Raw genomic sequence first — 144,179 nt, 5'->3', positions numbered from 1 at the left:
GAAGTGTCCCCTTACGGCTATCTGAGGGCACCAAGCAAACATCAAACATGGTGGGTACGAAGGGAGAGGAGAGAAATCTACTTTAATTGATCTCTTCATACAAAGTTAATGGTAAAAAGGCTCTGAAAACTAATCTGACAAAGATGTAAATAATGAAAACACAGAAAGATGATGAAGAAATCTCGATACCTAATATAGTCCTTTTACCTCGGTAACTGTGTAAGCAAAGGGTTATTTGAACATTCGTTTAAATGCAAATACTTCAAAACTACTTTTGAAATTAAGGAAGAAACACTTTAAACCCAGTAAGTCATCACTCTCATAGATGTTAAACACTTTGTATTTAAGTAGGCGGATAATTTGTGGAAAACATATCTAAAGGAAGCCCTTACTGTCCTATTTTTCATTGTTGTTATTAGGTGAAATAATAAAAATCTTTTTCCTCTTGCCATTGTTGACAATACTATAGTAAAATTTCTTCCAGCCGGTGCTAATGTAAAAGCATCCAACTGCCTTTAGTACTGATGTCAGAGTAGTTCAAGGAACATTGTCTGTGTAATGTAGTTATTAAAGTCAGGCTGTCTTTGTGCAAAGCTATTAAACTCACTGATAAATTCATGGTCAACAATTGATTTGACTTTTTCCCCCTCTAATTTGTCCAGCTCTCTGACAAAAGAGACCTAATGAACTAGCATCTCAGAATCATACACACACAGCAAAGGTGTCATCAGCTCATATTTAATCCTTCCCATTACAAAAAAAAATCAGCAAATATGGCCGAATTAGGAAATGTATTAATAATAATTGGAATATACGTCTATTAAAATGCTGGGGTGGGTGGAAGCAATCTCCAGGAATATGAATGGGAGAAAGTAGCCCTTGGCACAAAAAAAGCAACTGTGAACCCTTGTCTGTGGGTGGAAAAGGTTAAGACGCAGGCTTTCTGCATGGATCCTGATTTCCCAGCTAGCTACCGAGGCCGTTTAATTAATTGCCTGCATCCTTCATTTGCCTGGTGTGGGTGGAATTCTTAAAGACAGAGAGTTTCTTAAAAAGTGGAAAACATATGGAAAAAATAATGAAAAGAGAAAATATTTTACATCTTGTATAACTGGTTAATTGACAGGCGGGGGAAATGAAAGGGAGCTTTGCTGACATTTCCCTTTACTTGTAAAAAGAAGACACAGCATAGTGGTAAAATGGCAGGAATGAGCCCCCAAAACTGTGAAAGCAAAAAACACTTTGTCCCAGTCCTAACAAAATAGATTTACTGATAGATTGCATTTACTGTTAGAATATTCTCATCTGTACTTCAGGTACTTTTAACTTTTCTGTACAATCGAACAAATGAATAAATAAAACTCTGTCACGGATTCACACAGAGGAGAAGATAACCCTCACAAGCAAATGCACAAGAAGAAAATAAATACTCTTTGTTTTATGGCCAGAAATAAAAATTTATATTCTGTACATTCACTGGGGGAAGATGAATGCATGTGGAGTCTAAATAGTACTATCAGCATGAAATTAAATTTAAATCCCTTTCTCAAGACAAATAATCTGTAGAATATTTCCAAGTGTACAGTACATGCCTTTGTCTGTTAGTTTGTGCACAGTTGAGTGCATAAGCACGTGTGAGTGTGAGTGGCTTTATGAATTCCTGGTGGTGGGTTCAGAGTGCCTAAGGCTATGCCTGATTATAGGACCTCATCTATATAGGAAATTAAATATTAAATCAGTACTTTAACATTAAGGATCTGACACAATGCAATAAAAGCCAGTAATCTGACTACTAAAGAAATTCAACAAATCTCTACCACCTCTTCTAATTGAATCATTGCAAATTTAAAATGGGGAACGATTTGCTTTATGCTACTGGCTCAAATTTGTTTCCCTTTGAGGTCTATTTTGTTCCCTTTGTACTATTAAAATAGGTTTCCATATACTTAACTTGCCTCTTTCCTTCCTTTAAAAAATAGAAAACAAGCTTAGAAAGCACATAATATTAGCTCATTACTTAGGCAATCTCTCTGGAAAATGGGAGTTATATAGAAATGTTTGTGCCATTCGTATACATGTAGTTTTGCTTGAAAATGTCTAATCTTCCTCATATCATGAATCAACTCCTAGTAGAAGCTGCAGTCTTTTGATTAAACACACTGAACTGCATTTCAAAGAGGATATTATATAATCATTAGATGCTAATAGCATTCTAGGAACTGCTTCAGTTAATCACTCAAACTATCCAGGCATATGGTAACCCGTTCTGAAATAAATGTCTCATCTAAAATAATAGAAAATATACATATAAGGAAACCACTTTTCAAAAATAAATCTTGACATAGTTTGTTTATGATACATAGGCTTGCCAGCATCCTATTCTGAACATACCTGTCTCAGTCATGAATCTATAAAGCAAAAGTCAAATAACATGAAAAACTGTATTTTTCTACTGGGTTTTTAAAACACGTTCCTCATTTGGGACTCCCCATGTTGTAGAATGGTCGAATCCAAAATTTGTATAACCAAGGTAAAAAACTCTGAAAACCAGGATTGGGGGTGAGAAGCAAATAGTCTCTTACCCAAGACAAGACAGAACCTATTCCTCTGGGACATCAACACAATAGACTGTTTTTTGTTTTTTCCTGCATTGAGAGCCAGAGAACCCATATAAAACAAAAACAGAATTGCTTTAGGCTACAGTACATAAAAGAACAGCAGTGGTTCAGGGACAGTTATCATAACTTGTTATAAAACCAGATTTTAAATTTGAGGTTACTGGCAGATTATAAAATGTTAACAGCTGGATAAACTGTAAAATATGCATTATCTACACATGAAAAGGTTACAGTTTATAAACACTAAAATACTGTGTCTATTGGCATTTTAGTGAAATCTTTCCCTGATCCTCATTTCTTCACCGGGTGGGAAAGAAAAAGAAAAAGAAAAAACTAGCTCTGCTGAGCTTCTTCTTTCTCCCCAAACACATGATCTAAACCAACCAAACCGAAATGCTCCTTTATTGTCCTGGTGGTAGATACTGACCTATAATGCATACCCAGCAACCAAAAGGAGGCAAGTTTTGGGCCAATCAATGATCGCCTCTGCTCATCAGGTAAATACCTGGCTCTTTCAGCTTTGCAGGTGTTTTCCACACAGTGATACAGCAAAGGGTCTTTTTCTTTTCTTTCTCTCTCTCTTTCTCTCTCTCTTTTTTCCCCCTGTAAAGAAAAAGGAAAAGAAGAAAGGAAGGATGGAAAGTGTCATGGAAGAGGAGGGGCTCCTCTGGTGTTGGCAGTGGTTTCTCTAGGCCCTCTCTGGACCCTGGCACAGCCGAGTGTCATGGCAGGATGCTTACTTAGGTTGTTTTCTGCAAAGGCAAGTAAAGGTGACTTCCAAGTGTTCAGCGCATCAAAGGAAAAAAAAAAAAAAACAAAACAACAAACAAGTGATTTTTTTTTAAAGGTAAAAAATTAAAAGTGCTTGAAAATAATTCTCAGGGAACTTATCTGAAGAGGAGAATCCCACGTGTAGCTCCCCCTCTCTGGTGTATCCTGCCCCTGCTAGCGGCCCAGACACCTCCTCGGTCTAGGCTCTGGAGCAGGGATGGTCCTAAAAGCCTTTCTTTAGGAGAAACAAAACTTATTTGAGTGGTTTCCAGGGAAAGTTGTATTCCTTGACATGGGGTCCATCACCTCGGCTTCGGAGACCTCACAACTTTTTGGCACTGTCATGGCACGCCGCTGCCCGGAGGGTGGTCCCGGCCAAACCCCGGTTGCTGACCCTGCGGACCAGCACTTTGGAAACTGGGATTTTTGTTCTGGGCATCTCACTCCTGACTGGTTGCTGGTGCACTACGGGATGGCTGGATGGAAGGTTCGCGAGGTGCTTGATGCTGATAGGGATTTTAGAGTCCTTCAGCAAACTGCCTGGTGTTCGCAGTGGACAGGTGATGGTGACTGGAGACACGGGCTTTAACCGCGACAAGCAGGACGTCTCCTCGTTGGCGGGAACTGCGGCCGGGCTTCCATCCGGATCCGCGTAGAGATCGTAGAGCGCGTCCCCGCTGTAGCTATCCCGGGGGATGCCCGCCTTTTTGCCGCCGCCGGTGCCGTCTTCCTCCGGCCCCGGAGTGGTGGAGTCCCAGTAGCCCTCGTCACTATTGGGGATGCCTTCCTGCTGCTCCTTCTCGGGCGGTTTAGGCTCCTCCTTGGGATGGAGCTCGATGGGAATCCGGTTGAGCCTCCTGTGCTTGCCCAAGGACACGTCCTTGACCCCTTCCGCACACCTGGCGTCTTGGGACGTCTCGGCCACCACCTTGGTTTCCAGGGCTGCTGCCGCCTTGGCCGCTCCCTCTTGGGGCCCTGGTCCTTGGTCCTCAGTCTGGGAGAGCATGTCCCAGAACTCCTGCAGATAGGTGTCGTCCAGCTCCTCCGGGCTCGCCATCTCCTCCCCTCCTCCTTGGTAGGCCACCACGCCGGGGTTCTTTTTAGAGAGAACTGGCTTGCCTGGCCCGGGGGCATGCTTGTCACAGCTGGGACCTGCCTCGTCCTCTTGGTCTGCAATAATATCTCCACAGCCTGTAAGAGAGTCAAAGCTTTTCAGTGAAGTCACGTCAGAAAACATCAAACAAATACGATCAGCCGATGGGTCTGAGGGTGGATCAACAGCGGAAGGGTCAGGGACGGCCGCCGCGCGGCCGCTGCCGCATTCCGAGTCGACAAGGGGGACGGTCTTTACCGGAACGTCACCTGTCCTGGAGGCATCCTCGGCCGTCTGCACCTCCCCAGCGCCCAGCTCGGGGGCTGCCCGGGGCTTCTCGGCGCGCCGATGCCCCGCGGCGTCCTCTCCCCGGGCGCTGTCGGCCTTAGGGACCCCGGGGCTGTGGGCCTCTCGGCGGTCCGGCACGTGGGCGCGATCGGCGGAGGCCGGCTCCGGCTCTCCCCCTCCGAGCTCACCTGCTGGGTCTCGCGGCGCGTCGCTGCTGGGCTTCTCCGGCTCGCCGGCGGGTCCGGGCGTCTCCTCCTTGACGCACTCCAGGCTGGCGGTGAGCGAGCCCGGCAGGATGAGGCCGCCCGGGGCCCCCGCGCGCTCGCCCTTCGCCTCCGCCTTGGCCCGCTTGTCCTTCTTGTGCCAGCGCATGCTGCTGAAGAGCCCCTTCAGCCCTCTCTTTTGTTTGCCGCCAGCCTTGCTCGCGTCCGCCGGCTCGCCCTTGCCGTTCTCCGCTCGCCCGTTCTTCTTCAGCAGGGAGAAGAAGCTGTGCGACTTCGCCACCGAGCTGTTGGCCAGGGAGCCCACGCCCGGCCCGGCCGCCCTGGGGGGACCCGGGTTGGGCCGGCCGCCGCCGCGGCCACCCCCGCCGCCGCCCCCGCTGTCGCCCCCGCCGCGCGGCTCCTCCTTCTTGCTGCTCTCCAGCACCACCACCTCGGCTAAGCCGTCGTGGGTCCGGCTCCTCACCATGCCCGTCGGACCCGAGCCTTTCCCATCCCCTTTGTTTTTGACCCCAAAAATGCTGGGCATGGTGCCACCCGATTTCCTTTTCTTGAATAATTTGAAAGCAGCTTTATTAATCTTCCCCGACGGCTGCTCGGCGGCCGGCGTTTCCGCAGCACAATCACAATGCAAGTCCATGTCTGCCGCGAGGGTCCCGGCCCCGGCCTCCTCCTTCCTCCTGCAGACCCCCGCGGACGCGCGATCGCCGCCGCCGCCGCCGCGCTCGCTGACAGCCTCGCCGCCGCCGCCGCCGCCGCCGCCGCCGCCGCCGCCGCCGCCGCGGCTGCTCCTGCTCGTCTCCATGGAAACCGAGCGGGATAAGCAGCTTTCGTCAGCCGTGGGCTCGCGCCAGGCTACTGTCATCCGTATTCTAAATCAACCTGAGCCACTCTCGCTGCCGCCGCCGCCGCCGCCGCCGCCGCAGCGAAAGAAACAGACATAAAAGACCATCTCCCCTCCCGCCAAGCGCTTATATAATACCCTAACCCACTTCGGATCCGACTTGGCTTTGTGCTGCATAGTTTGTGTGTGTGTGTGTGTGTGTGTGTGGCGAGAGCAGGCAGCAGAGCCTCGAGTCGATTGCAGAAATTAGCGTCGTCTTTATGGAATTCAGATTCCATCCAATCTTCGCCACCTTCTGATTCCTCCTCTAGATAGGCTCTTTCCAGAAGCCCGATCGGGGTTCCCAGGATACCCCCAAAATGGACAAAGAAATTCCACCCAACACAAAATGGTTATTCCTCTGAGCGCCTATCCTGGACTTCATGAGTCTTTATGTCTTTCCCGAGCCTTTCATGTCTGTCCCTATCATTTGGGCACTAAGCCCGCAAGCATGGAGCTCGTCTGTTTACATCTGTGTCTTGTCCACTACTGAGCACAATCTCCAGGTCGACGCTGGATCCTTACTAATGCGGTTCTGATTCTTGCTGCAAAAACCCCAGCCATCAGTCGAATATCAATTAGCAACTCTCTGCAAGGAAAGTGCAGCAGTTCTGTAAGGTGGAAGTTGACGGGACAACCGTGGTTTTTAATCCCAGTCTCCAGCTCCTGGGACTCAGGTCACAGAAGCCACTCCCTAGCCTGCATTTGGTAACAATGGATGAGTGGAGGACCGAGGACACAGTTTGAGAATCTCAGATCCACTCCACAGGTGGTCCTTGGAGTTCAGGGTCTGCCTTCTTTCCCATTAGGCAAAACCCAGGCTTTACTCCTGTACCCATTCTGCCATCCCCTCTCCCCTTCACTATCCCCCAGGACTTCCTACAGCCCCCTTCCCCTAGGGGACTTGGAAAAGCCTGGCAGGGTCGCTGAATGCCCAGCAGTCTCTGCAACTGCTCTGACCTACATAATCTGGGGAAAACAGAAACTTTGTCCCAGGGAACAGCCCAATCTGGGGATCTTTTCTGTAATCTGATTTTGAAGCTGACTGCTAATATTCTTACCTTGACACCTAATTTCCTCATCCATTGTAATTATTCCATAATGGTATATCCATTATTATTATCATTGCTAATAAACCAAAGGCTTATTAGCAATAAAAGAAGAAATTTGGAGAAGCATGTACATATATATGTTATATACGTATATACAATGTATATATGTTTAATATGTAATATGTAATATTTGATAAAGATGTAATATTAATATATCATTTATTTTATTGATCAGTATTATTTAGCAATATGTGATATTTACATATATGTGAATATCTGTCTTTTCCCTAATCATCTCGAGCTTCATTTTTTATGAGCTCCTTGAGTTATACCCAGAAACTCCATTCTCTCTTGGTTGAAGCTAGAGTTTTACTAATAACATATTGGTCATTGCATGACCTATAGCATGGAAAACAGTTGGTTTGAATTTAGGCCTGCAGGTTGCCCTTTTCTGTTGATTTTTATTGAGAACGTTGTTTTATAAAATTTAAAAAATAAGGAGTTTGGATTCAGGAGAGGTTTTCACTCTCAGCATTATTTTTTTAAAGATGTATTTATTTACTTATTTATTTGAGAGAGAGAGAGAGAGCACGAGTGGGGAGAGGGGCAGAAAGAGAGGGAGAGACTCTTGAGTAGACGCCCTACTGAGCTTATTAGAGTCCTACTTGGGGCTCCATCCCACGACCCTGAGACCATGACCCAGAGACCATGACCTGAGCTGAAACCAAGAGTTGGACGCTCAACTGACTGAGCCACCCAGGTGCCCCCATTCTCAGCATTTGAATCTGACCCGGTCTCTGCCACTGTCAGCACAACATGTCTCCAGGACAGAGTGTAAGACTGAGACCAGAGAGGCTTTGGCTAGTTCTAACTGACCACTTGCCATGATGAATTAGGGTCCTCATTGCCACGGAGAAGGAAGATGTATAAAGAACTTCAAAGAGAAATGCATTTGTTATTTCTTTACAAGCTTTTGAAAGCAGTCGAAAATATTTTTCAGTTCTTTTACACACACATACAGTTGCTCTGATTGGTGGGGTACTACTTAACTGTGTCAATCCGAAGGAGTTAATGACTGGGATCAGGAATAAATGAAGTCATCCAAAAAAAAATCTTCTCCATCCCTGAGCCTGAAATTGAGAGGGGGTGGACTGCTTATCCACTGCAGAGCTCTAACCTACCAGGAGAGGCCACTGTGAGTGAGTTTCATTTACAGGAGAATCCTTGCCCTCCACACCCACCCCACTTCCAGGAAACCGGTGGTGAGGACTTTGGGATGAGTATCATTCCTTTGAGACATGACCTCAAACAAAGAGAAAGGGAAAAGCAGTCTTCAGTCTGGGGATGGATGCAGTGTTGGCAAGTCCTTGGCCTTGAGGCAGAAGAAAGCAAGGACACTCAGTATCATCCTCACCTGAAGGCCGAAGCCAAGGAGAGCGTTAGAAGCCGTGGTGTGAAGGGGGACCTTCAAATATTCTCTGAGCCAGGATCCTTGTTTTGTTTTACCGGAAAAAGGAGAGCGTGACCAGCCTTCAGGGATCTTACAGAAAAATCAAGACACGTTGGGTGGGGTGGGGGGTGCGGAGAGCACCTCCTTCTCAGGGCCCAGGAGCCAGCGAGGGATGTGGATGGTTAGAGCTCCAGCCCAGCTGCTAGGTGGCAGGCTGAAGCCAAAGGCCATTGTTAGGAACCATCAAAAGTGTTTACTCAAACCTTAAATCGTTCTTCACAGTCGAGAGTCAGCAAAATCTGTCCTTGCACAAAATGGTGACTTTTGAGACAGATCATGACGGTGAAGATGATTTTACCAGGGAGGATAATTTTATCCTTTTTTGGGGCTATAGTTTCCTCTTCTGTTTTTTCTCCCCTACTCCACCATGGCCGCCATCTGCCCCCCAAACCAGCCATTTGAGAAAGCAAACAGAAAATTAGAGTAGAAAGGAGCTGAAGAGAAGCGTTTCAGAAAGACGCTGTTTCAGAGTGATAGGATGGTTTGCAAATGTGAACAGCAAGCGGATTTTGCTGGAGACATGTGCATGCTTTTCTTTTTTGGCACAAGGGAGTGTTTATTATTCAGTCAGGGCCTTTCTCTCAGGGTAGCGAGCATCTTTGGAGGAGGATAATCAAAACAAGAAAAAAAGAGAAACACAAGAGGAATCATTTGAGAGCTTACCTCCATCATCAGCATCATTGTCATCAATTCCCTTTCCAGGGTGACTTCCGACCAACCTAGCTCCAGTCTGTGCCCTAAGCTTACTGGGTGATGTTTTTTATCTGAGGGGATTCTTCCAGAACATTCTGCAGAAAAGGCTGGGGGAGCAGCTACCCTTGAAGCCAGGTGCAGCTGCTACTGTGGACCCCCACCCCCACCCCTTTGTCACAGCACTCCCATTAAGGAGGCTGCTGGCTTTACCTTACTATGGTCATTAAAGGGATGATGTTTAGTCAATGACATTCGGAAACAGTGTTTGAGCTAGGAGCCACACTGCCCATTTCCAGAGCACTTAGGCTGCTCTGGACCCCAGCCCAACTGGCCATGTTGCCTTCCTGCTCTTGTCCTTCTCTACCCCCACCCCACGCCTCCATGAAGTGAAGACCCTTCACTTGATGGTTATGAGGACCATCAGGAGGAGCTCCAGCTTTGCCAGCCTTGACCCTCATCTTGCAGTTAATTCTGTCCATGTGACCAAGGTCTATCCTTGCCCTCCAAGGGTCTCACACACACTGAGAGCACAAGGTGTGTGCACAGTGGTGAAGTGCACACAAGAATTGTGTGAATGGCCCTGGCCAGGGAGCCCAGGGGTCCATGCTACTGGCATTTTTCTGTACCCTCCTTTCTTCGATGATGGCTCTAGGCGAGAACTTGGCAGACGAGGACTCGAGAGGTCTGAGCACAGTCAGCTGAGGCGAGACTGAAGTTCTTATGTTCTCATTTGCGTATTTGGATTCCTGATCTGTCCTGAACATCGGTTTTCAATGTGGGATAATAGCTGTTCTGGGTATACGCTTATACAGAGGAGAAATTCTTTTCTAATTAGTAACATGTAATGTAAAAAGCACCCCCCATTCGTGATTTTCCACATTAACCTCAGAGCACAGCTGAGGCAGCTGAGGGGAAAGAGCTCCTCTCGAGAGGGGACAGAATTCCACGTGGGCTCTGGATTGGCCAGGAAGCTCAGGGGGGTGACGTGTTCTGGGTTCCACAGGTCACCACTCCTAAGATGTCACCCTGGCCCAGCCCCCGCCAGTTTGTACCCAGACTGTAGAGCAAGAAGGTATGAAGAAAAGACCAAACTAAAGCAAATGAGTCCTTGTCTGTAATGTCGAGGGGTCTCGGGCGGCACAGGTCTTGCAGAAGCGGACAATGCTAACAGTGGGGTAGCTCCGAGGCCTCTCTCCTGGTTTTTGGTTCTTGCTGGCCATCACTGACATCCCCGGGCTTCTAGAAACATCATTCCCAGCTGCCTCCCATCTCCACATGATGTTCTCCTTCAAGGGTCTGTCTGTGTCTCCTCGCCTTTTACGAGAGCACCAAGGGCCCCACCCAACTCCAGCATCACCTCATTTTCATTTATATCTTTGTCACAAAAGCAAAGATCCTATTTCCAAATAAGGTCATGTTTGCAGGTATCAAGGGGTTAGGAGGTCAATGTATCTTTGGGGGCCACAGTTCAACCCACAGCAAGCACCACCACAAGCAGAGGTGACAGCGTCCCCTCACCTTTACCCTTCAGCACAGCCACCAGTGCCCTTGGCACAGACTGTAATATGCTTAGACTCGCTTCCATGGATTCAATCTGGGCGGAGGCTGCTCTAGCAAGTGTGGACCCCCTGCAGACTGCAAGGTCATGGATGGCACTCCTGGGGTTGCCAACAGTAAGGGGCAGCACCATTGGCAGCCAGAGTGCCCAGGAAAGAAAATGACATCAGCCAAGACTAGCTGTTGGCACACACATGTGAAATCCCTGGGGTCTGTTGGGGCTACCTAGGAAGAACCTCGAGGGCTGTCTGGATAGGAAAGAATAAGAGAAACACTGTGGTTAGTACTGCTCTCCAATTTTCTTCATGTAAGCCGGGGGTGGGTGCTGAGAAACAGGTTATACCTCTAACTGTTGGTCTGCGCCTCTCCATAATTCCCTTTTCTCCTGGCCAACTCTTTGGCCAGACCTACTCTTCGAAAATGTTCCATCTCAGATTGCAGAGTGGGGTGGGGTCCCTTCAAGCTGGCAGTGCCAAGGTGGGTGCAAGGAAGCCAAAACCAGGCAGAACAAGGTTGGACAGCAGAGGCCATGTGGACACGATGCCAGGGCTTTGGGCATGGATGAATGAACGTTAGGGAGCGGCCAAACTCAGCGGTGGGAATCATCAGATCCCAGAGAGGGTGCAAACTACAGCCAGAATTCAAGAGGTGGCCCACAGGTGTTAGTGAAGATGCAGGCACAGGAATTCAAGAGGGAGAGCCTAGAGGGGCTGCAAGAAATGAATTAAAGCCCAAGCACCTGCCCCTTGGGTGTCCTTTCTCTCATCTAAAAGAAATTCTGCTGTGTCTCTGCTTCTTGACACAGAGCTGCATCACACACAGGGTTGCTCCCAGCAAGTGTGGACCCCCTGCAGACTGTAAGGTCATGGATGGCAGCAGATAGACAGTAAGCATGAACCAGCCCGTGCAGGTACGGGAGGCCCTTTGCTCAGGTATGTCCTTCCCGCCTGGTTTCCAGCCACACGAGCATCCCGCTCTCTGTCACGGCATCTCCTCATCACCACCATGACATTTTCCCGATCGTCGGCTCCATCTCTCAGCTAATTCAAACTCAGTCTCAGAAACGTGAAGAGTTCCCTTGCTTTCCCATGCCACCCTGTTTTTGCCCCTGCCCCACATCCTAACATCTTCTCCTGTGTCCCTGCCATGATGGCACGGGGGACACACATAAGGGCTCCAAACAGATAGCAGCAAGGTCCAGCCTAGTCAGCTCCTAAACTCATGGCGACAGGGGGAAGCATGTCTCATGCCCTCTCTTCTGGAGATAACCTGGATAGACCCTGCAGGGAGCAGAGCCTCTTCTTATTAAAGACCCTGGCACTCTTTCTTCCTCTTCAACTTCTTTTCTCCCATCCCCAAAGCTTTAGGATCTTAAGTAGTCTAGGCCAGCAAAATATGTATGTGTTCTATTAAATTTATAGCAGAGGCTGCAACCTTGGCTCTTAAAGTTTAAATGGCCCTGCTTCATGAATATAGAAAAACTCTTATACCCAAAGATACTGCCATGGGCTTTAAAAGTTTATTTTGTACTTCAAAAAGAGTTATCATGTTTCTGTTTTCTTTTTTCTGCATCTCTGCCTACGTCTTCTACTCTAACTTACCACCCCCATCCACCCCCAGCCCCCTACACGCAACACATAAACACACTTGCTCTCCTAATCTCTATTCCAACAAGTCCGAGCAAATTCCCTGAATATGTCCCTGTCCACCTGCTTTGTACACACTAGCTATCACTTGGGGAACTATGGCTCCCTCCACGTAGCTCATGTGCTCTGTGCATTTCCCCATGTCACAATGGTGTCGCTATGAGGTGCAGCAGATTCCCGTGACACATCACACACGAGTAGGCATTTTCTACACAGCCTCCAACATCGTGGTGCCCCAAGGCCCACTTCCCATAAACTGACTCTGATTTGGAAGGACTGAGCATTGTGTTGACACGGAAGAGTAGAGTTCTTCCCCCTGCAACCAGCAGAGCCTCAGATGAGTAGCTCAGTCATCTTAGAGGCTGATAATTCACTTTCCGGAGCCATCATCTCCCCTTTTTAAGTTGCATGAGATGGAGGGGGTTACTTATCTTGATATTCTAAATGTTACTTAGGATGGTGTTAGCTTCTGTAACAGGTCCCACCAAATAATGACTCAACCCGACAGAAGTCTATTTCTTGCTCACCTACCAGTTCTAAGTAGGTATCCAAGTCAATAGGGCAAGGGTTTCTTCCATGTGGCCACCCAGGGTCTCAGGCTTCATGTATCGTATCTCCCCTGGGGTCCTGTTACTGTTCTCATCTAGTCGGTTGTTGGGAAAGCAATCCTAGAAGAAGCTTCAACTCAGACATGATGCATATCACTTCCTCTCATATTCCAACAGTGACAACTAGTCATACGGCCACATCTGGCTACAAGAAAGCATGGGAAATACGGTCTAACCATGTATCTGGCCACATCCCTCTTACTATGGAAGGAGAGAACAGATTAGCACAGAGTTAACAGAATTTGCTAACAAATCAGCCCACTCTGCAGCCATTTTTGGGAAAGGACCCCCCCCCCCCCATATCCCCCAGAGGGCTGACTTTCCTCCATGCTTCCTCCTGCTACAAGACAGTGCATTTGGTCTCCAGACCTCCACATTCCAGTCTCTATCACCCACTCCCAGCTCTCTCCATTTCCTTTAGCCTTCTCCTTTGGAGAGAATATTTTTTTGGTTAGAGCAAATATATTTAGCAGGTGTTTGAAATAGACTCAAGTCAACGAACACCTGACCACAGCGGCCACGGCCACCTCTGGACTATTTTAGGAAGGGCCTTCATGTTACCTTAGCTGCGTGCATTAGCTTTTATTGAGTGCCTACTGTGTGCTGGGGGCTGTCATGAATAAGCTGTGACCCAACACTCGATGGCGACTAGGAGACTCCCCAGTGTGAGAAACCTCCAGCCGACCGGACTGACAGCAACTTTGTTTCTTCCCAGGTGCTAGACCAGTGTGATCAGGCCTCAGCAGTTTTTGTTTGTTTGTTTGTTTGTTTGTTTGTTTGTTTTAAAGATTTCATTTATTTATTTGACGGAGAGAGAGATCACAAGTAGGCAGAGAAGCAGGCAGAGAGTGGGTGAAGCAGACTCCCTGCTGAGCAGAGAGCCCGATGAGGGGCTTGATTCCAGGATCCTGAGATCATGACCTGAGCCGAAGGCAGAGGCTTAACCCACTGAGCCACCCAGATGCCCCAGGCCTCAGCAGTTTAAGTGTTTGGTTTTATAAAAAAATATATATATATATCTATGTTTTCCTCCATGATGGGATAATCCCCAAATAGCCAGGCTTACTTCGGTCCCAGTGCCTAACCACCTACTGGGTTTTCTGTGTGTGCTTTAGGTTCGGTCCCTGATCTGACTTCATGCGTTTATGTTTCATTTCCCTCTACCACAACAAGGTTACTTCTTTCAAAAGAGAAATCTCAGCAGATGTATTCATTCCGGGGATGTTTCCTGGACACACACCAGCGAGCTCATTAGCCCAAGCTAACCATGAAGCTTTTGTCCCCCTCTTTTCTTCTCCTTCCTTTTTCTTTTCTTTTCTTTTTTTTTTTTTTTTTCTTTTTTTCAGTTTGCAGCACAGAGCAAGATCATGTGGTCCCCTAGCAGCTCATTCCTGTATGCACAGGGAGCAGGGACTGAAATTACCCCCCAAGAAAGAGGGCTGTGCTTTCTAAACATGCACACTTCTTCAGAGGGTCTGCTTTTGTTTAGCAAAGGCTGAATCTCAAATGGGGAATTTCTAGGTCAGCTACACTTTGCTCTAATAAAGGGAGAGCCTAGCCAAAAAGAACAGCAAAACTATGGCCTGAGCTTTCTGCAGTGTCTTGTCTGATTACCCAATTATTATATTACAGCTCAGATTAGGAAGGGATTAGCCCCCGAGGTTGGACAGATGGAGAGCACTATTAAAATACCCCATGTGGGGTTTCAGAGAGAGTAGCAAAGTGACCACCTGTCCCTGTTTCTTGGGTCAGTCTGTCCTCATTTAGAGCCCCAAGATCGCTGTCTTTGATGCCAGTGTGTGGAGAAACTGAATAGCACAGGAAGCGAGCTGGGGCCCCGCCCCCGGCTTGCCCAGAACTTCAGCCCTCTTGTTTATTTCTCCCAGTCTTGTGCCCTGCCCTAGAATGACCTGGCAAGAAACAGCTGAATTGGAAGTGACTTTGGGGTTGTTATCGCTCAGGGACCTTGGGAGCAGGTCTGGGACATTTTATTAGTTCATAACAGACAGGACAGTTTCCACTGCAGACCTCCTTTTCCTTTCTTGATTTCTGAATGGGCAGCTCCTCCTTTCTTGAACTTCTGTAATTCAGGGGCTACGTGGGGCTTCTTCTTGAGCTCAGAAGCTGGGGAGATGTAAGAGCGGTCCTGTGTCTTTGTGCCTTTTCGCCCCTGTATTGGGGGAGCTCGGGATGGTCTCGGTACCACCTTGCTGGGCAAAGAAACTGAGTGGCTTGGGCCTCATGTTCCAGCCTTGAATTCACAGGCAGAAAGGTGCTCTAAGCAGTTCATTCAATAATTAATAAGCCATTTAGCTTTTCTGCCTCAAGTCCTTCATCTTACAGGAATGGTGATGCTGACCTCAAAAGGATGTGTACAGGAACATTAATGGCTGATGAGAAAACATTATGCCAAGTAAAATATGTTGGTAATCTCAAAATTGTAATGATCTAGCTGAATGAGTATGTCTTTCTTCTATATCTAGCTCAAGTCAATTCAAGAAAAGTGTATTGAACACACTGAGTGCCTCCTCCATCAAAAGCTTGGCCCCAACATGACAGGGCATAGAGTCATGGGTTGACAGAGTCATCAATCCCCAAACTCTACAAACAGCCACCCATTCATGACTGGAAACCCATTCATGACTGGAAACACATTCATGACTGGAAACCCATTCATGACTGGAAATCTCCAGGGAAGGGGGCTTCGCCACATCCAGAAGCAGTTTACTTTATGTTTGGACAATTCTATTAGAGAATTTAAAAAAAAAGGGGGGGGGGCTGAATTATTCTGTATCTTCACAGATTGCCCCCCTTAATTCTATCACTGTGTTAGTACTGACCACTTTTTATGGGCCAGGAATTATTCCAAGGGATCATGCCTTATTTCATCCTCACAAGCATCGTGAGATTGGGCCTCCCTGTTTTATAGAAAAGGAAACTGGGGCCAAAAAAGCTAATTGATTTACTCAAGATGTAATAGCTAGTAAACAGTCTGACTCCACAGTCCACCTTCTTTTTTTTTTTTTCCTTTAAAAAAAAAAATTTATTTATTTACCTATTTATTTGAGAGAGAGAGAGAGAAAAAGAGAAAGAGAGCACGAGCAGGCGAGAGGCGGAGGCAGAGGGAGAAACAGACTCTCCACCCAGCAGGGAATCCTACGTGGGATTGGATCCCAGGATCCTAGGACCATGACCCAAGGCGAAGACAGACTCTCAACGGACTGAGCCACCAAGGTGCACCCATAGTCCACCTTCTTCTTTTTTTTCTTTTAAAGGTTTTATTTATTTATCAGATAGAGATCGCAAGTAGGCATAGAGGCAGTCAGAGAGGGGGGGGGGAGGGGAAGCAGGCTCCCTGCCGAGCAGAGAGCCCGATGGAGCCCGATGCGGGGCTTGATCCCAGAACGCTGGGATCATGACCTGCGCCAAAGGCAGAGGCTTTAACCCACTAAGCCACCCAGGTGCCCCATAGTCCACCTTCTTAATCACTGTTTTGGGGATCGGTTGCTGAATACCACTCTTAAACTTAGTGTTTCAAACAATGACCATCTTATTTGCTCAGAATTTCGTGGATCAGATATGTTGTCAGGGCTCGGTGAGCTGAATCTTCCACTCCACCTGGCATCCACTGGACTGCAGTGTGATGAGGGTGCCTAGAACTGGACCCTGAAAGCGAGCATTTCAATCAGCAAAGGTAAAACCTTCCTACTGGTAAGAGCCATATTCAGAAGTTACGTATCACCATACCCACCACATTCTATTGGTCAAAATATGTCCCAGGGCAGCCTGGATTCAAGGGAAGAATAACTAAACTTTACTGAAGAGCGGCAAAACCATAGGATAAAAGAACATGTGAGATGAGCAAGCTTATTATGACGGTTAGAGAGAATACCATCTGCCAGAATGGCTGCAACTTCTTTTTTATTCCAGAAAATAAGTTCATACATACTTCCAAACGACTCGTCTTCTGGAAACTACTTTTCAAGTATCTCCAAGTCTGATTTTTTAGGGTAGCCTTCTTTGTTCTTGAGCTGTTTCTTATCGTGCTATCATTTTCCTGTGACGGACCTGAGAATTTAGTGTCCTATTCCAGGGTGTGCCCAGGCTGGCACAGAGAAGAATGACCATCACTTTCTGTTTTCTAGATATGGATATTGAGTCAAAGAGGAATTTTTGACTGCCACAGGGCATCGCATAGAAATTCTGTCCCCTGGAACGTGTTGCCCCTCACGCCATCCCTGTGCAATTGTTTTGAGGGACCCAAGTTAAATTCCATTTTATGGAATTTGGTCTGACGCTCTGCTTCATCAGGCCTTTCTAGATCCTGATTTTGTGTTCCACCTTTTTTACGCTCCTCTGCTGCTTTCAGCCTACATTCGACTCCTGACTTACCTCTTTCTTCCTTCCTCATCATCTTCCAAGTCCCTGACAAGACTGTGGGCCCATTTGGAGACCAGAAGAAAGCTCTAAGGAACATCACTTAAAAAACGAAACAGAACAGAAAAAACCTCTCTCCATGTTAACCTCTCTCCATGCAAACTGATAGGGCAGATTTGTTCAGCCAGTTGTGGATTCACCAACTTGTCTTGCTTTGCAACCAACCCCCCTTTTCACACCTCATCTCAGGAGGGTCAGAAGAACAGCTGCTAGCACCAGGTTCCGGAGACTTCCAGCTCTTCACATATCTCTGGTGGGCCATCACCGGAATACTGGCAGTGGGAGAAACTAGGTCAGTCTGAATGTTCTCACTGAGGCCCTGCTGACGCCTGGGGATCCCAGCGCCTCCCCTTCCGGAATCATTCTGCTGCTAGAATCGGCCCCACCTCCCCTATCTTTGGCCGGTTTCTGAACACCACCACACTGTTCACCCATTCTCAGCCTTCTGGCGCTTCTCTGCTCTCCAGACTTCGCAGTGATCACCTCGGCGGTGCAGTCATGGAATTAAATTGCAACACCCCCCTTAGAACCTGATCCGCTTACGAATCTGGGTCAGGAGACACAAAGCAAGAGTGTCAGGTGCTGCCCTCAGTGTTCGGGCAATGTGGGGGACTGCTCCCGGGTAATATTCACGGCACAGTAGGCGTAAGTAAGAACGGCAGAGTTTGCCTTCAAACTGCTTACAGTATAGTTCAAGGGGGACGTGTGTCTGCTAACAACAATAATATAATCCCTGCCTTGAGGGGATGAAAGTGAAGCGTTAGAAGGTTTATAAGACAAACTAATTCCACTTGGGCAGAAAACAAGGGTTCTTGGAGTAGATACTAAACATCAGGTAAGTGGCGAGGACAAAGGCTTTCACACTCCCTGTTTGCAGACATTCTGGAAAACAACCAAGTAAGTGGTGGTGTAACAGGTTCCTTTAAGACGATTATACCTTTCGACCCTAGTGCTTTCAGTGTCCCAGGCATTAACCCAAACACAAAGTTACTCAAAATGTTATTTAAATGATAATGCCAGTTAATGGAACACTAGGCAACCATCAAAAGACTGTGAATGTCAACCTGATATCAGCTCGGAGGACCGGAGGCCCTCCTCTACTGGGAGGCCCTCCCCTAGTCTCACAGATAACTGATTAACAGGGCCTGATTCATGGTTCCACAATTTGTGACAAGGCAATTCTTTCCCACTAATTGTGTAGATTACCAGGAGCTTCCTTCCTTCCAAGTGCTTTTTTCTGCCAATGCTCTGTCAGGGCCGCCTAATTCAGCTTCCACTCTCCCCACAAGCATTTTGGGATTTGGATGATTTACTGTGATAAGGAGCCGTTGGGGGGGGGGGGGGTCTCAGAGTATGCAAGTCGGCTCCCCCTCACGCTCACAGGCTTGCTCCCTCAGCTGCCTGGAGTAACTGACAAAGAATGCCCCCTGCTCCTCCCCAGAGCTTTCTTCTCGATAAAGGCGAATTTCTCCCTAAAAGGAATTCTTGTATCAGTTGCTAATAATACACCCCCCACCACCACATTACTGTAGAAAGAATATTTTATGACATGAGAAAATGCTTATGATAACACCAGCTAAGCAGGAAAAAAAAGCAAGATACCATCTTAAAATTCTACCCAGTATCATATCAACTATGTAAAACAATATGCATCCAAGAGCAAATTTAGTGGGACGAGAGCAGTGGCCCTCTCTGGTAATGGGGGTCTGAGGTTTTGGTTCTTCCTTATGTATATTGCTGTATTTTCCGAGTCTTTAAAGATAACGAAAATATTTGGAGCCCACGTTCTTGGGAGAGTAATATCATTTGGAAAAATTAAGGTCAAGAAATGAAGAAAAGCCAGTGTGGGATGGAAAATGCCAGCAACGCCCTCTGCCTTAGCGCAGCTGCTGGCTTCTAAATGATGCCCGGTGCTCCTTGCCTTGTGCCAATAACCTCCAGCCTCCAAGGGAAAGCTTGACTAGTTATCGACTTCTTCTCATCCTGTTTCAGACAGCCTCTGTGACAGCTGGCGCCCAGGCAGGATTTCTGGGAGGACAGAGCTTCTACCGGTGGACCAAAGGACACTCCGGACAGCAATGTACGGGGTACACCTGCTGGTTTCCTCCTGGGGCTCAGGTGGCAACTTATCTCCCCGTGGGCTTGATGGCCAGGGGTGCTGTAACATGTACCCCGCTTCCCTTCTTTTGTAAGCCTAGCAAAACTAAGGGAGTCACCCAGGAAAACTCCCTCCCTCCCTCCCTCTCTCTCTCTTTTTAACCTCTGCTAAACATTTAGCTTCTGACTAATCCATAGCCATCTCCCCAGATGTAAACAAGGAGCCTGTATGCAGCTCGGGCACCTGTTTCCTGGGGAAGCATGAGGATCTGTGAGCACAAGGAAGGACCACTGGTATTTCTGTCTAAAGCCATTTCTCTGAATTTTCACAGAACTACCTCACAGCCACACACAATCTTACTGTCGTGGATGTGTGGGAAGCACACCAGCTATTCACGGCTCCTCCCAGGATAGACAGAGAGCTCGTAGGTGGGCGGCACTTCAATTCCTTTCTCTCTTCTCTTCCTCCCTCCAACAACATGAAGCACTAGAAGAAAATGTTTTCCCCATTAATAATGTGCATGAAATTGCTTGTAGGTGGTACCAGCAGACACTGTTCTTTCATTCCTTTAAAGCATTACAAGAGGTTGGTTCTCTGCATAAGCTGAGAAGAATCTTTTCTCGCCCCTGTGAGAATGATAGTGCTCCGTCACTCCCACTGAGGGGGATCATCCTCATTCATGTGTGAAACGCTGTGTTTCCAGAGTACGGCTCCTCTCACTTTATACATAGATCTCCTGAGCTCGCTTCTGCTCCCCGCCACTGCCCTCCTTGCGGGCAGGAGCAAGAAGCCCGGCAAGAATTCTCTGTTCTTGGACAGACTGAGGGAGGTACTGGAAAAGAAGTGGATGGCAGCTCTGAGTGCAGCCCCCAGGAAGGAAGAGGGAGGAAGGCCAGGGTAGCTGCGAGTCAGGAAGGAACCATCACAAAAAAGGGAATGCGAACAGAGCAAGAGGGGGAACCCTCCGGTAGATTCCAAACCAAGGTAGATTCTGCCTCCTTTCTGATTCTTCTCACTTGAAATACTCCAGCGGGGAACCAGGTCCCAGCAGCCATGTGATTTGGGAAATATTTTACCTTTCTCCATCAGCCATCTGGAGTAGCCTCTACTCTTTACCCTGATTAAAAAAGCAGTTTTCTTGGGGCACAAATATGAAATCCAGACAATTCTGCTAGCCTTCCTTTCCAACGAGATTTCTGGCCTAAGCGCTTCGTCTATAGAAAGTCTGGAAGGTTCTAAACAAGGAGGTGATGAGAATTGATACTTTCAGAACACCTCCTGGTCAACATATGGAGGTTAGATTTGGAGGACAAGGAGGACATGGGGTGGTCAGTTAGGGGCTATTCAGCAATGCAAGAGGGCTGCTGGTAACCTTAGCAGACTAAGGTGGGGGCAACAGAGACAGGGGGAGGTGGCAACATGTGCTAATGGACTCGGCTCTCAGCCCTCATAGTTAGTGACAATTGCAAAGCTGGATTTGACATCTGTAATGACCACATCTACATTTGGTCACTACTATTAAATCAACAATTTATTGAGCTCGGTAAAGGAAATTAAGACAAAAGGCCTATCCTCAAAGCTACTTATAAAATCTAGAACCGAAGCATCTGCATCTCACCGGATGTGACGAGCTCCTTGAGAAGTACAGCACAGAGGAATTAAAACCTTCCAACGGGGAAAACGATTCCTACCTGGGACAATCTAGGAGTGTTTTCATGGAGCAGGCCCAGATGTGCTGAACTGTGAGGGATGCGGGTCTTGGTGAGCAAAAAAGGGGAGGAAGCCTTTCTTGGCAAAGTGCTGGCAAATGGGATAGGAACACCACGGGGACAGGAAAGTATCAAGTGTATTCAGAAGTCACCAGGGGTGGTTTGGGCTGGAGGGTCAGATCCACACAAAGGAGTCCTTTCTGGAAGAGAAAATCTGAAGGTAGATGAAGATCAGTTTCAGGAAGCTATAAGTAGAAGTGAAAGATTTTACTCTGTGGGCTGAGGGTTTTTGAGCAGGAGAGTGTTGGAGCTGAAGAGAGTTAACTGTTGTAAAACAGTAGGTTTTACAGGTGGCTGAAGGAGGCAAAGCCAGGACTTGGAGGTGGGTCACAGGTCTGGCTCTAGATGGGAAAAGAAACTAGATTCGAGAACTCCTCTGGGTGGGGAGCCATTATTGTCATTATCTGGTTGAAGGTGAAGGAGAGAGGAAACGAGAAAAGGGAATTAAAATGTGCTGAAGTTTCATGACCAGGAGAGTGGGGAGCTGCTCTCAGCTTCTAACTGAATTCCAGGTGCACCCGGCACCCAAAGGAGGAGGTACCTTGCAAGCACATGCAGGTGCACGACTAACACCCAGAGACACCAGGGCTGAGTCTTCTTCTTGGAGTAAGACTCAAAGCACGGGAGTGCATGAAATTGCCAAGAAAGGATAATGTAGAAGCAGAAAGGAGGGACGGGAAAAAGGCTGCCGATAAGGAGCTATAAGGAAACAGGTTATCAAGATAGTTGGTTGATACTTTGCTTAGCTGACTTTTAACTTGCTTGGAACCTGATGCCACCCTGACACATAGCTGGTCTGATAACGTTCCAAATGACCTTCTAGCTCACTTGTCTGGGTATTCTGTCTCTACTTCATTGGATATTATCATGCCTAAGGAATAGAATTTACTGTTGCTGAGAGAGATCTTTGACAAAAAAAATCTGTTGTAGAATTTGGCCCATGAGCTTGCTAAGCCTCACGTGTTTTTGTTGTTGTTGTTTTTGCTTTTGTTTTTTAAATCATACGATAGCTCTGCATTTTTAGGTTTCCGAGACTCTATAAATGGTATTTATGTTTTCCAGGCTATCTCAAAGTCATTCATTGATAATCAAACCCTAGGGTGGCGTACCTTTTGGTATTTTTTGGTTTGTGGTAGTGTTTTTCCTTTTGTGAATACTACTTCTAGGGATTGTATCATTCTGTATTTATGTATATCAAGATTAAAGAAAGCGATGCCCAGCTGGTCAATAATCCAATCGTGTATGCATTATGCACAAAATGCACTTACAGCGGACCTCAGCCATCATTTCCTGAGTTCAGATCTTTATTCACGTACAGTGGGGTTATGTCCCAATAAACCCATCATAAATTAAAAATATCATAAATTGCAAATACATTTAATACACCAAACCCATCAAGCATCATAGCTTTGCCTAGTCTACTGTAGAAGTGCTCAGAACATTTACACGATCCTCCAGCTGGGCAAAGTCATCTAACACAAAGCCCATTTTATAACAAAGTTATTGACTATCTCATGTAATGTATTGAGTTCTGTACTGAAAGTGACAGATAGCGTGTTTGTCTGGGTTCAGAATGGTTGTCAGTGTATTGGTTATTTACTCCAGCGATGGCTTGCCTGGACAAGGGGTTGTGGCAGCTGCCTGGCATCGAGCGAGAGGATCTAACTGCATATCCCTTGCCCAGGAATACTCAAATTCGAAAATCAAAGTCCGGTTTCTACTAAATGCATATTGCTTTCACACCATTGTAAAGTAAAAAATCATTAAGTTGAAGCTTCGTAAGTAGGGACCTATGTAGAGGGAATATGAGAACCAGAGGTCGGGGGGAACCACATCCCAGATGGTAAGTTTGTGAACGGTTCAGAGGGAAAGGCAGGGCCAGCTTCTGGGCGTGTCCCGCTGCACAGGTTCCATACTGGGCTCAGGTCCTCCTGCTGGGTCTTGAAATGGTAAACACTTTTTGAGCAGGGAGCCTTGCATTTTTATTTTGCACAGGGCCTTGCGGATTAAGCAGCCGTCCTGTTGCAGAACTAAACACATGTTTCAGTGATAATGGAAAAGGTCAGTGGGGTCTCTGCTGGAAACAATGCTTGAAGTGGCCCTTTAGGTCAAAGCAATGCAGGACCTCAAAGATGCCGCCCCATGGGCTTCCCGCAGTCCTTCACTGAGGTCAGCCTTGAGAGGGCCAGGGGCTTGCCAGGCCACGCTGGGAGCGCTACCTTTGAGGCTGGCGACTGGCAACAGCTGCTCACCCTGAGTGACTGAAGAATTTAGCTGCAAAAATCTAATTTGGGACTCCCTAATTAAGCTAATGAAGTCAGATCATTTTAATCTGTTCTTGGTCTAGCCCTATGTCTAATCCCCAAATAAATAGATAATTGTGACTTTGTGGCATATGTGCCCTATTTTGTAATAGATGAGCCAGGCAACATCTTTCTATGATTTTTGTCAAAGAAAGGAACTGATTTTCCTTAGCCAAACTGAATGTTTCAGATGAGACAAAACTGCATTGCCTTTAAAATAAATCAGTCGTGTTCCCATTTCAGGACCTTTTGCGGACTACTTGAAATAAGCTGTGTCCAAATTGCCCCTTTGTCCTAAGAGACCCTATATGAGCCTACATTTTTCTTGTTTTATGAATAATAAACGATACCATATACAGATGTCTCTTGAGACAGGAGCAGGTAGATGGACTGGAGACCAGCCCATTTGTCTCCTTTGGTCTCTTGTTCTATAAGCCAGAGAATTCAATACTTCACCTTTAAGCTATATCAGATTATTTCCCAGAGACACATACATCTTCATAACAGTGGGAAAGCTTCTAAAACCCGGAGACAGAAGGGACCGTTCCATTTAATCCGTCCATCTTCTTCTAGTCAAGATTGTTCTTTATGAAGTATTTCCACCACCTTTTCAAAGAACTGAGATAAAGTCATTCTTCCCTTTGGAGTTTTTGGATTCATTTACTGAATCTTTAAAATAGTAAGCCAAATATCAGGCTATTTTCACACATCATCTAGTCCTGTCTTCAGAGGGCTTTGTGTTTCACCCATGTAATTTGATTTCTTTTTCTTTTTTTAAGATTTTATTTATTTAGGGGTGCCTGGGCGACACAGTTAAGTGTCTGCCTTCAGCTCAGGTCATGATCTCAGGGTCCTGGGATTGAGCCCCACATCCGGCACCCTGTTCAGCAGGGAGTCTGCTTCTCCCTCTCCATCTGCCCCTTCCCTTCCCCCTGCTTGTGCCCTCTAAAAGAAGATTATATTTATTTATTTGAGAAAGAGAGAGAGAAAGAGAGCACTCTTTTTTTTGATGCGCAGTAAAGCAAAGTTTATTGAACCATAATAAAAAGCTCCCATAGAGGGAGGGGACTGGAGAGGGTTGCCTTCACGTAATTTGATTCTAAACATATTAGAAAACACAGGCCCCATTTACAAATAGCCTGGTTGGTTACTACTACCACTAATAATGATAAGGGGTAATGTTGAGTGCTTGCCCGGTACATCAGGAGCTATGGTCACACTTTGTTTATATTATCACTTAATTCTTGCAGATGAGAGGCATGGACTCCTGCTGTTGGACATGAGGAAATTGAGGCACAGCCTGTCTCTGCCTTTGCCCAGGTGTCCAGCTGGCCAACAGGGGAGGATCTGAGCCGGGCTGTTCCAGAGTTCCAGGCACCCCTTGAGTCTTTTACATAGGAAAGATCTCTGTCCTATTGGCTCCGATTTACCTCTCGCTCAGTAACATCCTACATGCAAGATTTCCATTTAAGAGTGCTGCTGAGACAGTGCGATGGTCAGTCTGTACTACCAGAGGGGGAAATCCTCCCAAATCATCACTGAGCCCCTATTTGCTGTGTGTGAGGCTGGAGACTCCATTCAGGGGATACAGAGGTCAGGGGAACACAGACCCTCCGAGGAGAACATACAGAAATCTTCCAAATTTCCTTTGCAGAGGTAGCAGCCAACCATCCTGGTTTGCCTGTAACTGAAAGATGTACGACTTTCCATTTTAAAATCAGGAAAATCCTTGCCAGCCTAGAATGAGTGGGTCAGTTACGGCAACGGAAGAGTAAGTAGTGTCATGTGTATTTTGAGACAAAAGTACATGCACTCCTGTTTTGGACCCTATGTGAACAAACTGTGGCTTTGTTCACCTTTCTGTGGTACCCCAGGGTCACAGAGGCTGACTGAGCCACCTTGATAAGCAGTATGCTCAAGACCCCGCATCTTGAACATTGTGAGTCCCTAAGGATTCCAAAGTGAATATGATCAGACTCAGGGAAAGACAAGCTCAGAGGAAGACGCCACAGAAGCCCTGTGGATGGGAGGAAGAAGAAAACATGGAGCAGTGGTGCCTGCATGGACGGGAGTGCTCTGGGAGGAGCGGGATTGCCCCAGGACCACCATTTTCCTCTTCTCTCTCTCTCTGGACTCACCTCTACCAGCCCATAATTCTCCCCAATGACACTTGATTCTTTCAACAGCAGACAGCAGGGAACGGCGCTCTGCTTGGCCACTCCAGTGACTCCTGCCAACCCCCCTTTCTCCCACAGCAGCATTGTTTCTAGTCTTGGCCTATCTCCCCACGCTCTGCTACCTCACATTGAGGCAGCTGGACCAAGTTCAATAGGGCAACATGCTGGAGGGAATACATTTTCTCCCAAGACAGAGGCTACTGTGTCATTTAGGTGGAACATTTAGGTGGAAACCAATATGGTGGAGGGTCTTCATGAAGACCCATGAAGGAATCGTGGGAAACTACAGAGAACAAAGAAAGATAACCAACTTTTTCCCCCTTTCCTTTTGATATCTGTTGCTGAATAGCTCCTTGTTTACAATCGTTTGGGCCTGCATTCAGTTCCTATGACAATGCCTATGGAAGAGCCAAAATGTGAACTCAGACTTATTGTCAACCACAGATGTGCTGCCAGAGTCTGGGTGAGGCCAGGCAACGAAGGAATATGGCATCAGCTGAGCACGCAACCATCACACTAGTCCAGATGGGGAGCTTTTCACTTAAGGTTTGAAAACCCTCAGTGGAGAAAATTCTAGGGAGAAAAGAGGAGAAGGTAGTTGAATTTGGGTCACTGAACTTAGTCCGATTTCAGAGAGAGACAATACTTCACTGCTGTCGAGTCATTTGTTGAGCCAAGGACATGTACTTGTGATCAGGCAGTGGACACATAGCAGGGTCCTCTGGGAGACAACAGATGCCCAAATCATATTAACGTGTAAGCTGATTTAAGATTCATATTAGCTCGGGTTAAGTGTGTCACTAGACTAATGATTTTTTACTTCTATTTTAATTCTGAGGTTGAAATGGGAGCAATTGGAAACAAGCATGAAATTAATTTCCCTATAATCTCTCAGTAGGAATAGACATCAATATCATCCCTTGCACTGAAGGAGTATTTGGTTCAATAAAAATTGAGTGTCAGGTGCTACATTAATCCTGTGGAAGGGCGAATCTCCTAGTAAAATAATCATCCCATGTAATTTTTATACCCTGGTCATCTGTGTTCATGGCTGGGCTGCAAATTTCATGAGAATAAGGGCCACGTCTGTCTGTATCTCTTACGCTTCCCACAGTGCCTAGAGAGCATACAGTAGCCACTCAACATATATTTATCAAATGAATGAACATTGTTCAAGTTAGGCAGGATCTCCATCCTTAAATTGTGGTAAAGGAAACAAATATAATAAAAAAAATTTACACAACCTGACTGAACTAATTGACAAATAGCAGTACCTCACATTTATGCATTTATTTAGCCAATAGATACTTAAGAACAGGGCACCGGGGTAAGTATTGGGAATGGAATAGCAACAAAGAGACAAAAGGCCTATGAAGCTCTGTGGAGCTTCTTTTCTGGTTGGGGAAACTGGCAAAAAGCAAATAAATGAAGAGGGCATAGAGCCTATCAGGATCTGAAATATACCATGTGAAAAAAAAAAAAAAAATCAAGAAACCAAGGAAGAGAAAGAAAGAACTGAGAAATGGGGAGGCAGGAGAGGGTGCCATTTTACAAGAGAGAGCCAAGAAAGGAGCAATTTGACCCTGGGTGGGGGAAGTACCAGGGAAGGTGGGCGCAATGGAGGTGGCCGCGGAGGTTCAGAGGGTTTGGAGTGGGTGGGAGGGAAAGCCCCTTCCAACTGTTGGAGCCTCTCTGCTGTAGAAAGAATGGTTCTGGAGGCAGCTCGAGAAGACAAAGCAGGGCCAGACTGGAGGGGAAAATGAAACTCTTGATGGGTCTTCCCTGTGACTGACAATCTGAATCTGTGTCCTTCCAAGACCTTGGCCCAGTCATGCCCAGCTTGCCCTCCTTCAGGCCCCTGTCATGCTGGTCTGGTATGGTTCCTCCTCAGGGCAGGCAGCTGGGGGAGGGCAGAGGAAGGAGAACAGCCAATCATGATGCTCCCTGGAATGGGTGTGTGTGTGTGTGTGTGTGTGTGTGTGTGTGTGTGTGTGTATCAGAGCACCAGCAGGAAATCCTCCCCTGCTCGGGCTCCAGCAGTGGAAGGCAGCGCCCTCCCACCACCCACGGGTGATTAAATACTTTTTAACCTTGGAACCCAAATCTTTGCGCCACATCCTGCTGCTATGGTAGCCCAGTGAAACACCCACCTGGTGCTCTTTCATTCGTTCCAAACTTCACTTCTGACCAATTGCCATTGTCCTAGATTCACCCTTTGTCTCCAATTAGCTTCCTCTTCTCTTCCCACTCACGGTCCGCCCCTCCCTCCTCTTTGCCTCCTCTTCGGTTTCTTCTCTCTCTTCATAGCACTGAATATTCTTTCAGACTCTAGTTAATAAAAGACTGGGGCACCTGGCTGCTCAGTCAGTGGAATACGTGACTCTTGATCTTGGGGTTGTGAGTTTAAGCCCCCAGTGGGTGTAGAGATTACTTAAAAATAAAATCTTAGAACAAAACCAAACACCATTAAGGCACTGTATACCAAAAGGAAAAAAGCAAACAAGAGAGAAAGAAAGAAGACAAAATTTTTAAGTTAAAACCATAAAAGTGGGGCACATGGCTGACTCAGTCAGTAGAGCATGTGACTCTTGATCTCCGGGTCATGAGTTTGAGCCCCACACTGGGTGCTGAGGTTACATACATACGGAAATAAATAATTTTTAAAATAAAGTTTTAAAAAACCATAAAAGTACCAGAAAAAAATCCCAAGTGATGTTGATTAAAAATGTACCAATACCTTTTCATGGTAAAAACTCTTGGAGAACTAGGAATAAAGGAGAACTTCCTCAATTTGATAAAGAGCGTCACAAAATGCCTATGGCTAACGTCACCCCTAATGGTGAGAAACTAGAAGCTTTCTTGATAAGATTAGGAACAAGGCAAGTATGTCCCTTCTCACTACTTGTTTTCAACATTGTACTAGAAGTCCTACTTAACACAGTAAGATAAGAAGCAGAATAAAAAGTATGCCAACCAGGAAGAAAGAAATAAAACTATCTCATTCACAGATGACATGATCATCTAGGTAAAAAATCTGAAGAAATCAAACAAAACCTCTTAGAACTAATATGCAGATAGAGAAAGGCTGCAGCAAACAAGGTACAATCAACCCTGTTCTATATATCAGCAACAGACAAGTGGGATTTGAAATAAGGGGTGCCTGGCTAGCTCAATCAGTACAGCATTATGACCGTTGATCTTGGGGTCATGAGTTCAAGCTCATATTGGGCCTAGAGCTTACTTAAAAAAATGAAGTGGAAACGCAATACCACCTCCCAAATGAGGTTTAAATCTATACCCCCAAATGAGGTATATATGTAATAAAATATGTCCAAGATCTCTACGAGGAAAAATACAAAACTCTGATGAAAGAATCAAAGATTTAAATTAATGCAGAGATATTCCATGTGCATGGATAGAAGATATAATATTGTCGACGTGTCATCCCCACCAGAATCACAGTAAGTCTTTTTGAGCATATCAGCAAGCTAATTCCAATGTTTATACTGAGAGGCAAAGTGTTTATATTGACAGAAGAGTCAACACAATATGAAAGAGAAGAACAAAGTCAGAGGACAGACAATCTCTGACGTTGGGACTTACTGTAAAGCTACAATGATCAAAACAGTGTGGTATTGGCAGAAAGAAAGAGAAAAGAAAAGAAGGAAGGAGGGAAGGGAGGGAAGAAAGAAGGAAGGAGGGAAGGGAAGAAACGGGGAGAGGGAGATAGGGGAGGGAGGGAGGGAGGGAGGGCAAAGACAAACAGATCAATAGGACGGAAGGAGCGAAGGCAAGGCAAGGAAGCAAAGACAGTCTTTTCAATACGTGTCACTGGAACAACTGGACGTCCACATGCAAATATATGAACCCAGACACAAATCTTGCCGCCTTCACCGCAAGTAACTCAAAATGGACCACAGACCTCAATGTAAAATGCAAAGCTATAAAACTCTTAAGAGACAGCACAGGAGAAAGTTTAACTAATTTTTGGTATGGTAGTGAAACTACTGTGTATGATGGGGGTATTATACCTTACACGTGGGTGTAGTAAATAGATTATACTCTGTATAATGGGGGACACATGTCATTACGCATTTGTCAAAACCATTGGAATGCAACACCAAGAGTGAACCCACCAAGAGTGGCCGCTCCTACTCTGTGTAGGTCCTCATCAGACACCCCACCAGGCTGCCCTAGTGTTCAAGGTAGTGGCAGCTGTGAGGAACCCTGACCGAAATTCATGAAATACTGGCCTTGCCGATCCCGGCACCGCAGATACTAGTGTGCTCCCCACCTTCTCCCTCAGCCCAGAAGGCTGGCAGGTGTGTAAGAGTACACCTGTCATTTCCTCTCCAGCTCAGCGTGTCCTCAGGCTGGAGAGCCACTGACTTGGCATTTGTTAAGGGTCTTCTAGCTGGCAGTCAAGTCAGCCTTTGCTGTGGAGATGATCACCACCTTCCCTCGTTCTAAGTAAGGCTTGGGATGGTTAACTTTATGTGTTAACTTACCTGAACCATGGTACCCAATATATGGCCAAACACCAGTCTGGATGTTTCTGTGAAGATGTATTTTACATGAGGTTAACATTTAAATCAGTAGGCTTTGATTACCTTCTATGACATGGTGCCTCGTCTAATCAGTTGAAGGAGTTTAAGGCCTGATGCTCCCTGAAGAGGGAATTCTGCATCCTGTCTGCCTTCGGATTGAAGCTGCAATTTCCACTCTTTGCTGTGTCTCCAACATGCTGACCTGCCCTACAAAAATCATCTCACCTTTCAGAAGTATCAAAGGCTTTCTGGGACTGGCAGGTATTCAAAGCTGACTTTTTTGGAGTGTGGGGGTGAATTTTATGTTATTATTTAGACACTCTTCTTTGTTGGAGTTCCTTCACCCACAGGTCCTTTAATGTGGACAATGCTCCCATAGGCTGACAATTTGTTATCTCCCCAGCCCCATGGGTTCAGATTTCTAGCAGAGCAACCCCCACGCACACATACATAGACTGTCTGTTACTGCCCCAATGTCATTGCCTTGGCTTTCTCAGGTGAAGTTCTTTTTAAGGTGGCTCCAGACTGGTTCTCTCTTCTGTGTAGACCACCTCTCATTCTAGCCCAATGCCCCAGCAACAAGATATTAGATGTCCCTTAACTTTGGGGCCTCTTCATTTGTTCCCTTTCCAAGTTCTCCCAAGAGAGACAAGTAGGTACATTTGACTGATGTGATAATTTGGAATGGGGTGGGGACAGCAGCAGATGCTGAAATTTCTTGGGGGTGAGGGCTACTGCTATTAGCAAATGTTTATCAAAAGGAATCTGTTCCATCTTTTCCTATCATCCTTCCTCTCTGCCATGTATGCAACAAGGTTCTCCAGACTAAATTCACCACTGTGGGCCTCTCCCAGAAGGTCCAAAGACATGTTGGTACCTAATATACCAGTCAAGGACCTTTTGGCAGTAAGTAACAGAATATCTGACTAAGAGTGGCTTGAAGAGTAACGGTTTAAGACTATATATAATAAGTATAGAAGCAGGCTCTAGGTCAACTTCTCTGCATTCTCTTGATATCTTTTTTGTGATCCTCTTGGTCACAAGATGGCTGCCATAGTTCCAAACATCACATTATCCACCATAACATATGAAGACAGGAAGGAAAGAATAAAATCACTTCATGTACCGTTGTTTTCTTCAGAATGGAAAATATTTCCCAAAATTCTCTAACAGACTTTCCTTTCATCTAACTGGCCAGAGCAGGGTCACATGTCCCCACTCCTCTCCTACCCAGACCCAATCACTAACAAAGGGAATAGGGTTAGTTTTAGACTAGTCATGTTTCATCCTCTGGAGCTGGTTCTATTTTCCTTTAGTCAGCCAATCCCAGAACAAAGTTGAGACTTCATTAACAGGGGAATGAAATGACTGGGTGTTGGTAGACCAGCAGATTGTCACTACAGGCACCAAAGACAAATGCCACCTCCTCCTACTTCCCCGGGGGGGGGGGGGGTGCAAATCAGGAGACAGCATGTATCAGTCCTTCTGAGAAACGGAACATGAATGAGTTCTGCAGTTTAAATAGGCTTGTTCCGACATCGTATTGCCCCTTTGAAGTCCCTGAACAGGCTGCATCCGAGAGCAGGAGCCATCGCAGGGGCGCCACACCAAAACGCACGCCCCCAGGCTGCAGAACCCTCTGCCTCACCTGGGAATCCGTCCGTGGGCTGAGGCCCGGTCCCTGGGCAGTGCGTCAGCCAGACCTCTCTCTCCCTCCGACTTCTCTGGCCGGAGGGGGGCGCTGCTGAGGACTCACAGAGCTGCCCCGCGGTTTAAGAGAATATGCCGGGGAGAGAGCGGGAAGAAGGAGGGCTGGGCCAGACTGCGAAAATCAGCCAGAAGCAACGAGAGGGGTGTCGGAGTTCTGACAGCCCAGGGCACTTGGCTCCGGTGGGAGGATCTGTAGCCGGTAGACAGCTATCTGGATGGAAGCTAAAAGGCGGAAGGAGGTGGAGAGCAGGAGCAGGCCTTTTGCTGGGAGAGCTGTGGACGTGACTTCTAGTTCTGCTTCCTCCTTTCTGGCTTCTGAGGAACACTTGAGTAGGTCAGCCTGTAGCTTGTTTTAATTAGGTTGAATATCCATGCTCTGGGTTTGGGGGTTCATTTAATTCTCACCACTGTCAGAGATTATCCGGGTCTACTCTTGGGGAGTTTGAATGCTAAATACAGGAATGGACTTAACAGAAGATAGAGGAAGCCAAAGCGCAGGAGGGAAGGCAGGCATCAGAGACCACCGCAGGGCAGGAGCCTGTGAAAACAATGCAGTGGCCGAAAGAAGTTGTTCTGTGATCAAGATGAGTGCTAGTATGAGAAACCAAGAACTGATCACCTGGGTACCCAGGCAGGGGAACGAAACTCAGGGCGTTCTTGCTGGGGGCCAGGCTGTCCTGTTCTGAGAGCTGCTTTTCATGCAGAATGAGACAGCCCGCCTCCCACCCTGTCCTCCTGAGTCCCCGTTGAAGGTCCCAGGAAGGACATGTACCTGCTTTCTTTACTTGCTTACATCTACCTTTCATAAGCCCTCCTTACACAAAGTAATCAGGTAGTACTTCTTCTAGCTCATTACGATCGTTGTTCAGTACTTAACTGTTCCTTAACCTTTTTCGATTTATTGTTTCTCAATTTTGACCCCCAAATCAATAAGAACATTTTTCTGATGGTGAGATAAGTTCCAGGTCTCTGTAGATGAATGCTGTCTTCTTGAGGGTTCTGGTAGGAACGGTGTGTGCCTGTGTGGCCAAAATATGGATTCATTTGTTCGTTCATGGCTTCATCCAACACATATTTAATCGGCACTAGGTGCCAGGTTTGAGGTTTTGGGAGGAGCAACATGGCAGGAATATGTCACCGTTCTACCCGGAGTATTTTATACCTTAGAAAATAGCATAGAAAAACTAAAACCAAAAACGAGTGAACTATAGAGGAAGAAAGATTACAAAGATGTTCACTGGCCTTAGGGAAGGAGAAAGGACCCCAAGGCCATGTGCCTCCTCGTGGGGATCGGAGAGAAATGCAAGGATCACCTGGGGCTGCATGTTGGGTCCTCAAGGGGCAGATGACAGCGCCCGTCCTCAGTGCCACTGGTCTTCTCCAGACAGGCAGCCTGGCCTCAGGACACCGCAAAACTCTCCTGCCAGCACCCCCTGGCCCCGGGCCTTCCAACACATGGCGGCCAACCCCAAACCAAGCTCTCTGCTTCTGGCGGGGGTGTCAAAGGCCCAGGCAGCCGAGACAAGGCCTACATTCTGGACACTGGTGGCCATGTGTTTGGCTTTTAAAATTGAAAAATAATGAAGGTATGTGAGGCCAAGTGTGACTATAACACTGTCATAAATGATTTCTCCAAAAGAGCTATGTAGATGTGAGAGCTTTTGTGTGCCAGGGTTTCAGATGCATTCCAAGGAAATGAAATGTGACTTCTACCAAGGTGCCAGGATTTTTTAGAATGAGGGATTGTGCCAAAGCATTTGCTGGTTGTATTTTGAATAATCAAGAAGGGTCGGCTGTTGCTAATTGGCTAGCTGATTCAAGGCCAAAATCAAAGCCTGGATGCTGTGTTCAAGTGCACATCACTGAAATTATTTTTTTAGGTAGTGGCATCATTCAGAGTCCAATGGATTCATGTGTTCTATCAGAATCCTTCACATCTGGGGCGCCTGGGTGGCTCAGTGGGTTAAGCCGCTGCCTTCGGCTCAGGTCATGATCTCAGGGTCCTGGGATCGAGCCCCATATCGGGCTCTCTGCTCAGCAGGGAGCCTGCTTCTCTCTCTCTCTGCCTGCCTCTCTGTCTACTTGTGATCTCTCTGTCAAATAAATAAATAAATCTTTAAAAAAAAAAAAAAAAAAAAAAAAAAGAATCCTTCACATCTGACTTGAGAAACATGTTCTTAGCACACCTTCAAAAGGAGGAATGACTTTTTCTATTTTCTGCCCTACATTTTGAACATTACACTCCAAAAATTATTATGTGCTCATATTTACTATTATTGTATCACCACTGCCCGGGCTGATACACACTGCATGGCAACCACCCAAAGACAGTGGCAACTGTGATCATCCGTGAAACACTTTATTCCACACCTCCCTCAACAGCTCCTTGTTAGTACAAGTGAGAAGAATTTTACCCAGCCTGAACTCACTCATGAAGAAACATGGATCCAGGATGGAAAATTCCTGGCAGGAAACAAAGCCTTGACTTCCGACTCACAAGCCTAAAAAGAAATTATCCTAATAATCTGAATAAAACAAAAGAGAGCACAAAAATAAGGCATTTAGATAAAGAAGTTTAAGAAGACTTTATGAAGTTTTTTTTTTTTTTTAAGATTTTATTTATTTGACAGAGAGAGAGAGAGATCACAAGTAGGCAGAGAGAGAGAGGGGAGGAAGTAGGCTCCCTGCGGAGCAGAGAGCCCAATGCGGGGCTCAATCCCAGGACCCTGGGATCATGACCCGAGCCGAAGGCAGAGGCTTTAACCCACTGAGCCACCCCAGGCGCCCCAACTTTATGAAGTTTTTTGACTCTCCACAAGGATAAAATTCTCCTCACCACTCTGGCTGAGTTAATCTGGCCCCAGCTTTGCTTCATGTCCTTCCAGAATGTATTATGCACGTGGACAGGGATGTTTCAGGAGGGGAAATTGGCCCAGCTCTGTTTTTCCTTATATTTTGTATGTTGACAGCTTGGACACTTCTCTCTGGGAGGCAGAAACGGCCATTGGTTTGCAGGGACAAAAGTCAGCACTGGTCTCGCCCGGAAACTCTCCTTGCCCCCCCACCCCGCCCGCAACACATCCTAAATGAGAGAGGGAGGGTGTCCAATTATCTGAATGAGAAATGGGGGGAAGATACTCACAAAACAATTGTTTTTTCCCCACTCAATCATTATGTCATTATGTCACTACCTGCAGGAGGGACTCAGTAAGTTGTTGAATGAACAACTCACTATTCCTCATAGATGACTGTCCCAGCCCAGTTAGCTGCAGCCAGTTCCTCTAAGTGAGATGACCTGTATAGGGGGCAAAGTGGTCCCATGGAATGGGCTGGGCTTCCAAAGCCAGGAGGGGTCACAGAAGCTCACTAGCAGCTCCTTCTTTTCTAATTGGTCAGCTTCTGAGAATAAAACCCCTCTCCTGCTTACAACCAGCTAGTCATTTCCCAGTTTTCTTAGAACGATCAAGTCTGAAATCCTTAACGTTGTCCATATATCCTGCTGACACGGCCCTTGGCCCTCCTTCCTACCCCACTTTCTGCCACTGTCCCTTTGTCCCCTAGGCTCCAGCCACTTGGCCCAGTGCCCACCCGCTCCCGCCTCAGTCTCCCACACACTAGCTCCTCGCACCCTCTCCCACTTCCTGCTTCAGGTGAGTTTGGGTCTCACCTCACAGCTTGCCAACCCTGAGAACCTCCTCTAAGAAGGTTGCTTGCTAAAATCTCTCATGCACCCCGTACCTTCGTGGCATGTCCCTCCATTGGAAACAGGTACTCAGTGGTAAAACAGTCCTCTCCTTTTAGACTCTAAGCATTGTGAGGCACAACCTCATCTTTCTCGTTCATCTTCACCCCCAGTAATTAGCACATGGGCTGCCCAGTGCAGGCGCACAGTGAGTACCGGGCGGGAGGGAGGAGAGAGGAGGGGGCGAGAAGCTATCTCTCTCCTACCCACTGACTTATGGGCATAATCCAGAGGGGCCAGGAACAAACTGATGGCTTCAGCAGATGACTCATTTCATTATAAGCCCTGCTCTACAAAGAAATAGTCTTTTTAGGAAATTTTTCTCATGAAACTATTGGTGTTAGCATCTTAATTACATTCTAATATTAGCCTGTGTCGTTAAAAATGAATGTGCTCCATCAGAAAAATTCCCTGGTGTGGACAGCAGTGTTAAGCCTCTTAAATAACTCATTTCTATAAAATAAGTAATTTCCACAAACTGAGCATAATGCTGTAGATTCTCTGAAAAGAGAATAAACATGGGTGGGGCACCTGGGTGGCTCAGTCGGTTAAACATCTGCTTTCAGCTCAGATTATGATCCCAGGGTCCTGGGATCCAGCCCCACATTAGGCTCCCTGCTCAGTGGCGAGCCTGCATCTCCCTCTGCCTGCGGCACCCTCTGCTCATGCTCTCTGTCAAATAAACAAATTTTTAAAAGAAAGAGAGAATAAACATGGGTCTGAGGAACCTGTTTTCTCCTAGGTTTATGTTCAGAAGCCACCTGGGCTGGTTCTGTGTAGCAGATGAGGGCTATAAAACCAGGAGCTACTGTCCCTACTGGGCCTCACCATGTGCCTGGCACCCTGAGAAGCCAGACAGACCACTTGTCTACCGCTCCACTGATAGGTGACCTCAGGAAGGGACCTCTCCCCCCTGAGTCCCAGGTTTCTCCTTTATAAAGTGAGGATTATAATACTGCCCCTCTTCGGGGGTTGTAAGGATCAAGTGAGAGAATTCATGTCAAATCTTGAGCCCGTGGGAAAGCTCTCGATGGGAGATAACTGGTATTCTTGTTCAACAAACCACTTTATCACAGCCTCATAGCACACTCAGGATGGATGTGTGTGTGGGCGTGCACAAGTGCATCTATTGATTATACCCCCAGTGTACCAAGGAGGAAAGTGAGGTTTGGGAGTGGGAGGGAAAATGAACTTTCATGAAGTCAATCTGACCCCATCAGATTTTTAGGGTGACTCTGGGATGCTCACACAAACTGATTAGTCCACCACGCTCTGTCCTCCATCACTGCAGGAATCTGGAAAGAGAAGAGAAAACAACCTCACTGACAAAGTAGGACATGAAATGCCAGAAGCAACAGCCCCTCAGTCAACCTTGCTATGCCCAGGTGGCAATTTGCTCTCTCAGGAGACGGGAGACGGGCCCCACGTAGCACAGCTGGGATCCAGGTTCATTACTCGCTTTAAACTGGGAAACTGGTCTTTCTGAGTTTTCCATGCTTTGACTCCAAGGAGAATAACCCTTCCGGCTGTACCTAGTCTATAGGATCATGGTGAAGGGGAGCCCTGGAACACCTGTAGCCACCCCAGAACAGGACCTCCATCCAAATCTCAGGACCTCTCAGGTTTTCCTACCCCACTTGCAACATGGGGGTCAGCGCACCCCCTCCCTGGGGGAACTCTGTAACCCTACTACTCTACCTGGAGTATCTGATGTCGTTACTCCCTACTGGGGGGTGGGGAACCCAGTTCTGTTGTTCTCCCTTCCATGGCACTGTAAATTGCTTTGCTGTGTGCCCCCAGGGCAGGAGGGAGAACTGGACCTACCCCAGTCATTTTTTCCAGTTCCATTTCAGACTTCAACTCTTCTGTGCACAATACTGTTGCTGACGGAGCAGAGTGGAAGCCAGGGAGGGTTTCCTTTCTGGGGACGGCTCTCAATACGACGACTCCTGGGGCCAAGGGAAGGAGTCCATCTCCTCCAGTCTTGCCTGTTTCACATATAGTATGAGGCTCCATGCATAACTCGGATCTCATGAGAGCAATTTCAGAGAGAAAATATACGACTGATAAAATACTTCTGGAATAGTGATTCCTTAAGCTTTGATATAAAATAATATTTATGAAATATTCTAGGCTTTGGGTTGAAAGTGAAACATGAGGGTCATAAATATATCATCTAACTCATTAGGCAAGTCATGGAGCTCATGTCACATAAAGTAGGTCTATAGCTCTGCACTCCATTCATCACATTATTCGGTGATTATCTCGAAAAGAGTGGTGAGTCCCTTTTGTGGGAGTGATGATTAAAGATGAAATTTATAACTCGGAAGCACAGAAGTCCATCTATACTGCCGATACGTAAGGAAGTACTGGGAATGTGAAAGTTAAAAGAACACGGTTTTGTGCCCCCCTCCCATAGTTGTGACAGAGGATGAACACTATACTGGAATGTACCGTCTTTGTAGCAGGGGCCACGTTTGCCCCTCTCCCAAAATGAAACAGAAAAACTGGCCTCTGCCTTTCTCCTTTCTTGAGCTGCTCTTCCTCAGAAACGCCCTGCCCTGCAGGGAGGAAAGATGGGGAGCTACATTTCCCCGGACTCCGTAAATTCAGTCTGTAATTCAGTAATCATTTAAACATTACTTTTGCTATATGCTCAGTCTCTTAAGTAAAATGCTGAGTCTCTCAAATATTTTCCCCTCTTCCTGCACTTCTTCAAGACAGTAAGTGAGAGGTGGGGGTAGCTAATGACAGTGTGTGGTGGTGCTGAGGAATCTGATCTCCCCGGGCACCTTGCAGGGACCCTCTGGTCAGGGCTACAAGAGGGGCTAATGGGACCAGTTTCAGATTTGCGGAGGCTCACAGGACCTGTCTGGATTGGGGGTGGGGCCAGGATGTGCCATCACCCTCCACAGGGGTCTTTGTTACTGCCCCTGGTACTAAGTAGGCTTGCATCTGTCAGTTGACTCTCATCAGCTAGGAGGGCATAGCTGAGTCCCCAGCACACTCTCACAGGGGCCGCTGGGCCATGGCCACATGCCATACCAGAAGGGATCACACTGGGGACCAGTAATAATTAGAAAGATACCTTCACAGAAAACGCACCTGTTTCTCAGCAATGGCAGTGGGAAGACTGACATCATTGTAAGCAGTATATCCTATGGCAGGTGGTGGATCGAGTATAGTGGTGCAAATGAGGACAAGCAAAGGGTGTTGGGGTTGCTGTCCTGGGTCACTGTTTGGGCCCCTTTCACTCAGAGAGGCAGGTTGAAAAGAGAAGATAAAGGGAAGATCCCAGATACGAGCTCTCCCCTGAAGTCTGCCTCCGTCCCCGGCTCAGAGGGAGCACGAGAGCGTGTTCACCTTGCCTGGCCCTCAGCACAGGGCTCTTTCTCCCCACACCATCACCTAAACATCCACAAACAGTGCAACCTTGGCCACAACACTGGCTTTCCTGGTGATCACCCCAGGTTTCCTCTCCCTGGTCCTTCTTCAAAAGGTGGAAATGTACTGAAGTTATGACTGTCTTTTGAGCCAAGTGTCCACCTGGGCCCAAAGGGGAGTCCAGCTCCTCCACTCACTCCTAAGCCTGGAGCCAGGTGGGTTTGGGAGAAGACCACCCCCTGCCATGCTTTCTAGCCATCCTCTCTCCAGCCCTCTGGTCTCCACTGCTGCACAAGACAAAAATGCCCTCCTTGACAAACTCTCAATCAGTCTTCACGGCTCTCTTTTCAACTGGGCTTCATCCCTGGCCCCTGTCCTTGGTCTCTTAGTTTTGGTCCCTTAGTTTTACTGATGACTCTAGTAATTTTCCATCCGCTGTCTCATCCTGCCAGTTGTTCATAAATCCCCACTTGTTCCTATTGTATTCCGAGTTGCATTCAATCTTTCTTCCCCACTGCAATAGTCCATTCCATTTGCAATTGTTTGAATAAATGCTTTATGCCATTTTCACATGTCAGAATAATTTCTCTTTGACAGTTCCTAGACTACCCCCAAACTTACTCTCTGGAAATAATCATTTGATTTTGCTCATAGCACAGGAACGACACAGCTGAGCAAATCTGTCTCTGATCCGTGGAGAGTCCGTTGGGGAGATAGAGCTGGAGGAGCCTCTTCCAAGACAACTTCTTCACACCCACGTCTGGTACCCAGGCTTCCGGGCCTCTCCTTCACTACTTGGCATCTCATCTCAAGGGCCCTTCGTTGTGCTTGAGGTAGTTTCATGGTTATCAGATTTCGTACTTCCCAACAGAGGGACATTCTACAAAATACCTGACCAATACTCTTCAAAACCATCAAGGTCATGGAAAGCAAGGAAAGAATAAGAAATTGTCACAGACCAAAGGAGGTTATGAAGACATGACACCGAAATGGAACATAGTCACCTAGATAAGGCTCCTGGAACAGAAAAGGAACATTAGGAAAAAACTAGTGAAATCAGAGTAAAGTATACAGTTAAATAGTGACACCCAATGTGACTCCCTCGGTTGCAACAGATGCGCCATAGTAATGTAAGAAGTTAATAGGTGATGCTGGATACAGGGATGGAAGTCTCTGGGCCATTTCTGCACTTCTTCCATCAACCCAAGACTACTCTGAAATCAAATGTTTTCTAAACAATTAGATGAACTTAAGCTCTAGCAATATTAAGTCATTTATAGAAGACTAAGGAATGGAAAATTGACAAAGTCTAAGCCTCACAACACCTGGATCCTGTACCTTCAAAAGTAGTGAAGATGACACAAATGGAATCAAAAGAGGATAATGACATCACCGGATGCTAATTACCTCAGATTTGGAACTTAGGATTTTGAAATGATCAGTGACAGTACACGGAGTAATTAATTATAAAAGATTAACTAGACTACGATTCAATTTAAATTTGGAGATGCAGACTTTGCTTCTTTCGCTCCTGGGTAACCCCAATGGAATACATCTCTGAACTGTGAATTGCATGGGCGATGACACCAAAGGAATGTGAGTCAGGATGTTCTCCTCCAGGAAGATGACTGCATTCAGGAGAGGAGGGCCAATCAATCCCTTCTCCACTCTCCTGCCTTCAGGCTACTGGATGAAACTCACCGTAGGCAGCAACTCATCCTAGGTTATGAGGGCGGAAGAGGGGATTTAGTCTTAGAGCTTTAACTCCAAAAGTGCTGGTGGAGATGGTATTGGGGATGCTGGTTAGAGCAGCGACATTTTCCCACAACAGTTTCCCAGTGGAGATGGTACCGGGAGGCCCATCTGGCCATGGCAACGGGGTTGCTGACTTCTAGTCACGCCGCCATTTGAGTGGCAGCTCAGTGGGGAACCCAGCTCAGCACAATGACGGCCCTGCTCTTCAGCGCCAGCTCAGTCTTAAACATAGTTCTTTTCCCAGGCCTTCTGAGGAGAGGAGAGGCCAGGCCAAGGGCTCTGTGAAAGTGCCCCTTCTTTCCGCCATCCCACTGTTTCATTTCCCATCGCTGCTTTTTTTCAATGAGCAAGCATTCATACACCAACAGTGGTAATATCATGGTTTTGACAGTGTATTTGGTTTTACGTTCCTAAGAAAGGATTCATGGTGAGGACAAAGGTTCTTTTTATCACATTCTAGCACAGCACGCAAGGAGACAGGCAGGGAAAAGGCTGCATATGCAGTGAGGGGGTCAGATTTTATTCCAAGTGCACTGGGGAGTCATTGGAAGGTAGAGCCATTCAAAGACAGCGTGTGCGGGCGAACTCAAGAGAACTGCCTGGAATTTGGGGAAAGAGTATTGGCTCTGTCTTCTCCCTCATAAATTTTAATGACATATTAGAAAATTGGGGTAAAAAAAAAAAACAATTCCCCAAAGTCTTGGTTTCCTGAAAGGTTTACCCTACAAGCAGCTATTTCTCATAGGATCCCACCATAACACAGAATCAAGGCTTAATTCAAGAATAGGATCTTGGCACTCTGAGTCATCATGCAGCACTTTTTCATTTCATCAGTTAGTACTGATTCAGTACTAGCAGTGTGCTAAGCACTGTGTTAAACACCAGGAATAATGATCAAGACTCAACCTCTGTCTTTGAGACACTTAGTGTTGGAGAAAGGCAGGAATGGGTACTTGTTGGGATTGACTCATTCCAATTTCATCTGGCTTCTATACATTTTACAAACTCACCCCAAGTTAGGCATCCAAAGAATGATACCCAGATTTTCCCTGGTGTTGAGATCCAGCAGCTTTTTATGTGTCAAATCTTCCTTCAATCATGTTTAAAGTCTGTGTGATTTAAGAACAATGTCTTTGGTTGATGCTAGGAATTTATCAAAATAAACAGCCCTCCACTCAGATGCCTAGAAGGTTGGGACACTGATGAAGTTTCACATGGTGACTTCCTGTGCATGTTTGTATATGCTTTCCATTCTCTTTAGGGTTCCAAACTCTCTCATTGTCCGTATCTCCACTCCAGCCTCTCAGGTGAGAATCTAAAACTTACCCACATTGGAGTTTAAGGAAATGATAAAGCTCAAAGTGTGTTTCAATAGGGGCAAAGTTGTGGTTTTTGTTTTTGTTTTTTTAGTTTTGGCCAAAGATCCACTAAATTCCATGGTCAGTAAATATATGTTGAATAAAGGAAAAAATGAATACACAAGCAAACAAAATAAAATAAAATGAGATGAGTTGAGATGTATCGAAAAGAGCAAAGGGAAGAGAAGAGTTAGGCAGACAGAACAGTAGCATTCCATGACCCCAAGTAAGGTCATTAAACAATTAGCAAACAAAAACAAAGTAAAGAGATTGTAACAGCTACAAATGTAGAAATGACATGTTCTCAGAAACAAAGATCATTCATCCCAGGAAAGAGTTCGCAACCTGATGCAGACACATATGTACATACCACGCTGTCCTTCGATCATCTTGTCAAAGACTGAGAAAAACTTATGATGGCCTGAAGCGAGCAGCGGCCCACAGGCTAGCTGGTCTTTGGGGCCACCAGGCCAGATGATGACCCTCCTAACACAAACTATCTTTTTAACTAGGAGGAACAAGAAAGTGTGATGTGGAGACAACAGAGTTTTTCACCCAATGTGTGTGCTGCTCTTTTCTTGGAAGCTGAAGCCTCTGATTTGCAATGCCTGCTACAGCACAAAGTAGGGACTGCTAAACTCATAGTCTTCTGATGCCTTTGCTTGGGAAGAGGGTGCCACCCTTTTTCTTTGCCTCATAGGGTTAATCATTTCCAGAGATCAATTAACTTGATTTCTTTTTCCAAAAAGGAACACTTAAAGGTCTTAAATTATTCAACTTGTACCAATTGAAATGGACTCCTTTGGTAATTCTTTTTGCAAGCCACCCTTTCCACAGCATAAGAACACTGTGTTGTATGTTCATCCCCCCTGTGCCTCCCCCTTCTTCCCCCGCCAAATACACACACCTCTACTTTATCTAAGTGGCTCTTACCTTTAAGACTTGGAACTGCTTCCTTGGCCTCCAAACTTCTCTGTTAGGGTAGTGGTATGTGGTAGACTTCTTAGAACAAGGAAGAAAAAACAAAACCACAAACAGTGGGGAGTGATATTTTCTTAGTGAAGGCAACTCTGGTTCCACTTGGGAATTATGACAAACCTCCTTAGGCCAGGTAAAGAATGCAACAATTTGCTGGTATAGAAGTAAGCTATCAATTTTTAGATATATGTCTTACATTCAGCCACTTGGCTGATTCTTTCTCAAATGAAATGGGTCTTTAATTGACTATCTGGCACTTTCTCAAGTAGACAATATTGACTGAAATTTTTTCCTCCTTTTAAATAATTATATATCTTAATTATATTTGATATTTAATTGTATTGTCCAGAACTTCCAGATAATGGTAAATGATAGGAACACTAGACATCCTTGAGGTTCCCCCATAATTCTAACAGAAATACTTCTAGGATTTCTTATTTAAATTAACTGTTGTTCAATAGAGTTATATAGTCTATCCCAAATGTGTATCCTCATATCCCTAGTGCTTTAAAGATTTTTCTTATCTCAATAAGAGGAGCCTTGAATTTTACAAATATCTTTTTAGCAGCTAACAAGGTAAACTCTTTCCTTTTTAAGTTATTGATGTGTTCTATTGATTTATTTATTAATATATTTTAATGTAGTTATTCTTGTATTTCTTAATAAATCCTACATTATCATAATCAATTGTTCTTTAAATGTGCTGTCAAATTGAATTTATTAGTATTTTATGGAGGATTTTGCATCTGTCTTAAAAGGTGAGTCTGGGGTGCCTGGGTGGCTCAGTTGGTTGAGTATCCAACTCTTGGTTTCCGCTCAGGTCATGATCTCATGGATTGTGCGATAGAGGCCCACACGGTCCTCTGCGTTGGGCAGTGAGTCTGCCTGCAGTTTCTATTCCTTTGTCCCTCCCTCTACTCACATATACTCTCTCTCTCAAAGAAATAAATCTCTTTTTTTTTTCTTTTAAAGATTTTGTTTATTTGACAGAGAGAGACACAAGAAGAGAGGGAATGCAAGCAGGAGGAGCGGGAGAGGGAGAAGTAGGCTTCCCGCTGAGCAGGGAGCCTAATGAGGGACTTGATCCCAGATCCTGTGATCATGACCTGAGCCAAAGGCAGATGCTTAATGACTTATGCCACCCAAGCGCCGCAAAGAAATAAATTGTAAAAAAAAAAGAGCCTGTTCTACAAATTTTTATTCCAGAATTTGGAGGAAATACATTTTTAACAAAATTTTTAAATGTACTTTTTATTATTCAAGTTTCCCCTTTTTTGTCCAGTTAAAAGATTTTTTATTTATTAACATTTACTGCTTTTAAATAATCTTTCAAAATTTCTCTATACTTATTCATTTCTTTCTTCATTCAACAAATAACGGTTGACCCTGACTTTATAGATTCGATTCATAAGATGTCTGCTAAGGAGACTTCACATTTAGGGATTTAATCACTGTGCCTGATGCTGATTTAGCTGCTGGTGACACAGTTGTGAATGTGCCTTGAGAAATCCTTTCCATTAAGAGCTTACATCCTAGTGGGGGAAACCACAGATGAAGTCAACAGATTGACTGCGCTGACACAATGATGCGAAGACCGTGTGATGGACATGGGCAAGCATGCCTGCCTGGAACACAGCAGCCAGAGGAGCTGCGATTTCACGGGAAGCGGGTTTCCAAAGGCCAAGAACCCACATTGCCAAGTCTCCAAAGTCAGAATAAGCATGTCAGGCTAAAGAGCAAACAGAGGACAGGAAGAAAAGGCAGGCAGGTGATGATAAAGGAGGCCAAAAAGGTAAGCACAGGTGAGGCCAAAGAGGCAGGCACAGGTGAAATCACGTGGCCATAGCACCATGGGAAGATACTGGAGGGTTTGATGCAAGGTTGGGCATGATCCAATGTATCTTTGGCGGATTTGTTTGGCTGTTATTCAGAGTGTTGGGGCAGGGAACAAGAGCGGCAACTGAGAGACTAGTTAAGGGGTTCGGTGGCTGCCCAGGCAAGAGGCGAACATGTTGCCATATCCCTTTTCTCAGTGTGTTTGAGATGTCTTTTTCCCCTTGAGTTGTCTACTTCCCCTTGAGTAGATACTCTGGAAGTTTGCCTATTTGATTGCTTTTGTCTAAAAAACAACTCCTGGATTTCCTGACTTACTCTTCCTATGTTCTCCTGTCAATCATTCATTAATGGTGTTTTGACCTCTGTGATTTTTTTCTTCTATTTTTCTTTAACTTCTTGTCTTTTTGCTCTTTTCTGATTCTTAGCTCATTTGTTTGTTGCTTTCTTTAAAATCAAAGACTTTTAGAGATGCCAGTATATCCCATAAATCTGATAGGAAGCAAAATCTTCATTTCATCAGACGCTGCCAGTTGGCATACTAATGGCATCATGTCAGTGGCTCAGATTTCACCAAGTCAAGGTTCCATGTGGACAGTTGTTATTCCTTTTGAACGCTGTCATGTTTGAGGAACTTTTTACCATATGAAACACAACCTGTCTATCCTATTTTAAATGGAAACCCTGGGTACTCTTGCGTTAGGACACAGACATTAGACTCTAAATTAGAAGCCAGTGCCAGGAAGTACTGGTGGCTGTGAGAGCCCCACTGAAACCAGGCAGTGAGGGCCACAACCACATAGAGTGACAGAGGAACTTACAGAACCTGACAGCAGAGAAGCTCCACGAAGAAAGGATGACTACACATAGTTGATATTCCTAGAAAGCTGGATAAAGGGAGCGATGAAAGCTGTCCATTGGAGGTGACAACATGGAGGTTGGGGGTAGTTGGAAGCTAAAGCCACTCTTTCTGATGGCACCTCAGTGAGCAAAGTCAGGTCATCTCCTGGGAGGAGGGAGGCATAAGGGAATTTGGAGGTTTGAGGAAAGGTGACAAGTGGGCCCACAATGAAAAAGAGACCATCAGCTACTGTGGTTGGCATCGTTTTGAGATTTCTTGTGCATTTGAAACTCCGACATTTCAAAATTTTTGTAGCAGTCAATCCTCATAGCACGTGTGTGTTTTTATTTCGGAGGATGTAAGAATCAAAGCAGAATAAACTGTTTTGCACCCTAACGGTGGTACTGAGGGAGAACCCCAGGTAGCTAGAATGCTCTACCAGATGCCCAGGCTCTGCAGAGGGAAAGGAGGATTGCTCAGACAGACAGACTGAGCAGGCTGAGCAGTGGGTCACCCAGCAGGGACCACACTCCTGACATTCCCAGACAAACCAGAAGCCCCCTACTACATACAGACTCAACTTCCAGAAGGAAATTGGACTTAATACATTTGGAAATTATATGAATTTCACTGCCGTGGACCTCCAGTATTTTTCTTCTCCCATATATCCCTATAATTGCAAAAACTAGTGAAGCCTATTTTACATACTTGCTTTTGCTTTTACTGAATAAAACATGTTTTTACTGAATAAAACATGTCTCTTCCTTCCTGAGAACACATTTTTAGTGTGCCCCATCAGGGACTTCAACCTTTCTCTGCGGTTTAAATGCTTATCTTTGACTGTACTCCTCTTCTATGGGTGAGCTGAATAACAGTCAAGTACATAAATATTTGAGATGGCTAAAAGCAAGCTCTCCCCATCAAAACAACTGTACTTTACCACCCAAAGTGAGTCCCAGAACTTAAAAGCCTTCCTTGTAGCCTGTATGCCCTGATCGTCACCTCTAACCTTATCCTTTGGCTTTCTGATGACTGACTGCCACTCTTAAAAGAGTGAGACATTTTCCTCTTGCATATTCCCTACAATGTCAAATCTCTATGACAGATACCTAGTTATGAGTTGAATCTAAAAAGTGAGTGCCAGAGAGTAGAATCCTAGATTAAGTGGTTTCACCCCATTGCTATTTATGAAAAGACATTTGACCCTCTTTCATTTTCATGCCAATGTGAACTGTGAGTAGCATACAATGAAAAACCAGACACAAGAAGTACATATTCCAAGAGTGAGCTACTGAATTTGATTTTGGATGCGAAGCCACACCCAGTGGGGATGTTTGCTGCATTTGAGCCCTGCATTTAATAATTTGAGAATTATTAAAAATAATTCTTTAAATAGCTTATTCCCATCTATTTTCCAAACACACTAGTAAAACCCTTGTGGAGAGCAATGAAACATTCTCTAGGTCAAACATTCTCTATGTTTATTTATGACACCATAAATAAACAGAAGTTGACAAAAATAGATAATTCAAATAAATAAGAGCTCTTTAGAGCTTTAATTTTAACAGGGCCCATATTAAATCAAGAGACAGAAGCCAGAGAGATAGCCTTACCCGAGTGAATAAAGTGGCCAGAGGAGGATGAAGATGGTTTAATTTCAGAATCACACAGGCAATTTTATTCTCAGAAGTTTTTTGTTTCTTACCAAAGCCAGAGGTTCTTTTCGGGCGTATTTTCTTCTGTCGCTCTGTTGCATTTCCCATTGTGGATCATTCTCCTTTCTAAACCTTGCTCCCTTTTGTCTTCCTGTATTCACTCTTTCATTCACCGAGTCCCGAACTGTCCACTCTACACCAAGCCCCTGAGTTACATCACACACACACACACACACACACGAAAACATCCCTGTCCTTGTGGAGCAGATACGTTCAAGGGAGCTAGCTGAGAGTTTAAGAGGGCTATGCTGCAAAGGCATGCAAATGGATGGGCACAGGATGGGCACACAGAAACCAGTGTCTGCTCGCACCCACCCTCACCCTTGTTCCTCAGGCCTAGCAGGCAGCTCCTGCCCCTGGGCCTTTCTACTGATGGCCAGCTCCTCATCCCCTGTCCGTCTTTGCTCCCATGCCACCTCCTCGGGGAGGCCTACTGCTATCACCCTATGCAACCCACAACCTTCCCCTCTTCCTAAGCCCTATTTTTTTCTCATAACGCTTGCCAGTTTTTAACCATACAATACAAATTACTTCCAGTGGTTCTAGTTTCTTGAGTACCTCCTTCCCCCCTAGCAGCTCCTCCGGAGTCTCCGGCAGTATTCCTTGTCCTCTCTGCTCTTCACATCTTCCCTTGGGTGTCATACCCGGGTCTTTTCAACAATGACGTAGTGCCTGTGATGCGGTAGATATGTGGGCACTGGGGATACAAAGTCGAAATAAGCCTTGGCCCCTGTCCTCAAGGAGCTTATAATATACATGAGGCAGACATGTAAATACTTTGACTGCACAGTGCTATGCTGAAGATAAACAGGGATTTATCAGAATTGCTGGGGGATCACAGGTGAACCACTCCTGTTTGATCAGGAGTTCAAGGGTTCACTGGCCTCAGAGGAAATTTGAAGGATGAGAAATTAGCTGAGAAGAATGACAGGGGGCAGTAAGGACAGGGTTACAGTGACAGAACCAATAAACTCCCCAGTTCCAGGCAGGTCTCAGGTCCCTGGCACATACCATCCTTGAATGGCTGCATTCTCCAATGACTTCTCAGCACGCTTGGAATAAAACCCAAGCACCTAACCTGTGAACTTGCCTCTCTGGCCTCTCTCCTTACTGTACTGCTCTCAAATGTGATCAAGGGACTTTATCATGAGTCACTTTCTTAGGAAGACTAAATTCAATTAGGAAACTATGACAATACAGCTTTTAACGCGTGAACACTGTCTTAGTAAAACAAAACAAAACAAAAGCAAAACAGTGACACAAAGGGAAGTTAAAACAAAGGGATGCAGGAAATAGGGGTATTTTCGGGGCACTCAGCCATACCCTGCCCTCTCCTCGCAAAGTCTGGGGAAAGAGCTACATTTAACTGATAGTAGACCCTCAATAATTGTAGGTGCCCTCTCTTTCCTGTATGCTCATGATTCACAAAACTCCCAAGCCCAGAACTCTTTCCTAAGCTCCAGACTCCTGAATCTAACTTCCTACTAAGCATCTCTACCCATGATTCCCACAATGCCTTAAATTCTTCACATGGAAAGGAGAACCCATATTCTCCCCCACATATACCTGTTCTAAAAGCTTTATTTCTCAAGTTGTTTAATGACACTACCATCCTTCTCAGTGATTTAAGAGACATCAGAAATCCTTCCTTCTCCACCCCACACACTGAATTGGCTATCGAGACATTTCCATTCTCACTCCTACAAACTTCTCATCTCCTTCCCCTATTTGGCAACATGGCAATTAATATTTTGCTTTGATCCTTTATCATCTTCACCCGAACTACTGCAAGATCTTCCCCTTTGGTTGGCTTCTGTCCCAGCCTGGGTGTCTCACTTCCTGCCCTAATGCAGAGTTTGATTAGAACCTGCTCAAGGCTGCAGGAATGAGGGACCTGGGAGAGTGGTGAGAACAAAAGCCAATATAAGGATAAGTGACTAAGATCCCCTCTGTGGGTAGCTTGGGCTTGATTGTATTCACAGACATAGGCAGACTTGCCCTCAGAATTATTCACTGAGGAGAGAACAGAAGAAGCATGTAGCCAGTGGCTCCCATTCCTCACCATGATGTTGTTAAATCACCTATTCTTAGGAGCCAAGGTGAGGGGGAGTGGGGCCAGGTACCTATCCTGTTGAACCCACCTTTCTTTAAAATGTCTTTCTAGATATAAATCTGATTATGTGAACAGAATATACAGTCTGCATCATCAGGCCACCACAGCCTTCCTGACCCCCCCCCCCCCCGCCACCTACCCATTCCCACTAACGCCCTGGGCTCCAGCCCTACCAAAGGGTCCCCCTGGACTGGTCATGATTTTTCTCTCGTCTTAAATGTTGTCCTCTACCGTCTAAAACCCAACCCTACTCCCGTCTGTCCTGTAGAACCTTCTCGATGCCTATCATATATCCCCTGGTTGGCCCACAAAGAAAGACCGAAATCTCCCCTCTTTTCTCCTATAACAGATAATTACAAGGAAATGTTACAGGGGGACCCATGTACACACTTAGTAATTCCACCTATCCTCTTGTTATACATGTCTACCCCCCTTCCCCACTGTCTTGTGAGGCCCTTGACGTCGAACGATTATGCCCTATATAATTCTCTGTTTTCAGTGCCTTAAACAGTGTTTGACCCAAAGGTCATTCACTAAATATTTCTTGAATAAAAACACAGCCACTTAACTAAGCATTTAATGCATGTGTCATATAAGTACATGGAGGAATCAAAAACTTGCCCAAAGGTTTGACCCAAAGGTCATTCACTAAATATTTCTTGAATAAAAACACAGCCACTTAACTAAGCATTTAATGCATGTGTCATATAAGTACATGGAGGAATCAAAAACTTGCCCAAATACTGTACACCGGAACCCCTGCCATCACGTGGTCAGAGAATGGGTAAATGAACAGAGTCAGATATAAACAGCTGACGGTTCCATCCCTCTACGGCTGACCCTGCTCTACCAGAGACAGCAGCTTGCTCTCTTTCCTTCTTACATTTGACACTTTTCATCTATGGTCCTGTGAGAGCAGCTGCTGTCAATGTTACTAGTTCAGAGTCCCCGGAAACTTGAAAATGGACATCAAAGCAGTGGCTTCGGAGACAGCACGGGAAGGGCGAATGGAGACAATGGCGATGCAGAATAAGAAACTGGATTAAAACATTCATTGGGAACCATCAGGGAACATAGCGCCAAACACCAGGGTTTCACAAAGAGGACAGCACTTCGTAGCAGCTGCACAGGAAGGAGGAGCATTAAACATTTATCAGTATTGCCCATTTTCAGAAACCATTTGGCCAAGAGCCTCCTGGCCTGACTCCTGGAGCAGTGGCCCCAGCCCTGCCTGCTAGGAGACTGGCTTCTGAGCACACGGGCCTTCTAAGTGGAGCCTCCACTGAAGGGCACAGGGTTCCAAGTGCTCTTAGCTCTATCCCTGCTAGAATCCGACATTCTTACTGGCCAGTAGCAATATACAGATTTTAAAATCCTAGCTCACTTCCAAGCTCTAGAAGATACTAAAATATTTAGATTAAATATTCACATGGAATTATAAGAAAGGGAAGAGAGAGCTCATTAGAAGAGAGAGGGAGAGAACAATCCTGGCAAACTGGGGGAAAAAATGGGCTATATGGAAATTAAAAGCATCATTCTTGGTATGTATCAATATTTTAACACAGTTCCTTGTAGTCCCTTTTCTTTTAACTCTATCTGAAATTAGAAAAAAAAAAAAACTTAAAAATTCTGGGCCTATAAAATTAATTAATTAACTCTGGGCCTTCAGATCCATCCATCCATCCAATCCAAAAATCTCTCCTGCACAATCGCTGGGCACCCGGCAAGATGCTCACAGGTTGCCGATAAAAGGCGGAAGACACTCCTTGCTATCAAAAGGCTTATAGTCAGGGCGCCTGGGTGGCTCAGTGGGTTGGGCCGCTGCCTTCGGCTCAGGTCATGATCTCGGGGTCCTGGGATCGAGTCCCGCATCGGGCTTTCTGCTCAGCAGGGAGCCTGCTTCCTCCTCTCTCTCTCTCTGCCTGCCTCTCTGCCTACTTGTGATCTCTCTCTGTCAAATAAATAAATAAAATCTTTAAAAAAAAAAAAAAAAAAGGCTTATAGTCTAGGACCAAAATCCCCTGAGACTTTTTCTTTTTCCATGTACATTCCATAGGATATGTTCATTCAGGTTTTTAAAATCAGTGATCTTTAATATACTTTGATTTTTAAAATAGTTTTAAAATTTTCTTTTTCCCAGTTATAAGTATAGTCTCTAGTCATGGTCTCTATGAGCTCACTCCAATTCAGCCATAAAACCATTTAAATCTGATTTCTGCCTCCACGATCTCATATTAAAACTGCTCTTGCCAAATGACAAGTTCATAGACAATTTCTACTACAAAATTAAAGGACCTCTATGGCATTTGACACAGTAAGTAACTTTCTCAGGCTCTTCCTCCCTGGAGCCTATCCGACTCTTTGGTTTTTCCAATGCTGTCTCTATCTTGCAATTTTGGGGCTTCTCTTCTTCTGCCTCCTTCTCAAGGTCTCAATCTTCAATCTCTTATCTTATTCTAAGACCTCCTGATAAATTTTATAAGCACCCATATCTTAATCCTCCACTAGAAACTGGTGGCTTCCAAACTTTCCTTTTCTAACTGAGGTCTTTCCTCTTAATACCAGCTTCATATTCCTATATTTTAAAAATATATTCACTTAGATGTCTCAGTAACATCTCCAGTGTAATATAACTAAGCCGATGAGCATTTTTCCCCCATGTACCTGATTCTCCCTCTCTCTTCCCCACCCAGATGAAGGGTTGTCCCACCCTACACAGTCACCCTTCCAGAGAAATCTGGAAACCATCACCGACTGTGCCTATCCACACACTCAGGGCTTCAGCAACGTATTGGTCAGCAAATCCAGTCTATTCTAGCTCTCTATTCAGGTCCTTCATCAAAATCTTATTTTGAGCCTCCATAACTTCTCTCTTGTATTATCTCAGCAACCTCAACCTCCTTTTGATTGCTCCCACCCAGAATAATCATTCTAAAATACAAATCTGAACTTCTATCACTCTTGCTTAAAAACAAAACTTCAAACTGCCTTTCCATCTTCTTCAACATCCAATATCAACTCTTACTACCTTCTAGTTTAAATACTTTTAATTATGATCATATTCTGAACTATTTGGAGTTCCCCACGAAAGCCACATTCTCCCATATTTTTGTGCCTTTGTTCTAAATAGATAACATTCCCCTTTTCTTTACCTGGTCAAACCCTATACATCCAACCCAAGCCTACTCATTCATGCAAACAGTTCAAAATGAAGCCTTTGATGGTCCCTCCACAAGCTGGGCTATGATTTCTCTATGCTATGCTGATGATAAATCACAGCAGCAGCAAAAATGAAACATCTAATATTTACTGAGCGCAAACCAGTCACAGTGGTTCTCAAATCTAAATGTGTATAAGAATCACCTGGGAATGTTAAATGATGGTCTCCAAAGCTCATTCCAGTATTCAGATTCATCAGATTTGGGACTGGAATCAAGAGCCTACATTTGTAACAGAATATTCAAGCTGGTTCTGACACAGTTGACCTAGGAACTATATTTTGAAAAATGCTGAACATCAAACTGGCTTCCCATCAATTGACTTAATACATTGTCACCAAATTAATACTCACAAAGTACTTTTTATAATTTTAAAGCATCAAGTACTTGGCATCAAACACAATGATGTACTTCATACATACCTGTCAATTATCTTAAGATTGGTAAAGTTGGTATTATCTATAGATAAAGAAATAGAGGTTATGGAAATTCATTTGATCAAATTCACAAATAGGTATGATAGGATTTAAGTTTGAATCTTGTTCCAGGATACCATATTTTGAGTCATTCACTGACCTATAAAAGCAAGGACCAAATATTTCAATGGAGTCCCCATGACATTCAACTGACTTAAATCCTTGACCTGGGTTTGAAGGCCTTTACGAGTCCTGCCTCTTGTGATGGTTAATTTTATGTGCCAACTTGACTAAACTAAGAGATGCTAAGATAGCTGGTAAAACACTATTTCTGGGTATTTCTGTGAAGGTTTTTCCAGAAAAAATTAGCATTTCATTTGGTGGACTGAGTAAAGCAGATGTTCCTTCCCCATGTGGGTGGATATCACCCAGTCCATTATGGATCCAAATAGAACAAAAAGGCAGAGGAAGGGTGAATTTACTCTCCTTTCCTTACCTGAGACATCTGTCTTCTCCATCAGCTTGAGCTTTCACACTGAGTCACAGCATCAGCCTCCCTCTCCCCCTTTCTCACATCTTTGGACTCAAAACAAATTACAGTACCAACTTTCCTGGTTCAACAGCTAGAAGACAGCAGACTGGGACTCCTGGACCTTTCCTACTACATGAGCTGCCATAATAAATTTCCATATTCCATATAAATTTATATCTCTCTATATAAACACACACACACACACACACACACACACACACACAGAGGCATAGCTGGGAGATATTACAGGTTCTGTTCCAGACCACTGCAATAAAGTTAATATCACAATGTAAGTCAATGAATTTTTCGGTTTCTCAGTGCATATAAAAGTTATGTTTGCACTATACTATAGCCCTTTAAGTGGACGATAGCATTGTATCTCAAAAAAAAAATGTACATGCCTTAATTTAAAAATATTGCTAAAAAATGTTAATCATCATCTAAGTTTTCAGTGAATCACAATGTTTTTGCTGAAGGAACTTCTTGCCTCGATGTTGATGGTGATTGCTGAAGGCTGGGGTGGTTGTGGCGATCTTTTAAAATAAGACAACAATGGAGTTTGCTGCATTGAGTGGCTCTTCTTTTCATGAATGATTTCTCTGTAGCTTACGATGCCATTTGACAACACTTCACCCACAGTAGAACTTCTTTGGAAATGGGACTCAATCCTCTCAAACTCTGCTCTTCTTTTATCTACTAAGTTGATGTAAGATTCTAAATTCTTTGTAGTCATTTCAGTAGTCTTCATAGCATCTCTACCAGGAGCAGATTCCATCTCAAGAAACCACTTTCTTTGCTCATCCATGAGAAGCAGCTTCTTGTCTGTTCAAGTCTGATCATGAGGTGACAGCAATGCGGTCCCATCTACAGGCCCCACTTCTAATTCCAGTTCTCACTGTTTCCACCACCTCTGAAGTGACTTCCTCCAAGTTCTCTGTGAGGGTGGGAGCCAGCCTCTTCCAAACTCCTGTAAATGTGGTTATTTTGTCCTCTTCCAATTTGGGGTAATGGCATCCCTTTTCCAGGAAGGATTCAGTTGACTTTGCCCAGAACCCATTAGAGGAATCACTCTCTATGGCACTTACATATTTTATTATTTTACTTATTATTTTTATTATTTTATTATGGAATGCAAGATGGATATTGTGTTGGCAGACATGAAGACAACATTCATCTCACTGTACATTTCTGTTAGAGCTCTTGGGTGACCAGGGGCATTGTCAATGAGCAGTCATGTTTTGAAAGGAATCTTTTTTTTTTTCTGAGCAATAGATTTCAACAGTGGGCCTAAAATATTCACTAAACCATGTTGTAAACAGATGTGCTATCATCCGGGTTTCATTATTCCATTTATAGCGCATAGACAGAATAGACTGAGCATAATTCTTACGGGCCCTAGGGTTTTGGGAATGGTCGATGAGTTTGGCTTCAACTCAAAGTCACCAGCTGCATTAGCTCCTAATGAGACAGACAGCCTGTCCTTTGAAGCTTTGAAGCCAGGCATTGACTTCTCTTGTCTAGGTATGAGGGTCCTCGATGCCATCTTCTTCCAGTAGAAAGCTGTTTTATCTACACTGGAAGCCTGTTGTGGAGTGTAGCCACCTTCATTGCTGTCTTAGCTGGACCTTCTGGAGAACTCGCCACAGCTTCTCCCCCAGCCCTTGCTGCTTCACCCTGTACTTTCTGTTATGGAGCTGGTTCTTTCCTTCAACCTCACCGACCAGCCTCTGCAGCTTCAGACTTTCCTCTGCAGCTTCCTCACCTCTCTCAGCCCTCCCAGAATTTAAGAGAGTTAGGGGCTTGCTCTGGATTAGGCTCTGTCTTAAGGGGATGTTGTGGCTGTTTTGATCTTTTAGCCAGACTTTCTCTGTATCAACAATAAAGTTGTTTCACTTTCTTATCTCTCATGTGTTCACTGGAGTAGCACTTCTAATTTCCTTCAAGAACTTTTCCTTTACATTCACAGCTTGTCTACTGTTTGGCACAAGAGGCCTCATTTTCAGCCTGCCATGGCTTTTGACTTGTCTTCCTCACGAAGCTTAATCATTTTTAGCTCTTGATCTAAAGTGAGTGACATGCAACTCTTCCTTTAACTTGAACACTTAGAGTCTACTGTAGGTTTATTAATTGGCCTAATTTCAACTTTGTTGTGTCTCAGGCAACAGGGAGGCCCAAGGAGAGAAAAAGAGATAGAGGAAGGGCTGGTCAGTGGAGCAGTTAGAACACACACAACAGGGGTGCCCTGGGTGGCTCAGTGGGTTAAAGCCTCTGCCTTCAGCTCAGGTCATGATCCCAGGGTCCTGGGATCGAGCCCCGCGTCGAGCCCCGCATCGGGCTCTCTGCTCAGCGGGGAGCTTGCTTCCTCCTCTCTCTGCCTGCTTCTCTGCCTACTTATGATCTCCGTCTGTCAAATAAATAAATAAAATCTTAAAAAAAAAAAAAAAAAGAACACACACAACATTTATGGATTAAGTTTGCTGTCTTATATGGGCATAGTTTGTGGTATCCCCAAACAAATTACAATAGTAACATCAACAATCACTGATCACTTTTCATACAATAATGAAAAGGTTTGAGACAATGCAAGAATTACCAAAATGTGACCCACAGACACAAAGTGAGCAAATGCTGTGGGTGCCAAGAGACTTGCTTGACACCCACTTGCCACAAACCTCCAGTGTATAAAAAACACAGTATCTGCAAAACAATAAAGCAAAGTGCACTAAAGTGAGGTAAGCCTATATATCCTGTTGGTTCTGAGTCTCGAGAGAACCCTAACACTCACTATTTGGTACCAAAAGTGGCTCTAGAGGAACAGAATTTTAGAGATGAGTTTTCTGAATTGGTATTTTAATCTGATTAGGTTTAAGTATGCTAATGAATCTATTTCCACTAGAGTGGTCTAGAGACCACTGATGGTATGAACCATTTATAGGAAGATAGGAAACCTCTGCATTAGATCTCCTGATTAACCAGTTATAAGAAGTAAGACAGTAAATGACTCCATAGATGATACTTAAGGCTATTTTTGGAAAACTAAGGCAACAACATTGGTTGGTTGATTTAATGTCACTGGACAAAGTGCTGAAAGAAAAGGATGAGCCATTTAACCCCTACTATACTCCCATAAGAATGTCTTCTAATAATTTTCTGATCAACGTTCACTTTCCTGTTGTTTTATATCTCTTCTCTAAATGCCACAGATATTCAGATCTTTCTTAAATAAAATTGTAAGATCTTAGAGCTTTAAGAACACTTAGTGAGCACTGCCCTTTAATTACATGCGAGGAAAGTGAGACTCTGCTGGGAGGAGTCTTGCCTGGGGGGTACAGTGGCAGAGCTAGGATTAGGGCCGGCTTCTCCTGGCTCTTGGGTCAGTGCCCCTTCCACATACAAGACCGTCTCCCTTCATTTATCAAGAAAACAAAACCACCTTGTTCTTAGTAAGAAGGAGCTTTATGGAGTGATGAAGATGTTCTGAAACTGGGTTAAGGCGGGGGTTGTACAACTCTGTAAATTTATTAAAAATCATTGCATGTTTAAAATGGTTGAATTTTAGAGTGTGTAAATTATGCCTCAATAAAGCTATTAAACAATTAAATCTTATCCTTAGGGAATGGAATTTGGTCAGAAGCAGGTTCTAGCACACAACAAACAGCAGTAAATTACAGTTATTGCCTTTACTGTTTCCTCCTCCAGTGGAGGTCCCCATCCTTCCTTTAGTATCAGCCTTCTTGCTTGCTGTTACTAAAAGGTAAGCTTCTCAAGGGCAGGGTCTTTTTATACCTTGTTCCCTTCTATATCTGCAGCTCCTAGAATAATCCTAGAGTAATCTCTGGTACATTATAGGTCTGTCAAATGTTTGCCAAATGGATGAATGAGTGAAAAACACGCAAACCTCTCTTTTCTTATTATGCACTCTGTCTACTACATAGAATTTAACTTCTTCCTCCAGGGAGGGTTTGACAACCAGCCCAAAGTCAACAGATACCTATGGACTTGGGGGCAGAGCTGGGATCAGCCAGGCTCCAAAGTCTGTCCACTTAATCCCTGCTCTATATGGCCTTCCACAGCAATGAGTAAATGTTAGGTGCTCCTATCACCAACTCTGCAAATAGCTAGTTTCCCTACGTCTCAAGAGATAGCCAAATTGGCTTGTATTTTTTCATTTAAAAGAGGGATGTGTAAATTTTTTTCTAAAGAATGAGAAGGGTTTGGGGACAGCAGAAAGTGTGTGGATTTTGGAATTAGAAAGGTGAAGTGTGACTCCAGAGCGTTAACCGTCTGATAGTAGGCATGTCACCTAACTGCTCTAATTTGTTCCCTTCACAAAATGTGGACAATGTCACCATCCTTATGAGGTTACTGAGAGACTTTAATGAAACAATGTCTGTGAGGTACCCAGCATCCTATCTGGCTTGCACTAGACACTCGGCTAATGCCAAGTGCCAGAAAGAAAAGAAATGGGGAAAAGCATTGAAGTGGGGAAAGCCATCGAAGGAAAGGATAGAACAAAGGCAGCAGGAGTGAGACCAAGGTAGGAAGAAGCGCAGGAAGAAGCGCTCAACACATTTACATAAATGTAAAACACACACAATTTTTCAGGACAAGAATGACACCCATTAAACACTCTGGATTGGTATTTGGGGAGTTGAACATAAGCAAGGTAAGAGGGAAAAAGTTCAAGACAGGGACCTGTGTGAGTTGCGGCCGCTGTACACGTGGCATCCAGACGCCATGGTCCTGCAGACTGCACGCTCACGTACACGTACTTCCCTTTACTCACACATGGGCAGAGAAAGAGGGAAGAAAGGCCAACTTCTCTGCCCACTCAACTTTTGTTCCCAATCTCCCTGATGTTTTGTTCCCCTATCTACCAACTGCTCAAGAAATCTACCTCCTGCTGGATCCAGTGAGCCTAAAATCCTCAACAAATTCCCTTAGGCCCTCACCTGCCACAACTACTTAGCTACCAGACCTCTGTCCCCCTCCACACATGCCAAGATTTCTTGCCAAGGAGTTGTTTCTTGACAATCTGTCCAATGTCGGCTATTTCTAAAGAATACGTCATTAGATTAAAAACTTCAAGATTGATACCTTCCTACAGAACCACTTTGCAGAAGAGCATACTATTGGTCTGTTAAGAACAGAGAGCAGAAAAGCTAACACTTACATCTGTCAAGCTCTGGAAAATTAAGCTGAAAAACAGATCTGCACAAGTGAGATCTCATTGTTTAGGTTTTACTGCTCAATATGGTAGGCACATGTGACTACTAAGCTTGTAAAATGTGGTTGGTCCAAGTTGATATGTATTGTAAATGCAAAATATACCAGATTTGGAAGACTTAGTACAAAAAATATGTTACATATCACATTCATAATTTTTATATCAATTACTTGTTAAAATTATATTCTAGATGTATTGGGTTAAATAAAATATATTAAAATTAATTTCATCTATTTCTTCTTACTTTTTTAAACGTGGCTCTTAGAAAATTATAAAATTACACATATGGCTTGCATTATATTTCTATAGAAGAACATTTAAAAATATTTTTTTAAAGATTTGTCTATTTATTTTAGAGAAAGAGAGAGAGAGCATGAACAGGGGGAGAAGCAGAAGAAGAGGGAGAGGAAGAGAATCTTAAGCAGACTCCTTGCTGAATGCAGAGCCTGACCTGAGGCTCCACAGAGGGCTCAATGTAGGGCTCACCTCAGGGCTTGATCATCCTACCCTGAGATCATGATCTAAGCCAATATCAAGAGTCAGATACTTAATAAACTGAGTCACTCGGGCTCTATAGGACAGTATTATAGAAGAGTATTAATCTGGACTTTCCTCATAGCTGTTTCTCATTCACAAATTTATCACAGGAACACTCTCTGATAATAACATCAGATGATATGGTAACTTCAATAGCAGCTTCTCACTCACTCAGTTTCATACCCATGTATGCTATTCAATTTACCTCCAAATGCATTTCCTTTACAATATTCTGTGTTTGCTTTTGGATGGTTATGAGTTTAGAATTTCTCATATATTTTACATGATCCTTTTAGCCACTTTATTAATTTAATTTTCATATTTTTGGTAACCATATCAAACAAAAATTTAAGATGAGTTGAAGGATGATGGCTGTTAATGCAGCTAAGAAATGCTTTTCTTTCTTCTTCCTTGCTGAAGTATCAGCTTTTCATGGTGGTCACTCTTGCTCTAGTTTTTCAACCTACAGCCAAGCCAATGCTAGTGAATGGCTGGGCCAAAGCCAAAGACACCATTAATAAAAGAAAACTAGAGAGCAAAATGCCTTATGAACATTGATGTAAAAATCCTCAACAAAATAGACTAGCAAACTGAGCTCAGCAGCACATTAAAAAGATTATAGACCATGACCAAGTGGGATTTATTCTTGGAATGCAAAGGTGGTTCAAACATACAAAATTGAATCAATGTAAACCACATTAGCAAAAAGGGAAGAAAACTGCATGATCATCTCAATTGATGCAGAAAATTCATTTGACAAAATTCAATGCCCTTTCATGATAAAAACACTCAACAAACTAGGAATTGGAGGAAGTTTCCTCATTATGGTAAAGGCCATATATGAAAAACCCATAGCTAACACCACACTCAATGGTGAAAGACAGTAATCTTTTCTCCTAAGATCAAGAACAATAGAAGGATGCCTGTTTTCACCCTTTCTATTCAACATAGTTCTGGAAGTTCTAGCCAGAGCAATTAGACAAGAAAAAGAAACAAAAGTTATCGAAATTGGAAAGAAAGAAGTAAAATTTTCTCTCTTCACAGATGACATCTTACCTGTATAAAACCCTAAAGATTCTATATACAACCAAAACAGTTAGAGCTAATAAATGAATGTAGCAAATTTGCAAGATGCAAAGTCAACAGACAAAAATCATTTGAATTTCTATATGCTGGCAATGAACAGCCTCAAAAGGAAATTAAGAAGACTATTCCATTTGGGGTGCCTGTGTGGCTTCATTGGTTAAGCATCTGTCTTTGGTTCAGGTCATGATCTCAGGGTCCTGGGAAGCCACATCTGGCTTTCTGCTCAGTGGGGAGTCTGCTTCTTCCTCTACCACTCGCCCTGCTCATACTCTTTCTCTATGTCAAATAAGTAAATAAAATCTTTTTTTAAAAAAGAAAAGATATTCATTCATAATAGTATCAAAAAGAACAAAATACTTAGGAATAAACTTAAACTAAGGAGGTGAAAGACTTGTACATTGAAAACTATAAAATGTTGCTGAAAGAAATTAAAGAAAACTCAAATAAATGGAAAGACATCCCATATTCATGCATCACAAGCCTTACTACTGTTAATATGTCAGTACTATCAAAAGCAATCTATAGGTTCAATAAAATGTCTATCAAAAACCCCACAGTGTGTTTTGCAGAAATAGAAAAGCACATCCAAAAATTCATGTGGAATTTCAAGGGATCCTAATAACCAAACAACCTTGAAAAAAGAACCAAGTTAGAGGACTCACACTCTGATTTCAAAAATTACTTCAACACTATAATAATCAAAACAGTGTTGTACTAGCATAAAGGCTAGCATATATGGACTACTGGGATAAAATATAGAGCCCAGGAACAAAGAAACAAATCCTCACATATATGATCACTAGAATTTCAATAAGAGTTCCAAGACTGTTCAATGGGGAAAGGACATAGTTTTGTTTGTTTGTTTTTAACAAACAGTGTTGGGGAAACTGGGTATCCACATGCAAAAGGATGAAGTTGGACCCTTATCTTACCTTATACAAAAATTCACTCAAAATGGGTCAAAATGAAAAATATATTAAGTGAAATATACCAGACATAACAGAACATAAACTGCATGATTATACTTATACAAAGTAACTAGAACAGGAGAATGGCTGCCAGGGGCACTGGGGAGTTATTGATTAATGGGTACAATTTCCATTTGGGATGATTAAAGAGCTCTTCAAATGGACAGGGGTGATGATTTCACAACATTGTAAATGTATTTAATGCTACTGAACTGTACATTTAAAAACAACTGGAGGAGCGCCTGGGTGGCTCAGTTGGTTAAGCGACTGCCTTCGGCTCGGGTCATGATTTCGGGGTCCTGGCATGGAGCCCTGCATCCAGCTCCCTGCTCAGCGGGGAGTCTGCTTCTCCTTCTGACCTTCCCTCTCTTATGCTCTCTCTCCCTCATTCTCTCTCTCATAAATAAATAAAATCTTTAAAAAAATAAAAAATAACAAAAAATAAAAACAACTGGAATGGTAAGCTCAATGTTATGTATATTTTACCATCATAATAATATAAAAAGAAGAAATGGGGGACTTCTGGGTTGCCAAGGGCTAATGATATCTACTTCTATTAGTTTGGGTTCCATAGAGAAACAGAACCAATAGGGTACACATGGAGAAAGAAATTTATTATGAGGAATTGGCTCACGTGATTATGGAGGCTGAGAAGCCCCACGATCTGCCATCTGCAAACTGGAGACCCAAGGAAAGCAAGTGATATAATTCAGTCCATGTCCGAAGGCCTGAGAATCAGGGGGACCCAATGATGTAAACCCCAGTACCAGGCTTGGAGAGGACCAGTGTCTTAGCTAAATTACTCGGGCAGAAGAAGAAGGTATATTCTCTCTTCCTCCATGTTTCATTCTACTTGGGCCCTCAGTGGATGGGAGGATGCCTACCCTTATTGGGGGGGGACAACCTGCTTTACTGATTCCACCAATTCGAATGTTAATCTTAGAAATACCATCACAGAACACCCAGAATAGTGTTCAGCCAAATAGCAGGGTATCCGTGACCCAGTCAAGCTGACACATAAAACTAACACCACAAGCCTATGCCCTTGTCAACTTAGCACCCATACACGTCTCCTTAAACCATAGTTAATCTCCAAATAAAAGAAATGGATCATAATTCTGCCTAACATGATACAACTCTACTCCATACAACTGAAAAAGCACTAACCACTTCCCCCAAAAAGGAAATAAGATCCTTGAGGGATGTTTGCTCTTTTCCTTGATGTTCTGTCATTTAACTACTATGATATAAAATTAATAGTACTTAGATACAACAATACAGTCAATACATTATATGTTATATAATAAAGGAACAAGACAGGAAAGAAAACAAAGATATTTGCTTCATATATATACATACAGAAATGTATTCATAACAAAATAAGAAGGAAATACTCATGACAATTATAGTCCTTAATGTATAATTGATCACATGGTCATTTCTGGTATACCCACTACACATTCTGTAGTCTCTTTGCCTTCAGCCAGCACCTCAGCTGGTCATGGTTTACCTGGTGGAGTGACCCAAACCTATATTCCTGAAGGGTCTATGCCATTAGTAATTCTGGCTGGATTGGGTTGTTGTAGTTTTTCATTGACCTTAATCACAGGCCATGGTAATATTAAGAGATGTTCCTGAAGATCTCCTGTATTCTAGACATACTTTTCCTTACCTCCATTATGTCATAACAGTCCAATATCCTCTTTGTAGCCGGGATCAGTCACTCAGCCAGCACAGTAACTCCCTTCTTTGCCTGTTTATTCAGAGGCATGAGGAGCCCAAAGTGATTGTTGTAACTCCTGGTGGAAGCACTTCTCCCTCTCAGACCAGGGGCACCTGGGTGGTTCAATTGGTTAAGCATCTGCCTTCTGCTCAGGTCACAATACTCAAGTCCTGCATCAGTCCTTGTTCAGTGGGTTGCCTGCTTCTCCTTCTCTCTCTCTGCCACTCACCCTGCTTGTGTGCTCTCTCTCTTTCTCTCTCTCTCAAATAAATGAATATTATTTTTAAAAAGGCAATGAAGGGGTACCTGGGTGGCTCAGTGGGTTAAGCCTCTGCCTTCGATTCTGGTCATGATCCTGGGGTCCTGGGATCGAGCCCTGCATTCAGCTCTCTGCTCAGCAGGGAGCCTTCCCCCTGTCTCTCTCTGCCTACTTGTGATCACTATCTGCCAAATAAATAAAATCTTAAAAAAAAAAAAAAGACTATGTAGACCAGTAGAACAGGATATCATGGGGAAAGAAAGCAAAAACTTTGGTAGTGGGTCATTAGGAGTAATAGTGAGTGATGCCAGTCCCATTTTAATCCCTTGATTCCTGAAATCATGAATGCTGGCTATAGGAGAAAAAGCAGCTTATATAGGACACTGATTCAGAGCACATACAGCCTTCTGGAGAACCTTGCCCCAACCCTGAAAGGTATTGCCACCTTGCTGACACTGCAACAGAATCTCCAAAGGGCCATTCCATTGTTCTATCAAGCTAGCTCTTGCAGTATGGTAGGATATATGACAAGACCAGTGAGCATAAACTTTTCTATTTATACAGAGCAAGTAAGAATTTAGTAGGTTTCTTATCTACTTGACTTCTTGAAACACTAGTATCAACTAGCCAATGCCATAAGTCTTTACAAGTCAGACTATCCTGATTGCTATTTTGAGTCTGCTGTCCATTACAGTAACCATGCCCACCTCGCCTTTGGCGGTTAAATGCAGCCACTTGACCCCTGTCACCCTTAGAGCCATTACTTCCATTAGAAATTCCACATACTCAGAAAACCCAAAAGACTCCTCTCCAAAACTGCTAGAACTTGTATAGGAATTCAGTAAAGTATCAGGATATAAAACCAATGCACAGAAATCAGATGCATTTCTCTACACCAACAACAAGACAGAAGAAAGAGATATTAAGGAGTCAATCCCATTTACAATTGCACCCAAAACCATAAGATACCTAGGAATAAACCTAACCAAAGAAGCAAAGAATCTATACTCAGAAAACTATAAAGTACTCATGAAAGAAATTGAGGAAGACACAAAGAAATGGAAAAATGTTCCATGCTCCTGGTTTGGAAGAATAAATATTGTGAAAATGTCTATGCTACCTAAAGCAATCTACACATTTAATGCAATTCCTATCAAAGTACCATCCATTTTCTTCAAAGAAATGGAACAAAAAATCCTAAAATTTATATGGAACCAGAAAAGACCTCAAATAGCCAAAGGAATATTGAAAAAGAAAGCCAAAGTTGGTGGCATCACAATTCCAGACTTCAAGCTCTATTACAAAGCTGTCATCATCAAGACAGCATGGTACTGGCACAAAAACAGACACATAGATCAATGGAACGGAATAGAGAGTCCAGAAATAGACTCTCAACTCTATGGTCAACTAATCTTCGACAAAGCAGGAAAGAATATCCAATGGAAAAAAGACAGCCTCTTCAATAAATGGTGTTGGGAAAATTGGACAGCTACATGCAGAAAAATGAAATTGGACCATTTTCTTACACCACACACGAAAGTAGACTCAAAATGGATGAAGGACCTCAATGTGAGAAAGGAATCCATCAAAATCCTTGAGGAGAACACAGGCAGCAACCTCTTCAACCTCAGCCACAGCAACATCTTCCTAGGAACATCACCAAAGGCAAGGGAAGCAAGAGCAAAAATGAACTATTGGGATTTTATCAAGATCAAAAGCTTTTGCACAGCAAAGGAAACAGTTAACAAAACCAAAAGACCACTGACAGAATGGGAGAAGATATTTGCAGACGACATATCAGATAAAGGGCTGGTGTCCAAAATCTATAAAGAACTTAGCAAACTCAACACCCAAAGAACAAATAATCCAATCAAGAAATGGGCAGAAAACATGAACAGACATTTCTGCAAAGAAGACATCCAGATGGCCAACAGACACATGAAAAAGTGCTCCATATCACTCGGCATCAGGGAAATACAAATCAAAATCACAATGAGATATCACCTCACACCAGTCAGAATGGCTAAAATTAACAAGTCAGGAAACGACAGATGCTGGCGAGGATGTGGAGAAAGGGGAACCCTCCTACACTGTTGGTGGGAATGCAAGCTGGTGCAACCACTCTGGAAAACAACATGGAGGTTCCTCAAAATGGTGAAAATAGAACTACCCTATGACCCAGCAATAGCACTACTGGGTATTTACCCTAAAGATACAAACGTAGTGATCCGAAGGGGCATGTGCACCTGAATGTTTATAGCAGCAATGTCCACAATAGCCAAACTATGGAAAAAACCTAGGGAATGGATAAAGAAGATGTGGTATATATACACAATGGAATACTATGCAGCCATCAAAAGAAATGAAATCTTGCCATTTGCGACAACGCGGATGGAACTAGAGCATATCATGCTTAGCGAAATAAGTCAAGCAGAGAAAGACAACTATCATATGATCTCCCTGATATGAGGAAGTGGAGATGCAACATGGGGGCTTAAGTGGGTAGGAGAAGAATAAATGAAACAAGATGGGATTGGGAGGGAGATAAACCATAAGTGACTCAATCTCACGAAACAAACTGAGGGTTGCTGGGCAGAGGGGGGGTGGGAGAAGGGGTGTGGGGTTATGGATATTGGGGAGGGTATGTGCTATGGTGAGTGCTGTGAAGTGTGTAAACCTGGCAATTCACATACGTGTACCTAGGGGGATAAAAATATATTATATGTTTATAAGAAATAAAAAATTAAAAAAAAAAGAAATTCCACATACTCATCAATGTAACTGTAAAGATCCACAGGAAGAACTAATTAATTAAGTCCCTCTTGGCCCTCACTTGCAGCGTAACTAAGAGAATTTTAGAGATTTCAATTTAAATGTGACTGGGGGACATAAAGATCTCAGACCAGTAGAGTTGATTCCAGTTTCCGAAGTACACACCAAATACCAATGAGGTTTCAGTGGAGATGGGACAGTTAACACCAACTACAGTTCATTCCCATAGACAGAGGGTCCCTCTCTAAGTGAGGAAATATTGACAGCATATCTGAAACTATAGAGTCAAAAAGAAGGGGCTTAGAACATATGTTGTGATCTTAGGAGGATGCTACCTCTAGGGGAAAGAAAGCATTCTGAAAGGTGGAGATCCTGGGAAAGAAGAAGACAACTAAAGATGAGCCTTCTACTGAGACAAGATAATATAAATAAATCAGAGGACAGACAATAAAGGCACATTTATTAAAGAAACTGTACTTCACTACAGCAGCAGAAGAGGAAGGTCTTGAACTAAGAAACCTGGTAAGATATACTAATTCTTCCATTCTTCTTCATTGGATCACCTGCTACAACTGTTCCAAGAACAGCATCTAAGATATTTAGTGAAAAATTCTAGGGTACAGTACAACAAAACCGAGGATAAGGGTGGAAGGATATTTCGGCAATGTAATATGCTCTGACAAAGGAAAAATAAAACACAGCTAAACAAGGCTGAAGACATGAGAGAGAAAGGGAAGAGTAGGATCAGCTCATTGATTGACATGTAAGTGACAAAGGAGAGCCAAGGATTATTACATATAGAGGCAAAAATCAGAAACCTCAGTAAGGTAAAAAATGAACTGGATGCATTATATATAGTATCACTAGAAAGGGAACCACTTGAATATAAGTCCCAATATGTAATTACTAAAAGAAATGTTTACAAATTTTAAATTTAAAAAGTCTACATAGTAAAAAGATACAGTAAATATAGAAAGTTTCAGTAAATGTACACACGATGAAATAAGAAATTATGACAATGCTAACACCAAAGATGAGTCCATGTTAACGTAAATAAATGAATAAATTGAAAATTTGATAATAAAAAGGATTGTTTACATAGGCTCAAAATACTTTCCCACAAAATACTAATTAGTTTTAAAGAGGAAAAGTAATTTTACACTGAAGAAACCTGGGACATACCACTCTTTTAAATTATTTGTTTGCTTGCTTGCTTGCTTTTAGAGAGAGAAAGGGGGAGGACAGAGGGAGAGAATTTTTTTTTTTTTTAAGATTTTATTTTTTTCGAGAGTGAAAGCAAGCAGGGAAGGGCAGGGAGAGGGAGAAAGAACCTGAAGCAGACTCCAAACCCAGAATGGAGCTCAGTGTAGGGTTTGAGCTCACAACCTTGAGATTATGACCTGAGCCAAAACCAAGAGTCAAGGGCTCAACGGATTGAGCCACCCAGGTGCCCTGGAACATACCACTCTAATCAGGGGATCATAATGAATATCACCAGTGGCAGAATAAACTGATTTCACCTGATAGTACAAAATAACTCATGAAATTCAAGAAAACACTGAGAAACTGTTTGAATTGATTGCAGAAGCAAAGAGACTGGAGAACCAAATTCAACATGTGGATTCAACAGCTGGATTGTCTTTTCAAATAAAGATAATTTAGGGAACAGCTGGAAAATTTGGGGGTCTGAGGATTATACAGTGGTTAGCTTTCTGGTTTTGATGGCTGCATTGTGGTCAGATGAAAATGTCTGTAGGGAAAATACACTAAGTGCCCACTAAGGGGATAAGGCAACATGTCGTCATTTTACTATCAAGGGGGCTCAGGAAAAAAGTTCCTTTTGTACTTGCAACTTTTCTGAATAGTTGAGATCGTCTCAAAGTAAATAATAAAAATAAGAAGAAAACCCTGAGAAAGAAAAGTGACAAGGCAGGGTTAGCTTTACCATATAGCCTTGACAAATACAACTGTATGGCTCTGGTACACAAATAGACACACCAATTCTAAGGAAGAGAATCCAGAAGTACATAAACACAATGTCTCACATCACTGACAAGATGAATTTACTAATAAATGAATGAGACAACCAGATAACCAGGTGAGAAAAGATAAATTTGGATCCCTATTTGTTTGTATATACCAGAACAAACTCCAAATCAATCAGAGTGAAATGGAGGCAGGGGGGGGGGGGGGGGTTGGGAAACCCCATAAGTAAAAACTAAAAAACACATAGGTGAATTCTTTTATAGATTAAAATTAGAAAGTCTAACTATAACTCAAAACAAGAAGCAACGTAAGATTAATAGAATTCCACCTCCAAAATATAAAGCTTTCTTTTGGGGTGCCTGGGTGGCTCAATGGGTTAAGCCTCTGCCTTCGGCTCAGGTCATGATCTCAGGGTCCTGGGTCCAAGCCCTGCGTCAGGCTCTCTGCTCTGCAAGGAGCCTGCTTTCCCTTCTTTCTCTGCCTGTCTCTCTGCCTACTTGTGATCTCTGTCAAATAAGTAAATAAAGTCTAAAAAAAAAAAATTCTCTTTCATGGCAAAAAGCACCAGAAGCAAATGACAAACAAGAATATATTTGGCACATTATATCATAGAGAGCCTCCCTAAAATATAGAAAACTCTTAAGACAAAATAGAACCTGTTCAGAAATAAAATGGGCAAAAGACATGAACACACAATTCACAGAGAAGTTCAAATGGCCTTAAATATATGAAAAATAAAAAATATGTTGATGTTTTATCCATCAACCAACAGTATTTACCATACCTTCCTATCTATCTATAATCTATCTATCTACCCACACACACATTTTGAACTATTTGGGTAAAATGTCATGTCTGAAATCTGTTTGGATATATGCTAATAACAAAAAATGGTGGAGTATCAATCAAATGTGATTAGCAAACTGCCATTAATAATTGGTTCTAGAGAGATACATGAAAGTTCATTATACTACTCTTGTTTTTGAACTTTTGGACAATTGCATAAGTTAAAAAAATAGGAATGACTTGAAGTAACTAATAAAGAATCTATACAATGAAATATTATGCAGCCATAAACAAAGAAGAGCCTCAAGAGCTACAAGTTACAGGACCTTAACTGGATAGGAGTGCAAAAATAAGGAAAAGGCCATCTAGAGTTCATGAAAGACTGGATTTTAGATGAAATCAGATGATTATTAACTTCTTAGGTGTGCTAATGATTTCATCATTCAGGATGAACTAGGTTATGCTACAGTAATAAAGAACCCAGACTCTTAGTGGCCTAAAACAAAGGTTTATTTCTTACCCCTGTTGTGTAGCTGTTTTGTAAGTTTGATGCCCCCAAGCTACTGTTCTTCATACAGGAGTAATTGTGCATTTCCTTTAAGAACAAGAGGGATGCTTACTGATTGGGGTAGGTGGTTTAGAGTGTGATTCTTCTACCTTCTGCAACAGAATCTCCAAAATATTGTTAAATGCAAACGCCTCTGGAAGTTGCTTTCTGTTACCCACTCTACTATTTTACAAAAGTTGCTGTGCAAAGGGTATTTTACTTCCTTAGAAATAACTAAAGTAGCACTAATGTGTTTATACAAACAGAAGAAATTAGTGTTTTATTTTCTTAGAAGACAAGTAGTATGGTATATATGCTGTTCTTCAGATATTCAGTGATTTTAGATTACAGTTGGTCTTTTTCTAGAGCCAGATTTCTAAAGCTTATAGATATGTATTTTTAAAAAATGGATCAAGAAGATGTGGTATATATACACAATGGAATACTATGCAGCCATCAAAAGAAATGAAATCTTGCCATTTGCAACAACGTGGATGGAACTAGAGCGTATCATGCTTAGCGAAATAAGTCAAGCAGAGAAAGACAACTATCATATGATCTCCCTGATATGAGGAAGTGGTGATGCAACATGGAGGCTTAAGTGGGTAGAAGAATAAATGAAACAAGATGGGATTGGGAGGGAGACAAACCATAAGTGACTCTTAATCTCACAAAACAAACTGAGGGTTGCCGGGGGGAGGGGGTTGGGGAGAAGGGGGTGGGATTATGGACATTGGGGAGGGTATGTGATTTGGTGAGTGCTGTGAAGTGTGTAAACCTGGTGATTCACAGACCTGGGGATAAAAATATATGTATATAAAAAATATATGTTTATAAAAAATAAAAAATTAAAAAAAAAAATAGGTTCTACATTTTAACTAACCAAAACATGTTAATGCCATCTGGAACTACGGCATGAAAACGCCAACAAAATAGCTAAAACTTGGCCAACTTTATTCACAATTGCTGTAACTTGGAAGCAAGCCAGGTGTCCTACAATAGGTGAATGAACAAACTATTTATCCAGACAATGCAATGTACATCCAGACGTTGGAATATTACTCAGTACTAAAAAATGAATGAGCTATCAGGACATGAAAAAACAGAACCTGATATGCATCTATTAAGTAAAAGACATTGATCTGAAAGGCCATACACTATATGATCCCTACAATGTGACACTCTAGAAATGGTAAAACTATGGAGACAATATAAAGATCAGTGGTTGCCAGGGGCTTGAGGATAGGGTGGGATTAATAGGCAGTGCACAGTGGATTTTTGGGCCATGAAAAATACCCTGTATGATACTATAAAGGTCATTACACAGTGTCCAAAACCCACAGAATATACAATAACAAGAATTGAACCCTAAGGTAAACTATGGACTTGGGGTGAATATGATGTGTTAGTGCAGGTTCATCAATTTTAACAAATGTACTACTCTGGTGGGGTATATAAGAAATTTCTGGACCTTACCTCAATTTTGTGGTGAACTTAAAACTTCTCTTAAAAAAAAAAAAAAAGTCTTCAAAGAAAAAAAAGTCTTCAAAGAAAAAAGGAGGGGTTCCCTGATACTAACCCCCTGCCCTGCTACTCTACCAAGTAAAGAGAATTTTAACAACAACAAAATAGACTTCCCTCCATCTTTAATTAGTTAGGGTTCCCTGAGCTACTTCTGGCCTAGCTAACCTTTCAAAAACACTTCCATATAAACTCTTTCCTGAAAGTCATTTTCTTCATCATGTTTATCTCCCGATATACATTTTACCTTGAATTACATGTATATATTCACTGGACACTGCCTTCCACGAAAATTAAGTGACATTATCAACTCTATCTGCTGTACCTTTTAGCCCACTATGCCTATTTTAATATTTTGGAAATTATTTTTATACGTTGTTACTTATCAACATTGTCAACCTTTTGGAAAATGACTTGCTTAAACCTTATAGTGTTATGATTAGTATAATGTGCAGGTCCATTTGCCTAAGTGAGGAAAGAAAAAACCAATCACAACTTGATCCCGTTTGTTGTTTTTTTTTTAAAAGAAAAACATCCAAAGTAAAATATGAACATTTAATTACCTTTAAATAATATGTAATAATTTACATGCTATACATTCCCAAATACACTGAATGTAAATTTTTCTAAGACATATACATAATCTGCTTTTTGCCAACATATACCCCGTAGGTCACTTAAGATGTTAACTGACTTCTCAGTCCATGTGTGAGCACATAAACACACATGTATATGCCTGAAGTTGAAGATACTAAACAACAACAAAAGAACACTTGAATATAAGAAGTCTGCCATGGAAGATTCTAAAACCATAATCAGTAACTAGAACCAAGTAACAAGGCACAAAAGTTTCCCTTTGTGGTCACAAAGATTAAGATTCCTGTCCCAGTGCTTAAGTATGGAAATAGGCTTGGCTAAATCACAAACTATATTTTATGGTACATTTCTGTTACTGTTTAAAAAGAAGTATTTTTCTTATTACATAATACATTACACAAAAGCATTGGAAAAATAAACAGATTAGTTAAGTTCTCATACAATAAAGCTTTTTTTCCATTTGAAAAAGATATTTATGCTCAAAACTAATATAATAGATAGAAGTACAGTAAAGAGAAGCATTAGGGATTCTACCCAGGTTTCCTACTACTCCTGAATCATACCTCTTGCCAGTCATGTTACTTAAACCTTCAATTTTAAAGCCAGCTGGGTGATACCATCAATTGCATGTGAATTGTTGTTTTTTGGGGTTTTTTTTGCCTTATTATTATTATTTTTTTGGTCATTTAAAGATATGTTACTAGCACACAGAACAGTTAATTTAACATGGCAAAATGAAACTTTTCCTAGCATTTAAGTTGTTTTTGCTAAACATTAACTTTGTACTAGGCTATTCTTAATTTTCCTTTTTTATTCCTATGTTAACGGAGAAAAAAAAATGTTCCACATAGAAATAGCTGCTTTAAAATTCATGCAACCAAGCAAAATCTAAACTATCAGTACTTCCCTTTTTTAACCCCCAAATTTGGGGGGAACGGAGTTTGTTCTAGGAAGAGCAACTCACTGAAAGATAAAACAGTATGTGTGTGTGTATACACACACATTCTTCATTTCATCTAAGAACAGTTTTAGAGCCTTAGCTTTTTAAAGTTACACAGTTATCCAAAGAATAAAGCCAACTGAAGCCACCAAGTAAGAATTAAAAGGATGCAGTAATCCATACATAAAAGATACTCAAATATGTTTATACATATTCAAGATATCAATAATCTAAGTTGTAAATAATGTTATCAAAGGTAGTACTGCATAAACTGTAATCAGAATAAAACCTTCAGTTTCGTTAATTTTGAATATGGACGTGGGAGCAGCTGACCATGAACTTAACAATGTACGTGCACATCTGTTTCCACAGGAGTGTTGTAGCATGCAGCCCCCGTAGTAACGACATTGCAATTCTTTCCAAATTAACCAAAAGAAAAAAACCCAAAAAACCAAAACCTGCTCTTAGCTATAAAACTTAAGGGTAAAGAATAAACCGAGATTTTAAGGCTTTCTTAAAGTATTTTTCATGGCACTTCAACGTTAACATTACTAATAGGCAAAATATGTAAATACCCATAGTTACAGAGTTATATAATCAAAAGTACATGCCATGTCAATTATTAAGTAATGGAGAATTTTGTCGAGTTTCGTTTCCTGACAATTATAGTTAAGGAAGGCTATTCATGTTTGGCTGTAATTTTAACATATAAATCATACAGAAATGTCAATTCACTAGTATATAGTGCAAATTGTGTTTTGAATGAATCCGCCGCCACCACTCATTTCTTAAAGAACTGAAAGTCATTCTCTGCTGGAAATGCAATTAAACTGACTTATTTCTCTCACAAGAGCAGTTATTATCCTTTCTTCAACTATAAAGCTCTAAGACAAATTCCTTTTGGTCACGTGCACAGATCATTCTCACAAGAATCCACGTCTTGCATTACAGTCAGTCCAGAAAATACTCTGCGGATCTAACAGGTCATTCTGGCCACACCATATTCCAAGCTAACCACACCAGGTTCCGACTTGGAGAACTCTTCAGCATATTCCCTGTAACGATTATCTGCTGGGTTGCTGCCCTCTATAGTTCGAAGAGCGTGATTCACAGGCAACAGAGTTTGCTCCTTGAAACACAAGGAAGTTTTGAGGGTAGGTGATTCAGGATGAACTGAATGCAGTAACTCCTTGGTGAGAATTCCATCTGTTTGCTTCTTTTTACATTGCTTAATTTTCTAGAACAAATCCAAATTTGAAAACAATTACTAATTCCACACACTACATGTTCAACATAGCTTAGATGAAAGAAGAAACCATGCTTTTGTAAATGTTCTCTCTTTATGAATACAAAGTTAAATCTCAAGAAATAAAGTCTACTGCAGAAGAGTAAGATGGTTGAGAATCCTAATAGTTTACAACTTTTACAGTGGAAAATGGTTATTATGCTTGACTGCAAAAGATCATTAAGTCTTGATATTTAAAAAAGGCACAGATTACCTAGGAAGTATAAAAAGACAGTATTTTATAATAAAAGAAAGGTATATAAGACTTCACCCTGAATCATAATTGTATAATATAGCAAACACATACTTACTTACCTGAAGAACTTTCTTACATGGTTTTCTTACAATGATTTGTTAGGTGAACATAACCAGCTTTAGAACACAACAGAATTTTAAAATATTTTTAATTTTTTTTTTTTAAGATTTATTTACATATTTTTGAGAGCAGGAGAGCAGGGGAGGGGCAGAGGGAGAGGAAGAGGGAGAATCTCAAGCAGACTCCCCACTGAGCGCAGAGCCCAACTCCGGGATTTATTTCACAACTGTGAGATCATGACCTGATTCGAAACCTAGAGTTGGACACTCAACTGACTGAGCCACCCAGGTGTCCCGACAGAATTTTTTTTCAAACAGAATCTAAGATTTTAAAAAGTATTCTTTGGCAGAGTATCATGCTCTCCAAATCCCTGGACTGATTTCTGGTCACTCTGCTTATATTTACCTATGTCTTAGATCTGCCTCTCTTTTTATACAACCCTTCTATCGTTTCCTCATGCAATCATTAATTACCTTCTTATGCAAGAGATGACTAAGGAACAGCCCCGCCTGACAGGCAGACACGACAGTGAGTTATCCAACTGTCTAGGATTTTTAAAGTACGTACTCACTGATCCTTTTTGTTTATATGTGATGACAGAGAAAAAAATTACCAGAAAGTCTTACTGTGGAGAGAAACTTTTTAAACAAGATACAAAAGAAGGTATAAAACAAAAAGACTGATCAATCTGACTGCATTAAAATTCATAACATCTATGGCGCCTGGGTGGCTCAGTGGGTTAAAGCCTCTGCCTTCGCCTCAGGTCATGATCCCAGCGTCCTGGGATCGAGCCCCACATCAGGCTCTCTTCTCAGCAGGGAGCCTGCTTCCTCCACTCTCTCTGCCTGCCTCTCTGCTTACTTGTAATCTCTGTCTGTCAAATAAATAAATAAAATCTTAAAAAAAAAAAACAATAAATAAATAAATAAATAAAAAATAAAATTCATAACATCTATACAAAACATACCATACATAAAATGGAAAAGACGAGAACAAACTGAACAAAACCACTAGTGATATATATTTAGATATATATCTATATGTATCTATATCTATATATATATCTAACAGAGAATTAATATCTGGTACTTTACTGTGAAGTAAAGAACTTTTACAGATCAATAAGGAAAAGGCAAATATACCAACAGAAAAATGAGTGGAGGTTTGAATAGGCCATTCAGAGAACAGGAAAAATGAAATGGCCCATAAATATTGAAAAGTCATTCAACTTACTTTGTTATTATGGAAATCCAAAACTGAAAACCAGTTAAATGTTCTGTAGAGGCTGAACAGACTGTGATATATGCATATAAGAGAATTTTATATAGTAGTTATTAATAAAACACATGAGTTAAAGCTCTATGTATCAACAGGGATAAATTTCAAAACAATATGGATAAAATGAAGCATGACAGTATAACCATCTTTATATAGTTTCAAAACAGTTCTGTAAGCTGGGTGAGGGGTACATGGCCATTCATAATCTGCTGCTTTTTTATACCTTATAAAAATATATTCCTTTGTACTTCAATATAAAATAAAAATATTTCAAATCACATAAAATAGTATTATAAATTGTGGGTAAAAACATATATAGTAGAAGTAGAAAAATATGCACGGGAATAATTAACAACAAATTCAGCCCAAAGTAGATGGGGAGGGCTACAGAGGGGTAAATTTCTTCAAATATATTTCATTTCTTAGAACAAAAACATGAAAGATCTAAAGCAAGTATGATAAATGTTAAAATCTTACAAAGCTAGTGGTAGATTCCCCGGTATTTATTATGTTCATATCTCTACTTTTCTCTATACAGTTGGCCCCTGAACAACACAGGGGTCGGAGGAATCAACCCCCTCATGCAATAAAAAATCCACATATAATTTTTGATGCCCCCAAAATATAACTACTAATAGTCTACTGTTGACTGGAAACCTTACCAATAGCATAAACAGTCAATTGACACACATTTTTAAGTTGTATGTGTTAATACTGTATTCTCACAATAAAGTAAGTGAGAGAAAAAAATGTTACTAAGAAAATCACAAGAGAAAATAAGTACATTTATAGTACTGTACTCTATCGAAAAAAATCCACTTGTAAGTGGACCCGTGTATTTCAAACCTATGTTGTTCAAGGGTCGACTGTACTTCGAATACTTCAATGCTAAAATTCAGGGAAAGCAATTCAAACTAACCTGAAAGCAGAGGAGATCTGATTTTGAAACAGTCATGTACTTAGGAGGTTTCTATATATACAAATTTACACAGAGAACATAGGAAATACACTAATTTAATATTCCAAGTATATTACATTAGACGCTTCAGAATACTTACAGATTCTAAGTCTTTAATGTCTTTCTCTAACTGTTTATTTTGCTCATCCATATCCATAATTATATTAAACACGGACTGTCTAGGATGCAATGTTCGATCAAATTGGTGGTACATGTTTCTCCAAAACCTTTATGACAAAAACAAAAAACAACAACTCAATAAATTGTGTTTGAGAAAAATCAAGTATTAATACCTCAATGATGCCAACTTACTTAAAATTGAAAGATACTGTATTTGGCTCCAAAACTGAAAATTTCGGAGATTTAGAACTGTAGAGAGGATTTAAGTACTTCTTTTGGTCATCCAGGAGAAATGGCCACAGGGAGTAAGTCTTTTCCTTTAACCTTAATGTAATGAGAAAAACAAAGATCTTTTCCACAGATGCTAATATTTATTTTTATAAATCAGGCAATTGTTTCCCAAGATTTAAGTTTTAATTTTTCCTTCTCTTTGCAACCTAACCTCACCTTGTCTCTGAATTGTGTATTCTCCCTTTACTCCTTTCACTTATAAGGATGAAATAAATAAAACCATGTCTCTCTGAATATAACACAGGTCGACCATTCTCTCACAAGCATACACATTAATAGATTCCTTTCAACTCACAGTTTCATAAACATGGTCTCTTATACCTATTTCAAATCACCATACACATGTATACAGAGCAGACACGGGTATCACTCTTTGGCCTCATTCTCTTAGCCCTATATCTGGGTTGTAGTAACATGTATTATTAAAGCAGGGATAAATTTAAGCGTGAGAGAGTAGCAAAAAGGGAATTAGGAAAAATCAGAATATTATTCAACAGTAAAATGATGCCAATCATACTGCAACTCTTAAGAGTAAGTGAAGTAAGTGGATAAAGGGTAGAATGGTTTAGATAGTATATTTACCAAATAAACATAAAATAGATAGGATTATGGGGGAAAATGGAGTTTGATCATTTTTCTATGACCCCTAAGATGACCAATAAATAAGTTCTTAAGAGAAAAACCACTAGGAAATAAATGCTTTTATTATCATCTTCCTTTAGAAGAGGATGTGTGGCCCAGACTGAGACGAGTTATTCCTAAAAGAGCTCTGTACTCTTAACAGTCCTCTGGTCTGGGACGCCTGGATGGCTCAGTGGGTTAAAGCCTCTGCCTTCGGCTCAGGTCATGATCCCAGGGTCCTGGGATCGAGCCCCGCATCAGGGTTTCTACTCAACAGGGAACCTGCTTCCTCCTCTCTCTTTGCCTGCCTCTCTGCCCACTTGTGATCTCTGTCTGTCAAATAAATAAATAAACTTAAAAAAAGAAAAAGAAAAAGAGTCCTCTGGTCCTAATTATGATACACTACTGTGATTTACTATAGCACAGAGCTAAAGTCTGAATGCTCTTGGATTTGTTCACCTCTGTCATACTCTTGTTCCAATTGTAATTCCCTTTACACATCTTTAGAATCTTCCAAGTGCTCTCAGTTCTGCCTTCAACTCTGCTGAGAGTTGAGAATATGTGGCTGTCTTCAAACTACTACCAGATTTAGCTTCTCTAATATGTCACTTGGACATTCAAGAATCTCTAACTGCTCTTTATTGACTTTTAAGAAATCTAAACTCAGAAACCCAACCTAAAAAAAATTTATATTTAATCACTTCTCACAGCCTTACCCCACATTTCCCTTGCATCAAAATTTAGCCAGAAACCTCTATTACCAAGACTGGTTAGGAAAGAAGAGGTATGCGACCCAACTCAGGGACAGACACACTACAGCCAACATAGATCTATTTTCCCCAAAGAATTATCTGCTTAGAAATGTGAGAAAAACTATAAGGCCTCATTTTACCTTAAAACCAACAGTTTTTAAATCCTTTACCAAACCTTAAAGCTTAGTGACCAATACTTTCTACGAAATGACATAATGTTAAGATTTTTCTGTTCTAAATATATATGCAGAATAGAAAGGAGTAGGATGGTGGTTTCCAGGGTGTTGGTAAGGTTTCTTGTTCTGGGTGCTGGTTACATAGATGGATGAATTTCAGATTTACTAAGCTTCACACTTACGCCATATCACTTTTCAGTATGTACGCTTCATTTCAAAACAAATTTTTAAAACGTGTTTTTACTATTAACCTCAGGATATGAGGGATAGAGGGTACTTAGCTTCAGAAATACCAGACAATAAAATCTTCACAATAAAATTAAGTTCTGTTATATACTGCCAAGATATTTTATTATATTCCACTATGATTTATGTTAGACTTCAACCAAGTAGGAAAAAAAGAGCCCATTTTATGCAAACTATCTTACTTGAGCTCTTCTCTTTCCTTCTGACAATTTCCAAGGAAGTTTCCAAACTGGCATGAATGAATATGTTCATGGATCTGAAGAAGAAACTCTTCATTGAATTCAAAGGCTTGTGGGAACTGTTCGGTCAAATGCCACACACACTCCAAGAACTGAGTAAACACTGGTGAGACTTCCTTTGGGTCACCATCCAAATGGCCACACCTAGCCCCCCAGAAAGTACAAGCTTTTAAAAATGCCTCTGAAAGAAGTCAATTATTCAGGTATTGTCAAATTTAAACACACACACACAAACCTAAAACTCAATATCTACTGTCATAAAAAAAGCATAATGTTTTTATTTGAAACAATTTAAATCTATGAGTTTTTCAACCACAACTTTAAGGGGTCTATTACCTTCTAAGTACCACAATCCAGACAAAAAGGAAGGTAATAAACTGCCACATAAATTAACAAAGGTCTGAGAATTGAAAGAAATCACAGAAAAAAATTGAATCAGTTTTCATACAAAAACAAACAAACAATAGCACGCTCACCTACGCAAGTTCATGAAGAACAGAAATATTTTGGCACTCTAAAACGGTTTTACAAAATATATAAATGTAAAACTATGACTCACCTCTCTGAAAACTTATGTCCAAAAGAGATCCAATCCTTTTCTATTAAAACCTTAATGAGAAAAAGCAAAATCCATTTTACAACTACTTTCAATTTCTTCTGTTTAAAATGGATTGAGTCCTATTATCTTAACAGCATTTACACTTTTAACTTATGGCTGCAAACAAAACAAACTTTTGTGTAATTACAGGCAAAAGATAGCAAGAACCTGGATTAGAGATTGGTATAACAAAGGGTAGAAATGACACTTAAAAGAAATACAGTAGTTCTTTGACTTAAATAATTTAGGTTGTATTTATTACATTTTAAGTGCAAACTACATGTTATAAAGTGCTAACACATTTACATTTCTGTATGTCTAATGATGGTATCTGCATAGAAGAAGGCTAAGAAAATGTAAATCAGAATGTTAACAGTTAGCTGTGGGTAGTAGACTGGGGTGTATGCTTTAAACCTTTTGGCTTACTTGTACATTACTTACACAGTACTTACCAGAAAAAGAATGATAAAAACACCAATAAAAAGTGTATATTCAAATTCAGATGGTGATATCTAACCTCTTGAATGGACTATCTTTATCTATTTTCTCTGTCACAGCTCTACTGAAGTAATAGGCTTCTAATTTTTTTCAGTCTAATTTATACAACATATCTTCTTAGTATTTATCATATCTCATAATTTCATTATATAATCACCAAGTACATTCTTTACAGTGTCAAAACTGCCACCTTTGGGGGGAAACCTAGATGGCAGCAGAGTAGGTGGATCCTAGGCTGGTCTTGTCAGCTGAACACAAATAGGTAATTATCAAATCATCCTAAATACCCAGAAATCGGCCGGAAGACTGACAGGACAAAGTCCACAACTAAGGGGAGAGAAGACTCATCAAAGATGCACCGAGAGGCAACATGATCTTTACTTTCAACTGTGCACACTGGACAAGGAGGTTAAATTCCCACTGGACAAAATGAAGACAGAGAAAGTCACCCCAAAAGGAGCAAAGGAGGTAGTACTCACTGCCAGGGATTTAAAAAAACAGCCACCTTTAGCTTCTCCTTGTTGTAAATCTTTCCAGAGGCGATATAATGATAGGGAAAGATACAGTTATCTGGAACCATGTTGCATGGGCTCAAATCCTAGCTCTGCCACTTCCACACCTGTGGTCTTCAGGCTTGGAGCTCCAGATTTTACTGTGGGCTCTCTGCCTGTCCTCCACACACCTACCTCTAAAACTCAACTCAGTATCTTTCTCATTGCATTTAGACTTCTGCTTCTCTCAGTAGGGAGCAAGAGAATGCCCACCCATCCTAGCAACTGAGTCCAGAGATGTTAATTCATCCTGGAAGAGGCCTCCTCTCTTTTCCATATCCAAACCAGAAATAATTCTTACTGATTCTACTTTCTCAACATCCCTGGAGGTTGAACCTATATACCTTTTGCATTCACGTGGTATGGCCTTACTCCTGGCCCTCTTTTCTCTCCTGAGTTATCTTACCAGTTTCTACACTGGTGTCCCAGCCTCCATTTCTACTACCCTCCACCTAGAACACCAAGCTGTCTTTTTACAAAGCAGATCCAAGTAAGTTTCTGTTTCCTCTATTTAAAATACTTTAATGGCTCTCACTACCCGAAAAGGTTAAAGGCCAAATTCCAGTCTTCTTTTACTGAAGCCTTCATACCACCATATCCTTCTGCTCCCAAGTGTCCCATTCTAACACCCTGAACTCCAGCCAGCACACATCACCTGCATTCAGCCTAAGGAGCTATGCTTTGGTTCTCACTGTTCCTTTTGCCTGGGAAGCTCTCACATCGTCCCTGGGCATTTATTACATGATTTCATTTGAATATCTAGCAAGCAATTAAAGCCAAACATGGCAGAGAAAGTATTCCTCATTTTACACTCTTTCGGTAAGCTGCACATAATTTTATTAGTGGCACTTCCATTCAGCCTGTCCAAGACTCAGTATGTTAGTGCCAATGGTGCTGAAAGGGATCTGGTGATGTTAAACCTTGCCCTGCTGTAAGATGGCACTGCATTTCATTATTCTAAACCAATGAAAACTTTCTACCATCTCTTCGCTTATTTTAGTTGCCATGAATTAAGATGTAAATTTTGAAAACATAAGTTAATCTGATCATGTGTCAAAAGACAAACAAAAAACAGGAGGCAGGGTTTTAGCTTCACAAAGCAGAAAATCTATTCAATGAGAAATTTAATCTTCGGATATAAAACATGCTTCCTAATGTGTAATTACAATTAACGAACGAAGGCATTTTAAACAGAAAGTATGCTCTAGAACATGATTTTTAAGTACGCTTATTTGTGCCTTGTTTTACATCACTCACATTTGTCGGATAAAAGTGAAGGAGAAAATACTGAATATTTCTACTATAACATTTTAGAAAAAAAAACTTTTAAATTTAAAACTTGCTGTCAAACAGATGGCACAAATGGAAATCAGTCCAACTCAAGGTTGTTCAACCACAGCTACTACACACACTTTGGGACAGTTAGGTCTTTGCTATGGGGGCTAACCTCTGTCGTATAGAACATTAGCAGCATCCCGGCCCCTACCAGCTAAGTGCCAGTTGCACTCTTCTCTTTGTAACAACCCAAACTGTCTCCTAACATTGCCAAATGTCTCCTGGGAGGACAAAAATCACTATTTGAGAATCACTGGTCTAGCCAAATCACTCCTTACCATGAATCCTTTGATTGTTCTGTAGTAGGAATCCAGTAAAAGAGAGCCAAGGGAACAAACCTGGGAAGTCCTATCCCAACCATCAGAACAATGTACCAACACACTTGCATTTTCAACCATTATTGCCTGAAAAGAAAGATCACATACTTAGATTACAGCAGAATACATTTCTGGTACATCAGTTAAATTCTACTTATTCAAAAACTACACTAGCAAGTATTGCATTACACAGAAGAGCAAGGACTGTGATGATAATGCTGTCACAGCATAATTTCCAAAGAACAAGACAAAACACACAAAAAAACAAAAAACAAAACCAAAATTGTTGTTTCCAAGTGTCTGGTGATTTCTTTTTAAGTCCTTACATGAAGTGCTATGTGATCTTTTAAAACTCAAATTAAAGTAAGCCTCATTAAAGAGGTAAAACATAAAAGTTCTCTGACTGGAAAGGGTACCAGCAACCAGCAGCCAAGAGAATAAATTCATTCCTTCCTAACGATTATAAATCCCCAAACAAAATATGAACAACGAAGAGTTACTTTGGCTAAGAAGATTGCAGCGTCCATAACAGCTTTGATATGGCGAAGCCATCCTGAGCTCTCCAAACCAGAGTAGAAATCACTGACAGAAAGCCCTTTGGTACCATTGACTATGAAGGGGAAAAAAACATTTCATTAGAATGAGGCTAGCGTCTCCACTTCTCCTATTCAAGTTCTCTTGGGGTAAACTGGGAGGAAGAGGACAAAATAAAAAAAGAGTCTGTATAAATGAAAAGATGCTACTCGGACCTCAATATTGGATTTTTCAGGTACATTTTTTTTTTGTCATTCCTTGTGCTTAAAAAAAGCTCCAATCTCTCAGGACACCTGGGTGGCTCAGACGGCTAAGACTCTGCCTTCGGCTCAGGTCATAATCCCGAGATCCTGGGATTTACATCAGTCCCATATCAGGCTCCTTGCTCGGCATGGAGCCTGCTTCTCTCTATGCCTCTGCCTGCCACTCTGCCCGCTTGTGCGCTCCCTCTCTCTCTTCTTCTTTTTTTTTTTAAGATTTTTTTTTTAAGATTTTATTTATTTATTTGACAGACAGAGATCACAAGTAGGCAGTGAGGCAGGCAGAGAGAGAGGAGGAAGCAGGCTCCCCGCTGAGCAGAGAGCCCGATGTGGGGCTCGATCCCAGGACCCTGAGACCATGACCCGAGGCAAAGGCAGAGGCTTTAACCCACCGAGCCACCCAGATGCCCCTTTCTCTCTCTCTTCTGACAAGTAAATAAATAAATAAAATCTTTAAAAGAAAAAAAGAAAAGTTCCAATCTTTTTTTAAAAAAAATTTGGAGTTCAAAGTATTTAAAAGTCTGATATTTTAATTGTTAAAACTCCACACCACAACTGGAAAGATATTTTAATACTTAAACGAAGCGTTATTTTCAACTAATCTTCACTGTACACACTAAGCAAGCATATTTATCTAATAGTGACCATTTTTTTTTTGCAGAACCATTAGAACTGTCCTGTCCAATACAGTAGCCACTCCCCAAACTGACACATGGGTGGTATAAACTGAGATGTGGTTTAACGGTGTAAAATACGTACTCATCAATTTTTTAAGACTTAAAGGAAAAAAACTAATGTGTCATTACTGATTTTTTATACTGATTATATGTTAACATGTTTTAATACATTATGTAAAATATATTATTAATATTATTAATATTAATTTCCTTTTTTTTTTAAACTTTTTTGAATGTGCATATAGGGAAATTTTAAATTACATCATTTTAAATTTTATAATGTGCTAACATTTTATTTCGACTAGACAAAGTTGCTTCAAAGGCAAAAAATAATCATACCTTCCAATAATTTTTGAAGGCTGGACCGCATGACATGAATATTTTCAATTCCAACAAACTGAAATCTTATGTTAGAATAGTTGTCTTCATTTTCATAACCTTTTCCAGCTGCTCTGTTGGCCATTGCATTCAGCTAAAATATAAAGTTTTAGAACTTTAGAGACAAATTGCTTTTATCACTTAACCTAGTTTACCAAAAATCATGAAAATACTAAACAAACTACATTTTAGCAGAGTTTAAAGAACTCTGAACTGAATATGTTACCATTTTTTTAATAAGCAAAGTGTCACATATGTTATTAAGAGTAAAAAAGGACACTTTATATAAAGTAACAACATGATTGCTATATAATGGAAAGGTCAGACAAGAAGTTCCCCCACATATAATTTATGAAACTAATTCACTTATGTTTTTACTCAGTTTTCTGCATGTCTGTAATATTTCGAAATTTAAAAAAGAAAGAAGTATCTCTCATCTGAATCCTAAATGATTCAGAGATGAGCCAAGCTGGGAAGTTTCCTGTTACTGAATGAATCTATTAGATTCATTTCAGAGCAAGCCTGGGGAACACATGATCATTCAGAGAGCCACAGGGACCCTGAAAAATCAGATCTGAAATACACGTCAGATTATCTGAGAGCCTCCATATTAAAAATTACTGGAGGTCCACACAATATATACCATGGAATATAACCCCCTAGCTTGATACACCTCCAAGAACTGGGCTAAAATTGGTCTCTAAGGAGAAAACAGACTGCCTGTAGGTCACTAGATCAAATGCTATCAGAGGCTCATTTAAGATTTGGTATGTTTAATTTTTTCAGACTTGGATTTCATATTGTATATTATTACAGTTTACAAAATATTCTTATGAACTTGGTTGAAACAAAATCTAAATTGGAAGACAAAGTAGCTTTTCATTCAGTAGATGGGGGCCCAGGTTGGTAACAAGGAAGTTCAACTCTACCTACTGACTCACTGGTTATTCAGCACCTATGATGACTAAGGTGAGAGTTAGATATTAAAATGCTTCCGCCTTATTACTAGTTAAGCTGAAGTTTAAACAGTATAAACCAAGCAATCTAAGAAAGGCCTGTTTTCTGTGTAGAAGGCAATTATACAGATAAGAGGTACTAGGTCCTGGGAAACAGATCATCCTCAGGCTTCATATTCAGAAACTTGTATTATAACCAGCTTTTATATCTATTATCACCTAAAAGTAATTCTGACCATTGAATCTACCAGATTAAAAAAGGAAGAAAAATAAAATTTGTCTTACAAGAGATATCACCAACATTCTTGACTTCTAAGAAAGTCTTTTCTTATTAACAAGATAAAAAATTATCAAATTCTAGTTTTTAATACTTCTTAATTTACTCAAGTTAATCTCATCTTGTTTCCTCCATTATCTTTTGTGAGAATGAATAATGATGAGAATAACTTCTAAAATAGCTACCATTCCTTTCAACAAAGCTGCCTAGAATTGTGCTCTATATTGCTCACTCGCTTTTTCTCATCGATTTCTCTTATTTTCTCATCATTCCAGATTTTTGAAGAAATCCTCACTATAATTCTGCCAATGTCCTTTTGTGTAGCCCACCAGCTCTGCATTCGATGCTATAATAAAAATTAAAAGTAATGTTAGCTATTACCATTGAAGATTTTAATTACTTTAGTTTCAGGATCCTATATGAATTAGTGGCTTAACGGTATTTATAAAAAGAAAAGGGGATTCTGACATTTGTCTCAATGACAAAAATTGAACCTAACATTACAGATGCCTAACAGAACAACTATTTCCTGTTCACTATTTAAAACTCTCTAGTTCAATGTTTTCTAACTCACTATTTTCCTTATTTTCTTGAATATTTCAAGTTAACGCCCATTATTTTAACATGAAGTGTTCTGACAATTAAAAATTCTACTGAAAAAATTAGAAAGATTTTTTAATTTTTCACAACACACTATTTATTATTTCTTCACAATAACATAAGACTTCCACACGATCAAGAGTTCCCAACATAAAAATCTGTTTTTCTAAATTTATACATAAATCAGAAGACATAAGATATCACTATCTGGGAAACAGGTCTCCTAAGTTGGTATTCTTTTAAAGACTGCCTTCCTCAGTGTCATTAGCCTCAGTTAATTTAAAACTGGGATTCAGACAGGTTAAATATGGACAAACTGATCAACTCTCATTAATTAAAGTAACAAAGATAATTAAATTAACAGACTGTACTAGATTCAAGACACATACTTTGGGCCTGGTATCCATGACATACATATAGCGATTGACTGGATTGGCTTTACTAATGGCTTGAAGCAAATGTTCATCCTCCAGGCACCTGGCACTGAATCCTGATAGTGGTTGACTACATCGACAAATGGCAGCCTAATTTTAAAGGACAGAAAACAACAGATTATCCAAAGATGTCTAAAACATGTCTTTAAAAAACGCTTAAAAGAAAAACAAAAGTTCAAATCAAATGTGTAATCTGTTTAAAAGTTGGCAGGACAATTCGAAGACATTAACTTTGAAATCCTATTTTAATTCAACACTATGTGAACATCTTGATGTTACATAAGTTTTCCCAATATTCTCTTCTGAAAAAGTGAAATGCCTCCTTAGGTAGTTTGATGAAAAAAATCTTAAGTCCTAAGAAGCAACACTTCATCAATTCTCTATCATGTATCCTACTAAGATACTTGCATGCTATGCTCCAGATTACAAAATACTTTCAACTCAAGTTCAAGTAAGGGATTAATCAATAAAGGTAGAACAGGATTTTTTAAAGTAGTAACATTTGAGCTTTTATATTCCAAAAGTCTTCAGATCTCTATTTAGGAATCAGCAATCTTTATATAAAATGAGAAAAATGAACTTTAATTCAAGTTTGTGTTAAAATATAAATCTAAGAGGACAAAAATATCTGTTAGAGAAGTAGTGAATGGTGGATTAGATATTTACTCTTGTTCCAAGTCTTAAAAAGAGATTAGCAGATTTAGACCCATATACTTTTTCTCCAATCTCATCCATACCAACTCCAACTTAACCATAGCCCATCATTCCAACCATAGTATCATTAAGGGGAAAAAAAAGTATACATAAATTCACACACAAAATAAAACTATGTGAATTAAATAAAATAGAAGAAAATGAAATATAAAATATAAAATTATTTTCAGACATACTTTCTCATTTGTTAAGTTAGGCATTGACTATCTGTTTTCAGCCTAGCTTTCCAATAAACAAGGTATACAAACATGGGTGTGTCAAACAGAGGCCATAACCAGTCATCATTCTCTATGACTTTTTTATGAAAAACAGATTAGGAATTTCTGTTTAAAATTTTACTTTTTACCTCTGGCTCCCTTCTAAAAGCCAACTAAAGTTCTAATTGGGACATCTAAAATATATAAAATTAAAAGGTCAAAGAGAATGATAAAGGAGAGAAAAATAGAGAGGTTAACAAAATTTCAGGACATGAAAACAGATTGAGAAGTTAGTAATGATCAATTTACCAGAACAGAGAAAGTTGTCAAGTTGTTAGGAGTCAATAATAATAAGCATTTTGAGCAGCTAAATCCCAGAAAGGCTTAGGATTTGGTACCTCTAAAAGCCTGATCTGGAGTATAACTGAAAATAGAATTGGTTGAATATCCATATAGCGACTGGTTAAGGCTCCCAGATCTTCGCTTGCCCTGAACACAAAGTTTACTCTATGAAAAGGATTAACCTGAAGACTCTAGACAATATGCACAGATGTAGGTAGGAGCAAAGCTCTATACCAGCCCCCACCCCCCCCAAAAACAAGAGGATGAAGTAAAGCCTACAAAACAAATTGTGAAATCCTCCCATCCACCTTCCCACACTTGAATCCTAGAAAGAACTAACACACATATTGGGATGAAAATTAACAACAGAAAGAATCCAAAGATAGAGATCACTCCTGCACACAAACTTCTAAAAAGCTTGTGGTACTTCACTTTTTAAGTACAAGAGCCTAGCCAAGAATCAGATACTTGCAGGACATGAAAAACAACAACAACAAAAAAAACAAAATAAACAGAAAAAAGGAACTCTGAGCAACAGACAACTAATGTGGGGAGCAAAAGAATTCTTTTAAAAATACCCTTAACATCTTCAGAGAACCCAGTCATCATAGCCAAGAATAGAAAAATATCTAAAAAGTTCAGAAAATAGGAAGGAGAGCTTAGATTTTTAAAAATGGAATAGCAAAAATAAAGAGGTGGATGGGACGCCTGGGTGGCTGAGTGGGTTAAAGCCTCCGCCTTTGGCTTGGGTCATGGTCCCAGGGTCCTGGGATCAAGCCCCGCATCAGGCTCTCTCTGCTCTGCAGGGAGCCTGCTTCCTCCTCTCTCTCTGCCTGCCTCTCTGCCTACTTGTGGTCTCTCTCAAATAAATAAATAAAATCTTAAAAAAAAATTAAAAAAAAAAAGGGGTAGACTGGAAACAAAGTCAAGGAAATCTTCTAAAAACTACAAAGAGATGGAAAATAGAGAAAATTAAGAAAAACGGAGGTTTACAAAAGCCCACTTGCCAACTCACACACACACAAAACACAATTACAAAGAAAAGTAACAGAAGAGAGAAAGTTACCACAGAAATAGAGAAGTAATTTCCCAAAAGTGAGTTTCTAGATAGAATTTTTAAAAAACACACCAAGGACTTCACTGTGAAATTTCAGAACACTGGGGAGAAAAGATTTGAAAAGCTTCCTGAGAAAAAAATCAGGTCACAAGCATTGGGAGTCAGAACTAAACTCCACAACTGGCTGGCTGTTGACAGAGGAAAAGTGATTTACCATCTCTTTACAGGTTGGAAGTTACAGGTAATCAGCAGAGCCTACCTTATAAAATTATCATGGGACTTCTTGCATATAATGCATCTAACACATAGTACCTTGTGACCTACTGTTCCAAGCTACAAAGGAAAATTTTGCTGTAATGAGCAATCCCTATTACAGCATCTCAGTATAAAGATGTCTCCTCCACCTCTTCGTACCGCAAAATCCTTCTGATTAGAAGTGCTTTCTATAAAAATTGTGAGCCTGAAATACCCTTGGCTCTCTTCTTTTTCTCAATAGTTGGTTTGTCAAAGCTATCTTCTCTTCCCAAATATAAGCAGGATCAAGAGAACCACAGGAAAGAAGAACCTATCTGTTCACTCATCTCATTATTTTCAAGTCCCTACTAAAAGAAAGGAAAGGCTGAAGGAGGGTGGAGGAGGAAAGAAAGATGAAAAGTATTAAAGTTTCTATACATCAGGGTAATTTTAAAATTTCAAAACGTAATCAAGAGAAAAGCTAACACTTCTCTATCAGCAACATTATAATAATGACCTTCCTATGTAAAAATGAGTGTTCATTTGGACACTTAAACCTGAAGAGGGGTTATGCCACATTTGTAAAAAAAAAAAAAAGAAAAAAGAAAAAAAAGAAAAAATATCTTCTTTTCTTACCTCTTTATTGTGATGATAATAGGAAAGAACTGGGAATCTTCCCTTGCTCCGGAATTTGGAACTACCAACAATTATTGGTTTGCTTGCTATTCGGGGAACATAAAGTTCTCTGGGATAAGTTTCACAAATCTGTAAAAATCAAATAAAACATATCCATTCTACACACAGTTCAAAAACTATGAGGTTAAAAATCACCTTTAAAAAACTTTAAGACTTATTAAATGCAAGAACAGTACATAGCAATATATAGACAACTTACTACACTACTATGACACTCTCCATCTTGGTACTAACATGTTCTGAATTTCTCCAAAGGTTGCTAAGTTGAAATAAGTCAGTCAGAGAAAAACAAATACCATATGATTTCACTCATTATGTGGAATTTAAGAAACAAAACAGATGAGTAAAGGGGGAAAATGGGAGAGTGTGGCAAACCAAGAAACAGACTCTTAACCATAAACAACAAACTGGTTACCAGAAGGGAGGTGGGTGTGGGATGGGGGAAATAGGTGATGGGGATTAAGGAGTGCACTTGTAACGTGCACTGGGTGTTATATGTAAGTGTAGAATCACTATACTGCACACCTGAAACTAGTATCACACTGTATGTTAACTAACTGGAATTTAAATAAAAACAAACAAAAATGTTGCTGAGTTACCTTGTATTCTCGGTTGGCATCAGACAGCTGCCAGTTTGAATTTGGCACTCCCATCCTCTTATATTCCTCAGCAAGATCAATGAGCTCCCAACCTTGTAGTCGTTTCGAATCATTTTGTTTGGGATTGTAAGAGAATGCATAGAGATCTTCGTATTTTGCTATCGTATACAAAATACATAAATGTTATGATGCAACTTCTAAGACTTAAAACTCTATAAATAACAGTAATTTTTCTTTTTTTTTTTTAAATATTTTTCTTTAAAAATTTCAAAGAGATAAATAATACCCGAACATATCTGGACTCAATTTATTTTCTCTGTCCTTCAATTCAAAGGATCATATCTAAAGGCATACACATTAAACTGAGATTCAATTTATATAATCAGCAAAAGCTAGTAAACAATAATTTTATATCAAATACTCTAATGTAATACTTCTTTTTCCTAAAAGTATAATTTTAATGACACAGACCCAGGTATGTCTCACCCACCACACTTCCCAAATGATACATAAAATGGAAATACTAAATGCTGAGATAAAAAACTAGAGGTGGCCTATAGAACATGAACTTGCATATACATTCCTTATAGGACAGTGGCAATGGTTGCACAAAGCTTCAGAGAGCACTTAGTCCTGAATAATATTAAGCCCCTAAAATGACAGAACCATCTTTACTCTAAGATCTGGCTTAACTTGGGACAATGCGTAAATGCTACAGTGTGCTATGTCTCCTGGAGACATCTACATAATTCAACTCATGTTGGGGGGGGGGGAAGCCTCCAGATCCCAAAGGCATAGTGACAGGATTCCTTGCTCTGGCCTACACTCTTCTCATTCCTCCTACTACCTACCTCCTGAAGTAGGATTCACCCTCTCTTTTCCCTCTGGTTATCTCTCTTATGCTCCACTCTGATCAATTCAATTCATTGGTCCCAGTGCTACCAGAGGAGCTTGACCTTCCTTTTCATTTAACAATCAGTTCCCAAGTTATTCCCCATGGTTGTGGATACGCACTTGGGGGGTGGGGGGTGGGGAGAGCTGCACCATTGGCCACTGACAAACTTTAAAAACAGTAATATAAATCAATAGTTTTAAAAATCTGTATTCTAGGGGTACCTGGTGGTTCAGTGGGTTAAAGCCTCTGCCTTCAGCTCAGGTCATGATCCCAGGATCCTGGGATTGAGCCCCACATCAGGCTCTCTGCTCAGCAGGGAGCCTGCTTTCACCCCTCTCTCTTCTACCTGCCTCTCTACCCACTTGGGACTTCTGTCTGTCAAATAAATAAATAAAATCTTTAAAAAAAACAATCTATACTCTAAATGCTTAACTTTTTTCCTTACTCTTACCCCTTCTTTGGAAATCATTCTAAAAATTTAGAGCAGAAGCATCTAATTATTTCCAAGCCAAATTTTTTGGAATAGAGTACACAAGAACTTAAGGGTAACTTCAATTATAAAGTAACAATGGCATATTACGTATCTTAGATAATCCATCTCAAAATTAAGTAAGCTTTGGTCTCTAAAAACAGTACCTTGTTTTGATAGTTGTAGTAAAGAATTGTAAATATCATGGCAATCTCTTTCTCTGGGAACAATGAAATGCACAATCCTGAAGTTCTTGCACTGAATCACAAGTGGGCATCCAGAAGTAGTCAAAGCTAGTTTCTCTACTAAGGCAATATGGTGGTGCAATATCTACAACATGAAAAAAACATGATCATCATCATAAAAAAGGGCTAAATATCGTATTCTCTTCCAGAGCACATGCATGTTAAATGCCCTCTTCAAACAAAGTACTCAAAACTTGTGACTGAATGCCTAAGCCAGAACTATGCTCTCTGACTTTGTCTATCACTCCACATACTCAGTATATCATCAAACCCTGAGAACTACATCTCCCACATACCTCTGTAACCTCTCTACTTCTCTCCATGTCCACTGTCACTCCCCTAGCTGTAATGCTCCCATTGTAAGTAGCCTCCTAAAAGTTCTCCCTATATCTACTCTTGACCCCCTCTAACCCATTCTCTACAGGGCAGGTGAGTGACCGTTAAAAAGCAATTTAAAAAAAAAAGGGTAATCTAGTCATGTCATTTACTAGACTCTGGCTCTAGACTCATTTCAAGTCCTTCCCCACATCAAGTTTGAGTGACAGAGTCCTCTCTTTGGCTCCTCAAATGCACCAACCTTCTTTACATACACTGAGTTGCTCCTACTAACTGGGAAATTATAGGAACTTCTAGTATTATTTCTGGCCTTTGTTGTTTAAACCTCATCATCAAGAAGAACAGCCTGAAGACCCCCATTGCCTTTCCCAAGTAAGTTAGATCCCTTCCATTTTCTTATGCCTATACTTTTCCTTCACTTAGAACATGAGTAATTCTTTGTATAGTGAATGTCTATTTTTCTAGCCAGATGCTGGGAACTTCGTAAGGAGCAATATTACGACTAAGCTGAGCATCATTCTATCTCCAGCACTTACCACGGTATCTGGAGCATTATAATCACCCTATTCAAAAAAAAGTTACAAATGTTATACCTTACATTAAATGTTATACCTTACTTAAAATTTGACCAAATGAGCACTACAAGTGTCTTTGCTTATACCTCTATCACAATGTTTATTGAATGAACAGAAAGTCCTACTATAAACTCAATATTTTAAATGATTAAAATTTAAATATGATTATCATTCATACCAGTTCTAATACTGTTTGCTACTAAAAATAAAAAGCTTTCTTTTTCTCAATCCCATTCCTATGAATTTAAAATATTTATAAGAAGTTTTTCTAGAAAGTCAAAGATCTTAGAGTCATAGCAGGTTCCTGAGTGATAAAATTCAATCATGGCAAGAAATCAATGCATCACAAATTAATCTAAAACTTTAATACAAGTACAGTAAAAAAATCCCAGACTGCTTTTTCCTTTTTCTGTGGCAGAGTAAGAGATAGATGATTATATATACCACACATATATATTATATGATTATAATATTAAATGCTAATATTAATATTAATTATTTGTATTTTCTAAAGTTCTCATGCAATATTAAGTGCATAAAATAATGAAGAAAAGCTTTAAAAAGATTAATAAGAACTTGTTCTACAGACATAAAAAGTATATATAACACAGATATTTAGCACTTGCTACAAATAACCCAACCGGTGGCTAAGATTTAGCACTGACATTTATATTAGTAGGCCTGTGCCAAGTTATTCAAAATGATCTGAATAATAGTAACATCAAAATAGAGAATAAGAGACAATAAGCTACTACATCACTATTATGTTTCTAATTAAAACCCAATACTATTTGCAAGAAGAAAATGTTGGAGAGACATTAGTTGGCTCTGCCACTAACTAGTTATGTGATCTTGAAAAAATAATAATCTGTAAAATAAGAAAAATATAAAGTTAGTAAGCCTCCTTCTAGATTTAAATGTTCATTTTTATGGACCAAATGTACTAAACAGATTTTATTCAGGAGAGACATATGGGAATATACTGACAAAAAAGCATTTTAAAGACAATAATCAGAGATAATACAGACTTTTTTCGCTGCTCCCAAACTATGTTCCCGACATCTGCAAGAAGAGGTCCATTGGGGAATGTCCCTGTCTATCTCTAGGAGATAGAAAACATACTGAGAAGATACTGAGGCAGATGGACGAATGAAGGGTAGACTGAGTGAATGAGAATGAATGATCTGACAAGGCCCTGCTTGGTGAAACCCTTGACAGTTCCTGGGCCAGCACTGGATAGGGAAGAGCTCCAGTGCCTTGAGGGAATACATCTCTGAGATCAACATCTCAGGTAAGGATCTTGACTTATTTAATGCAATCACATATAAACTGGATGGCCTTCCTGGGGGAATCAAGAGAGTACAATAAAAGAGAAATTGTATTAAAAAGCTAGAGTCAATAAAGCAGTATGCTCCTGTAAGTGGAATCAATATATCAAAAGAACAGAACAGAGTTCAAAAGCAAACTCTCAGTGTATTTATAACAGAGTTGAAACTACACATTAATGCACTGAAACTGTCGATAAATGGCACCAGTATCCATATAATAATAAAAAGAATAAAAATAAAAATGAATCCCTAAATTATATCATCAAAGAAAATATTTTCCATATTATTAACAACTTATACTTGAAATACAAAATGTAAACTTTTAGAAAAAAATACAAGAGAATCTTTATGGCAGTTAGAATCCCTAGTCAGAAAACAACATAAACCATAAAAGAAGAAATGAAAAATCTAATACACTAAAATTTTAAACTTTAATTCAAAGACATGTATACATTCAAGATAAGCCACACACTGGGAGAAATTATCTACAAAACACATACCAGACAAAACATTAAAAACCAGACTCCTATAAAGCCAATAAAAGGACAAACAGCCCAAGAGAAAAAGAAAAGGAAATCTAAAGGCCACAATATCTGAAAGGACAACTTCCTTGTAATCAGCAATTTAAAATCACAATTGCACATCCACCAGAGAGGCAAAAATTTTAAAGCTAACAATATCAATGGTGCTGACGACGATGGACAAGATATCACACTCTACTGATGAGAATATTTTGAGACAACTACTTTGGAGCGGGGCACATTTAGTGAAGGAAAATACATACTTATCTAAGCACCAGTAATTTTACTCCCAGGCAAATACAGGGAGAAATATACACAAAATATCCATTACTATATTACTTGACCTACAATCGATTAAAAAACACCATAATTGCAATTTAGTATAAAGATACTATGGATCAGGTGCACTTTTATTCTCTCAAATAAATAAATAAAATATTTTTTAAAAATACCATGGACTATGCCATTTAAACCATTAAATATTAAACAGGTACATCTATTACTTACATTTTTAAAAATTGAAAGGAACAAGCAGGTATTTTATAATTATTAATGCAGATAAAGAGTCTTGCTATCTCCTATAAAAGAGCTCCATATTCTCCCATCCAAGTACTAACCAGGCCCAACCCTGCTTAGCTCTGAGATCAGACGAGATCAGGCCCGTTCAGGGTGGTATGGCTGTAGACAAGAGCTCCATATTCTACACGGTATCCTTGTTTTATTAGGAGAGAGAGTAGATGTGATCATGTGACTATGAAAAATTTTTTTGTTAAATTTTTTGTACTGATCAAAATGAAATATAGCAATAGGCTAAGTCCAGTACTGTAAGTATGGTAGGCAGTACAGCAGATGCCCTTCTTACCCAGGTTTCTTTCTGATGAGAGTCTATAAATAATAGATGTGTGGCTGTAAGATAGAGTGTTCCTGTTAGTGACTTGTTGTTGGTACTGAATCGGTCAAGTAATTTCACTTGCTCAACCTAGAAAAAAGGAAAAGAAAATAAAAAAAAGTTATTTGTCATTTCAAAAATCATACAAATTCTTTGTTATCTCATGATTTAAATGCACCATTTTCAAATTTTTCCCCTTTCTACTAAAAAACATGAGTTTATTTAAGGTTGAACATTAAATTTCACATATCTTGGGGAACATGTAAACCACAAATAACAGGTATAATTTAGAGTTAGAAATACAACCCATAAAGGAACTCTGTAAAAAAAACCAAAAAACAAAAAACAAAAATACACAAATACTAAGGGGAACAGGAAAGAGGCACATGATAAACAACAGTTTTCATATCCAAGAGCCCATACATTTTTTAATTTAAATATTATTTAACATACAGTGAATACTGGTTTCTGGAGTAGAGTTCAGTGATTGATCACTTACATACAATACCCAGTGCTCATCACAATTGCCCTCTTACATATCCACCACCTATCTAGCCCATCCCCCACCATCTCCCAGTATCAACCCTGAATTTATTCTCTACCATTAAGAGTCTCTTATGGTTTATTTCCCTCTCCTCTATGTTTCCTTTCCTCCTTCCCATATGTTCATCTGTTTTCTTTCTTAAATTCCACATATGAGTCAGATCATAAGTTATGTATGTTTCTCTGACACTATTTTACTTAGCATAATATCCTCTAGCTCCATCCACATCACTGCAATTGGCAAATTTCACAATTTTTGACAGCTGAGTAATATTCCATTGTGTATATATATACATTTTCTTTATCTACGCATCAGTTGATGGACATTTGGGCTCTCTCCATAGTTTGGCTATTGTTAATAATGCTGCTATAAACACTGAGGTGCATATGCCCCTTTGGATCTGTATTTTTATATCTTTTGGGTAAATAGCTAGTAGTGCAATTGCTGGATCATAGGACAGTTCTATTTTTAACTTCTTGAGGAACCTCCATACTGTTCTGCAGAGTGGCTGCACCAGTTTACATTCCTGCCAGCAGTTCAAGAGGGTTTCCCTTTCTTCACAACCTCACCAACACCTGTTGTTTCCTGTGTTATTAATTTTAGCCTTCTGACAGATGCAAGAGTCCATATATTTAAGTTAGCAAATCAAGTAATATATCCAGCATCATGGAGGTAAACTATCAGAAAAATTAAATCAAGAAACACTTAAATGGTTGCAAAGTCCAACTTAATTTCTATATTTTCCTCACCACTCCACCCAAGACAGTGTTCCGTGGTCAGCTCTGTGCTTTTACTCATACTCACACTCATTCTCCCTTCTTAAGACAGTTTTTTCTGCTTAGCCAAGTGCTAAGCATTCTTCGGGGTTTGATGATGCCCTTTCTCCTAACTGGAATCCTCAGAAAATTAACTGACTTCCTTAATGTCTCAGCTTTTTAGTTAGTTCCTCCTGGTTCCGAATTCCATTACAGATTATATCATGTGCTGGCTCTATGTCTTCTAGCAGCTGAGACGGTGAGGTACATAGTACTTCTTTTTTAATAGTGTACACACACACACACACACACACACACACACACACATGGCTGCCACTGGAGAGTGGGGTTAGAGTTGGCCAGGACTGTGTACGGGACTACTGTTTTGAAAACACAATTATTTATTGCTGTCCATTCTTTTCAGGAGGGAAAAAAGAGTAAAACAACCAACATAAAATTTTTAATTCACAGCTATAACAGCAGGTTGTAGATAGTTCTTTAACTTGTATGTCTTCAAAACCAGATTTCCAACAATTATCTCATTAATTCTGTACTTCCCCTCACTTATATTTTTTTTTCCTTACTAAAATAGAAGTAAAATGTCCCTCACTATGAAATTATGATTTCCAAAATAATAACTACCATGTAAAAAGCTAATTAATTCCCCCAAAGAAATTTAATTCCAGAGCTTTTTTTAAAATTTAAAATAACAGCTGTTCAAGTAAGTTAAAATTTATTTATTATTATTATTTTTAAACATTTTATTTATTTATTTGACAGACAGAGATCACAAGTAGGCAGGGAGGCAGGCAGAGAGAAAGGAGGAAGCAGGCTCCCCGCTAAGCAGAGAGTCCAATCAGAATCCTGGGATCCTGACCTGAGCTGAAGGCAGAGGCTTTAACCCACTGAGCCACCCAGGCGCCCAGTTGAGTTAAAATTTAAATGTAAAATTAAAATGCCTAGGGGCTCCTGGGTAGCTCAGTGGGTTAAGCCTCTGCCTTCGGCTCAGGTCAAGATCCCAGATCTCAGGGTCCTGGGATTGAGCCTGCATCGGGCCCTCTGCTTAGCGGGGAGCCTGCTTCCCCTTCTCTCTCTGCCTGCCTCTTTGCCCACTTGTGAACTCTCTGTCAAACAAATATATAAAATCTTTAAAAAAATTAAATGCCTATATTTGATACAAAATTTTATTTGTATGGGGTGAAAATGAATTCGAGTTTTAATACTTTCTTTTGGAAACTTAGAGAGATATGACCTAATTTATGTAGCTCAGGTCCAACAGTTGATCTGACACATAAAAATTGTCAGATCAGGGTGCCTAGGTGGCTCAGTGGATTGGGCCTCTGCCTTTGGCTCAGGTCATGGGTCTCCAGGTCCTGGGATCAAGCCCCGCATCGAGCTCTCTGCTCAGAGGAGAGCCGGTTTCCATCCTGTCTCTCTGCCTGCCTCTCTGTCTACTTGTGATCTCTCTCAAATAAATAAATAAAATCTTTAAAAAAATACTTAAAAATTGTCAAATCATTATACACATTGTCCTTTAAGCTAATAGGAAAACCTCCTTCTTATAACCAGTATGAAAATTTCTCTTGGAGATCAGCATTTACTTCATTGTCTAGGGCCATTTCTTCCTTAATTAAAAATCTAACTTCATTATACAACTCACTTTGAAAAAAAACCTTAAATTTAAACCCTTTTAAAACAATGGAATTGGGGCACCTGGGTAGCTCAGTGGGTTAAGCCTCTGCCTTCGGCTTGGGTCATGATCTCAGGGTCCTGGGATCCAGCCCTGCATCAGGCTCTCTGCTCAGCAGGGAGCCTGCTTCCCACCCGACTCCTCTCCCTCAGCCTACTTGTGATCTCTGTCAAATACATAAATAAACTCTTTAAAAAAAGAAAACAATGGGATCAATTACTGTTGACTCCCCTTCAATTGCACTAGACTTGAAACTAACCAACAGCAATACCATAATATAAATCTCATCTGCCTTATCTCTGAAGCAATTAAAGCAAAGTGTTAATGGCTCTAAAGAAGAGAGAATTAATGAATATATATGGAAATAAAGGTTACTATAAAGTGTCAACACTACTCAAACAATTTGTGCCAACATCATTTTGTAGCACTTCACAAACTACTCAAAAGTGATATAAAAAAGGATATTGGCAAGTAGTTTAAAGGGAGTGGTGGTTGATGTTTACCACTTACTTAACTGAACAGTAAGGTTGCTTTTTTTTTCCCCAGCCTAACAGAATTCATTGTTTTTGCACCACACCCAGTGCTCCATGCAAAACTGCCCTCCTTAATACCCACCACCTGGCTCCCCCAACCTCCCAGCCCCCGCCCCTTCAAAACCCTCAGATTGTTTTTCAGAGTTCATAGTCTCTCATGGTTCACCTCCCCTTCCGATTTCCCTCAAATCCCTTCTCCTCTCCATCTCCCTATGTCCTCCATGTTATTTGTTATGCTCCACAAATAAGTGAAACCATATGAAAATTGACTCTCTCTGCTTGACTTATTTCACTCAGCATAATCTCTTCCTGTCCCGTCCATGTTGCTACAAAAGTTGGGTATTCATCCTTTCTGATGGAGGCATCAACATGTGTTGGAGAGGATGTGGAGAAAGAGGAACCCTCTTATACTGTTGGTGGGAATGCAAGTTGGTGCAGCCACTTTGGAGAACAGCGTGGAGATTCCTTAAGAAATTAAAAATAGCACTTCCCTATAACCCTGCAATTGCACTACTGGGTATTTACCCCAAAGATATAGAAGTAGTGAAAAGAAGGGCCATCTGTACCCCAATGTTTATAGCAGCAATGGCCACGGTCGCCAAACTGTGGAAAGAACCAAGATGCTCTTCAACGGACGAATGGATAAGGAAGATGTGGTCCATATACACTATGGAGTATTATGCCTCCATCAGAAAGTTTGCCTTTTTTGAAGTCCAAATGAAGTTTTTTAATCTGTGGATTTTCAAAAGATTATAAAACATTTTTTGTTAGGCTTCAATCATAAGCCATAAATAACTTCTTGGCAACACACAAATTCTCTACACACAATTGTCTACATGCAAAACAACCACACCACTTTCATTTGGATTTTAACCCTCTTCTGTCCATCCCCTATTCATTACTATTCTTCTTCAGGGGCTCCATTCTCTATAGGCATCTTATCCACTGTCATTATTTTAACCTATACGTTAATGACTCTCCTAATTAAATGCCCAACTCTGAGCTCTCCCGAGTTCACACTGCCTGCGATACACATAATAACGATAATAATCCCTGACATAGTATTGAGGTCTTATTATATGACCAGTACTAAAAGTGTTTAACATACATTATTTCTTTTAATTTTCACAATTCCTATGTAGTAAATACTATTAATCTCTAAATGGAAACTGAGACTTAGAGAAGTTAGTTAAATGTCCCAACACCACACAGCTAGTAACAGTAGTAAGTTGAGTAGCATAGTAAATAACCCTATGTCATAGGTCTGATTCTTGAGGTAGATCACCGTCCCACCATACTATACTATATTGCTCTACTCAGATGTCTTAAGATTCATGTTAAGCATACAGAAAATGAAACTAATTTTCCCTCACCCCTCATAAGTAGGTTCCTGATCTTGTATTTCTGATTAGAGTTAATATAACTCCATCCTCATCCAGTCACCCACATTAGAAATCTGGTAATCATCCTATGACTTCCTCTTCACCACCAATATTCAATTAACCACCAATTCCTATCAAATTTTATAGCCTAAATATTTTTAAAATCTGCACCTTCCACTACTGTTGGAGTAGTTCCTACATTGTAAAGCATCTGTTCATGTGTCCATCTCTTCCACTAAAGCTGTAACCCACCCCACGACAAGAACTGTCTCTTATTTATGTCTGACTACCTAATGACTGATACAGCACCTGACACAATAAATGTTTGTTGAACTAGAGTGAAAGGCCATAGAAACATTTCCCACAGGGGGAAAATAGAAGGTGCCCACAGCATACCAGTGGTCTCTTGCTGAAATCACTCAAGAGATTTATTATATCAAGTTCTTCTTTGTAACATTTACTGCCACCTTTTCCCTACATAGAAGGTGAAGAGTAAATATTCAGTAATTTACGAATAAATGAACAAACTTAAAATAAGCAGAAAAATTACTAAGAGTGTACAGTTATAGTTCGGCTTTTTTGGTTTTTAAATACACGTGTGCACCCTCAGTCTGCTATTCCCACCCCATCACCCAATTATGACAAAGTCACTCTTCCTCTAGAGTTGCATAACACTACATAGTTCTTTCGGGCTTATCAAGATTGGAAATTCAGGTTAAAAATACTCTTCCTAACACCCCACGCCTATTTCTTGATTCCCCCTAATTTCTACATCCAAAATTATCTGAAATTCCATTTATTGATCTTTTAATTCTGGTTACCCACATTCAAGTCCCAAAGCCTAGCCGTTCATTTGAATCATCTCTGAAACTCTGCATAAATACAAATGCTAAACCCCACTCAACTACACTCAGTCATCTCAGGAGATGGAGAACAAAAATTTGCCTTTTTTAAAAAGGTTATTATTTATTTATTTATTTATTTGAGAGAGAGAAGGCATGCACACAAATGGGGGAGTGGCAGAGAGAAAGGCAGAAGCAGACTCCCCTCTGAGCAGGGAGCCCCACATGGGGCTCGATTCCAGTACCCTGGGATCAGATGTTTAACTAACTGAGTCATCCAGGTGCCCCCAAAGATCTGTATTTTTAAGAAGCTCACAAGGTCATTTTTACACAACTGATACTCCTTCTAATCCCTCTTGCTCTTAACTTTCATTAAGTTAGGTTCGTTCTCTATCTTTATGCTCTTTTCCCAATATTTAAGGCCCCAGCTTGTGTAGTCCTCCCACTTAAAACTATGGTCCCTTAAAATACACAATTGCATTATGGTTGTATGCATACCACCCCAACACACATCTTTGAAGAACATCCACATAAATATACATTTTCAGGAAAGAGAGTTTATTGATTCACTCCACAGAAATTTACTGGCTATCAACTAAAGTCCAAATTGTCTGGATCTCATTTTCTTTATGTATAAAATAAGGAAAACAATCTCTTCCTTGAGGGTTGTAGTAAGTAAGGTTGGATAATATATGTAGGTACTTTACTCCAAGTTTGCTTGACAAACCATAAGCAATAAAGTGCTCAGACATTTGCAAAAATGACTACTGTTAGCAAGTTAGTAAGCTGATGAGGTAAGTTCTGTTTTAAACTAATGTCCAGGGCGCCTGGGTGGCTCAGTGGGTTAAGCTGCTGCCTTCGGCTCAGGTCATGATCTCAGGGTCCTGGGATCGAGTCCCGCATCAGGCTCTCTGCTCAGCAGGGAGTCTGCTTCCTCCTCTCTCTCTCTGCCTGCCTCTCTGCCTACTTGTGATTTCTCTCTGTCAAATAAATAAATTAAATCTTTAAAAAGAGGGGGGGGCACCTGGGTGACTCAGGAGCTTAAAGCCTCTGCCTTCGGCTCAGGTCATGATCTCAGGGTCTGGGATGGAGCCCCACATCGGGCTCTTTGCTCAGTGGGGAGCCTGCTTCCCTTCCTCTCTCTGCCTCTCTGCCTACTTGTGATCTCTGCTGTCAAATGAATAAATAAATAAATAAATAAAATCTTTAAAATCTTAAAAAAAAAAATAAACTAATGTCCAAATTCAAATAGAGAAAGGAAGGAGGGGGCACATAGACTTTAAAAGCAAATTCAAAAGTTTTCATAATATAATATTGAAAGCAAAGCTGAACAAAATTTTCTTAACTATAACAAAGAAAATACAGAATTCTCAGTAGAAGAGAGAGAACATAAAAGGGGACAGGCAATAACATTTGATGAAAAAGAAACACCTGTTAAGGTAGAGCATCTATGTTGTAGATAAAAGGATAGAGTATTTTAAGCACAGTAGCCTGTGACCAAAATACGTTTTTACAGTTTTAAAGATCTTTCCAGTGGCCATGTGGAGAAAATGCAGAATAGAGAAGAGACTGGAGGTGGGTAACCAGGTAAAAGGCTAATGTGTTATCTAGGGCTGCCTGGGAGAGATATGATAAGCTACAATAGACAGGATACGATTAAGCTACAATAGGATAAAGAGAAAGCCCATTGAGATAATGAAACCAATGTGAGAAGGAAGGAGAACTAGAGGCTTCTTGAAGATGTTAAGCTTGTCAAACTGGTTGCCATTTACTAAGATAAGGTATTAAAAAGAAAAGAAAATCTGAGAGAAAAGAGACTATAAAGGACTTTAATAAATTGAGGATTATTTATTACCTTAGTAAATGGAAAGTTATATTCAAATCAAGAACATATAATAGAAAATTCATTACATGACTGCTTAAATATGGCAACTGCCATATGTATATGACTGATAATAAAATTAATCTGAACATTATTCCAAAACATTTATTTAATACTTTAGGCTCTGGAGAAACTTTAGGTCCTGAGAAAACTTACTGATTGATTATTCTGTTCTTAGCTGCAAATAAGGTAAATATAAAAAAACAAAAGAAAGCAGAGCTTTTTCTTTGCTAAAATTATCAGCATAGAAATTTCAAACCAGAGACGTAGCCAACTTCTAAGCACCAACTGCTGCCTCGTATTTCCTTTTTTCACCAAGGAACTGTAAGTACTTTATAGATGTCGCCACAGATTTTTCCCAATGCTTTCCTGGAAATGTTTTAAGTCAGGTATTTAGGAAGCAATCTCGTCCTGGTCACTAGCACTGAGATGCTATGGAAATAGTGTTCGGACCCTTTAATTACAGTTATGATCACGAGGAAAAAGAGAATGGGGAAGAAAAACAAGTTTTGGGGAAGAGAAAGAATAAACAAAGTAGAAATAGAGTAGGGAGAAGGGAGAAGAGAACTGTAGGGTGTAGTAATTATGGTAAGGATGGGGAATGCTAACACATTTTTTGAGGCACATTTAGTTGAACTGTTGCCAACTTTGGGCCTGCACTAAAAGGTACTCTAAACAGGAAGTTCAAATTTCAGCTGATTACACAAAGCTGGAAATGAAAAAACAGACCACACACACTCAGTATCATATCCAGAATATTCGGACATCAAGTGGCCTCTGGGACAAAAAAAGGACCAATGGCCATCTTCAATCAACGTTTGGTAGCCAACAGTTGTACTTTACAACTACATAAAACAAGGGCTATTGAAGCAAAAAATACACTGTCATGGCTTCTCTGACTTGTAAGCTACCCCTATAGCCAGGCACCCATTTGGGACTCTTAGTATCATTATTCCACACTCTTTCAAAAAGAAAGAGCATCAGGTTACCTTTGTGATGTGAAAGATAACCCTCAACAGGGCAGAGATTTTTATCTTTCTTTGCTCCCATATCCCAAGTTCCTGCAACAGCTTCTGGGTGCATAAATCACCAAACAAAACAGATCATAAACCCAAGGGCACTTTTCAGTCCTATCTTATTTTGTTTTTCTGCAACACTGGACACAGGTGACTTTCCATGAATGGCTTCCTGTCTCACTCAGTAAAAGCAAAGATTTCACATTAGCTTTCAAGGCTTACCCCTGTCCCCAACTTTAATTTCCTACTGTGCTCTCCCCTTCCCTCACTCTGATCTAGCCACACCAGTCTTCTTGCTAGCTTTTACTAAATAGGCATGTCCAACACAGGCTTCTCCCAGCCTCTCCTCCCCACTCCTTGCCCCTGGGAAGATGGCTTGTTCCCTCATCACGTCAGTCTATACTCATGTCACTATCTCTGTAAGGACTTCCCTAACTACCCTGTTTACAACTGTCCCCCCCCACCTCACCCTGGCACTCTCTATAGCATTCAATACCATCTACCACATTATATATTTGCCTTATTAACTTTGCTTACTGTTATGTCTCCCCCAGCAAGAAAATAAGTTTTGGAATGGCAGGGACTTTTGTCTGCAAACCACCATTTCCCCATCCACAGAACAGTACCAGGCCCTAAGGAAAGGAGAAAGCAGAAGAAGGGGCAGCCAAGAAGGAAATCAGAACAGGGAAGACTTCCCTTCTTGTGCTTCACCTCTTCCCATTAGATCCCTAATACTCTTCCTCTGAATCCTCCTCTTCTGCTCCACCCTTTGGAAGTATTCCTGGGGTTTTAACTTTCAAGCCTTTACAAGTACTCCTTGCATAAACTCATGCGGAAAAGAAAACATCAATGATTGCCTAAACAATGACAACTCCCAAATTTATTCTTTTGGACCACACCTTTTCCCTAACCCTGTACCCTCAGAACAGGCTATTTACTAGACCAAATCCTATCACCTAAGTTCCTCTCCCCCATCCCCTACGATCCTCCCAGTCCTACTCATACTGATCTTACTATTCAAATCTATTTATTTAATTACTTTAAAAAGATTTTATTTATTTACTTGAGAGAGGGAGAGGGAGCATGTGCAGGTGCACAAGTGGGGGCAGGGAGGAGGAGAAGCAGGCTCCCCACTAAGCAGGTAGCTCCATCTGGGGCTCGACCCCAGGATCCTGGGATCATGACCTGACCTGAAGGCAGACACTTAACTGAGCCACCCAGGCACCCCTCAAATCTCTTGATTAGACCATTACTCTGTGAGGCAGAGGAGTGTCACCGTTAAGAGAACAGGACTGGTATCACAAAGACCTGGATTCTGGGCGCCTGGGTGGCTCAGTGGGTTAAAGCCTCTGCCTTCAGCTCAGGTCATGATCCCGGGGTCCTGGGGTCGAGCCCCGCATCGGGGTCTCTGCTCTCTCTCTGCCTGCTTCTCTGTGACCTCTGTCTGTCAAATAAATGAATGAAACCTTTAAAACACACAAAAAACTAAGACCTGGATTCAAGTTCCCAGCTCCACCTCGTCCTTATTAGAACGAGAGGTTTGAGTCAGGACAAGTTATTTAATTTCTGCAAATTTTCGTTTTCTCACCTATATAATGGGATAATATTAGTGAGTCAAAATAGCACTTCATGTGAGGAAAAGCAGTCAGGTGCTGCTCCCCACAATCTACTGGCTCTTACTCTTAGTCATTCTTAGTTTGCATCTCTTTTCCTCTTTGTAACTGATTCCACATATTAGTGTACATAACACCTATGATTGCACATTCTAATGACAAAAACGGGTAGCAAGCTAAGAACAAACTAGGTGTTACTTTTGGAATAATTCAACTTGAGCCCTAATGGGGTCAGATTTTCATGGGATATTCCATTCCTTAACAAACTCTAGAGAGCAGTCTTCCATATATAGTTTAGGAAAAGATTCTTCCGTACTATTCTGTAAAGTTCCATTCACAAACAGCACTTCACTGGACAGCAACAGATGATGTCAGCCAAAGCCCTGGAGCCTGGCAGAGAAAGCAGAAAGACTGCATAAAGAAGAACTGTCTCTGCTTATTTACCATTGTTTCTTGGCAAGACTACCTCATTATGGCGAAATTAGAACTCAAAATGATAGGCAGAGCTTGGAAACACTCTTTCAGAAATACAAATTCAGACTGGACATCTTTAGTGATGCTATACAGTAAGTAAACTAAATGTGACCAAAACAGGATGGTATTATATCTGTTCCTGAACTTTATCACTATAAAGCCATTTAGTCATACTCAGCTAAAATATTTATCTGATAAATCTCTAGTTCATAAGCGGTAACAATTAAAAAAAAACATAAACAATACAAAAATGTCAAGAAAAGCATTTAGAAGGAAAAAAGCACTTAGAATTATCATTAGGATTCACTTCTGAGTATTAATACATTTTAACAATTAGTTTAAAACTAGAGAAGTAACGAAAAGAAAATGATGACAAGCCCTAGTTTAAATCTTCACTCTACCCCCTCATGAGGGAAGATTACTTCAACTCTCCAAGCCTATTTCCTTCTCATCTGCAAATGCTGATAATGTACCCAACTGGCAGGGTTATTTAAGAAATTAGGACAATTGTGTATAAATTAGCATTACTTGTGAAATTATAAATTCTAGAAAGTAATATTGCGTAGTTAGCTACACTGACATAGAGTTGCTCAAGAAATGGTAATTATTACTTTTTTTAAAAGATTTTTTTTATGTATTTGAGAGAGAAATCACAATTAGGCAGAGAGGCAGGCAGAGAGAGAGGAAGGGAAGCAGGACCCCTGCTGAGCAGAGAGCCCGATGTGGGACTCGATCCCAGGACCCTGAGATCATGACCTGAGCCGAAGGCAGCGGCTTAACCCACTGAGCCACCCAGACACCCCTAATTATTACTTTTCAAATACAGCTGTCTTAACATAGAACAAATAAATAGTTACATGGGATTTAACTCTACGGTCAATTCTTGATCACAAGTCACTAAACTGCATAGTTCAAAATAGCTAAGTAAACTTAAAAGCAATTCATTTTTAGTTTTGAAATACAATCATTTTTGCAGTAAATTAACCATGTCCAAGTGAAGGTTATGGAAAATAGTATAATAATGCAATAGGGTACGTTCATAACAATCTTCTAATAATAAGTCATAATTTGTGAAAATATTATAATTCACACAGCAATTATCATAATGTACAGTGAGACTCATGTCTATCGTGCTCACTGCTCTATAGCCAGTGTCTGTCCTGTGCCTGGCACATAACTGGGACCTAGTTAGTATTAGTTTAAATGCAGTGTACCTACAGCCACTTATGATTATTCAAGATTACTGGTGGTCTTATGCTAGAAGAGGAACTCAAAGTAATGAAAGAGCACAACCTGAAAAGTAATTTTAATAGAAAATTATTCATGAATCTTCTGCTCCTTAAAGTCATAAAGGACCTCACTAAACTGTCAGGATAGGCCCACTGTGAAAAACTACTATATAATACACAGTTGGAACCCTGGAACCAGGAAAAGAACCTGATCTGATGCATGATCTAGTCCTCTTTCCCATCTCTGTTTTTTACTAGTTTGGTTATTTACTAAACGACCCTTCTACTTTCAAACTTTAAGAGCCAGCAACTTGAATTATAGTTATTTTACCATTCTTCTCCTAAGGAAAAAAAAAAAAAAGATTCTTCTCTCCCACTTAAGTACCAACCAGGCCCTCCCCTGCTTAGATTCCGAGATCAGACCAGATCGGACGCGTTCAGGGTGGTATGGCCATAGATAAGGGGGAAAAAAAAAAAGATTTTTAAAAAGGGGTTAGTTTTTAGCATCTTCAATTATTATAGTATGTGCAATGTTATAAACAAGCTCTAACAAAAATCCATGACACCTTAAAAAGGTCCATGAAGCATTTTAATGACACAGACCTCAAATTCTTATCAGACAAATGAAGATAACGTATGTCGCTATTTTTTCTACATGAACTGTAAATTTAGGATGCGTGGCAATTGACTGATGGCTTTAGGAAATCACCAGCAGTCAGGATTCACAATGGGTCCTCTCCCTGATTTTGTTAGGCTCCAGGCGATCTTAAAATTACATTGTTCAGTTCTTCTTCTTGTCCTGATTTATGCTTTCTTCCTCCCAAGGCTGAAGCTGAACCTAACTTGTAAATATGTTGATGCCATTTCCTTCCGTTTCAGTATTTGTAATGGAATTATACTACTTGTTCGTTTCTAAAAACAAATGCCTTTCACACGGAAAAATTAAGCATGGGATTAATTAAGATCAACTGAAAAAGTTCCATCAGACACTTAAAAATATGGGATAACATGTTTTCCTTCTCCGTAACTCCTCTGTTTAACTGACTATTGACGCTAAAGACAATGAAGTTTCGAAGCACACAGAGACAGCAGACGGAGACAGCCGACGAGACAACAAAGTGAGGGGGAGCAGAGTGCTGATCTCAGCGCCTCCAAAACTTGCATCAAGAACCTGGGACACGGGACAATTCAACGTGAGCAAGGAAAACCTTACACAATATCACAATGCTGATCTGGGGACCCACCCGTTTCCCGGTCTTTGGGGCAGCGAATGCCTGAGAGCAGCTGAAGCTAAAGCAGCCCCAATTTTGCCCAAGAAGTGTAGCGCGACCAATTTCATGGGACTCAACCCCCAGCTGCCCAAATCGTCCACACCCCAAATCGTCCACACCAAAGACTGAAAACGGGACTTCCACTCGCATAGGTACAGGTGGCCTCCGCACCTACCCTGGCCCTAACTGCCCTGCCCTCCCACACTAGGCCCGGGTACGGTCCGCGGGGCCGGTCCTCAGCCCCCGTCCGGCCAGCCCAGCCACCGTCGCCCCCCACCTCTGCCAGGTCAGACCATGGCTAGTGGCTAACAATTCTCCGCGTCGGAGTACCTTGGTCGTACGGATGTGCTCCATCCCGAGCAGACGTCCGCCGGCAGCGCCACTCACAAGCGTACCATGGAGCGAGAGAGCCGGGCGGACCCAAGGACCCAGGGCCAGCAGGAACTACCAGCCGCCCAGCCCCGCGGCCCGTCCGCCCGCCCCCTGGCAGCGTCAACCGCGCAGGCGCAACCGGCAGGCGCCGTCTCCTAGAAACGCTTTCCCAAACCCGAGGCCTGGGTGGGGGCAAAGACTGGAGGGGTAGAGTGTCCTCGGAGAGAGAGGGCGTATGGTTCTTCCGGGGCTGCCGTGGCTCCTACAGCGCCACCTGCTTGTGGAGGCTCGGAACAGGCAGCAACTCCCACCCTCCACTCCCCCAGAAGAACCTGTTAAAGGATCATCAGATAGACTTACTGTAGCCTTAATGTGAACAATCAAAATTCCCAATACTAGGGTCTCCGGGGTGGCTCAGTCCTTAAGCGCCAGCCTTCTCCTCAGGTCATGATCCCAAGGTCCTGGTATGGAGCCCCGCATGGGGCTCCCTGCTCAGCAGGAAGCCGGCTTCTCCCTCTCCCACTCCCCGTTTGCGTTCCCTCTCTGGCTGTGCCTCTTTGTTAAATAAATAAATAAATAAAAGGTGAACGCAAGTGGGTGCACGTGTGCAGAGTGCTACTGACATCTAGTGGGTGCAGGTTAGCTCTGCTGCTGAACATCCTACAGAGCACCAGACACCCCGCCCCTCGCCTCCCACCGCACCTCCCAAGAAGAATTATCCAGACCAAGAGGTCAACTGTGAAGAGGTGAGAAGTCTCCCAGGGGTTTTGTAGCAAGCACTTTCACTTATTGTAACTAGAAAATGCTCTTTGTAAAACACCATCATCACTTTTACATCATCTTTCTTGCTGTGTTTGATGCTACAAAGGCTTACCACCTGTTTTCTTCTCTAATTAAAAATTTGCCAGCATCTCATTTATATTATTTATTTATTTATTTATTTTTATTTTATTTTAATATTTATTCAACTTGTTTTGGTGTTGGTTTGTTTTGGTTTGTCTGTTTTTTTGTTTTGTTTTGTTTTGTTTCGTGTTTTGAATGCCTGCTCTGCTCCAGACAGATTGCCAAAGCAAATGCTTATTAATCTCAGCAGTCTTCGTGGTGAAATTACTTACTCCTGTAGGTATATGTGAACTAAGAATAAGATCAAGCCACCTAGACACCAGTGTTGGTAGAGTATCTCATCCAAAAGAAACCCAAATCCTGCTTTAAAACAAAACAAAACAAAACATTGAAAACTAATATAGCTCCTTACTGAAGATCTCTTGAGAAGGTAGAATAGGGTGAATTATACTAAATAACATCCATCAAGACTCCCTTAATAAAGCTTCTTTGTATACTGTTTCTCCTGCATTCTTTGTCACTTTCCCTATTTCCTGCTCATCCGCAGTTTGCCCGCAGTTTGCCCGCACGTCCCAGGCTGTCCTCCCCCACTCTTGTCTCGTATCATGTCTCCTTGTTTTTCTTTTGCCAATTTTCACGGAGAGGTAATAACAGTAACTAACACTTACTAAGGGATTATCAGGAGACGGAAAGTGTAGCAAATGCATCACCTGTGTTATGAGGAAAATACTGTTCCTTTCCTCAGTTTAAAGATGAAGAAAGTGGAATACAATGAAGTTAAGTATCTTGCCCAATATCACAGAGAGTTAAAGCCTAGATCCACGATGTAAAGCCAGACAGTCTGACTCGAGAGTCTGTATTCTTTTTTTAAGAATTATTTTTATTAACATCTAATGTATTATTTGCCTCAGAGGTACAGGTCTGTGAATCATCAGGCTTACACACTTCACAGCACTCACCATAGCACATACCTTCTCCAATGTCCATAACCCAACCACCCTCTCCCTACCTCCACACGCCTCAGCAACCCTTGTTTTGTGAGATAAAGAGTCTTTTATGGTTTGTTTCCCTCCCGACCCCTTCTTGTTTCATTTTTTCCTTCCCTAATCCCACAACCCCTGCCCTGCCTCTCAAATTCCTCATATCAGAGAGATCATATGATAATTGTCTCTCTCTGATTATAGAGTCTGTATTTTTCTTTATTTTTTTTAAAGATTTTATTTATTTATTTGACAGACAGAGATCACAAGTAGGCAGAGAGACAGAGAGGTAGGCAGAGAGAGAGAGGAAGGGAAGCAGCCTCTCTGCTGAGCATAGAGCCTGATGTGGGGCTCGATCCCAGAACCCCGGGATCATGACCTGAGCTGAAGGTAGAGGCTTTAACCCACTGAGTCACCCAGGTGCCCCATAGAGTCTGTATCTTTAACAGCTATTCTATACTGATTTTTTTTCCAAAATCTATATAAAAGTTCCACCTATGATACTATAATAGGCTAGAAAACGACCCTGCCTTAAAAAAAAAAAAAAAGAATTAAAATTACAAAGTAGAAATCAAGTTCTGTAAAGCACCAGGTAACTGACAAGTTAGTGAGAAGGTACAAGAGCAAACTATAAGAAAGTATACACCCAGAGAAGTAAGCAGAATAGTGAAATTGTGGCAAAAGGGCCATTTATATTTCTTACAGGACATAAAATTCAGAAGTTAAAATCTAGGGCCTACTGAATGGGGAGTTTAATGAGGTACTCTTCTTACATAAAGCCAGGGACATATAAAAATACAACCAACCCAAACCATAGAATACATCAGAAGATTTGCATTGACATTGAGAAATTGCCTGTCTTGGATATATCACAACCACAAAAAAGTTAATAAATGGATTTGCAACCTATATTCTTACTACCCAAAAAACTTCTCCCAAATGTCAAGCTGTGCATATAATTGAAAGTGCTTGAAATTAGTAGTGCCTAAGAATTTTATCACAGCAAATACAAATTCTTTTTGATTGGACTGTCTCTCTATGATAGGTTTCAAGTAATTCTCACAATTAGTTTTCAAAGGAAAATAATTCATCACAACAACAACAACAAAACTAGTACACAAGGAAACAATTCTCAAGAGATCATTGGCAGTTACAACCTGATGGCAATAAAAGATTTTATAATTATCAGGCTTTGTTTATAAAGCAACTGTTTCATTTCAAAAAATTAAAGACCCTTAAAACATCTGCAGTGTATGGGAAAATGATTTTTGAATGATATAGAAAATATGAAGAACAACCAAATATAAGTTCTACAACTGAAATACAAAAATTGGAGTGGAAAGCCCATTGGGTGAGTTTAACAGATGAGACAAATTAGAAAAAGAATTAGAAAACTGGAAGTTACTAAAAGAAGATGATCCACAAAGAAAAGGAATACAGAGAGACAAAAAGATTATATGAAAAGAGGTTAAGAAAAATGAAGGATAGAATTAAAAGATCTAAAGCAAACTTGATCATAGTTTCACAAGAATAAGAGAGAAGGAGAGCGACTGGGGCAAAGATAATATTTGAAGAGATAATGCCTCATTTTTTTTTCAGAATGCATGATAGACACCAATCCACGAATTCCAAGTATATTAAAAAGAAATCCAACTCTAGACACAGGCTAGTGAACTACAGGTTCACTATGGTGAATTTATTATGGCAACACCAAAGACAAAAATGAGGATTTTAAAACCATCCAGAATAGAAGTACAAATTACCTCCAGCAGATCAAAATTAAACTTCCAGTAGACTTCTTATCAGCGATAGAAGCCATGGAAGATTGCAATGGTATCTTCCATATACAGAAAGAAACAACTGACAATCTCAAGTACTTTCCCAGGGGCACCTGGCTGGCTCAGTCAGTGCGGCATAGGACACCTGATCTCAGGGTTGTAAGCTTGAGCCCCATGCTGGGTGCAGAGATTACTTGGGAAAAAAAACTTTCAAAAAATGAATATATATAATGAATAAATAAAATACTTCTCCCAGGAAAAATTTCTTCCAGAAAATAAGAGTAGGGAGGAAAATTCATTTTTCCAACAAACAAACAAACAAACAAAAAGATTGAGTTTGCCATGATCCATACTAAAGCAAATTCTAAATTTATACTTCAGAATAAGTAAAATGATCAGAGATGGAAGATTTAAACTACAAAAGAAATGAAGATTTTTTTAATGTAAAGAAATGAATAAATGTAAATAAACACTGACTGCATAAAACAATAATACTCAAGTTTTATAAAATTGAAAAGCAATTTAAATATATGAGTCAGGACTGAAATAAAGTATCTTAGGATCCTTGCATCATCTTGGTAGAAATTAGGAATGCTAGTTAACTTTCGTCTTAAAAAGTTGTGTGTAGGGACGCCTGGGGGACTCAGTCAGTTAGAGCATCTGATATTTTATTTTAGCTCAGGTTATGATCCTGGGTTGTGAGATCAATCCTGCCTAAGATTCTTTCTCTTTCCCATTTCCTCTGCCCATTCCCATATATCCCCACCCTGCTCTCTCCTTCTCTCTCTCTTTCTCAAAAAAGAAAAGAAAAGAAAAAGGCTGTTTATATTTTTTAATTGCTAGGGAAACTGCTTTTAGAAATAGCATATAAATTCCAATTGAATAGAAGATGAAAATGGAATTGTATTTCCCACAGCATAAAAATAATGTCAGATGTCAATGAACAAATTTAACAAAACATGTGTAAGATATTTATAGAGAATGTTATAAAACTTCATAAATGGATGGATGAAAAGATATATTGGAGTAGATCTATCTCAATTTCTCTCTCTCCCCCTGCCAACACACACACACACACACACACACACGAAAACCTAACTAAATGGAAGGGATGCACTATATTCATGGAATAGAAAACTCAATTTTAAAATATATCAATTCTTGGGGCGCCTGGGTGGCTCAGTGGGTTAAGCCGCTGCCTTCGGCTCAGGTCATGATCTCAGGGTCCTGGGATCGAGTCCCGCATTGGGCTCTCTGCTCGGCAGGGAGCCTGCTTCCCCCCCTCTCTCTCTCTCTGCCTGCCTCTCCATCTACTTGTGATTTCTCTCTGTCAAATAAATAAATAAAATCTTTAAAAAAATAATAAATAAATAAAAAAATAAAATATATCAATTCTTTCCAAACTAATCTATCTATAAATTCAATGTATTCCCAAACATTATCCTAACAGGTTGGTGTGTGTATATATATTGGGGGTGCAGGGAAATTGTCAGTATGTATGTGTAATGAGCTGATTCTACAACCTATATGGTGATGTAAAGAGCTAAGAATAATTCTGAGGAAGAACAAGAAGGCAAGACTTTCCCAAATTATAGTACTTAAGGTGGCATGTTGCAAGAATAGGCAAACAGAATGAGAGTCCAGAAATAAAACCACATATATGTAGCTATCTGGTTTATGAAAAAATGTGATATTACAGATCAGTATGGGGAAACTCTCTTTTCAATACACGAGGCTGAGAAAATATGCTATCTATATGGGTCAAAAGATGAAATTTGATTCTGACCCCACAGTATGCATTCCTATGTTGATTGAAGACCCAAGTGTGAAAGGCAGCATTATAAACCTTTGGAGGGTAAGTGAGAAGAGTCTCATGACTTTATTATAGAGGAAATTATTTAAAACAGACTATACAAACCTTGTAGACAATAAATTGAACAATACTTAAATTGTACATTTCTATTCCTTAAAAAAAAAGACAACAATAAAGCAGTACAAGGACAAACCATAGAGTGTAAGGCAGGTTTTTAAAAACTATTTTATTTATTTGAGAAAAAGAGAGAGCATAGGGGGAAGGAGCAGAGGGAGAGGGACAAGCAGGCTCTGTGCCGAGCACAGAGCCCCACGTGGGGCTCGATCCCAGTACCCTGAGATCACGACCTGAGCTGAAATCAAGAGTTTGAGGCTTAATCAACTGTGCCACCCACAGTGTAAGGGAGTTTTAATACATATAATATACAAAGGATTCATATTAAGAAAATAAAAGAACTTCTATAAATAAATTAGAAAAAGGCAGAGGCTCCACAGATAAATGGGAAAAACATTTAAACAGGACTTCACAAAATAAGACAGCCAAAAGTTCAGTAAGCATATGTGAAAGTATTTAACATTATTTTTAATCAGGACAATTCAAAAACGTTGACACTAACATGTTTTGGCAAGGATGGATAACAGCATGGACTCTCAGACCATGGTTGCTGTTGGGGTGTAATTTGTTACAAAACCTTTCAAGAACAATTTATCTTCCTCTTATCCAGTGGAACACATACATAGCCTAGGAACCATCAACTCACTCCTAAATGTGGATGCTAGAGTATTTTAAACATATGCAATAAGATACATGTCTAATGTTTATAGCAACCCCATTCTAATAGCCCCAAACTGTAAACAATAGCAACAGTAAAATAGGTATATGGTGATATAGTCATAAAATGGAATGCTATGCAGCAGTGGAAAGGAACAATCTTCAGTTACATACAGCAAGGATTAAACTTAAACATAAGTTTGAACAGGGATGCCTGGGTGGCTCAGTTGGTTAAGCAGCTGCCTTCAGCTCAGGTCGTGATCCCAGCATCCTGGGATCCAGTCCCACGTCGGGCTCCTTGCTCCGCAGGGAGCCTGCTTCTCCCTCTGACTCTGCCTGCCACTCTGTCTGCCTGTGCTCACTCTCGCTCGCTCTCTCTCTGAGAAATAAATAAGTAAAATATTTAAAAACAAAACAACAACAACAAAAAAAAACGCACAAACAAACCATAAGGTTGAGCAAAAGATGCAAGGCACAGGGGCACCTGGGCGGCTCAGTCAGTTAAGCATCTGATTCTTGATCTCAGCTCAGGTCTTGATCTCAGGATTGTGAATTCAAACCCCACTCTGGGCCCTACGCTGGGTGTGGAGCCTACTTAAAAAATAATTTCAGAAAACTATACGAGACACAAAATGATGCATATGGTATGATTCCATTTATATTACAGATCAAAAATAGGCAAAACTCAACTATGTTTAGGGATGAGCATGTAGGTATTGAAACTGTAAAGAAAAGTGGAGAATATATCCTTACAATAGCTAGGATAATGGTTACCACTGGAGTGTGATTGAGGAAGTCAACCACTAGAAGTCACTTGTAAGTCTCTTGCAGTGCTCAGTTGCTTGAGGTGAGTGGTGGTTACGATGTGACGTTTACAGATGAGGGTATACAGTACTTGTACACATTGTACTTTCTTCCTCAAGTATGATATTTTCACAATTGGGAAAATCTATGGAGTAGGAAATTTGAACTTTTCCCCAAAATAATATACGATGCTTTTAAAAGTTCAAGAGTAGCATAAAACTTATAACAAAATGTGGTTATCTCATGCTTCATCGCTATTCCTACTTCCCCCAAAGCACTCATTTTGATTTTTGCCTTTTTCCTCTTTTTTTTTTCTTTTTAACTTCTATATGTCTAAGTAACTTGTTATGGGACTCTTTCCTTTTTTTTTTTTTTTTTTTTTCTGTTTTAGATAATCTTCATTTACTTCCTTCAGTGAAGGTCAGAATTTCAGTATCTTACAACATAGGTACCTGCTCCCAGACTTATACCTATAAAGGTATTCCTATAAAGGTATGCAGACACTTTACAGTGGAGAAGTTTGCTTAGTTAGCATGAATTCAGAGCAAGGGAAAAAATGATGTAGATAGGCTGTTCTCATTCAGCCAAAATCTTGATGCATCTGTAAATCCTATTGGGAGGAATCAACTGCAGGACAAGATAGTAGTGTTTCTGGGCCAGGGAAACCTCTGGAGGCAGCCCTGAAGGTTCATTATTATAGGGGTGTATCAAGTAAGCCTAATTTAGGCTTTATTGCCAAAAAAGTCTCCTTCTGAGGGTCCTGTTGTTTCTTTAACTACACCATTTGGCCAACTAAGTTCCTGTAAGTCATGGTCTAGACACCAAACTGTGTCTTTCTATGGAGTCCTTAAATGTTAGTTCTTTGATTAGTTTTGTTTTGTTGCATCTAGTTATAACTTCCTTTGTCACCCAAGTTCTAGGGGACACCTAAATTTTTCCTTCTTTGTGCCAACAAAAACAACTTACAATAGGGATGTGACTATTGTTATTGGATGACTTTAATGAAATGGCATTTTCTTAATTAAAGATGGTAGTTTTTTGCATCAAAAATAACAAACACAATAAAGCATTAAATAAACAATCATGATACTTTGAAATAATGAGGAATCAGAATCTCCTGCATTCCTTTCTCCCTAATGCTTGTTGTTTGAACACTCTTAAAAAAAAAAAAACCAAAACACTTACTTCCCCTACAAAATGTGTGAGAGTTGTCTGATACTATGATTCATGTGAGATAACATTAATATTTTAAAAGCAAATGTTGTTGCTTTTATAATTATGTTTACTATTTGCCACCTAATGAGACATCATAAGAGCAATTATATTTCTTAATTTGGTTGTTTCTTAAATAAACATAAGTCATTGAAAGAATAAGAATATTTCATTTGGGGCGCCTGGGTGGCTCAGTGGTTTGGGCTGCTGCCTTCAGCTCGGGTCATGATCTCAGGGTCCTGGGATCGAGCCCCGCATCGGGCTCTCTGCTCCGCAGGAAGCCTGCTTCCCTCTTTCTCTCTCTCTCTGTCTGCCTCTCTGCCTACTTGTGATCTCTGTCTGTTAAATAAATAAATAAAATCTTTTAAAAAAAAAGAATATTTCATTTAACTCCATTTCTTCACTTTTAGTTTTAGGTATATTATTGCAGAAGATGAAATCTATGGTCAGAATTATTTCTGGAATCAAAGCTATCTAAATTCAAATCCCATTTCTGCTGTTCACTATCTGTGTGAGCAGATATTAAATTATTTAATTATTTAATTACCAAATTATTTACTAGTTATAATTTAATAATTACAAAATTATTTAATTTTTCTAACTCTCGGTTTACTTATTGGTAAGTAGTAGTCCTTACCATCGTCTTCTCCACTAAGTTATTTGTGTGAGTTAAATGATGTAATGAAGGGGCACCTGGGTGGCTCAGTGGGTTAAGCCGCTGCCTTCGGCTCGGGTCATGATCTCAGGGTCCTGGGATCGAGTCCCACATCGGGCTCTCTGCTCGGCGGGGAGCCTGCTTCCTTCTCTCTCTCTCTCTCTCTATCTCTCTGCCAACCTCTCTACCTACCTGTAATCTCTCTCTGTCAAATAAATAAATAAATAAAATCTTTAAAAAAAAAATGATGTAATGAAGAGAAATGCTCAAGCGTAGTGGCTGGCCTCAACGAATGCTCAATAAATAATAGGTGTGAGCACGTGTGTTTTAAGAATGCATCCCAGAATGCCTGGAGATGTCTGCGTACTTGCTGTACCTCATCCTCCTCTTCAGCCCTGGGTTTAGGAATTTATATGGATCAGGCTGTGTTCCTTGAGGAGAATGGGTGACGGAATAAACATTTGTTCTTATCAGAGTGACTGTACATTGTATGCAAGTGATCACACTCTGTATTCTTTTTTTTTTTTTAAGATATTATTTATTTATTTGACAGAGAGAGATTACAAGTAGACAGAGAGGCAGGCAGAGAGAGAGCAGGAAGCAGGCTCCCCGCCGAGCAGAGAGCCCGATGCGGGACTCGGTCCCAGGACCCTGTGATCATGACCTGAGCCGAAGGCAGCCCCAATCACACTCTGTATTCTATACCTGCGGGTGAGGACGTACACCTGGCCCAGCAAAGTGCACGTAGCCAAGTTAGCCGATATGCCTCAGTCTTATACTTGGAGGGAGAAATATTATATATTTCCAAAGGTTAGTATAACTCTCATTGTCTCCGGATTTGAGAGTTCGGAGGCTGGCTTGCTCCTCATTCTGTCATAAAGAAGATAACTCATCATTTTTCACTGTATCCTGAAGGTGTGACTTTCTCTCTGAATCCTTTAGATGAGCAAATATTGATGATTTGCCCAAGTGGTATCCATGTCTGATCTTTCTGTCTGTTCACACTGGTTATTAACATTGGTGGATACAGTGGTCAGTCGTGCTGTATTCTGCATAATCCCTTCATTGAACACTGGATTCTTATGGGGTGAAACGGGCAGTAGCTTTTTCTTCACAGTTACCCTTTAAGGCTGTTTTGTTGGTTCTCCTTTTACCTCTCAATAACTGTGTATGATTACACTGGGTTTTAGAAAAAACTTTTAGAAGTCAAGAGTTTAGTTTAACATAAATATAAATTTGCCCCTCTAACCTATTCAAAGACTCTTTTTCCCTTTACTTCCCTGGTTTGATAACAGTGGGGTTGGATGTAGGGACAGGGTTGGGGGGAAACTGTTCTGCTACGTTTGTTTCACTTTCTCCGCATTTGTTTACTGGCCTTTTCTCCTTGAGAGCTGGGTCTCAGATTCTTGTGTGGCAGATGCCTGAATGCCCCTCTGTTTCCCTTGGGCACTCAACCAGTTAGTTAATCCTTCCCCCATCCCCTGGGACCTCCAGATCTTCTCAGTTCCAAAATAAGTGCAACTCTTCCCTGTTCATTTCTTATGAACTGTCTAGCTGTCACTTTCTGATATACTTGAGGCCTGGCTATTCCTTTTTGTGGGAGGCCACAATAAGGCTTGAGATGAGGACCAAACCAGGCCCCGACTTGTGCCTCCTTTAAAGGCTGAAGAGCCGAACAAAAGCCTTAGGTCGATAAAATCAAGTAGCATTGAGAAAGGGTCTGTGCTATGTGTTATGTGCTCGCCTACCTGACTTCCCACATGCTTGCTAAAATTGAGAACAATTCAGTTGGGGTCATAAGTTTGTGGCTGGTTCTTGCTGCCCTAGTACAGCCCATAAATTACTTTCAGGTTTGCTGTATCAATACAGAACAATTGTACCGGCGTCAGCCATTTGGTGTCACAAAGTCTGCTTATAGTTTATTGTGAAACTTATTATGGGAACTTGTGGTTGTTTAACTAGACACAGATGTATTGCTTCTCCTATTATCACTCTATATATGGCCTTAATGCTTTGAATAAACTTAGCACTGTTGGACATCCTCCTCAGCGCTCCTCCTGCCCCCATCTCTCTGCTTCTCGAGTTCTTTTCTTCATCCTCTTACCCTCACGTTCCTGGTCGATTTGTCACACCAGCCGTGACAACTATTCCTCTAGATTCACTTGAAACTTCTCTGTATTCCAAGTCTGTCTCCCATGTCTCAATAACAAGACCTACCAGTAACTCTGTCTTCCCACATCTCCCTGCACATGTATACACAGTTGTGCTTAAGCTACTTTTAGAGGATTTCTATTCCTTGTAACCAAAAGAGGTCTAATCAAGCAGTGGGAAAACTGGTCAAAGAGAATTGAGGAAAATTTTGTGCATGCTATGGAATAGTCTTGTGAATGTATTTCTGCTCCATGACAGTGCATACTGAGTCCATCAGGTACCATGAATTGTTTTGTTAAAATGTGAGAACAATAAATGCAGATACTCCCTCTTTGGCTCCTATGTTTTTGAGACTAGAACTCAACTGTGCTCTCTGCTAGCAGAATAAAATTAGATAATAGGATATTTTGTTTTTGCCTTTATCACTGTATAGTGATGCTATAGATAATCTGGACCTTGGTTCATCATGGCTATTTCCTGTTTCTTTAGTAACACATACAAAATCTATCTTTTAGTGTGGGTTCCTACTTAAACTGGTATATTAAGTTTAGCTATGAATAACAGAGATCCAACTATGATAACTTTTTTTTAAAATTTTTTATTTTTTTATAAACATGTATTTTTATCCCCAGGGCCAACTCTGATAACTTAACACAGAAGTTGATTTTTTTTCTTTCATTTAAAAGAAGTCTGAAGGGGGAGCTGGGTGACTTAGTTGGCTGAGCATCTGCCTTAAGTTCAGATTGTGATCCCAGGATCCTGGGATGGAGCTCCATGTCAGGCTTCCTGACCAGTGGCAGAGTCTGTTTCTCCTCTCTCTCTGTCCCTCCCCCTGATTGAGCACTCTCTCTCTTTCTCAAATAAATTTTTTTTTACAAAATCTTTTTTTTTTAAGATTTCATTTATTTATTTGACAGACGGAGATCACAAGTAGGCAGAGAGGCAGGCAGAAAGAGAGAGGAGGAAGCCAGCTCCCTGCTGAGCAGAGAGCCCGATGAGGGGCTCAATCCCAAGACCCTGGGTTCATGACCTGAACCGAAGGCAGAGGCTTAACCCACTGAGCCACCCAGGTGCCCGGCGTTGTGATTTTGAACTCCACGTTGGATGTAGAGATTACTAAAAAAAATTTAAAAACAAATAAATAAAATTAGCTTCATGTAAGACTCTCTGTATTGCTTTTCCTTTCTTTTCTTTTTTATTCATTTCTTGGGAGATGAGTGAAAATTTTATCAGGAAACAGATCATTATTAGATCTATTCTTGGAAACTTCTGTTTTAGATTTAGGCTCCAATTTTTTAGTTTGAAAAATTTCAAACCTGTAGGGAATTTCAGAGAGCAGTACAATGAACACCCATCTATCTTTCTTGTAGAGTCAGCAGTTATTAACATTTGGTCGCATTTTGACTGTTGATATATCTTTCTATAAATTTTGTTGTTGTTGGATCTTTTGAAACTTTAATAGGATTTTTATAAAAAGTTAGGACACTATATAAAACTTTAAGGTCAATAGATCCCCAGGAATAAATGCAAGACAGAGGTCAACTGATCATATATAGGCTTTAAATCATAATTTCTTTCTTGGTTATTTCAGAGGATCAGACCATATATATTACGGATCCACTTAAATAGACTTAAGTTTCCAGCTTCTTTTCTATGTTAGAACTTCTCAAATGATGCTTCTCAGAGTTATCCTGATCTGAGCATACCACGGAAACAAGCTTCTTTAGCCATTTTAATGCAAGTTGAAATTAATTTTTTTTTACAATGCTATTGCCTTTTGGATTATTCAGTTTGCTTCTGACATTAGCAACATCACCATACAGCCAGTAACTCTGCAAAAGATGGTTTTCTTAGCATGATTCACATAATTTAAAAAACAAAGGGAAGGAATGTGGTTTGTTACATAATTTAGAATCTGAATCATTTGCTTCCTCCTTGGAAAGTGGTAATTCCCATAGAATGGATATACGGATTCAGGTCCCCCAATGTCAAAGAGGAATATGGGAAACATCCTTTGGAATAGAATGTGTTATTCTAAATAAGGACAGTTAAGCCAAATGACTGTGCTGCATGGTTTTGCCTGGATGCATAGACTTTAGGCTTAAATAGGCATGAAATTTAAATTTACATGAACATTTTACATCAAGCTTTCCATTTAATAACCACATTGCTGGCTTATAGAAACTGCTTTCTTTGGAGTTCTAGTTCTGTAGAATAAAGGAGGTAAAGTGTTTTCTTTTTGCTAATATGACAAGCAGAAGAATTTATATGAGAAAAGGTCTTTGAGGTCCAGTCTTACACTCGGTGTATCTGGAGTCATGTTATAGATTGTAATAGTCTGCTTTCCATCCCTGCAGCTCTCCTCTCTATGGCAGCTCAGGGGTTACTTCTGCACAAGTTAAACTACTCTGCTAGATGGAAGACAAAAATGTCATACTAAAACTTTTATGAAGTTAAAGGAATACTTTATCAATTTGAATGGCTCCCCCCAAACTCAAACTTTTATCTAACTCAAACTTCTCACTTTCTTTTATAAACTTATATTTTATTTATTTAGCTTTTTAAAAGTAGACTTCACACCCAACATGGGATTGAATTCACAACCCTGAGAATCAAGAGTTGCATGCTTTACCAACCAATCCATCCAGGTGCCCTTGATAAACTTATTTTTAAAACTGTTTGATTTACAGAATGATTGAGAAGTTAATTCCGATATGGCCCACATCAGTTTCCCTTATTATGAATATATATTAGTCCCTACTACATTTTTACATGCACTTTTCTTCCAGCTAACCTTACATGTTTTATTAATCAACATATAAGCTGTATGTGCCAAGCATTTTTTTACAATATTTTATTTATTTATTTATTTAATTGACAGAGAGATCGTGAGAGAGAGCGCCGGCAGGGGGAGCGGCAGGCAGGAGAGTGAGAAGTAGGCTCCCCGCTGAGCAAGGAGGCTGGTGCTGGGCTCCATCCCAGAACCCCGCTGACCAACCCTTCCCCACCCCCCCCCCCCGCCCCCGCAGCCCGCACCCTCCTAGGATGCCCTGCGCCAGCGTGATCCACTGCTCCCATCCCAGGGTGCCTTGCGCGGCGGGCTCGCTCCCGGTTACGTGCGCGCGGCGGCAGCCGGAACGTGCTCTCGGGTGGTTGCCCCGCCCACCTCGGCCTTGTTTGTTCAGCCTCTAGGGCTTGAATTTCCCGCCAGGTTGAGCTGGGCAAGAGCGATGCTGCCTGGCCAGCCTTGGCTTTGAGGAGAGAGGAACGTCCAGAACCGCTGCAGCTTGCTTTCGGCGCTGAGCCCCGGCAGCCATGTCCACGGGGTTCTCCTTCGGGACCGGCACGCTGGGCTCCACCACCGTAGCCCCCGGCGGGACCGGCGCAGGCGGCGGTTTTTTCTTCGGGACGGGGCATCTAGGTAACTGCGCTTCTGCGCCTTCCCGGCCTGGTCCTCTCCGTGAGATCCCGTGGGTGGGCCCGTCCCTCTCCCTCCGCGCTGGGTTCCTTTCTAGTGGGTCTGCGAAAGAGAAAGACAGACTTGCGCAGCGCCAGCCTCATAGTCCTGCCGTTCGGGGGCCTGGTCGGGAGGGTGGTCATAGGGTTGTGAGTCCCCAGAATCCACAATGGTTCACCCAGTGTCCCTGTCGAGTGGGGTCTGGCTGGGTGAAATGGCCTGGGATTTCACGCTGAGCCCTAGCAGTGCGTCAGTCTGAGGCACAGAAGGAATGAACGACATTGTGGGTCATTCTGGGGTTTCAGAAAAAGACAATAGAAAAATTTTAAGGGGGACAATTAGAGTTTTATCGCTGATAATTCAGAATTCATTGCAGGATATATGGCTTTGGACATTCCACTGCTTTAATGATTTCGTGCTTTTCTAAACGAGCTCACCTCTTGGTACCTCATGGAACCCTGTCCTTTTTTACTGCAGGTTTTTGTTTTAAATACGTGTTGCAGCATTTCTTGGTGGTCATTTTGAACAGTGTGCGTAGTAGTATACGTGAGTGTTATGGTGGAATGACTCACACTGTCTTCTAGTTACACTGAAAATTGTAGGTAGCATGTTTATCGTTTTTGTGCAACCTGCTAAAGCACCGCTTCAGGCGATGACGAAATACAGTCAGCAGAGGTTTAGAAAGAGACAATAATAGTCAAAGGTCATTTTCATGGTGAGAGATTTAATTTTTAGAACTCCGACTTTTTAAGGTAAAAGGGGAGGAGTTCATTACATAAAGAAGTGTGCATAGAAAATGTTACAAGGTATCTATCTCCTGAAGCTTGAGGGTTGTCATTGTAGAGTAAAAAGCCAAAAGTATCTTCCTTATATTAAAAAGGGGAGGTACAGGGGCGCCTGGGTGGCTCAGTGGCTTAAGCCTCTGCCTTCTGCTCAGGTCATGATCCCAGGATCCTGGGGTTGAGCTCCGCATGGGGCTCTCTGCTTAGCAAGGGGCATACCCCCGACTTCTCTGCCTACTTGAGAGCTCTCTCTCTCTCTCTCATATAATAAATAAAATCTTAAAAAAAATTAAAAAAAACATAATTTACCAAGAAAAATGGGGTAGGTACAGACTACACAGTCAAGGAAAAGTCTGGGAATTTCCCTTAATACCTCCTTTTCTCTCTGCACCCTTAATCAGCAAGGCCTCCTAATTTTAATTACCTAGTTTCCATTTGCTTCACTCCAGTGCCACCGCCCTGTTGCAAGCTCTTGTCATTCATGGAACAGATATTTATTGAACACAGTTCCATATAATGGACTCTGTTTTAGATGGTGAAATAAATAAGGGTACTGGCTCTTTCTTCCAGGTTTTCAACCAGTAACCCTTCTCCGATTTGGCGAAAACTATTCCTATCATCTCCTACTTAGATTAGTTCAATGCTATCGCAATTGCTGTGTCAAAAATATCCTTTTTTTTTTTTTTTTAAGATTTTAATTATTTATTTATTTATTTATTTGAACAGACAGAGATCACAAGTAGGCAGAGAGGCAAGCAGAGAGAGAGGAGGAAGTAGGCTCCCTCCTGAGCAGAGAGCCCGATGAAGGACTCTATCTCAGGACCCTGGGATCATGACCTGAGCCGAAGGCAGAGGCTTTAACCCACTGAGCCACCCAGGCATCCCGATTTGGTCTCTTTAGGTAAATCATTTTAGGGAAGTTACTCTCCAAGCCTCAGTTCCCACATCTGGAACAGAGATGCTGATGAATAAAGTACTTAACATCATATCTGGCACTTGGTAAGTGCTCCCTAAATGTTACTTTCTAAGTCCACATTAGGGCATGCTGGAGAAGTTAAAACAATATTCCTGACCTGATGGAGTCAACAGTAACACATTCTGATGAGCCATTGGCAGATAGTAGTGGGTTGAGGCAAAACTTGGTCCTGTTTGGGGTAGCTTTTAAATAAATTTCTCTCCTGTAGAGAAATTTCTCTTTTGCTTTCTTGAGTAAGAAGATACCACTTTGAAGTATTTCTTCGGTTATGTTTTCACATTTAATTATGAAACAGTGCCTTGTGTCTTCAGTTATCTTAAGTTGTCAAGAAATTTTAAATATTTAGTCTAAAAATATATAATTTCAGAAAAAATAAAAATAAAAAAAATTTCATTGTGCGTCTTTCTATATTAATGGAATAGCAGTAAAACCAAATGGGATCACTGAATTATTTGGGAGGGAGGACAGCATAACTACCATTTCCTTAATTTGAGGTCTTCAAAATTTGCCAATAACATATATTAAAGTACCTTTTTAGCTCAGTTGATTAAGTGTTCACAGTTTTGTGCTTTGTTGGTAATACCTTAAACCCTGTTTTGCCAACCTTCTGTACTTCACATACCCATGTTCCTAGAGATAATTTTAAAATCAATGATAAACTAAGACACCGGGCCCGCTCCATTTTTTTTGAAAGATTTTATTTATTTATTTGACAGAGAGAGATCACAAGTAGGCAGAGAGGCAGGCAGAGAGAGAGAGAGGAGGAAGCAGAATCCCCGCCGAGCAGAGTGCCCGATGCAGGACTCGATCCCAGGACCCTTTTTTTGACCCCCTACTCAGTGTTGATGACTGGTTTCAAGTTCTGTTCCTCTCACAGTGATTGGCTGGTGTAATACATTGTATAAAATGTGTTTAGTTGAATTTATTAAGTTCCTAATGATGACAGTAATAACATTTATTAAGTGAAGTTAATTCACCATGCATAATCTCTCAATCTTTTGCAAAAAATCTGTTAAGTGGGCACAGTTATTAACATTTTGCATATGAGGAAACAGAGGATCAAGAAGGCTAAGTTATGTCACACACGTCCCAGGACATTGGAGAGTTGGCACTGGAACCCAGCCATAACACCGCTACCTCCTTAAATTGCAGTGTCCCAGACATAAGCTTTTTAAAACTGACCTTGACTTCTCGTGGGATTATGTCTGTTTGGAAGGGCAGGCAAGACAGAATAAAGATACCTATATAGGATGAATGGGAGCTCCCATTATGTTATGTGTTATAGTCTCTTTTAACTCTCTTGTACAATTTTTGGAGTGTTAGGTTGTTGAGACATTTTGTTCATTTTAATAATTTGGTCTCCCACTATAGTTAGCAAATATGAGCCCTTGAGTTTTGATAAGAACATTTGAAAGTTGTGAACTTTGTTCACATCAGTTGCTATCACCAGCTGTTCTTTTTGAGCTTTCAGAAACTCTGAAGAGAATTTCTGCTTATGAACACATAATCTGGATAGAGGGTAATTACTTTGTATTTTCCTCTTGTCAGATTATGTTTCTTTTCCTCTTCTCACCCCTACCCCAGTTCTTGATGCTGTTTTGGTGACAAGAAAAGTACCCCCTGTCCCTGCCTAAATCCACGAATATGGTGATAAATCAACAGAGAGGTGGCAAAGATCACTTAAAAGAACTTTTCTGAGTATGTTTTATTTTTCTTTATTTAGTAGTTGGGAAAGAACAAGTGTATTTAGAAATATGAACTATACGTGAGTCATTCATGAGGAAAATGATCCACATTCATAGGACTTCTCTGTGGCCATTTTAAAATACGCTGTCAATAAAACTTAGAAAAGGAGAATATGTGATACTGTTTATGATTTCCTTGGGATCTGAAATCTTTTGTATGTGACTTATATTTAAAGAGAACAGGAGACTATTTGAATTGGGTTGCTTAAAAATAAATTGTTAGTTCTTTTTGTATTCTATGGCAATATATTGAATATGTGAAAAGAAAGAAAATGTTTAACCTTGAAGAGTTAATTCTTATTTTTCTTTAGGAAATACTGGTTCCAGTAGACTTTATTTTGTGTTCTTTATAAATAAGCAACCCTTCAGTGGGTCTCAATTTTGGAACTCTTGGAAGCACTGCAACTCCTGCCACGACATCTGCTCCTTCAGGTGGTTTTGGAACCGGGCTCTTTGGAACGAAACCTACCACTGGGTTCACTCTGGGAGGAACAAATACAGGTAAGGAGGATTGTCACATTTCAGGGAGTAGGTATGGGATATTCTTTTTAAGGTTCTGGTTTATATCTCTGCCCTTTATAGGGATTGTCATTGGTGTCAGACCTAAAAAATGGTAAATATGAAGATGGAAATATATATAGGGATGTGGACTTAAGGGCCAGTGGTAGGCCTAACATCGGTTATGATCTATTCTAGTGTAAATGAAAACACCCATTTAGGGGTTCTTGGATGGCTCAGTTGGTTAAGGGTCTAACTCTTGATTTCCACTCAGGTCATGATCTCATGCTTGCAGAATGAGACCTTCTTTGGGCTTTAAGCTCCTTGGGGAGTCTGCTTGAGATTCTGTCTCTGTTTCCCTATCCTCCTGATGCATACTGCACCCCCCTCCCCCAAGCTCTTTCTCAAAAATAAATAAATCTTCAAAAAAGAAGAGAAACAAATTTGAAGAAATGTGATTTTTTTAAAGAAAGATTTTATTTATTCATCAGAGAGAGCGAGAATAAGCAGGGGGAGCAGGAGGCAGAGGGAGAGGCAGTCTCGTCACTGAGCAAGGAGCCCATTGCAGAACTTGATCCCAGGACCCTGGGATCATGATCTGAGCTGAAGGCAGCCACTTAACCAACTGAGCCACGCAGGCATCCCAAGATTTCTTTTCAAAATAACTTCTTTTTTGGTATACTTGACACAAAGAAGATATACCTCTTTAAATATAAAGAATTAATTTAATTTTTACGTGAGAGTATATAATGCAGTGTTTCACCTTAGTGAATATAAATCAAGTTTACCAATTTGGACGTTTTTTAATTTGCATATATGGGGCAGTCAGCATCCTTTCTTGCTATAACATTATAATTTACCTTCCTAAGAGACGTTTTAAGTTTTTATATTATTAAAAGAGTTGTTTCGATGGGAAAAGGGCAAGAGGTCAAAGTTTCTGGTAGACATTTCGATAATAAAAATCTGTTTTTTAATACTTAAAGATATTTGGTTATTAAAAATATGTGTCAGTAATGCTGCCATTTCAAAAGCTTATTTCTTTATTTACTCTTTATTCTGTACCCGCAGGGCCTCTTGGTCTCTGTTACCACTTTATGCATTGACATTCCAGCTTTGATTGCCACTTTTCACAGCCATACATAGAAAATATAAGAACTGCAGGAATGCGGGAGCTTCCAGTGAGCTCCTTGAAACAACTTTGTGTGCCAGTGTTTGCTTATAGTAGCTTTTTTTCTCCTTGCCTAATGTTGTTATAAGCAGTCGTTGTTTGCATTTATAAATCTTATTCCCTATATAATTATATATAGCCGGTAATATGAAAACCAGTGATCTAGGAAGAACGTTTCTATTAGCGGTCATGGTAGAAGATACTGGTTGTTGTAGTATCATATCCTGAGGATGACTCTAAGTCTTGCCCTTGTAATAACCCCCCCAAAATGTCATCTGCCATTGATGATTAAATTTTATTTCTCTTTTTGTCCCCAGGAATAGCAGCAACTATAACTACAGGATTAACTCTGGGTAAGAATTTTTGAGAAAAGATCCCAGATCTGTGGTTTTCTTCTCTTCTCTTTCTTATTATCTCACAGAGCTGGGCTATAGAAGGAAGCATGTAAGGAACCTAATAGATCACAGACACTGACTCATTATACAGCCTTTCAGTACTGGAGTTTTTAAAAAAGTCAATGACTGTTTAATTCAGGAAAAACCTTTAAATAAAGAAATGGTTTTTTCTCTGGGGGTTTAGTTTACATTGTATTTTTATAGTCACTTGAACCCTTTTAGTGGAAAAAAAAAAAAGGCAACAAACTCTAGACCAGAAGTCTTAGAATTAAGCCCTGGTTGTAATTCCAAATCATTGTGAGGTCTTAGGTAGTCATGTAGTATCTGGCAGCTTTTGGTTATCTGTAAAACAAGGGTAGGACTGAAAGGTTTTTGAATTTCTTTCCAGCTCAAAAATGCCATGGTTCTCTGTAGCGATACGCCGAAGGGAATGTGAGTAAGTAGGATGACAGTTGTTAATGTCAAAGGAGGTAGAAGGGGTGTTGGGTTATGGAAATTGGGGAGAGTATGTGCTTTGGTGAGTGCTGTGAAGTGTGTAAACCTGGCGATTCACAGACCTGTACCACTGGGGATAAAAATATATGTTAATAAAAAAAATTAATAATGTCAAAGGAAATGACTGAATGAAAGGACAGTGAGGAAACTCAGTCAAAGTTAAATTTATTAATTTAATTAACATTTGAAGTAAACCAAAGATTGGTGGACTTTGTTCATTTGGATGCTACTCACCTGTGACCAGCACAAAGTGTAACCCATCTGTTCACTACCAGAGTTTTGGACAGGATTGGCTTTGGGGCAAGCAGTTCGATTCTCTTATTTTCTGAGATTTTAGAACCCATTTAGATTTTAGAGCACTGTACCCTGGCAGGAATTTCTGGTTGTTGTAAGGGCAATCCAGAAGTTTAATTTCTGGCAGCTGCTTCTCTCTGTGCCTTTAAGGAAAGCCAAAATGCAGGTCATTATGTATTTCCTCATAATAGTTTTGAGCAGCTACTACTTCCTAACTCTGTGGCCTTGGGTATACATAATGCTTTGAACATTTAGTATTAGCTGTTGGTGTGGTGATGATACTGGTGGTGCAGGTGATACTAATGTTGTCAAGAGCATGAGCATGAGTAAGGCATTCAGTGGGTGATGAGGTGAAGGTGACTGGCAGGTATAGTAACATGTTCTTGTATGACCTGATAAGTGCTCTAACATGTATGATAGGCACCAAGAGAAGTAGAGGAAGATAAGAGTAGAAGTTTATTTTGGGGGCAGGAAACATCATTCCTGATGGAGACGTGCAACAGCCCAGTCATAAGGGGACTCAGGGAAGTAGGAAAAGTTCTTGGTTAGAATTTAGGATTCAGAAGTGGGAATGGTAGGGAGAGAGGGGGTGTGAAGAGCAGATTGGAAGTAGATAGGAAAGGTGGTTGTGTGCCACGCCTTTTGACTCTAGGGTAGAGATAGTATAGAGCTAATGAGAGCCTTCAGTCAGAGAGAATCACCAGGGTATTATTTATTGTTGGTGTTCTCGCTTCTTCTTTTTTAAAGTAACTGAAATAATTCCAAGAAAAGATTAAAGTTTAGAGGGACAGAAACAAATTAAGAGGTTATAATTGTTCTTGAGAGGAAGATGACCTGAGCTAAGGGTTTTGAGGATGCTTGTAATCTAGAGCTATTTCTGCAGTAGAATCAGCAGGTCATGGCTAGTAGAATGCAGGAGAGAGAAGGGATGTCAGGGGTGATTATGGTTTCTGGCTTGAGCAACTGAGTGGACCACGGAAGGGGGTTTAGGAAACATTTTGTGTAGGGAGGCATAGAGGTGGATAGTTAAGGGACATCCCGGTAGAGCTAACCAGTGGAGACTCCGGCAGGTGTAGATTTAGACCCATGTTGCCCTAACTGAGATTCTGTAGTTGGGAAGTATGGGAGCAGGCCTGGAGCCGTAGGCAGTATCATTTAAGAACTGAACAGAGGAAGGAGATGGACAAAAGCAGACTGGAAGGAGTAGCCAGAGTTGACAGAAGTAAAGGAAGAGGAAACAGTAGAGAATGGTGGTTTAAATAGCGTTGGAGGGGAGGAATATTTTTCTGTTGAGTATAGAGCAAAGGAAGGGTAAGTGCTGTTGTAGGTAAATCCAGGGGTAGAACTGAAATTGGATTTCAATATGACCACATTGATGGGACTTTTTCTTGCTTTTCCTAAGATCATAGCATCCTCTTTTAATTATTCATCATGATTTGGCTCCAACTTCTATATTTTCCTTTTTCATACCTACACACCTATCCTTCTAGCTACAAAAGTAGGGTCACGAGCTTTTAGGGATTCTGATTGATGTAAGACATATACATTCATGGTAAAATAGGATTTGTTTGTTTGTTTGACTCAGGAACGCCAGCTACTACATCTGCGTCTACAACAGGTTTCAGTTTAGGATTCAGTAAACCTGCCGCATCTGCCACACCATTTGCTCTCCCTATTACTTCTACCTCAGCTAGTGGTCTTACTCTTTCCTCTGCTCTGACGTCAACTCCAGCAGGTGAGGCAGAATGGAAAAAGTCACGTTTTGTCTTTGAATTTTGGTTTTTTTGGCTAGTGAGTATAGGGATCCACGTTATTCAAGATAACTTCAGTTGTGGAAAGTTTTTATTTTAATCACTCAGCAATTAGGATCCTACAAAGATCATCATTGGCTTTAAAGCAGCAGGAGCCATCCTGGAAATTGATCTCTGTTTACAGAGCAAAGCAGGGACAGGGTGAGAGGTAAAATGTAAAACTATTAATATTCAGTTTGTTTTCAAGGAGCATATTGGTGACAAGAAAGGATAAAGAATTTGCATCAGCCTAGCCTGCCTTAGGATTCATTCCATTTTGAAGGCGAATTTGGCATCCTGGATTGAAAACTCTTTATTATTCTCTGGAATCCATTACCTTATACCATTCTAGTGTTACCTAGAACTCTTATTTGTGTCACTAGCGTTTGCCTTACGGTCTTATTTCTCTTTATTCTTAAGTATATGTAATTTTATCTTTAGCAAGTAGTTTTTTAGGAAAAACTAGAGTGAATTTTGTCTTGGACGTAGGGCTGTCTGTTTTCGTGGTGGTGGGGAATGTTTTGTATTTTCTCCAGTGTTCTTAGAAATGATGTTTCTTTTTGAAGCCTTATCGTTTTACTTTCTATAGATAGCATCTACAAGATTTACCCTAAATAATTTGGGTGGATCAACAGCTACAACTACTACCCCATCAACAAGCCTTTCCTTAGGGGGAGCCTCAGCTGGTTTGTTAGGTTCACTCTTCCAGAGTTCAAATACAGCCACATCAGGTAATTAATGGTATTCATTTTCCGAAATAGTAAATATTTATATTTAAATTTACTTTATCTGTATTTTGACCTTTGGAACAGACCACTTTGTCTCTTTAACCTGAATGTTTTTATTTAGTATGAAAACTGAATTATAAAATAATGGTTTTCATGCATATTTGGATATCTTAGCCATATTGTAGAAAAAAAGTTTTCTGCTTCTCAGTATTGACTGACTATTTAAAGAAACAAAGAAGGGCCTGTTTAAGGAGCCTATTAACTATTCTAGAGAAATATATCAATAAATGGTAGTTGTAGAGTCTTGGATCATTTGGTATCTAAGTTTGTTGCAAATCAACTTGACCTTTCAAGCCCTGGTTTTAAGAATGGCTTTCCATTACAGGCATCAGGAAAGGGTATTAGCGTGCTTCGAAGAAAAGGTTTTAGAACATAAGTATTAAATTTATTCTAGTCAAGCAAAATACTAAAGTATCAATTCAATTGGCAGAGAATACTTCATATTTTCTTTCTTGGATTGATTTTTCATTTCTTTCTTATTTTGAAATTAGCTTCATGTTAAGGATTCTGTCGATGTTTTGAGTATTAAAATATACTATAAATATATTTATATATAAATATAAGTGAATAAATAATATAGGAAACATGATACTATATATAATGTAATATAATACCATGTAGGAGTGAGAAGAGCTTTCCTCTGATTTGAAAACATTGTATAATTATCTCACATAGCAATATAATATCAATAATTTCTCTTTAACAATTTATGTGTTAGGAAAAACATATTTTTTGGCATTGAAACATGTGAAAATCATAGCATTCCCAGTAATACATAAGTTCATGTATAATGGCTATTTAATATCAGAAGTTTTACTCAACACCTCGTAGGTGTCTAATACTTGGTCGTGTGGGAGAGATGAAGGAGTATGACCTAGTGTTTTCTATTAAACAGCTCTTTCATGTCCTCCGTTCAGGTACTAAATTTAGTGAAGAAACTCTGGGTCAGTGGAAGGGGAAAAAAGGAGTTGGTGAAGATAATCTGTAAAAATTTGTAGCATTCAGGTTTGCATTATCTTTCAGATACTTGTCTTTGTCACTGTAGTCTCACCTTGTAGGTATTCAAAATATCTCCTAATAACTGAATCACTGGATGACTGTAACATACATTTCTTTGTAGGATAAGTGTTTAAACATCTCTCCTAAAGAGTCCTAGGAGAGCAAAACACAAAAATAACAGAAAGGGGAGGTGGAGGATTGTTTTTGTGTCTTTCTAATGAGTTTTTAGGCCTGCTACAATTTTTCTTAGGCTCTAGACACACGTCAGTGCTTGATTTATGGTTGTGCTAACTAAACATACCCCTGTTTTTTATTTTTCTTTAATGGACATTCATTTAGCTGTATTTTATTTTTCACACATTGTCAGTATTTAAATCCAGTCTTCATATATCCCGTGCTTTTATTCAGTGCCTCTACTGTTTCCTCTGTTTAAAGTAAATAGCATCTGTCCAAAAAGAACCACACTTATGTGAGCTTGGTAATGCATGGACTTAGATGATTTACCAATGCGTGGTCTTTAAAATTTTGCTACTTGATTTACAAGCATACCTTCATGACTTAAGATTAACTGTAGTTTAGCCCCTTCAATTCCTTTTGTCAGTGAGGTAGGATTTAAATAAATGAAGTCTATTTCTTTCATTAAATATTTCTTGAAAAAGCTTGGGAGTATGAAATTTGATGTTTGAACTGTAAGGCTTCTAACTCTCAGTTCTTTAGATTTCATGAATAATGAAACTATTTGCTTTATAAGATTTATAATATTTGCTGAAATCTTATAAATCATTACCGGATTATTTTATTATGTAATTTATTTATCTGTTACCAGCTTTCCTGAGGTATAATTGAGAAGTAAAAGTATAAGATATTTAAAGTGTAGAGCATAGTGATTTCATATATACGTGCACATTGTAAATGCCCATCAAGTTAATTAACACATCCAATACTTGATAATTTAAAAAGTATCCAATTACAAAGCATGACTAGAGGACAAGAAGTATTCACCTGGAAATATACAAACTAAAACTGCTTTTTCAGGAGGATTTAAAAAAAAACAAGTAGTATGTTCACATTTATTGAATTAACAGATAAACTCTGACCTTTTTAGTAAAGACAAATTAATAGACCCATAAATACAGAGAACTGATGGTTGCCCGAAAGGGTAGGGAGGACAGGCAAAATGGCTGACGGGGAGTTGGTACAACCTTCCAGTTATGGAATCAGTCACAGGGATGGATATAATCCGTGGTATTGTAATAAGGTTGTATGGTGACAGATAGGGTAGTGACACTTGTGGTGAACACAGCATGTATAGAGTTTTCAAGTCACTGTTGTACACTAATGTGACATTGTGTGTCTACACTTTAAAAAATTACCTAAAACGTAAAGAAGTTAAAATTATATTATCCAGACTACATACACCATTAAATCCCAGCTTTAGACTTATTCCATGTTATTTGCTTAAACCAATTATGAAGAAAAATGGGATCCAGCTTGAAAGCATTTGAGAATTTTGTGCATTGAGGGAAAATCATTGTAAAGACTTTGTAAATTATAATTGGTTTATTTGTAGGATTTGGACAGAATGCTTTAGGCTTGACTTTGGGAACCACAGCAGCTACTTCAACTGCAGGCAATGAAGGTCTTGGTGGTATAGATTTTCGTACCTCATCAGATAAAAAGAGTAAGTAATGTTCTGTTCTAACAGTAACTTAAATTTCTGTGTCAGTAAGATTTTTAGTTACATGTTCAGCAGTAAAGTTTTTACTTATACATTTACTTTATATCTCACAAATTTTTTGTGTATTATGTGTTTAAGATTTTATTTTCATAGAAAACTGAGTTTTGTTTATGCATACAGTTATGTAGCTATCAGTGTGTGTATTAATATATGATCTTAAGTTGGGATCATGAACACATGTATGGTATATAAGTTGATACTTGAACAACATGCTTTGAACTGGTTAGGTCCACTTATATGTGAATTTTTTCCAGTAAAAGTGGTGTCCTGTAAATGTGTTTTCCTTACGATTTTCTTAATATTTTCTTTTCTCTATCTTACTTTATTGTAAGAATGCAGTATGTAGTACATATCACATACAAAGTGTGTGTGAATAGACTTTATATTGTCAGTAAACATTCTGGTCAGCAGGAAGCTATTAGTAAAGATTTTGAGGAGTCAAATTATGTGTAGATTTTCAACTGCCTGGGTGTTTAGGACCCTTAATCCCTACATTGTTCAAAGGTCAACTGGATTGCTTTGTAACCTGTTCTTTCTCATATGTTATATCACCAATATTTGTCAGTTCAGTAATTCTTTAGGAGTGTTTTATTGCTGCTTAAGTCAGCTTTATGAATCGATACATCATTAATCAGCCGTCCTTCCATTATTAGTGTTTGTATTCAGTTCGTATATTCTAGGAAGTATCAACATATTGAGCATCTTTATGGGGAGAGGCAATGTGGTATTGTAGCTTAAGGGGATAGACTTGAGCTGAAATCTGGCTTCAGATCCCCTCCACTGTTCATAAGCTCTGCGACCTTGTTCAAGTTATTTATCCCTCTGTGTTTAGTTTCTTTATCTGTAAAGTGGGGGAAAAGAACAGTAACTACTTGACATTGTTGGTCCAAGGATTACAGTTTATAAGACTTCAGTAGAGCCAGGCACATAATGAATGCTCTCTATGTGTTTGTTTTTCTTATAAATTTTCATTCATAATTTTTAATTATTTTTTAAAGACAACCTGGAAACTGAATCACTGGCTTAAAGAGAGGGGAGAGTTTTGGAGACTCTGGTAAATATTGTAAAATTACTTTCTAGAAAGAGTTTACCAATTGATTACCCACTCGCCAGTATGAAAATGCCGTTCTTCCTGTGCTCTTGCAATGCTGAATATTCTTGTTAAAAAATTACCAATCCAGATTCATTTTGAATGATGTTTTGGTTTTGTTGATTCCCTGTGCATGATTTTTTGTTTTGTCGATTCCCTGTGCATGATTTTTTGTTTTGTCTTGCATTGCCTCTTCTGCCTCTGATGAAAGCATGTTTCACGTATTGCATTGAATCCTCTGAAGAACTTAGAATGAGTAACAGATGAAGGAGTCCATATATCTGTGTAGGAAATTTTTATTTGGATGTGGTTCTTATTATGTAGACGATTCTAGGGTGACGTACTGTTTTAAAAGCTGGCTATCCTAAAATCCTTTTAAACTTAGAAAATTTAGGATAACTTTGAATGAAAATTGATTTTTATTTTATTTTACTTTTTTTTAAAATTTTATTTGACAGAGAAGAAGAGACAGCTGGAGAGGAAATACAAGTGGGGAGTGGGAGAGGGAGAAGCAGGCTTCCTGCTGAGCCAGGAGCCTGATGCAGGGCTTGATCCCAGGACCCTGGATCATGACCTGAGCTGAAGGCAGATGCTTAACAACTGAGCCACTCAGGCACCCCGAAAATTGATTTTTAAACATAGGGGTCTGTCTCTTGTTTTTACTTAGTTTTCTTTGTAGCCGCATCAAAATTAGAAGGAATTATCTTAGATGTTTTAGCAGCTTGTTTTTTAATCAGCTGAAGCAGTCTGGTACCCTTGAACTACTTTGATTTTAATTAGGAAACTGGTTCTCTCTTTATTGTAATTGCTTATAGGCTCCACGTGAAAGACTTGATTGAGGCAAAGGAGTAAGAGAAATATAAGGAGTTAATCTCCCTTCGCGCCCTCCCCCCCCATGCCACTCCACCTTCCCCCATTGTCTTCCTCTTGCATTGTGCCTCAGAGTTGAACCAAAGGAGTATGTAGAATAAGTGCACATGACCTGATATAGCACATCCAGTTCCTTTTAACCTGCTATACGTGTCCAGGGGTTCCTTATTCTAAAGGATTTCTCTGTTTCCCTAGCAGCTGCATCAGTAGCCTGGACCTGCTGTATTGGGTTTGATAGATGAAGAGGGGTTGGAAGCAGTGGTCTCTAAGTGGGGGCAGCATGGAGTAAGATCTAGAGACAAGGATGATCTTTACTCTTTTGAAGAACTGCTGGAAAACCGGCGAGCCGCAGCATGGGAAGATCGGATTCCAGATGTCATAAAGGGAAGGGCCGTGTATGTCATCTTAACGAGTTTTGTAATTACACGGAGGACAGTTGAGACCCACTAGGGGTTTGATGTGAATAATAGGACATGAGATACGTGTTTGAAGAAGAGCATTCTGGCAGCCATGTGGAAGATAATGTGCAGGAGGGCAGGAACAGAGGTGGAGTGCTGACAGTGAGCTTTGACAGCAGTCCACAGGTATTACAGATGCCAAGCTAGATGGACTAGTCAGGGCCCACGGTCGGCCAAAAACAGGCCTAAGTTTTCTATACGCAGGTTTGTGTGTATAGAGACTTCTGTAAATATAATAAAAATGGAATATCAAAGAGAGAGCAAAATAGGACGCTAATGAATAAAAAAGTTGAAGTCTGTGGGAAAAAAATTAAATCCCTCCTTTATCTTACGTCCAGTCAAAGGCTTGCATCGGTAGAACATGGATATCAATTTCAGAAATGTTAAACTATGAAAGACAAATATCAACATACAAAGTAAGGAAAATTAAATTGTAGTTAGATTAAAAAGGTAAACAAAAGAAACCCTATGGACAAAGGCAAAAGGTAAAGGACAGGTTGGAAGTAAAATACTTGCTGTTTCGATGCTTTTTTTTCTTCACATTTTAACATCTGAAATTGAGATGTATCTTGAAATGAAGGTCTCATTTTAGAAATAGACACATAAAGTATATGTATGAGATAATTAATATGCTTAATGTTGAAATAGCTCTGAGAAGTCAGTGAGAAACATACCTCAGATATACCTCAAATAGCCTGAATAGACCATTCACTCAAGGAGAAATAGACTTGTCTAATTAATATTTGAAATGTTTTACTTAGTACTGTCAGAAATATGAATTTAGATGATAATGAAGTGGCATTTCTCACCTATGTACTGGCAGTGATTGTTTCAGAAAAATGTCCATTGTTTTGAGGGTGTGACGGAAAAATTACTTATTCGTAGTAGGTGGGAAGATAAATTGGAACAGTTGTTTTAAAGGATCAGTTGATAATATGTAGGTTTTCCTTGATGTAATCTTTGACCTATAAATTCCTCTTTTTGTGGAATACAAATAAAGTCATGCACAAGTATTTGGAGATAAAGGCATTCACTGTAGCAGCATTGTTTATATAGTACAGGCGTATATGTTAAGAAGCGGGTTCGGCATAAAGTTTCTGATACAGCTATGTCATCAGTATTCTGTGGTCATTTAAAACCATGTTAAGTGACATGAAAAAGACTTAATTTCAACATCCTGAGAAAATATGTGCACATAACTTATGGTCATCCCGATCACGTTTAAAAATGTGTGTGTAAGTGCCAAAACGGGTTGAAAGAGGAACCATTAAGGTTCTGTGATGGGATGAAGTTTTGTGTGTTCCTGTATTTTCTTCATTAAGCAGGTCTTATTTTGCAGTGTGAAGTAAATTCTGGAAAAGCAGAAAGTGAGTCACTGCATTTTGCTGACGGAGCAGTTTTACTTTTCTACTTTTAGACATACACTAATAATGATACCCACTAAATAAGTGTTCATGAGAAAGCTGTTGATCTATCTGCACACATTAAAAACATCATCTTAAAAAATTGCTGCTCTTGTAAAATATTTAGAGACATCCAGGTAGTCTGACATATTTTAGTATTCTAAACTGATAGAACCTAAGAAAGCATCCAGTAGAACTTGCAGGAGGTCAACTGTGCCAAGCAAGAATATTTTTCATAGAAGATAGTTGAAAGAGGAAGAATCTTGCCCTTGAAAGAAAGAGATACAAATCAGCTACGTAACTATCTGTTTATGTGTATACAAACATGTCCCCATAGTATGTTGTTGGAGTTTGTGAGAAGTGACCTCACATGATGTCTACGAGGCTGTCCGAAAAATGCTTAGAAGTTTCTGTTTATACCTACGTTTGTGTTAAATTAAAACTTGAATTTGGAATACATTGTTAAATGACCTGTTTTTACATAAAGCTTCTTGAATTTTCTAGGTGATAAAACAGGAACAAGACCAGAGTAAGTTTACAATTTAACTTTTAAAGTATTTTATTTGAAGAATTTTATTTGTTAATTTATAGGCAGGTGGTCTCATCGGAAGTAAAAGAAACTATATAGACATTTAGAAGAAAAATTCTTTGAATCAGTGTTTGTCTAAAGTAAAATAATAAACATATGCTCTGGAAAGATTTTGGAAGGTCAGATCTTTAATTTTTAGTCATTAGGAAAGTTTATAACCAATGCTTTCTGGAATACTTTATGCTCAGTTTTAGGTATATATACCTTTTTTATATAAACTACTATACCAGTCCCATTTATTTTCTGATGATGAAGAGGGAGAAAAGCCTCTATCTATAATATACATCAGATAGGTTTGAAGATCACTATTTTTACTAGCACTTACATTTCTCACCTAATTTGTATTACATTAGATAAAACATTTGTAAATAAATGATCAAGTTCATGCCTCCAAAATATCTTCTGTATACTTTAGCCCTATTTCATAAATGAGAAAGCTGTAGGAGACTGAGGTTTGCTTCAGGTTCTATCAAGGAAGTAGTAGCAGATCTGTGACTGAATTTTAACTCATAATTCCATTACAGCATGCCACATTTCACCTCTTCCTATTCTCATTAAATATTTATGATTCCCTTAGTCTATCCCTAGGTTTTATTTTGTTGAAGAATAAATTGAAATTCTAAAAATCAAGTAAAATATAATCAGAATCTCATTATGAGAAGTTTGTAGACTTTCTTTAATGAATGCTTTAATATTTTTGAACGAAATAAAAGGTCAGTCATAGAGTTTTTGAGCCAGGGGAACTTAGATCAATATTTAATCTCTTGTATTTTCTAATTTTTTTTCTTAAACATTTGGTCAGATGCATTTATGTGTACTTCTGATAGGTGCCAGTCCTTTTAGAAGAGAAATCTCCCCGTCAGATGAATTGTTAAAGCTATTTTAAAGGTCAGGAAACAACATTTTTTTATAAAGAGATTTGAAATCAACCATAAGAGCTATAAATGGGGAATATTTGTTTTACCTCCTCCCCTTTAACACTTCCATAGTGGAACTCAGCTGTCAGCTTTTTAGAACCTCAATGGCTTTAATCTATCTGTGGCGTTTTTCTCAGGGATAGTAAAGCACTGAAGGATGAAAATCTCCCTCCTGTCATCTGCCAGGATGTTGAAAACCTCCAGTAAGTGTGTCAAATGTAATTAGATATATCATGTTGAAGAATGTTAGAATCTATTTTAAGGGGAACATCTCTGTTGGTAAAAATTTTAATATTTTTATAAACAAAGCAGAATAATGGGAATTAAAATTCTTTTATTGTCAATCTGAGAAAAGCATGTGAACTGTGGATGAATTTTTAATATTTCCTTTTTAAAAAACACTAGGACTCTGACCAGCCTATAGTCAATATAAAAGGTATATTTTTTTCGAATTCAGTTTTATGTATCTTTTTAGGAAATTTGTGAAGGAACAGAAACAGGTACAAGAAGAAATTAGTAGAATGTCTTCAAAAGCCATGCTTAAAGTACAAGAAGATATTAAAACTCTGAAACACCTTCTGTCACTGGCTGCCAGTGGATTACAGAGGAACACCCTCAGTATTGATAAGTTGAAAACAGAAACTGCTCAGATAAACTAACTTAAAGTAATTTTATTGTAGGGTTTTGTTTCATTTTATTTAAGTCTTATAGGTTATAAGACTTGATATAGATGTACTGTAAGAAAACTGTATAGCATGTGTGCTTTTTTAAAAAAGTTTATTTATTTAAGAGAGAGAGAAAGAGAGCATGAGCGGGGGGAGGGTCAAAGGGAGAAGCTGATCCCTTGCTGAGCAGGGAGTGAGTTGCAGGACTCAGTCTTGGGTTTCAGGATCATGACCTGAGCTGAAGGCAGTCGCTTGACCAACTGACACCCAGGAGCCCTAGCTTGAGTACTTTTAAGTTGCTATGATACTAGTAGTCACTAGTTTGTATTGAGTTCTGATTATTTATGAGGCAGTATTTTAAGCAATTTATATTAGTCCAGTTTAGTTTTCATGACAGCTCTATGGGTTACAGCATTGAATTTTAGAATTCAGAAATCATGACCACCTCTTTTTGGCTCTCAAATGCACTCGTGTCCACAAACAGCCTGACTCTGCACTAATCCTTGGTGCTACCCTCTCCCTCTTCTCTTTAAAGAGAAAGAGCTACTCCAACAAATGAACTAGCTTCGGGCAAGATGATATTGTGTTAGAGGGCATACTGATGAGCGTGAGATGGCCAGAATTCCACTGTTCGTGTGAATTTTAGGTGTATGTGAAAATTGACCTGGATATATGACCCATACTAGTGTAAGTGGTACTTGAAGCTAAAAGAATGGATATTTAGGAGAGCAGAAATAGGCATGAATGAGAAAAGATATCTTCCAGGAACCCAAGCTCAAGGATTCTTGCCTCGTCAACTTCACTGCTGGGTCCTTCCCCATGGTCTGTTGGTATTCACCCCTTCCCTTTTGCTTGCCACCTCTCTGGTCTGTGTCTTCACTGCTTCACGTCTAACCCAGTAGAATCAACACCCCGCCTTCCTACTCTGCTCTGAAATCCGGTACGACCATTGTCAGGTTAATTCATCTGTGACTCTGCTTTCCCTGGGAAGATTGGACCAGAGAATCAAGTCCATACTGATTAATCTAACAGTCTGGGTCCTCTGTGGACTCTTACACAACCTGTCCCCTCAGCCTTCACCCTTGCTTTTTCTTTCAGCTGTAGCCATCGGTGTATTACTGAAACATCATAGGCATGGTGGTCAGAGCTGAGGGTATAATTAAGAGCAAAAAGCAAGCCCTGCCCTCATAGAATGTATAATGTAGCAGAAAAGCCAGACATAGCAGTCTCCTTGCTTCCCTCCACGTTCCAGCCTGTCCCCATTGTGCTACAGCTTCCCCACCTTCATCCAGAAAGCCCTGCCCTGCCATTTTCACCCATTCAGACCTCTTCTCACACTAAGTGCTGAAGACATTCCTTCTCTTCACCACTGAATGCATAATTGGTCACAGAGAGTTATTCAAATGCAGTGTCTTCCTTTGGGGATGGCAGCCACCATTAGTACTTATTGTGGGACAGGCTTCTCACAGAGCTGTGCCTGGAGTCGATACCCAGGACATACTTGCTGAGTCAATAAAAGAGTGGATTTGGTTATGATATCCTGTTGGGAATAGCTGTCTTCTTCATTAAAACCAAACTTAGAACCTCTAGGATTTTTAGTTCTTCAAGAGAAATGTCCACAGGGGAAGACAGACAAACTAGGCTCCAAGAGCAGCAAGGATTGACCTTTCCACTGGGGGTTCCTGGCTTTGGTTTTCACACCCATCCGTATTCTGCCTCTTGTAGTTTGTGATTTCCACTTCGACACTTGGGCCCAAAACCCCTCCTTCATTGCACTTGGCCTGGCTGACACAGACTCTCTGCTTCACCTCCATACAAGTGGGGAAAATCAATTTTTATTGAGAAGAACTCATTATCTCTGTAGTGCCCTTTTTATAAAGCACTCAGATCATTTCAAACACATCATAACTTGTGTTCTTACAGTATCCCTGTGAAGTAAAGATGGTTTTTATTAGAGAAAAAAATTTTTTCAATAAGAGCATTGAAATAGGTAAAGTAGAGGGGCACCTGGGTGACTCAGTCATTAAGCATCTGCCTTCGGCTCAGGCATGATCCCAGCGTCCTGGCATCTAGTCTCACATCGGGGCTCTCTGCTCAGCCGGGAATCTGCTTCTCCCTCTCCCACTCTCTCTGCTTGTCTTCCTTTTCTTTCTCTCTGTCAAATAAATAAATAAATAAATAAATAAATAAAATGTTTAAAAAAAGGAAACAACTTTAAAATTTTTTCTTAAAAATAAGAAAAAGTAGAAAACCATTTAGAGGAGACCTTCCAGTTCTATAACCTTCCAGAGCATTTAATGATATGGGTATCTCCTACAGTGATAGGGGTGAAACAAAGATGTGTATGGTGTTTTATTTTGTTTTGTTTTGTTTTGTTTTAAGTAAGCACAAGAAAACACTCTGACATAGAGGAAACCACGCAGTAACATAATCGAGCATCAGGAATTAAAGTAGGTTGATAGTCACTGAGAAATGTGTATAGTAAACAGAATTAATAATGAAGGTTTAAGTACTGTATAAGAAAACCCAAATTTAAATCCCAGTTAAGTTACTCCTTTTCACAAATGTTTGGTTCATTATAACTATGGGAACACACACACCCGGTAGGCATCTTGCATTAGGAGGGAGATTCAGGCGTTGGTCTCTTGTTCCAGACTTGAGGTTTAAAAAAATGGGATACAGATACTTATATATGATACCAAATATAATATATTGCTCAAGTTGTTTCTTTGTGAAAAACATCTTAATGTTTTGGATTCTGAGAACAACATGTATTCCATGTCTGAAAAGGAGACTAAGGAAGGCAAAATACAGAAAATGAAGAAGGAAGTCCAAATCACTGT

At 40.6% G+C, this 144,179-nt stretch overlaps 3 protein-coding genes across 6 annotated transcripts in view; 1 reads left to right on the top strand and 2 right to left on the bottom strand.

The window, feature by feature from the left end:
• Positions 1 to 5,966, bottom strand: part of AMER2 (APC membrane recruitment protein 2) — a 6,221-nt gene extending 255 nt beyond the window's left edge. The window contains exons 1-2 of one of the 2 annotated variants that reach the window (XM_059144315.1): positions 4,959 to 5,954; positions 1 to 4,580 (exon numbers count right to left, since the gene is read on the bottom strand). The exon at positions 1 to 4,580 is cut by the window's left edge and continues 255 nt beyond it. In XM_059144315.1, the coding sequence (XP_059000298.1) occupies positions 3,712 to 4,580; positions 4,959 to 5,856 (1,767 nt within the window). In that variant the 5' untranslated portion in view covers positions 5,857 to 5,954 and the 3' untranslated portion in view covers positions 1 to 3,711. The other variant, XM_059144313.1, reaches the window with a different exon arrangement.
• A 65,853-nt stretch (positions 5,967 to 71,819) lies between these two features.
• MTMR6 (myotubularin related protein 6) lies at positions 71,820 to 109,431 on the bottom strand. Of its 3 annotated transcripts, XM_059144041.1 has the most exons (15): positions 109,171 to 109,431; positions 95,583 to 95,699; positions 91,883 to 92,045; positions 90,352 to 90,509; positions 89,693 to 89,821; positions 86,468 to 86,602; positions 85,711 to 85,824; positions 84,207 to 84,339; positions 82,897 to 83,006; positions 82,358 to 82,483; positions 79,657 to 79,706; positions 79,041 to 79,241; positions 76,965 to 77,096; positions 76,753 to 76,879; positions 71,820 to 74,052 (listed from the first exon to the last, which is right to left on the bottom strand). In XM_059144041.1, exons 1-15 carry the CDS (start codon positions 109,192 to 109,194, stop codon positions 73,792 to 73,794), a joined length of 1,980 nt encoding a protein of 659 aa, XP_059000024.1. In that variant the 5' UTR covers positions 109,195 to 109,431; the 3' UTR covers positions 71,820 to 73,791. The 3 variants fall into 3 exon arrangements, with proteins under 3 accessions (XP_059000024.1, XP_059000026.1, XP_059000025.1); XM_059144043.1 differs by lacking the exon at positions 79,041 to 79,241; XM_059144042.1 differs by lacking the exon at positions 85,711 to 85,824 and having other exon boundaries at positions 109,171 to 109,428.
• LOC131813658 (nucleoporin p58/p45-like) lies at positions 109,237 to 141,330 on the top strand. Its single transcript, XM_059144019.1, is given in 11 exon segments — positions 109,237 to 109,353; positions 123,431 to 123,524; positions 123,527 to 123,656; positions 127,538 to 127,680; positions 129,163 to 129,198; positions 131,615 to 131,764; positions 132,413 to 132,550; positions 135,177 to 135,287; positions 139,670 to 139,694; positions 140,809 to 140,874; positions 141,147 to 141,330. Coding segments are annotated over 11 exon segments (1,194 nt in total).
• The last annotated feature ends 2,849 nt before the right edge of the window (positions 141,331 to 144,179 follow it).

This window comes from Mustela lutreola, chromosome 13 (assembly GCF_030435805.1).
Source record: "Mustela lutreola isolate mMusLut2 chromosome 13, mMusLut2.pri, whole genome shotgun sequence".
In the NCBI taxonomy this organism is placed as follows: domain Eukaryota; kingdom Metazoa; phylum Chordata; class Mammalia; order Carnivora; family Mustelidae; genus Mustela; species Mustela lutreola.
Note: the sequence above shows the minus strand (reverse complement) of the source record. Positions and strands in the feature narration are given on the sequence as shown.

Bases quoted from the DNA above. Each gene is read 5' to 3' on its own strand.
- MTMR6 (XM_059144041.1), bottom strand. From the start codon at position 109,194: ATGGAGCACATCCGTACGACCAAG. The intron at 79,242-79,656 runs GTGAGTCATAGT...CTGGGGGGCTAG, and splicing joins GGACATAAGTTTTCAGAGAG to GTGTGGCCATTTGGATGGTG. The intron at 77,097-79,040 runs GTAAGATAGTTT...CATTACATTAAG, and splicing joins AAGGAAAGAGAAGAGCTCAA to GTTAAAGGAAAAGACTTACT.